The sequence below is a fragment of the Sebastes fasciatus genome, chromosome 3, assembly GCF_043250625.1.
Source record: "Sebastes fasciatus isolate fSebFas1 chromosome 3, fSebFas1.pri, whole genome shotgun sequence".
Taxonomy (NCBI): domain Eukaryota; kingdom Metazoa; phylum Chordata; class Actinopteri; order Perciformes; family Sebastidae; genus Sebastes; species Sebastes fasciatus.
This window is the reverse complement of record NC_133797.1, coordinates 15,934,662-16,058,313: the sequence shown is the minus strand read 5'-3', so window position 1 is coordinate 16,058,313 and position 123,652 is coordinate 15,934,662. Positions and strand designations below refer to the sequence as shown.

Sequence of the window (123,652 nt, the reverse complement as noted above, 5' to 3'; positions counted from 1 at the left end):
ATTTATAGCAGGTGCTAATGGATTTTGATGCCACAAACAATAACAAATGTTACTATAGAAAATGAGATTCAATGATCCCGAGCTAATATGCTACACTGGCTAATTCAAATATACATTGCTAAATGTTTAGCATTATATAACAATGCAAACACAATTAATTCAATGAATTTAGAATGAACAAATTAAATGCATACAAAAAGTTTGTTGACAGCAAACACAAATAAAACAAGTCGTTGGACAGTAGCAGTAGTCTGCATAATGAGACGTTTAGGGAACATCGGTAAATCTACCGATAGTTTACACATAAGGGGCCGTACGCATGCTGCGTCTAAAAAAGTGTAGAAAACGCCAGCCGTGTTGCTTTCATCCTTTTATCCAAGGTGCTTCGGAGGTTGCACTCCTGTCGCGCCTGCTGTTACTAAGCAACCAGAACCGGCGTGCTCCAACGATGATGATGATGAAGTTGCGGTAATTTTGCAGTAAACCTCACTCACCAAACTAAACTCAGTCAAAACAGAGATAAATGGATTTCCAGCACCATAAATCCCTCACAGTAGCTTTACTGATTGATTTCTCTGAGTCAAGTTGGCTGACCTTTCAAACGGATGTTGTGACCTTCTTGGATGGAAAGGGCGAAGCAAGTAAAATAGTCCATGGGACAGATGGTAAAGCTCCAGGTAGACCTGCACTAAAATGATTAACTTCTCTATATTTACTGCAGACTGATATTTAACTATTTTTTATCTCGGAGCGCAACCGTTGAAAAATAAGCATTTGGGAACACTTGCGCTTCGCGACGCCGTTGCTCCCACGTTTGAGCATGCCTGCCGCGCGTCTACATTGACAACAATGGATTTGAGCGCGCAAAAAACGCGGCATGTGAACAGCCCCTTAGTCAGTCCGATGTCTTCCTATAGCCTATATATGTTATATTTTTATTTCATAAGTATGAATAATATTTAACATATATTTTAAAATATTTTCATTAGGTAGACAGTTGATGTTCTTCACCCCTCTGTCTGTGCCCCCTGGTGGCAAGGAGCCCGAGGCATGTGCCTAAAATGTCTGTAGGCACCTCCTGTAGGAACCTCCTGTAGGAACCTCCTGTAGGAACCTCCTGTAGGAACCTCCTGTAGGAACCTCCTGTTCGCATGTTGAAGTGTCCTTGAGGGGGACACTGAACCCCAAGTCGCTCCCGATGCTTTACAGCAGCCCACTGCTCCTACAATGCTTAGGATGGCTTAAATGCAGAGGTCAAATCTCATATATGTATTTGTGACGATTGAAAAAAAGTAAGTTTTCAAAAAATTAAGACTTGTCCACGAGATGTACTACTATGCTAATTCAAACATACACTGAAGATTATTATGTGTGAGGAAATACCTCAATGTTCTGACTAAATTTAGCATTACCTCTGCTTTCCCATCATCCAAAATCAATGTAATTTAAGACAAACTCAAGCGATGCAAAAAAAACAAGCAAACACAAACCCCTTTTTAGATTGAATCACATATACATTAATGCCGTATTATGGTTTTTACAGACATTACTGTACCTGCTGAAAGAATTAACAGGGTTTACAAACTGGAGGATTCAAAGAGTCTGTTAATCTTGTCTGTGAGTTCAGCGTGAGAATTAAACAAAAGAAGTTGGACTGAACAAAACCTGTCGAGGTGTGGCTGGGAAATGAAAAACAAATGAATCATTACAATGTCATGTCAACAGGACAGTTGGTGTTTCCCAACACAAGACAACGAGGGCGTCTTCTTAGTTACGCAAACCTGTTGACTTCTCAAACAGCCCTTTACACTTCTAATGAATTTTAGCTTTTTCCACTACCTGTTTTTTATGTGGTTGATGAAAAATGGAACTGAAACCAAAAACATACTGATGTGTTGTGAAGTCATAACGCATCAACAGCTGTGAACTCTCAATATCCCTTGTTTAACTTCTATGATTTAAGTCAAGCTCATTCTATTTATACTGTATAGCCCAATATCACAAATTTACCTCAAGAAAAAAAATTACTTCTGGCCCAAACTTATTACTTTGCTCATTTAACTGTTACAGTTTTTTTCCCCTTTATATTGTTATATTTTAGTATTTTTCCTTTTTTTCCAACTTGTCTTTATATTGTTTATTTAGGCTTTAGTGGGAGTTCCACTTTACAAACGGGTGACTTTTTGACCTCACTGTTGTTGCACTTGTTTTCAGGCCATTTTGCATTTCCTCAACTAAATCCAACCAGTAGCACACTGTCATCATTCACACTTGCTCACTTTGTCAGTGTCAAATCTGTTGTCTGTTTGTCTGGATGTTTGTTTTACTCAGCATATTCAATTCCTCGGTCCATTTCCACTTCTTTATCTGAATCAGCGGAACAGCCTGTATCTTCCTCATACTTTTTTTTAAACTAACGCTGTCTGGTTTGATGGAGGAAACAAACTTGCGAACAAGACAAAAGAAAATGCTGAAGAAAGAGGAGAAACCATTTTGGTTTTCATCCCAATCAGCAAAATGTAATTTTTTAGCCTACAGCAATGAGCATTGTGTTTTAACTTTGAACTTTTGTCTTCTCCTTGTGTACTCACCACATTTCAACTATCTCTCTTCTTTAAGACATAAAAAAAACACAAAAACTTGGTTCAGAAGTTGCTGATTTTGTAAGATCATGTGAAGCAGAGATGGCCACTCTGTCTTCTGGTAAAACTTTCTTTCTCTTAATAAATCTTATTTCTATCTACATAGAATAACTTGTGAGTAAATCCACTACGATATACACTCACCGGCCACTTTATTAGGCACACCTGTTCAATTGCTTGTTAACACAAATAGCTAATCAGCCAATCACATGGCAGTAACTCAATGCATTACGTCATCTAGATGTGGTGAAGACGACTTGCTGAAGTTCAAACCGAGCATCAGAATGGGGAAGAAAGGGGATTTAAGTGACTTTGAACGTGGCATGGTTGTTGGTGCCAGACGGGCTGGTCTGAATATTTCAAAAACTGCTGATCTACTGGGATTTTCACGCACAACCATCTCTAGGGTTTACAGAGAATGGTCCGAACAAGAGAACATATCCAGTGAGCGGCAGTTGTGTGGACGGAAATGCCTTGTTGATGTCAGAGGTCAGAGGAGAATGGGCAGAGAGGTTCGAGATGATAGAAAGGCAACAGTAACTCAAATAACCACTCGTTACAACCAAGGTATGCAGAATACCATCTCTGAATGCACAACACGCCCAACCTTGAAGCAGATGGGCTACAGCAGCAGAAGACCACCCGGTACTAGCACCGGCCACTTTATTAGGTACACCTTGTACCTAATAAAGTGGCAGAATATTTTTTGGCATCATTGGTCAAAAATTCCATAATAAACTTTCAACTTATTGTAATTCAAGTGTTCTGAGACAAAACTAGACTTCTGCACCTCCTCATGGCTCTGTTTTCAGGCTTTAAAAAATCTAGCCTGTGACGGGAGACTTTTTTCGGACATTTTTCACACTTTTGTTTTACTTTTTTCGGACATTTGTCGGACATTTATATTTTTTTATATATATATATATATAGACATGTAATTGTTGAACTAAGTGATTTCTATTAATATTCAGTGTGCCTGTGTTTCTTTAACATCCAATAAAACTACTGTACTTATTTTTGTATTTTTTGTATAGTTTTCAAAATAAAGTGATTCATGATTAATGGTGAGTAAATGTAAAACCATTCAAAAATGTAATATCTAAGTAAGTTTAGTCTATAAAATGTCAAAAGTAATATCATCTCAGAGCCTCAAAGATCCAATTTGTGAGAGGAGGAAATATATCAACAACTTCACGTAGGAAAACAAAGATCATTTTTGTAACTAAATATTTTACTAAGATTTACTAAGATTTAAATTTCTTTTGATATTTTAGTAGTAGTAGTAGTTACTTTTCAGTTTACAATTTTCATCCCCTTCCTGTCCAGTTAAAACCATGGATCAAATGGATTTTGCATATTAATCAAAATAATCAATTCATATTTCAAGTTCCTGTTTTTTTTCTTTGTCAAATTGTTTGTTTTCTTTGCTTGATGGTTTTTTATATATATATATATATATATATATATATATATATACTGTGTACAATAATACAATAATAATGAATATATTATAATATATTGAATAACATAGTATATACTATATGTATATATACACTCACCGACCACTTTATTAGGTACAAGGTGTACCTAATAAAGTGGCCGGTGCTAGTACCGGGTGGTCTTCTGCTGCTGTAGCCCATCTGCTTCAAGGTTGGACGTGTTGTGAGTTCAGAGATGGTATTCTGCATACCTTGGTTGTAACGAGTGGTTATTTGAGTTACTGTTGCCTTTCTATCATCTCGAACCACTCTGCCCGTTCTCCTCTGACCTCTGACATCAACAAGGCATTTCCGTCCACACAACTGCCGCTCACTGGATATGTTCTCTTGTTCGGACCATTCTCTGTAAACCCTAGAGATGGTTGTGCGTGAAAATCCCAGTAGATCAGCAGTTTTTGAAAAACTCAGACCAGCCCGTCTGGCACCAACAACCATGCCACATTCAAAGTCACTTAAATCCCCTTTCTTCCCCATTCTGATGCTCGGTTTGAACTTCAGCAAGTCGTCTTCACCACATCTAGATGACGTAATGCATTGAGTTACTGCCATGTGATTGGCTGATTAGCTATTTGTGTTAACAAGCAATTGAACAGGTGTGCCTAATAAAGTGGCCGGTGAGTGTATATACACTATGTTATTCAATATTTTCGAATATATTCATTATTATTGTCATTTAGTCTATTAAATGTCAAAATTAAAGTCATCTTTCCACCTCAGAGCCTAAAGTGAAAAAAAATCAACCACAATTCGACAAAGAAAAACCAGCAACTTGAAATATTAATTGATTATTTGAATTATTAAATAAAATCCATTTGATAATTTCTTATGGAAAGTGCAAATGTAGAATCGTAGGAAAACCAAGATGATTTATTCAACTAAATATTTTACTAAGATTTTAAAAAATGTCAGATATTTAAAAAACAAAAATTTTAATTTCTTACGTCAACAAATTTTTCAGATTAAAATCCACCATCCCCTTCCTGTCCAGTGGAAACATGTATCAAATGGATTTTGCTTAATAATCAAAATAATCAATTCATATTTCAATTTGCTGTTTTTTTCTTTGAATTGATTAACATACAACTAAATATAAAAACAATCCCACCCACAGCCTCTGCGGCCTTCAATTAATCCCAGTATATGCTGCTAGATACTATTTATAGTTGCTGAACATCTGTTTGTATATGAATGAATGAATAATTTATTTTCGTGTCTGGTCATTTATATAACTCATCCCTCATGGGATCATTCAGACGCATTAACTATCATCTAACAGGGACAATACACCAACATCATCCGAACATAAACATCATCCAGACACAATTGTGAACATGAACCTCCCACAAATAATGCTCCAGGATATATCCCACAATGGAAATACAACAAATAAACAGTCACATATATACAATCACAGCCCCCTAAGCACAAGACACATACACAAATCCAAACATGACTAAAAAAAGCATGAGTTTGAGGAATTTATCTATTGTATGTTACTTTTCTCCTCCTATCCCATGCTTTAGAAAGATATTCAGAACATACAAAAACATTATCAAAAATATATTCAATGAAGGCTCCAGTCTCCATACCTATCAAATCTAAACCAGGAATATGAACTTTTAAAAAAACTATTTGTCATAAATCATGATATAAAGGACAAAATTTAATTAAATGAATTTTGTTCTCATCTTCATTTGGTTCACAATATTGACACAGTCTTTCATCTTCATTTACACCTCTGTATTTCTGCATAATATAGCTAAATGGGCAACATTGGTTGGGATTAAAAGCATTTAAAGAAATAAGTGCCTCTGATGGCAGTAAGAGAAAACAATCAACAATAAAACAATAAAGAATTAAAATTTCAAAATAGGATTTTATAAATATTCTGGAAACTTTTGGGGGAATTGGTGAATGTCACAAATGACAGTTCCCACACAGTTTCAACTTTCCTTAAAGCAGCAGAAATGGAGCAAATATGATTAAAAAAAGTTATATTTATAAAACAGTCGCTATATCCTGAGAGTAGAGCATGAGACAGGTAATCTGAAAAACATCATGTTCCTCCGGTGCTCCTAATGGCATCTGCAGGATTTCACAGACCGGAGGAAAACAACCAATCAGAGCCGAGCTGGAGTCTGCCGTCCAGCAGAATCCATATTGAATTACAATATGCTGAAAGGTTATTATATTTGTCCCCAATATTGAGACTAATTTCTCTCCATATTAAACATCTGATGTCCAGAGTGAATACAGATTGTGTTCAGACGAGGTGAGTCCTGGAGGTTTGTTCATGACTCAAACAGTTTGAGATCCATGACTTTGAGAAGGGGGGCTCGTGTTCAACAGCAAAGTCCTTTACTTCAGGCCAGTTTAGTGATGGTGATGCTGCCTTTGATCCATAATGTGTCGATGTCGCCAAGTGACGTCAGTCTGTGGTGAAAGTCAAACAGCTTCTGTCCGTCCACTAACACACGAAACCGACTGTGTTCACAAAAAATCTCAATCTGGGAGGAGAGACGAGACACAAGGGGATGTTTGGTCAATTTCATTTGACATGTTGAAATTTAAAGTGAAACTTGACAAAAGAGATTCCAAAATTAACCATCTTTTCAACTGCAGCCCAACAGGCAACAACAGCTGTCAGTGTGTCAGTGTGCTGACTTGACTATGACTTGCCCCAAACTGCATGTGATAATCATAAAGTGGGCATGTCTGTAAAGGGGAGACTCGTGGGTACCCATAGAACCCATTTTCATTTACATATCTTGAGGTCAGAGGTCATGGGGACACTGGTAAAATGGCCATGCCAGTTTGTCCTCACCAAAATTTAGTGTAAGTTTGGAGTGTTATTTAGCCTCCTTCGTGACAAGCTAGTAAGACATGGTTGGTACCAATGGATTCATTAGATTTTCTAGTTTCATATGATACCAGTAACTGAGCCCGCTACAACCTAAATAGTTACGCAAGTTGCGCTAATGCATTAAAGAAATGAATAGCATTACAGCCCTAGTCAGAACAAAATGTGAATGGTTTGTGACCTTCTTTTCTCTCAAAATTGAGTTTGGTGAAGGAACCAATGCTTGTAATTCTTCTGATTTCAGCACTGCAAACTGTCATGCTCATGTGTAGCTTTTAGTATTGGGTGGTTATGAACAAGTCTGTGTGACAGTTTTGAACAATTCTGCTGTAGGCCTACCTGACATTTGGATTTGGACAATTTTCCCGGTACGAACAAGAGCTGGCTGCTGCCACATCTGAAGACTATACTGCACAGATTGAGAGTCTTCTAGTACCTTGAATGGCTGGTCTCTGATGAAGGGGAAGAAAGGCATGGCTCTTTCAACGTCTCCCCAGGATCCAGACTCACAGGCTCTGCGCAGGACTTGTCGGTCCTTGAATCGAACACAGACCTCCAGAGCCACATCAGGCGGAGGCTCCCTGGTTCCACGACCACATGTCAGGGCGAGGTAGAACCTAACGGAGAGACGAATACCAGCCTTGATTGTGACACTGTGGTGGAAGAAATACTCAAATCTTTTAATTAAAAGTAGGATTACCACAGTGTAAAAATACTGTTACAAAACAAACATAAAATTATTCATTATGGCCCATTTCAGGACAATCATATGCTACATAATATCTCAGGATTATAACTAGTGATGCTTTCATGTGTAAGCATCACTAATATGTTGCAGCTGGTAAAGGTGGGGCTAATTTAAAGTGCTTCATATACTGCTGGGTATCTTAATCCATAATAATACATCTGAATTTATTAGTTGATTGTTTTCAGCAAACTCACTGGTCCTCCTGTCATTTAAAGTGGATCTCTGAGTTTTTTCTGCAAGAAAAGCTGCTTGTCCTTCTACTTTATTTCTTTTTTTAAATCAGCTCAGCGTGAAATTTGATTTTTGTGTGAAAATGGAGGAAGATAAAGACAAAAATGTTTTACTAATCTGAAGGATGGAAACATGCATGTAAACACCAGCATATGACCATATTTGGGAACCAATATGATAACAGAAAAAGATAAATCCTTATTAAATGGGGGGCTGTAATGTCATCTACTATAGGTTCTGGTATTTGGTTGTATTTTTTGCAATATGCAGAATTAGCGATTAGCAGCTCCTGTTTGCAGTGTACCCATGAAGATACAGACAACTGTCACTGGATTATTGGATAGTAAAGAAAACTTAAAAATGTGATGATTCTCAGGCAATGATGATTTCAAAGCAGATTTATTGACGTTTATTCTCGATGGACATCAGAGTCAATGATACCCTCAGGAAGTGTAAATGTAAGTGTAATTCATGGACCAAAGTGTTGGTCAAGTGTGAATTTGAGCCTGATGGTGCACTAGAAGAAAGGCCAAGAGGTCATCGAAATCATCACGGTTCATTCTCTGGGGCCCATGAATATTCAGTAAGTAGTTGTTTGTTGATACTGAGGGGAGGAGGATGGATTAAAAAGGAAAGTGGAAGTTACATGAACTTATTTTTCACCTGTCAGGATGGGAGTCCACAATACCCATCACTACAACCTTTTTCCCTGGCCGCATCCCATCTGTGATGTGTCCTCTGAAAGGAACCGCCTGCACACACACAAAGACAAAGAGAAGCGCTCTAAATGTGATTAGTTATTCTGGATCTAATTGGACTGGAACAGAAAAAAAGGCAAAAATGCTTCTGAGTTGAAAACAAGAATAATGAAAACATGCAATTAAAAAAACTGAGTGTAATGAAAGTCATTCATATCATCTACCAAAAAATAAAAAAATACTGAATACACCTTGAGAATAAAGTTGAAATATTTTGAGAAAAATGCTATAATGTTATGAAAATAAAATTGTGATTTTGAGGAATAGAAATACCAGAGTCCTCTCAGCATCTCTGTTAGGAGGACGAACACTCGGTTTATTTTCATCAGTCGCACTTCTCTGTGGAACAGCCCATTTCTGAAAGGGAAAAAAAACATGATTTTGACTTGACTGGATCTGCATTTCCAGAAATCATTAAATTACTTGATCGTTGTTTGTGCAGAAGTGGAATTTTTTTCCTGGTGGTGTTATTTATATATTGTATGTTATTCAATATAATGAAATATATTTATTACTATTGTTTAGTCTATAAAATGTCAAAAGTAAGGTCATCTTTCCACCTCAGAGCCTAAAGTGAAAAAAAATCAACCACAATTCGACAAAGAAAAAAACAGCAACTTGATATATTAATTGATTATTTGAATTATTTTGAAAATCCATTTGATCATTTCTTATGGAAAGTGCAAATGCAGAATTGTAGGAAAGCCAAGATAATTTATGTAACTAAATATTTTACTAAGATTTTAATATTTTTTTCCGATAATTTACTAATATCTTTAGAATATTTTATTTAAACATTTCATATATTTGAAAAACAAAAATTGGAATTTTTTACATCGACATCTTTAATTCCTTTTCAGATTACAATCTTCCATCTTTGGACCTTCCTGTCCAGTGATGTAGAACTATTCATAAGTAATGGATTTTGCTTTATAATCCAAATAATCAATTCGTATTTCAAGTCGCTGTTTTTTCATTGACATTGACATCTTTTTAGGTGCTCAGATGAAAAGACAAGTTTAACTTTCGACATTTAATCGAGAATAATAAAAAAAAAATACATTATATTGAATAACATACTACTTTATTTCACTATTAGGCTACTCTAGAGAAATCTGACTTTTTTGAATGGTTTTACATTTACTCACCATTAATAATTTAATTTTAAAACTATACAAAAAAATACAAAAATAATTGAAGTACTTTTCATTGGATTTTTTTATTATTATTATTTTTCGGATATTTTACTGATATTTTAATAATATTTTATAAATATTTTCGTATATTTTTTGGCTATTTGACTAATATTTTTTGGAATTTTTAGTAATATTTTTCGGATATTTAACTGATATTTCTTCGGATATTTTAATAATATTTTATAGATATTTTCTTATATATTTTTCGGCTATTTTACTAATATTTTTTGGGAAGTTTTAATAATATTTTTCGGATATTTAACTGTTTTTTTCCCAGATATTTTATAAATATTATAAATATTTCTTTATATTTTTAGGCTATTTTACAAATATTATTTGGAAGTTTTAGTAATATTTTTCAGATATTTTACAATTTTTTTCAGATATTTTTATATTAATGTTTTTTGGCATATTTTACAGTTTTTTTGTTTTGTTTTTGCCTCGTGGTGCTACTCTAGGGAGCATCTACTGCTAATGTAACCCTCTCAAATAAAGGGTGAGTTTATTTAGTCTTTTTCCCATCTGCAGTAACTCTTTTATACCAGCAGAAGGCAGAGTAGTGGGAGTGCTACAGAGAGACACACAGCAACAACCCTAAACCTAACATAGCAGGTAACTAACATAGCTAATGTATCAGCTGTTACAGAGAGGGAGAAGTTCTTTTGGTAATGATATGTGTCATTTAGCTGAGTTGTGTGTTTTCTTTATAAGACATTTACTATAAAACAATTGGAGTGTGACTTGAGTAGAACAAACTAAAGCATAATTGGAGGGAATTAATATTGAATAGAATTAATGATTGAATGTATAGTAACGTTAATCTTGAAGGTAATGTAATGTAATGTAATGTAATTTGGATTTTCAAGTGATATAAGTTCCAGATATGGTCATATTTCCATTTAAAAGAGAATAATCAGATGTTTTCCGGCTTATGTAGGTGTTTTTTTTGCACCGGATGATTGCCGATGGATACACAGCAGACTAACAGACGTCACACCAGTCAAGAGGACATTTCTGGATCACCGTTCACCGTTGAACAAAGTTTTCTTCAAGAATTCAAGGTAACACTGGGGTGAGTAATTGATATATACAGTGTGTGGCATTTAGGAAGATCTATAGGCAGAAATGGAATATAATATTAATAAGTATCTTTTCTTTACTGTATAATCACCTGAAACTGGAATTGTTGTGTTTTCGTTAGCTTACAATGGGCCCTATATATCTACATATGGAGCAGGTCCTCTTCACAGAGCCAACATGGCCACCATGTTTCTACAGTAGCCCAGAACGGACAAAACAAACACTGGCTCTAGAGAGGGACATTCACGTTTTCATGTCGGCCACCAGAGTTCTCCTATACACTTGGCACACGGGAGAAGTTTCAGTTGGTTGCAATCTGCAACTTCACCACTAGATGCTGCCAAATCCCACACACTGCACCTTTAAGGGTGAAGTATTCCTTTAAGCGCTTATGCTGATATCACTTAATAGTGTGCTCAGGAAGTGCTTGCACTAATATGAAAATCTGACCTGCAGTTGTGGAGATATCTGGAAAACTTACTCAGATCCTTTACTTAAGTAACAGTAGAAATACCATCGTCTAAAAATACTCCATTGCAAGTATTGTCAGCAAAATGTACCTTATGTAACAAAAGCAAAAGTACTCATTATGCAGAATGGCCTCTTTAGTGTTATATTATTCTAGAGTAATATTATCATGTTTTTATCACTAATACATGTAAAAGAATGTTAATGTTGTAGTTCAATGTGGAGCCAATTTGAGATGCTTATTTGTATACTGCTGAGTAGAGTAGTAGTATAGTACTACACCATATCATATAAGTATATAATGTGTTTTTTATGTAACCAGTAACTAGCAGTGTCAAATATATGTAGTGCAGTAAAAAGTACAATATTTTCCTCTGAGATGTAATAGACTAGAAGTATAAAGTAGCATGAAATGGAAATACTCAAGTAGAGTACAAGTATGTCAAAATTTCACTTAAGTACAGTATTTGAGTAAATGTACCTGTATCTTCAGTTCAGTTTTTTACTTACAGATTACAATTATTTTTGTGAATAAGAAACATCCCGATTAAATGTATTGATCCCTATTCAAATCTTTTCTTTGACTATAAACACATTACAAGTTAAAGTATCTCAAATTTGCAGTACTTAGTATGACATAATGATGATCACATAATAACACAAAGCAAAATAGAATAAATTGTATAAACAATTTGTACTTTACAGAGAGTTTGGGGTAAAACAAGAGAGAGAGAGAGAGAGAGAGAGAGAGAGAGAGAGAGAGAAAAGAAAAAAGTTAAAAAATAAAAGTTCTGCATGTTATTTGCTGACACTGACGTCACACGCCCTGTGACCTGTACGTGCTGCGTCAAGTCTGAGTTAAACAGGAAGCTCAAGTTTTACCTTCAGAATAAAAGCAGCTCATATGAACATGGTGCTTAAAACGTTCACAGATCATGTTAGACTTTGAGGTGAAAAGGACAGATGCTTAGTATGACGAGTTAAGTTGTAAATTGAAGATTAACCACCAAGAATAAACTACATTTTCATTTACTTTTTCTGTATATTATATCTCCCTACATGTGGCTGATCGAAAGCACTGTCCACAATGCCAGGATATATTTCTGCTGAAGAAATACCAAATCCCTATATCTGAATTTATTTTGGGGAGAAAACAATCAAATTTAGCAAAACTGACTTGAATAATTATCAGAATCAGTTTTAAAAAACTCACCATGTACTAATGTGTAATTGTACTTTATAAATTCCTCATCAAGACTACAAAAAAAAAAATTTAAAAAAAATCTCAGAGACAATACAAGGGCTTTCTTCCAGTGGTGGAAGAAGTAATCAGATCTTTTACTTAAGTAAAAGTAGCAATACCACAGTGTAGAAATACTACTAAGTAAAAGTAAATGTTACAAGTAAAAGTCCTGCATTTAAAATTTTACTTAAAAGTATTAGCATCAAAATTGCATTAAAAGTACATAAGTATTGTCAGCAAAATGTACTTAAAGTACCCAAGTAAAGGTACTCAATATGCAGAATGGCCCATTTAAGAATAATATATATTATATTACTGGATTATAATTATTGATGCATTAATGTGTTCAGCACTTTAATATTGCAGCTGGTAAAGGTGGATAGTTTGTGATTTGCACTGAAAACACTAGTCAATTACATTTTGTATTATCAGCTTGTAACTAAAGTTGTCACATAAATGTAGTGGAGTATAAATATAAAGTGGCAGAAAATGGAAATACTCAAAGTACAAGTGCCTCAAAATTGTATTTAAATACAGTACTTGAATAAATGTACTTCCACCACTATTGTCTTCATTGGTAGCTACAGCCCTGGTTTTCCCGGTCACTTGAAGTGTGGAAAACATTACGAGCCGCAAGTTTTTCCTACTGAACCAGCAGTATGTTTATTATAATTTTGTATTATATATAATTTCATAAAGATATTCAAATTGCTGCCACATAGTGAAAATAAAGCTTTTATTTTGTTAATTCTGACTGGAAGTTGCATTGTTTCAGTGTAGACAGCTTGACACCAGTTGACACAACAACAGGTTCTTTCAGAACTAGGCAAACTAGTTTTCAGTCACCTGAAAAGTACAACTAAAACCCCAAAAGTCAATCAGACATATCAGTCAGACTGCTCAGGTTCCTCTCTGCTGTGGTGGTTTATTTAACCTCTCACCTGCTTCCTGTTGCTCAGGTGTGTTTAAACTCACCTTCCTGCCCTGCGCTGTCACTCTGTGTGTTTCAGCCATGTTGATCTGAAGGAAACAAACAGCAGAGAAAATGAGCTACAGGTCCAGTTTGTCTGCCTCCTACGTCTCCTGTCGACTGAGTCAATGCTGACGTCAAAGCTTCAACCTGCCTCATTACAATCCAACACACACACACACACACACACACACACACACACACCCACACCCACACACACAGTTCTGTTAATCAGCTGGCCCTGCATGCCTTTCTTTTTGTCAGGTCAATAACAAGAGAGCTCATTGTGAGTGAGGCTGTGACTGCAGGCAAAACCCCAAATATGAAATCCTCTACAGGTTTTCTTTCAGCAGAGCAAAAGTATTTTAACACCTTTTATTTATTGCTAAAAACAACTAGTTTCTCAGACTCATTATTTATTCTAATAATGTCAAATATTTAGATTATTGTTTGTGTAAAAGCAAACAGCAATTATTAAACGTTTTCTATAAGATATTCAGAGCATTACTATAGCAGTAAGCAACTATTTGCTATGTAAAGTTTTGGGTTGTCAACCAATTCAAATATTTAATCACGATTAACCGCATGATTGTCCATAGTTAATGTGATTAACTGCAAATTAATCACATATTTTTTTATCTGTTCAAAATGTACCTTAAAGGGAGATTTGTCAAGTATTTAATACTCTTATCAACATGGGAGTAAATAATATGCTTGCTTTACGCAAATGTATGTACTGTATATATTTATTATTGGAAATCAATTAACAACACAAAACAATGACAAATATTGTCCAGAAACCCTCACAGGTACTGCATTTAGCATAAAAAATATGCTCAAATCATAACATGGCAAACTGCAGCCCAACAGGCAACAACAGCTGTCAGTGTGTCCGTGTGCTGACTTGACTATGACTTGCCCCAAACTGCATGTGATTATCATAAAGTGGGCAACCCATTTACATTCACATATCTTCAGGTCAGAGGTCAAGGTACCCCTTTGAATTACAATATAGAATATCACCAGACTTGTACTTTAAAGTATGTTTGAAGCCAGGTCTATTGCTAGGTTAGCCTCAGCAGTAATACAACAGTTGTAAGTATATCAGTTTGTGTACATTTAAGAGGTCAAGAATGAAATCATGTAGAGTCCAAATACTCACCTTACAGGTCTGCAGATGAGGTATCAAGCTTCACCTACAACTTCTCCATCTTTGGTTCTGATTTTTTCATTTTCAATGTGATTTACAGAAACTTGTCTGGTCGCAACTTTCCTTTTCATTTTCCGTGACGAGACTAAAAGAATGGGAGGAAGCAGGAGGCCATGGGGTCAAAGGAAAGGGCTGAGCTGGAGGAAGAGGAAACAACAGAGACTCCGCGCTTGAAAAGTAAAAACAAATTTGTTTGTTCATTTCATTTATGAAGCTTGCTGACCGGCTGCTTAATTCAACTTGGTGTCCAATGTTTTCACTCATCTTCCACAAGCCTGTTTAGAAGTAGAGTCAATGCCAGGTCAGTGGAGTACAAACACAGAGCTGACTTGTAAAAAAAGACACAACAGTGGCATTTATGTGGATTTTATTATGAAAGCAAACAGAAAATTACTTTTTGGTTTATAAAAATTGCATTAAAGGCAGCATCATCATGGTTCAAAAAACACATAAATAAGCAAATAGAATAAGTCTACAGTTATAAAAACAGATCAACACGCGCAGCAGTATGAAATAAAATACATTAATATAATAAAGATCCCTCAAGTTAAAAAAACAGTTAAAAAAAACTTTGAAATTCAACATTCTGCACATGTAAAGATACATTACAGAAAAAACAGCAAAATTCAGTGATCAACATGCACTCAGAATTTTTTAAATACGGTAAAAATAAAATGAAATGTAATATTCATCAATGTATGACTTATTTAAACCCGTAAACCTCTCAGTGGTCGACACAGATTTGAAATTGTAGCCAATAGGAGCGCTGTGTCGTTGTGATGTCACCACTGTGTCTTTAAACAAGGCACCAAAGCAGGAAATGTTGATTTTGGCTGCATCAATTCTTTTATAATAAAATATGCAACACAGTAAATCAACAAGATTAAAAGTCTAAATCACGGCTAGCAAAAAAAGATTCTGCAGTGAAGACTAATGAGTAAAAGATATTAATTTGAAAATCCTGTATTGTCGGCAAGGAGAGGAGTTTCGAAAGGGTTGTCTTGTCTTCAGAATAAAAAGAGGAATTTAAAATTTAGAAAAATAGATTTACATGTAATTTAAATTGATCATTAAACTCACTTAATAAAAGTACAAATCAACAATTTGTGTCATGTTTGGCACAATTATGTCAAAATACTTCATCTGACCTCTCCACAGACTTGTGTGCTTTTGTGCATAGCCTCACTCTTACCTTTAATAATCCCAAATTATCTCATAATAATAACTTTCACTTCAATAATCCATGTATATTCAACTAAAACATACTCGTGGATTTCCAAATATATTTGTTTTTAAGCTATGTGACTCTTAGTGGGGCTCTAAATGTAATATCTTCTCACCGGTGGTGGGACTAAAACTGAAAGATATGTTATACTGATATATAAATAAATATCACTATTGTGAATATGCCAACAAAATAAGAGTCCTAATACAAAGTGCTTTTTCTTGGGTTCATTCTTCTTTTCCTTGGCAGGATGAAACTGACATTTCATCACATGTTGGTGCTTCACCTTGTTTGAGTCTCAGGTGGTCTACTCGTCCCAGTCATCTAAACCAGTTTTCCCAGTAGGAAGGAGAAAGACGCTCCTATTGCCAGACCCAGAACGAGGAAGAAGGTCATCAGAGAGCCGGCTGTCACGCAGTCTTTACACCGCACAAACCTAACGGACACAAACACACAGTTACAACATGTCCGCACTCATTAACTGAACATTAACATGAACGCTGGTCGTTCAACCACATTAAAGGGATAGTTTGTATATTTTGAAGTGGGGTTGTATGAAGTACAGATGGCCATGCCGTAGTGAAAATATCCGTGTGTTGGAATGATCAGATGAGATGAAGATGACAGGTGAAAAGAACCTTCTATGTTTGTGTCCTTCTGACTTTACTCGTTTGTTTGCTTTCCTCACTTCCGTTTCTTTTCTCGTGCACTGATTCGTTTAAGCTGAACAGCCAATCAGAGTGATTTCTCTCACTGACGGGCGCCATCGCTGATTCAACATGCTGAAAAAAAAAACTCCGGTACGGGCAGACTAGAGCCGACGGTGCGGGACACACCTCAAAAACTAGACCGACAGACGCTCATTGGCGGCCCCAAACTGTCCGACAGCCGAACGTCGGCTTTGTGTGTCAGGCCCTTAACACAGACAAACTAACCGATCGAGGCAGCGGTAGTCTGGTGGCTTTGAAGAGAGCATAGATGGATATGAAGACTTCAGTTCCCCGTCGGAAAGGGCTGTCTGATGGCAAGGTAAAGCGGTGAAAATATACTAAATATAGCGTGCACTTAAACTGATATTGATTTTTTTAAGTGTCTAAAATACGTTTTGCATCTGCCCCCGTCCACAGCAGTACATTGCTTTGCTCCCGTGCTGGTATTCCTGTCTGTTTCTCCAAACTGAGGGCGTGCCGACCGTCATCTACTGTAGGTAATACACTGACTATGGATAAGTACCTCATACAACCCCACTTCAAAACACCTGACCTATCCCTTTAAGACCTTTATGACCCTTTTTGTACAGTAGATCCTGTTGAAGACTCACTGTGGTGCGTAGGCCATGCAGAGGCTCGCCAGGTACCCGTTGGAGAAGGAGAAGAAGGCCATGATGATGACGAAGGCGCAGTCGTGACTGAAGAAGACGGTGAGTTTGGAGTTCGGGACGTTACACATCATGAGCAGAGGGATGAAGACCAGACGAGACAACACAGCGACGGGAAACAGACGGCTCTCCTTCGAAGGCTGCACAAACATCAACATTTAGGAGTCGTTGATGTGACAACTCAAAACGTGAAATAGCAAAGGAGCAGCAGACTCACCCATTGGACGACTGACGGGGCGCTGCGGCCGACCAAGTCCATGGCGTTGAAAACGATGAAGCAACAAACGCAGGTGAACACTTTGTCTGTAAGAGATGGAGAGCACGTTGGCTGACGTCCATATTTGTTTTAAAGCCCTTCTAAAATAATTGTTAAGCGCCAAGCCAGGTATAATGGTCTCCCAGATGTAACTGAGACTTTGCTGCTATTTAAAATTCGTAAAACTGGTGATTACGATAATAAGACATGAACACAGCAAATGATGGGATGTCTCACCCCAGGCAGGGACGTCCTCGTAGACGGTCTGAACTCGTACTGTGATCACAGGAAACACCGACAGGGTGACGGCAAACACGCACGTCACACACGCAGCCATCAGCCAGATCTGCAGGACACACAAAGATTTATCCATCACATACACTATTTTCAATATGTGATGAACAGTCATGATGCCCAAATCATTAGTATACACATTCTATGTCTTTAACCCCCTGGACAAATATTTTCTAAGAATGATAATAAAAACCCTCCAACAGATGAGAAGTCGTTCACCTTTTTAAAGACGTTCAGGACGGACGAACGCTCCTGATTCTCTTCTGGCTCTCTGACGAACTTCCCGTTGGCCTCCATGTCTTTATCGTTGTTGTTTGAGACTTTCTTGTCTTTAAAAGGAAAGAAATAAAAGTTTATCAGTGACTTAATAATGTGGGCACCCAAACTGACCTTGAGCCAGCTGCACCACCTGTCAGTAAATTCAAACTTTGACTAAATTAAAACAGGTTGCACCTCATGAACTAGTTCTTGCGTAGAGATTATTTACACCCACTAATTGCCGGGTGTAACGGACCTGAAACTTGATGAATGCTGTTTTGATTATCATGTAAATTTCATTTAAATAACATAACAAACCTTAAATTATGAAACGTTATGCAAATAACATTTGACTAAATGAGGAAATAACATCAGTTAGCATAATCAGGTATTTCCCTCTCCTTATAAACTTTTTTTTTAAACTTTATTGAGAAGGTTCAATACAGTTGTTACATAGAGCACATGTTGCATTTTTGCATTGCAGTAAATGTACTTCACAGTTTAAAAATAATATGAAAATAAAAATAAATTATAACAAATAACAAAATGTAGGGAAAGGAAAAGAATATTAATAAAAACAATCGGGTCTGCTCAACAATTGGAGTACATTTGAAATGTCTAAATAATCTAATAGTTTCAGCTAATTTATAATTTTAGATTTTTTTAGTTTTCAATAGTAGTTAAATAAGTTTAAAAATCAGTGTCTTTAAAAGTGTAAAAGGAGGGTAGTCTTTTAAGCCATATCATTTTATGGATATGATATTTTGCATCCTCTCATCATAAACTGTACCAGTACTACTAACTCCATGTATTTCTCCATGTATGCAGACAGAAATAAAACAAAGATTTATCTTTTGTGACTTTCGTGGGATGCAACAGATGTTAAATTTTTATACTTTGCACCTCTTAAATCTTTTAAATCTACTGTATTTTTACAGTTTTTCTTATTCTTTTTTTTATAAATTTTCTTTTATTTTTTCGTATGTTTATGCTTTATGTAAAGCACCTTGAATTGCCTTTGTGTATGAAATGTGCTATATAACTAAACGTACGTTACAGTGACTTCCTGTTTACATAGTTGACTGCTCTTGATTGGACAGAGCTACAGAGGTTTCCTAGCAACCGAATTACACATTACTAAAGTCTTTACTAGCTGAGACATTTCTTAAGTTTTAATAGTTCAGCCCAATTGAATAAATCACTAGTTTTAATCTAGCGGTTTACGTTTAAACAATGAAGAGGCGGTGAAACCCAGTCCTGAGCCTTTGACTTATATCTGCTAGAATATAAGAAGAATATAAATCACTGACGAAGCAGAAGGAGACTTTGTAAGAACCGACCTGTGATGCTGAGGAGATCCTGTTTCGTCTCCACGTTGTCAGACGGACTTCTGTTCATGTAAAAACGAGCAAATTCCTGCAGAGGAGAGTCGACACGTCAGACAGTCGTAATGTGGGGTCTACAGAGGCCCTGAGATCATATTTTACTTATTAAAACTAATTGATAAAAATACATATATCATCTTTCAGGACTTCAGGGACTCTGTAGAGTTTCTGCCATTGACAGAGTTCATACAGATGATGACAACAAAGCCTTTAAATACAATTTTAAATAACTCCCATCAATAGCTGCAGTGACGCTGCTGGTTATTTAGTGTGACATTGAGCCCTTTATTATTCACGTTCACTTCTTTGAACTGAAATCTTGAATTATTCTTTTGGCCTGTGTTTACACAATACAATTTTGTAAGGTAATGAATGTAGTTCATTTAATTATATCAGGCATATATTTATTATTTTCATTTGTAGCATTGGCAGTAGCAGCAGGGACGTGTATTTAAATGAAACACAGTTATATTCAAATTTGACTAAACAATTAAAAAAACAATCCGTAAGACTTTTAATTAACAGATTTAAAAATCGAAATAATTATAAATGACTGAAAACAAGGTGTGCAGCTTGATTTATCTCCTTCTGATAGAGTTCAGGACCAGATGAATGATATTTAACTCCAGTGTGTGAGTGTGTATTGTTTGTGTCCTCACCAGGTGTGGCAGCAGCAGGTAACACAGCAGAGTCCCCAGAGTGGCCACACACGGAGTGATGAAGTATCCCAACGCAGCCGAAGTTCCATCTGCGTTACCTGCAGATTGAAAAAGACACTTCAGCTCCATTTACATCTGCAGACGTCATCTGTGAACCAGACTGTGGTGAGATTTTTAACTATTTTACCCAACTACACATTGTGCAGGGCATTATTGTTGACTGAATCCAGTTTATTATATTGGTATCGGCGTACACATCGGCCAATAAGTGACAAGAAATCAGTTCAGAAATACCAAAGATGTGATTAAGGTCTTTTAGAAACAGTGTTTTCATTACATACCGATATATCATCTCTATTAGATCTAAACTATATTATAAAAGTTTTGGAGCTGAAACAATAAGTCATTTAATCGATTAGTAGATTGACAGCAAATGAATCTGCAAATAATTATTTTTTTAAGAAAAAAATGCCAAACATTCACCGGTTGTTGCTTCTCAAATGTGAATGATTGCTTTATGAAATTGTGGAGGGCATTTATTTTACTATTTTCTGACACTTTATAGAACCCATGAGTAATTGATTAATTGCGAAAAGAGATTAATCAATGATGAAAATAATAATTCGTTGCCCTAAATAGTTTAATTTGCATTTTTTACTGACACATATATACATACACTTATTGTTCCAACCCTCAATTACTTCGCTCAGAGTCAGAAAGTCAAGTCAAAGGAAAAAATATTACCATCTATTTTTAAATAATTAAGTATATTTATAGAGTTGAGTCAGATATCTACTCAAAGTTTGTGTCCCTTGACAGTAGAAGTGTATTTCTGGTGTTCATTTTAAACATTTCAACACTGCTGTTCATCAGTAATGTCGTCCAGTCAGGTCAGTTGTAGGTTGTTTCTTACTTAAGATGGAGAGAAGCATCGCGAGTGCAGCGAAGATCCCGGCCAGACCCTGACCGCTCATGAACAGAGTGCTGTAACGAGGAGGAAACAGGCCAACCAAACCGAACAGACTACCCTGCAGCACTGCACTGAACACTGCAAACACACAAACACATTATATCAAATATTACTGTAAAGTAATAAAAGGAGATGGAAGTAAGAATGATGAAAGTGGTCAAAGGTTATGATATATTTTGGTTTGGTTTGCAAAAGAAGAATTGAAAAAGAGAAAAATATGGTGCAAATTTGTAAATGCAATATCTGTATTTGTAGTGGAATGTATGTAACATTGATAACATTGATGTTACAGATGTGCCCAAATCTATTATATACTGATAATGTGTGTGTGTGTATGTGTAAACCTACTGTTGATGAACCAGATGATTGCCATGGTGACGGAGAAGAAGGTGTCCGGCTGCATGGGGACCTGGACCAGAGCGGCAGTGAGTGAGAAGAAGAAGAGGATGGCGATCAGGCTGAAGGCCACTCGGATACGCTCCCTCACCCTGCAGAGAGACCAGAGAGAGAATGGTCAGTGGTCATGTTGTTGGTGTGTGTGTGTGTGTGTGTGTGTGTGTGTGTGTGTGTGTGTACCTCTGTGGTACATGCAAGTTAACAAAATATATAGTAGAACTTTAGTGTTATTCATTTGTTTAACACTGCGTGGTTATGTGCCAAGTCTGTAAAGATTCAACATGTATTTCACCCTACAGGAGTGGAAGAAGTACTCAGATCTTGTACTTAAATAAAAGTATAAGTGTAGAAATACTACCTGTAAAGGTCCTGCATTTAAATTTTTACCTAAGTAAAAGTACAAAAGTTTTGGCATCAAAATATACTTAAAGTACAAAAGTAAAAGTACTTATTATGTAGAATAATATATATTCTGTTATTGGATTATAATTATTGATTCATTACTGTGTTCATCACTTTAATGTTGCAGCTGGTAAAGGTGGAGCAAATTTGAATTACTTTATATACTGCTGGGTAACTTGTGAATTTCCCTCCAGGGATCAAAAAAGTTTTAACCTGTAATAATAAATCATCATCATCATTTATGGGGTGATTATATTTTATAATATTTATCTGAATCTGCAGAGTAACTAAAGTCATCAGATAAATGTAGTGGAGTAGAAAGTAGTGGAAAATGGAAATACTCAAGTACAAGTACCTCCAAATTTCACTTAAGTACTTTACTTGAGTAAATGTACTTAGTTACTTTCCACCACTACTCGGCTCCATTTATACGCCACAATGAATCTGTTTACATGCAGTTTTATTGAAAGTCACTGTGTTTTATCATCAACCACTCCGAGTTTATTCATGTCAGCGTTTGATCCTCGTGTAAATAAAGCTGCTGCAGCGTCATTAACTCACCACTGATACAGGAAAGAGTTGAGCAGGGTGAACAGCAGCAGGGGCAGCTGGGAAAGCAAGGCCATCCAGCTGTCATAGTTGTAGTCTTTAGTTGTAGCACGTGATGTGCTGTTGGTGTTGGAGGTGATGTTTGGTGTGAGGCGCTGGTTGAAATACTTTAACAAAGAGGAAAAATAGAAGAATTATTCAACGGCTTTATATTAAATAACATAACAAATGTTTGTGGTATCGATCAGTTAGGGGGAAACTTTGTCTACAATCAGATTATGATAATCTATACACACCTGAGAGGCCGTCATGAAGAAGTTCCAGGGCAGCAGAGTTCCCAGACCGAGCACAAAGATGATGACGGCTACAGCCCGACCGCTGCGGAAACAAAACACTTTTAGGACCTGAACTTAGTTAAAATAATATTTATACAAAAATCTTGACTACAAAACATTCAACTCACCTGTCGGCAGGAGGACTCTGTTTCTTTTCGTTCCACATCCTGTTGCTTCTGTCACGTTTCTGCACAGAAGTGAAGTAAATACAAAAGTCAAATTTTTACAGACACCTCATAAGCAGTGTTAGTAAGTATTCAAATTATTTACTGTAAGTAGAAGTAACAATACCACAATGTACAATTATTAATTTTACAAGTACCTGCTTTTAGCCCTTTTTACTTAAAAGTACATAAGTATTAAGCAACATTTTCTTAAAGTACAAAAAAAACTAATAATATATTATTAATAATAATAATGTTCTAGTTTATTATTATTATTATTACTGATGTATAAGTAGTGTTTAAATGAGCTGATTTTAATTATTTATCAAAGATATACAATTAGACGGTTTAATCTGTAACAATGCATCAAATTGTAAAAATTAATCATATGTTTGTATGTAAAATGTTCATGTATTTATTTATTGACATTTTGCTGATAATATAGTACTTTTACCTCTGTGAAAGTCTGAATGCAGATTTTTTTTCCTTCATTTCACTTAATAAGTCCCTCAACAACTTTTAATGACATGTTGCATGAATGAATGGATAAAAGTATTCATTAAGAAATTGGTAATATTAATTGAATCAGAATCAGGGTGTTACAGTAGCTCTTATATAAACATAAAGAAATGTAAGAAATAGAAATAAAGGAGTATGTAACATGTAAATTGTGTACATAATGGTACGATATATAACACAGTATATGTAGAGAAATAAAAGTGTGATCTATTAAGTGTGTTAAATATAATTGCAAGAATGGTTTAAATAAGAACATTTCTAGAAATGGAAAGCACAACTGCAGTATTAATGACTGATGATTGCACAAATTATTGTACAGTTGAGTAAGTAAGTTCCTCTAAAGTAACTTTGTCACTTATCATTTGGTATTATTAAAACTAAATTCCTCCTTTATAAATGTTTATAAAACAAAAGTGTCATTTCATGCGCACACTGTGTTTTTAGTGTCATTATAGTGCAGCAGGTGCAGGATGTTGTGACTCATCTGGATGTAACATCATCATGTTCAGTAACCCACATGGCGCATCAACTGTGTTGCCAGATTGGGCGGGTTTCCGCCTATTTATTTTTTGTATTTATATAATGTGGCGGGTAAAGTGTTTTTGTTGGGTTGTGATCATTTGACGCTACTTTTCGTGCCATTTTGGCACCAACGAAAAGTTTGTCTATAAGCCCATAAATGAATCAATGACTGATAACTGTTGACCATCAAAACCAAATCTAATTTATGTTTATCCCAAAGTTATTATTATTCTGTCATTGCTCTGTGATAAAAGCTTACATCCGTTCATATGAGTGTTCTATCTATCTAATCTAACTATCTAAAATTATTATTAGAATTATCGTTATTATTATTATAAAGTTTTAAATATATGTTATGACTTCTATTATGAATCTGTCTTTATTGTTGTAACCATGGTTTGGATTATTACCTACTGAAAAACAAGACCGGAGGCGACAGGACTGATTAATTTTCTAGACTTACACAAAATATAAACAAAAACAAAAAAAACGTTCCCTAAATGAAAATATAAAAATGGGCTACTTACTTATTGTCGGTCAAATCTGGCAACACCACTACCAGATCATCTACTATATGGTGAACTCAACATACACGAGTTATATAATATATTAGATCCTGTTTGTATAATATTATTGATCATTATTATTATTAATCCTCTGAGCAGAACCAATAATCTCTTTATCTACAAAGTGAAAGCAGCCTAAATGTAGTCGTTTATCTCAACATGTACATGTATTAAATAGGATATTAAATATGAGGTGTTTGATTATAGAAGCCTATAGGTCTATCTAATGTGTATTAAAACTGTAAATAACTTTAAATTGAACCTGATATATAACGCGCCTTCCTCGTTTTATGGCGCCTTCAGTCTCAGTAAAACCAACACGTGGAGTCAGACTCAATGTGACAAAACCATTCAGAAGTCCATCTGGAAAACACCAACTTTAAGTAAACATGATCAACACGAGGCAGACGGAGCTCACCTGAGAGTCGGAGGAGGTTTGTGGCTGGTCAGACAGGTGGACAGTAGACAGGTGGACCGCGTCCTGTTTCTATGAATGAATGAAGCGCGGACTTTTGGAGGAGGGACTCCTTCCGGAACCTTCTGTTTTTTTGGTGAGTGCTGCCACCACGTGCTCTACGCTATACGGTAAATAGTGGGTAAGTACACAGGATGTTCTATGTGGAAAATTAGTAAATTAAAAAATATGTTAGATAATAATCTTAATCATATTAGTATCCCATGTTCATTTTAGGGTCGATTTTTCATTCATTCAAACAGACTTTTAGAAGCAGAAAATGTTGTAGCCTATTTAGATAATTATTTTTAAAAAATATGTATTTTTTAATTTCCAAACTTTTTCTGTAATTTCCAAAGTTAATTACCTAGATTTGTGCCTTCTCATTTGAAAAGAACACATGTTGTGATTTCACAGCCTACACGATATCTGGGAGTAGGATAGTCAATAGGGGAGAGTGGGGTAAGATGAGCCAGTGGGTAAATTGACCCACCCCCTCTATCTTGGCAACTGTGATTATGTTTTGTCATGTGACCATTATTTTAGGAAGTACCCATCATTTCTATCTTGCTGTGATGAAGTGAAGCACATGGGAGAAGTAGTAAGTACTTTTTTACACCAAAAACAGTTTTTTCCCAGTCAAAGTAAATTTTCTGCATGTCAGGAATAATGGATGTTAGATCAAAGCAAATTTATCCAGGTCTAAAAAAATATATTATACACGTTGGTGATTTACTAAGATATAACACCATGTTAATCCCTTCGCTAAAGATTAGCCTGAATTGCTAAACTAGGCCATTTTTTCCAAAATGGTAGCTATGGGGCAAAGTGAGCCAAAGGCTATGGGGTAAGTTGAGCCAATGGCTCACTAATATGCTACTGTTATTCCGAGCCACTGGCTCAATTTACCCCACCATAAATTAACCAAATTAATTCTCTGATGTATAAAATGGTATTACCGTTGAGTGTTACACAACTTGGTTTGATTTTTTATATGTTAACCTTTATAGAAGAGGGAGATAAAGGAAGTTAAAACAGTTGGTTACAGTGGAACAGCAGAGGCAAAGAGGGTCTTCACAGAGGTGGTAGAGAAGGAGCTTGCAGACCATATCAAGAAGCTGGCTGAACAGTTCCACGGCCTTACTCCAAAGAAATGCTGTGAACTGGCATTGGAATTGGCAGAAAGAAACAACATTCCTGTCCCCAACAACTGGAAAGAGAAGTGTGATGTTCCCATCCCATTTGATGACACTTCTGAGCATGAGAGTTCTAATGATGAGAGAAGTGAATCAGACATCACAGATCTGTTAGTTGGTGACTTTGTCATAGTAAACTTTGTATCCAAAGGCAGAAGCTACCATTACATTGGCTTGGTTGAGAGCCTGGAGGGCAACGAAGTGAGTGCAAGATTTCTCAGAAGAATCCGGGGGAACACTTGACGTGAGAAGCCCACCTTTGCATTCAAGGAAAAGGATGAGGCATCTTTTCTGCTGAGTGATGTGCTGAAGAAGCTACCTCAACCTCAAAAGGCTGGAGGAACTGCAAGGAGGGAGCAACAGTTCATATTTCCCTGCAACCTTGACGACTGGAATATAGTCGAATATTGAATGATATTTTGATTGTTCAATGGTCTTGAAACTCACTGGTGGTTTGTTCTCACAAGTTCATAACTGTGAAACTGTTTGTTAACACACTTATGCTGAGGTTTAAACTTCAAAACTCAGATGTTCAGTTTACCCCACGATGGCTCAACTTACCCACTGACTCGGATCAACTTACCCCTTACCTGGGGCAAGTTGAGCCACAGGAGCACTTTTTTTGGGAAGGTAATTTTTTTCAGACAGCTTTGTTATAGATGCATGCTGATCATTTCATTTGATAGGAGAGATCCTGAATTTAAGGTTCATGTTTTCATTTTACTTCTGTCTCATTTTTCCTAACCTCGAGGACAGCATAAGTAAAAATTGGCTCATCTTACCCCACTCTCCCCTACATGTCAAAAATGTGGAAAATTTGTAAATTAAAAAATATTTGTTCAATAATAATCTTAATCATATTAGTACCCTATGTTTATAACCACTGGTTTACTATTATTCTGATGTTTATGTTCCTTATGTGACTGGTTTATACTAGTTTTCTTCAACCTGTACAATGCACAATTATGATTTAAATAAATAAATAGGCCTAATTTAATATAGTCTGATTATCCAAGAAAATATGAAAATAACAAAAAATAATAATAATAATAAAATGCAGTTCATGTGTTCATTTTAGAGTCTATTTTTCAATCATTCAAAGAGACTTTTAGAAACAGAAAAAATGTTGTAGCCTATTTAGATGATATGTTTTAAAAAATGTATTTTTTAATTTCCAAATTTTTTCTGTCATTTCCAAACTTTTTTCATTTTTTTCTTAATTACCTAGATTTGTGCCTTCTCATTTGAAAGAAAACCCACATGTTGTGATTCACAACTTTAACACTAGATGGCCTTATACACTGCCAACTTCACTTCTAACCTAAATACACGATATCTGAGAGTAGAATAGTCAATACATCAACACATGTCAAAAGCATGAGCTGTTATTTCTGAAGGAAAAAGAAGAAGAAGAAAAATAATTAAGCTTGCCTTTCTATTCTTTGAGCTTTAAGTGGAAAGCTAATGAAATGAAAAGGAAACCTTAACTCCACTAAGTACTTTGAATTATCCTTCAAGTAGATTTTAACGGAGATAAATACACTGCTACTAATACCACACTCAGAAAGTCAAACATTACGTGTTAGTATGACGGATGTGACTCATTTTCCAGGAGCTAAGATTAACGTTTAACTGTCTGGTTAGACCTGCTATGCCTGTTTGTAAAATGTAGGCTGTCGGTATGTAGGTAGGTCATGTGTCATGTCTGACTAAAACTAGTGTCTGTATGTTCGTCATGCTTAAATAAGTTAAGTTTATATGAGAAAGCCCATAATTGTGTGGGTTGCACTGGTGAAATAAAACTTAAAGAGAAATTTCCAAACAATCTCAAACAAAATTTACCTGAAAAAGACCTCCAAGATTTTGTAAATAAGGAAGACAAAAAAAACCTTCCAGATGGAGGACATTTTACTAAAGAGTAGCCTCTTTGCCTATAAGGGACAATAAAACATCAACATAGACTGTTACCTAATTACATTTAAAACACATTTGTTCTTGTGAATTAAAGCAGTGGCATTTTTGTTTAACTAATGGCTTTATTAATGCCTAATATATGATTTACTACAAAAAAAAACTGATAAATGTTTGCTCGTGCAGACTTGATGGATTTTTCACAACCTTACAACCCAAAATTTGTTCTCGGCTTATAACTGATCTATAAAGTACATAAAGATTTATGAATCATTATAAACCCATTACCGCTAATAAATATGCCTATATATATATATATATATATATATATATATAGGCATATTGCACAATGTTTTATTCTGGTAATTGTGTGCGTGTATGTGTGTGTGTGTGAGAGAGAGACCAGAGGAAGTTCTGGCTTTGACCTTTCACAATAAAACACCTGTTAATCGTCCAATGTTGGTGCAAGTACACTCCTTGACAGCAAATATTAACAAAACGCAGAGAGGACAGTTCAGTTTGTTTTCATTTCAATAAAAATAATATATAACAGTATACAAGTTGTAGTATATATACTATATAGTTTGAATCCATGTCAGATGTACAAAACCTCTTGGACTTACCGATTCTGTTAAATGAGGCATGAAACAGAAATGTTGACATCTGACAAAGGCCTGAATCATTCCCCCTTTATTCCTTTTATAGTAATCTAACTCCACAGAGTCTGACAGTATCAGTATCAGACAGGCTTAAAACACAAAGGTCAGGGCCGGCTCTAGCCTTTCTGGTGCCCTAGGAGAAATTCTGATTTGGGCTGTTGTGATGCGCCCATCAAACCTCCCAACCCGGGTCCCCAGTGCGCACAGCCACTGTGTGAAATTCAAGTGCGGCCGGGCAGATGAAAAAGTGTGAGAAGGAGAGTTACAGGGGTGAAAAGTGTATTTCTTTCTTTCTTTCTTTCTTTCTTTCTTTCTTTCTTTGCTCATTTGTTCCCTCAATGCAGAAAATGAGGAGGGTCGCCTTCTGGCATTTAAAAATAATAATAATAACAATAATAACATATATATTTTTAGAGGCCGCCACCTTCTTACAGGACCGCCTACATGGCCTATGCCTTAAGCCAGCCCTGACAAAGTTCAAAGGAACACACTAATATCAAGGAACAACAATCTATAGTCAAAGACATACAGTATAGGCAATATACTTTTTTACACACTTTGGCCAGACAGAGGAGCAAATTCAGCAAAAGACTTCTCCTACCTCGGTGTACCACGGAGCGGCACAGAAGGTCCTTCCTACCCACTGACATCAGACTGTACAACTCATCTCTGGACTAACTAAATAACACCCCCTTCTCTCTCTCACACACACACACACACACACACACACACACACACACACTGTCAATCATCCATCCAGCAGTGCAGTCAGACATGCATCACAATTGGACATTAGTACGGGCACTTGCTAACCTGCTTTTAAGAGTATTTATTGCTAATGCTTATTTTCTATCTTATTTATTCTTATTCTATTCGTAATCTTGTTGTGTGCTTGTTCTATCTTTTGCTGCTGTAACTCAGAAATTTCCCCTCTGGGATTAATAAAGTACCTACCTACCTATAAGGTTATAAAATGTTGTAAAAATTAAAATATTGCAACTATATTTACAAAACCTGTGTTACCAACACCTGCTTAATGTTTGTAGCAGTTTAATATTAGTTATTTGTGCCTAAATCACCTAACTCTATACATCAATCACCTTTTGAAATGCATGTGCCGAATTTACTCGTTTTATTTTGAAACTCTTACCGGAAATAGGTAGAGTTTACACTGAAGACTAGTTCCGGTTGCAGCTCATTGATGTCAGAGCAGCAGAGAAGAAGCAGAAGAAGCAGAAGAGCCTCACTGAGTATTTATGTTCAGTTTAACGAGTGGAAACTTGTTAAACCTCCGGTAAACATCCAACTAGATAACGTTTACACCGCCGGTAACCGGAGCGGACACACCGGGAGATGAGAAGGCTTTAGGACGAGCTGTAACTTTGGTAAGTTTGTTGTTTAAAAAGTTGTTCAGCTTCTTTCTTATTAACTTTAAAGTAGCTAACTGTTGAAACTAATAATGTTAACGTTAGATCACCAATACAAATAATAACTATGATGTTTCAATCTAAACAAACATAATTTTAAATACAAATAAACAAATACAAGTTATGAATGAGCAAATAACGTTTGTTTACTGTCTAAAATATCCCATAACGTTAATGTTCATTGTTAATGTTCATTGTTAATGTTCTGGGGTTTAATGCTGGTATTTTAGTATTAATATTTTAGTAATTTTTATTATTGTATTTGGTAATATATTCGTATAGTGATTTATAATTTAATTATAATGCTATAAATTATTATTATTATTTATTATTTATTTATTATTATTTTTTTGTGTCTTTCTAAGTGGCACTACAATAACTAATAATTCTATGCTGTTTCAATCTAAACATCATTTCAAAAACAAATAAACAAATAATAAGTGGCACTACAATAACTAATAATAATATACTCTATAATGTATGTTTCCTTCAAATGTGTGTGGTACTGAATTCAGATTTTATTGTCAACTATTAACTATAGAGTAATTATACATACAGGTTCTTAGTGTATATATGTTTTATATTATCTTAAAATACTCCTACACTCTATAATGTTAATATATTTCCTTGTGTGTGTGGGGCTGAATTCTGAATTTTAAGCTTTTTTTTACAGGGTGATTATATAAATATTACTCCATGTACATACACATACTTTTTTACCATAATGTATATGTAGTATGTTGCCCTAAGCAGTTATTGTGGTTGTCAGGCCGGTCTGTCCGGCTGTGTGTAGCCCAGCTGGCCTCTTTTGTTCCGGCCATACAAACTGATTAGCATGCACCATCCTACCAGAGCATCTGTCCCCACAGACGCTGCTATTGTTCCCACTTTAAAACTTGAAAGTTGGCCCTTTTTTGTCAAACTGTCCGCTCATATTAAAAGCTTATAGACATGTCAACCCCTTCTCCTAACGCAAATGTTGACCTAAAACCTGGAGAAAGTTTAGACTGGGTGGATTAAACCAGAGGGTGAACAGACGTGATGGTCACAGTTTAAGCTGTCAGTCATCTTAGACCTAGAGGTGGGCGATGTAGTTAACATCAGTACCACAATATCAATACTGTTTCCTTCAGTTTTTCATAGCATGGTCTGTGGAAAAACCACCTCAGCTAACTTTTATGAATTATTACATTAAGCCTCTGGGAAAAGGAGCAACATCATTATATAATGTGCCCATTGTTTAGGATGTCATCTACTAAGAAAAAATAATTGGGCTGTCCTCGACCAAATTCTTAGTGGACTAACATGGATTCGTTTTCAACTATTACATTAATCGCCAAATATTTTGATCATTGATAAATCGATTTGAGTAATTTTTTAAGAAAAAAAAGTCTAAATTGTGTGATTCCAGCTTCTGAAATGTGAATATTTTCTGGTTTCTTTACTCTTCTATGACAGTAAAATGAATATCTTTGAGTTGTGGACAAAACAAGACATTTGAGGACGTCATCTTGGGCTTTGGGAAACATTGATCCACATTTTTCACCATTTTCTCACTTGGAAGTCGCTAAGATAATATTGAACTATTGCCCTACTCTATTAAGACCTTTACTAACAAAACTATATATTTTTAAGTTATTTAGGGATGACAATGTCCTTTAGCTTTTTTTTGGCTCTTGTACAACATCATATGATCTAATATTTAAATGTAAACTTTCTAAAACTTAATTATAATGATTTTATTATGATATTGATCTTTGAGTTAATCCTCCAGCGCTGCTTTACGTCTTTTGTGCTTTAATGATTGATGAGTAATCCAGCTTCGTTTAAATGTCCTCATTTTTTAAATAATCTCTTTAAACTGTTTACATGGAGTAGTAATGGGACCAGACTAGTGCCTTAATCTGCTCTTAATTGAATCATTAGTGCACACTGATGGTATTGTCTCTATGACCTCCCCCCAACCAACACACACATCCACCCTCCGCCTGTTATGGAGACACTTTGATGTGTTTGACAGGCTGCTCACTGACACTCTACAGCCACAGCCTTTATCTCTGTCTGTTGTCATGGTGAACTGGGTTAGTTGTGTGTGTGTTGTGTGGACCGTGCGGGTATTTCCTCTTCAGGGCTGGTGTGAAAACACACCCTCTCTCAGTGAGCTGGTCTGAGTTTGGCAGGTTGGAGGAGTCAGTCAGTACTAGAGTTATTTAACGTGTGTGATTTATAAATCAGTCAGTACTTTTGTCGGGATCCTGTAGGAATGATGACTTTTTCCAGTTATCTGATTGATCAGTTGTCGGGCTAGTAGCAGGTTTTCATGTTATCCTCTGAAATGAACCTACTCCGGAGCAAGTAAGCCGAGCAGCATAGGTTACCAACCATGGTGATGTCACAAGTTACCATGGAGATCTACCCCAGTTAACAGTGAGCAAGCTTCTTGATACCGGAGTTAAGTTCAAAGGGAGCTGGCTGAGCCACTTATTTCCCCTCAGGGCCTCAGGTGATGATAGTGAGACCTGTTTACCTGTTTGTTGCTTCTCTGGATAAATAATTCACTGGTTTAAATTCAACTCCACTCTGCATCTGCCAGGTTAGCTGTCACAGAGTACAAAAACACACTTAGACTGCCTCTATTTTGAAATCTGTACTAGGTAGGATATAATTAAATTAGTGTACAGATGGCAGGGTGGTTCAGGGTTAAAGATGTCACATAAGGTCCAGATCAGACTTATTGTTCTTTCACATTCACAGCTGATTTCTGTTATTTTCTCTGTTGCATTGACCATTCTGATTGAATGAGAAAGAAAGCAGTCAGTAGTATGACGACAATAGAAAGAGAATGTAATCTGTTAATAAAATAAAATAATCATGATAATAACAACATAAAACGTTAAAAATATGAACATTTGGGAAAATGAAATATAGGCCAGGCCAAGGCCAAATGCCTTATCTCACAATGTTAACGAAGGTGAAAAATAATTTGTGTATCCACCCCGTCATCCGGATCCGCGCCAAAATTGAATGGGTTCCTCTTTGGCCCGTGCTTTGGAGAAAATAGACCAGACACTGGCTGCAGAGCTCCGTGGCACGGTGTGTCCTATGTGAACGGCGTAGCGATACTTTGGCAAATTAATTGTGAAACCGTTTCAAATATTCAGTATCAATATGTATCCATACTTCGATATTTTTGACAACACTACTACATCACTGAGTCACATGACGTTACGTCCGGAGCTTAAGTTACGTAACAGAAGTATTTATTTTAACCCAAACCATGATCTTTTTTTCTAATCCTAACCAAGTAGTTTTGTTACCTAAACCTAACTGCGACCGTTTCACAACATGAACCACATGTTACAATGTAAACCATGCGCGAACCTTCTGCTTCAAGATGCTATGAGATCACGTTGTATATTTATTGTATATTGTATATTATTTTATGTCTATTTATGTCTTAGATTCTCATTTTTTACTTGTGTGATTTTCTTTTTATGCATATTTAATGAGCCTTGTTGGAGGGAGCCTGAGATCCAAAGTTTTCATTGCCAATGACTGCTTCTCTGTAATAAATAAATAACTTGAACTGGAACTTGAATGATGACAAGATTTAGTCGTTGATTATGTAAAGCGTCTCGACTCCGTGCAGCTTTGTGTTGTTGATTAGAAATCATGAGATCTGAGTCACAAGTGAGGGATAAAATCAACTTTGAGCTGCGGCGTGAACAGAGCGACGTGTGATTCACCTCGATGTCGGACTCGGCGGGGGGGGACGCTACGTCTCAGTCACGAGAGGAAAGAGACGCACAAAAGAGCGGTTGTTGCGGAGGATTGAAGTCACTTTAGAAGTCGTCCTCTTTATCTGGTGTCCAGTTACAGGCAGTGAATGGGTCTCTGTCCTCCTGTAGTTCACTGGCTGTATTCATGGCCACTGAAATAAGCTCTAGTCATGATGGAGGGCTGAGGCTCTCTTTTCATGATACGTGGATCATTAAATGTCTTTCACCCACTGAACCCAACAGATTTCCAACAGGCCTGGAGGGTTTCCCCCCAGGAAATGAGTTAGAGGGGGTGGGAAGCATCAGTCAATATCACTGAACTACAGTTTGATTGATCTCAACCACAGGTTATATTGCAGACAAAAAAATAATATAACTCCAATCAATTATTGATGCACATCCGGCTGATCAACATCTAGTTCTAAACTAACTTTAACTCAATCCTGTGTTGAGTAAGACAGACAGACACTCAGACAGACAGACAGATACAGCACTGTAACGCAAAGATGTGAGGCCCCCCGCAGCTGACCCTGAGGGGGCCCCTCCCCTGCAGCACAGCGCAGGCACATTTTAGTGAGGATACTTAGCATTTCAAACGCACAACGAAAATTAACAGACCACTTTAGGACACTGGACACAGATTATGGAGTTGATTGTATTGAGTCAATTTTAAACTGTTGGAGCTTTTAACCGCCCACCCACTCGTGCCAGTTTTACTTCCTGTTCATTCTCTTCAAACAGAGAATGGGGGTGGGGGTTAAAGTCAGACGTAATTCATTACCATGGCAACCAGATTGCATCGTTTTTCAACCCAGTTTATATTAAACCAGTTTGGATGAGTTCACTGTTTATCAGACCACAAATGAGACAAGAATAGCCACAACACACAGACTCTCTCACACTCGCTCTCTTCTTTACCGTCTCCTCCAGGCGAGGAATGAAATAGTTCTTGTTGTTGACAGGTGCCTCGCCGGGGGGCTGCGTGGGTATACTATATGGGCCAGGACAGACAGTGAGAAAACTTTAGAGACTTTATAACAGCACACGAATAAACCACACAGTACACAAACAAATGTCAAACACAAGTACTAACATAATAGTTAAGAACCCGTTTAAGCATATGTATGCGCACAAGTGTGCAAATTGCAGTATGATGTGTAAATGAATGTAATTATAAAAAAATGAAAATGTATTTGTGAGTCCAGCTGTTATATTCTGACAAATATCAGCCGAGTTTTCCTTACCATTTCCTCACTAAACTGGATCTGATTTAGCTGTTAGCCTCGACAATTCCCAACTTGTTAATCTCGGAAGGTTGCACTGACATCTTCAAATGTCGGTTTAATGTCATATAACATAAAGAAAAGCGAACCTGGTACCAGGTAATGTTGGGGTTTCTGACCTAATTATCAAAATAGTCATACAGTATATAGCTGTTTTTTCTTAAAATATTGGACCATGTATGTATTGTTTTCATCCATGTTTACTTGCTAGCTGTCTTCTTCTCTGCATTTCTTGATGGCGTTACCGCTGCCATAGAACCAGAGTAATAGTGTGAAACCATTGACAGGAATGAGTATGCACACATAAAAAATGCTCCATAGTTCTACTAGTGGTCAAAAACTTCACAGGTTGCCTTTAAATAGATAGCCTTAACTCCAAAAGGGCTTTTTAAGCTTAGAAGGTTTCTCATGCTTCCAGGAAAACCTGGAATTATAATGATGCATGCAGCGTTATTTCCAGGCATGTACAAAGCCTAAGAAATTATAAAATTGACCAAATTTTCTGGAAAACAATGAGTTGTGCTGAACAAACTGTGCAACAGAATTACAGCACATTGAAGCATAACATAGACAACTTTGTTTCTGGGTGAAGTGTGTCTTGAAGGTGCAGATATGATATGTTTAAATCAGGCTGATAGTTGTTGTCACTGTCTGTTAAAGCAGCTCTGAGGCAGCAAGAACCAGCGTTAAGATCTTTAGCAGCTCTATTTCCCAGCACATGGCAAAGCAGAATAATGATTATCATCTTCACCATGTCTTTATCATACCACATCCTAACCGTTGATATTTTTTTACTTTGATATTGGCGACACTTGATGCTGTTTTTGTTTCCTGTCTCTTGATTTTATCTCGTTAAAAGAGGAAACCTGCTGCAAAACAGCTTCATAGTACAGTTGCTTTTTTATTTATTTATTGTCCTTTATTTAATCAGGTTAGTCCCATTGAGATCAAAGATCTCTTTTACAAGGGAGACCTGGCCAAGATAGCAACAAGACAGTTATAGTGAAAGTAACAGACAACACATAAATTAACAACATGAAAACTTCCTCATACAACATACAAACTTGCACACAGACAAACTGGACTGCAGCGATTTCACCAGAGCCTTAAACTCATTCAAGGTAACTAAGCTTTCACACAATGATAACTATATATATATTTTTTAGTTCCTATCTGTTGTAGTTTTTGAGTTGAGTATTCTGAACCTCTTTGGCAAGACCAGAATTTTTGTCTCTGGTGTAATGAGTCTTTTGAACAAACCTTAAAGTCTTTTGGTTTGTGAAATCCAACACATCAGTGCAGAACTCCTCATAACAACCACTTCGGCCTTTTGACATCAGAGTTGTGCTTCTGACTTCGACTTGTTTTTATTTTATGGTACAAAGGATTATAACATCAGTCCCAGTGTGCTGCTGAGTGAGTCACCCCGTCACGGACGCACACCTCACAACCCCACTCAGTGTACTGGAGTGAATTCACACATTGTCTACCCCTGTTGCCCCAAGCTCCCAGTACAGAGACAGTGTGGGTGTATTGTAATAATGAATGGTGTTGTGTTGAAGCCTTTGTGTGTGTTTGTATGAACTTCTGAAGAGGTTTTTTAAAATTCAAATTAAATATCCAAAGTGACGCTTTCTCAAACTTATCTTAAAATGTCTTCTTTTCATCGTGTCTGCAGGTGATGTGTATACCGGCGCTGATGTAGACGCTCTGAGGGTGACAGTGGGAAAGTCCTCACCCTTCTTCCCCCCTCTCCCTGAAAGCTGCACAGATGTTTTCGCTCGGTCAGGAAAACATCCTCACCTCCCCTGCTTCCACCAAAGGACCAGTCAAATATGGAGAGCTCATTGTGCTGGGGTAAGAAGTTCACTAAGGAGCTTTTACAGATGTGGTCAAAACTTCTAAATCATCAGCTTTAAAGGTTTTGCTTGTTTTAGCCATTTAACTACTCGTATACGTGGACTTTACATTACTGCTGACCATTTAATTTTCTTAAGAATAACATCTGTGTTTGGACCGGGTTCCTTCTTTTCAGGCATGCATTGGAAAGAGACCATTTCAGTATGAAAATCTAACTTGCTTTAGGTAGTAATCCACCGCAGTGGTCTGCTTTATTTGTTTATCAGGAAACTTTATAGAGTGCTACAGGAATGAGTCCTAAAACCCGGAAATGAGTTAGCATGTCAGCACTTCCGGTTCCCTCATCTCAAAGTCAATGTTTTTTTTTAATGGGTTTTTAGTTAGATGTCTGAGATAAGGTCTGTGGTTAACACAAGTTGAAGAGATTTTAACGTTTTGTTCTACGACACCTCACTCATCAACTTTGAAGCCTTTATGTGTCTTAAAAAAGGCGGTTGCTAGCACGTGGCCAAATGAGACTACTAAATGTCCTCATGCCGACTCGTCTGCCTTTACAGCCTCATTGTGTATACTCACGCTCATGCGACCGTGGTGTAGTTTGTTTATAGCCTAACGTTAGCTTTTTACTTCTGGCGATTGCGTTCACACTTCAGAAATCATAAAAGTGGTGTTCATTTGTGGAGATTATTTTACGGAACAAAACATGTAAGTATCATAAACGCCACAGAGCTAATTTTCTGTAATAATCCAAAACCCAATGGAAAAATCACCTTGGCTTTTTGTCGAGGGAACCAGGGCGATGCTAACTTCCTGGCTGGCCTACAAAAATACGTCATCCCTGGAGCACTCTATTTCAACATGTGATTTTTCAGTCAGTCTTGAAACTCATCTAGGTGGTGCTTTCAGGGACACTATGACTATTAGCTCAACAAGCTAATTTACAGAGCCAGTCAAGAAAGAGTTGATCAACACATCCAGTCTCTTTTTAGCTACTTGGTGTACCTGTTGTTTGCATTTTTTCAAATCAAACATAGGAGACAACGGTTTGTAAATGTATAAACAATATTAAAACTGTGTTTGGGCCTTTTTATTTTTGCTTTGTGATAATGCTATTTTGCCAGAAGCTGCACAGATTTGGATCACATACTCATAGATTACATCAAAATTCCAGTTTTGTGACATGTCAAGTTCATCCAAAGCAAAAATGGAGAGCTGAAATGAATTGTAGTCTAGGAAATGAAAGAGGAAAAAGGCTTCTTTTGCAATAACATTAGCATTGCTTAAAAAGCAACACTGGCTTCCTCTTTCATGCGTTGTTGCAGCAGGAATGTCTTTACAGAAGGTTCTTGCACAAAAACATGGAGAAGTTCATCAAACAATGGGGTTCTGACTAGTTTTTCCACATGCTTAATGCAGTGCCATCTGGCAAGATAATACAAGTCTAATATAGATGGAGAGATTACTATATTAATCCCTGCAGGAAATTGTACTGTTGCAACAGCTTATAGCAAACAAGACAAATATAATGAGCAATAACTTAAATCAACAACAAGACAGAATGAGTAGGATTATCCTCACTCGTCACTTCTGACTGGCAAGAAGTGTGTGGTGGTGTTTGTATCTAGAGACTCGCAGCCCTCTGCCTAGATTTTTTCTTTTTTCTTTTTTTGAATATGTAACAGATTTTTGCTATCTTGAGAAATATAAAGTACTTTTCTACAAAACACTTTTTTCATCCAACAAAGAATGAAAGCCAAAGCTCTTAAATGTTAAATGTTGTCTTAAAACAAGTAGTCGTACAAGAACTTTGCCTGTATAAAATTGTCTAAAAGTGGCAATTTTTAAAATGTAAATCAAAAAATTATGTGATCAAAGTTTTATGCAAGCTTTACATATACATACATACAGGTTTTGATACTGGGGTACTTTGATACTGGATACCCAGCTCTACTGTGTGTAGTCTTGGCACTTGATAAGCCTTTAAACTAAACTTCTTGGTTTGTATTTTTATATTCTAGCTGTAGCAGAAAGCCTACACTATTCTAGACGTATGCATTGTTTTGCCACAGTGCTTCCTCTAGTCTGAAATATTTAATCCCGATTAATCGCACATTTCTGTTCAAAATGTACCTTTAAAGGGAGAGTTGTCCCAGTGTTTCATACACTTATCAACATGGGAGTGGGCAAATATGCTTGCCTTATGCAAATGTATGTATATACAGTATTTAATATTGGAAATCAATTAACAACACAAAAAATGTCAGATATTGTCCAGAAACCCTCACAGGTACTGCATTTAGCATAACATGGCAAATTCAAGCCCAACAGGCAGCAACAGGTGTCAGTGTATCAGTGTGCTGACTTGATTATGACTTGCCCCAAACTGCATGTGATTATCATAAAGTGGGCGTGTCTGTAAAGGAGAGACTCGTGGGTACCCATAGGACCCATTTTCATTCACATATCTGGAGGTCAGAGGTCAAGGGACCCCTTTGAAAATGGCCATGCCAGTTTTTCCTCACCAAAATTGAGTGCAAGTTTGTTTAGATTACTTAGCCTCCTTCACGACATGCTAGTATAACATGGTTGGTACCAATCGATTCAACAATGCTTTAAAACCATAGTTGCGTTAATGCGTTAAAGAAATTTGTGGCGTTAAAACAAATTTGCATTAAGGCGTTATTATCGCGTTAACTTTGACAGACCTCATGTGTATGTTTGTCCAGAAAAATAAGATTAAAGCAAATCACTTAGTTTGAGCTCAGTGGGCCTTGTAAGATTTTTTGTGCAGTATGACATTGTTCAGGAGCAGCATAACAGTTAAATGTGTAGAAAGACTCCACCACAGTAAAGAATGCAGCTGACTTCCTGACTGAAGGCCATTCACTGTGGACACAAGAGAGCGCCTGTGGTTCAGGGAGGTGGAGACACGTCAGGAGAGTTGTGGCTGCTGCGGTTTCAGACCTTTTGTTTGCTTTTGTATCATAGTGTCCACATGTGGAACTAAACAGTCTGCGAGACCCAGTAACTGGCAATTACACTGGTCATAAGGTTTAATTTTAAAGAGCCAGATAGTTTGTGAAAACAGGGGTTGTGTCATGTGTCATGCATTGGAGCCACAGTGGAGCTGGGGTGGTCTGAGAAAAGAAGGTGGTCTCACTTTATCTGAAACGCAGGAAGTTTGCATTATCCAGTGAAAGAATGGCTCCACTTTTAACTGAACTCAAATGTTTACTTGACCTGCGGCTGGCAGCAGTCTGGCTCTGAAGATAAACTCTAGCCAAACTGACTTTTAATTTAAGGTCCAACAACATGTAGCTTTCATAATTTTATGCTCAGGATGAGAACAATGTTCTGCAAATAAATTATGTTTTGCAAAAAAAATGTTGTTCAGTTTAAGTTGTACTTACATAACAGGCGTCCTGATGGATAAATGGTAAACCACATTACCACAGCATCCTGCTTTTGAATTTTGGACTGAAACAGTTGTTGCTCTTCAGCTTTCTCTCGCCCAAAAAGCTTCCTGTCTCCAGTGAGAGCAGTGAAAAAAATGTTTGGGAAACATGCCTGTTTGACTTCTTACCTGCATTAGGTAGATAAGTCCAGGACATGTTTAGCTTAGCATAGCATAAAGACTTGAAGTAGGGGGAAAATGCAACTTCCAACAGCTTCAAAACTGTCTGATTTACATGTTGTATCTTTATTGAACAGGTGTAGAAATAGACAAGTAAAAATTAGACATTTTGGTTACTTGGACTTGTCGTAGCTTTTTGACTTGGAATGACTAAAAATCCTCCCCAAAGAGATCAAAGTCTTCATTTATGAATCAAGTCCTTATTTTCATGATACACAGTTCTCTGAATCAAATCAACAGCAGCCAATCGCATCGCACAAGCAGCAGAGAGTGGTGTGTTTGTCAGTGCAGACCAGCAGACATACAACAGATGATACTGTAGATTAATACATTCACATTTAAAGATTTAAAGACAGGATTAACACACCAAGACACATAAGCAAAGAAAAGTACAACAAAGCTTGAAAAATAAAGGTAAAGAATAGACATATATATATTATGTACACAAGTATGTGAAAAAGTAGAATAAAAATATATAAAATAATAATAATAAAAATTTGAAAAAAACGGAACAGAACGCCGATGGACCGTACAGTGCCCTAGTACGATTGCTCCCCCTCTCCGCTCAGCTTTCACATTAGTAAAGTTGTTCCGTACACGAGTACGCTTGCGTCATCATCCAGCTGTTCTAGTGGTGGAGCATTGTAAAACACTTCATTCAAACTTGAGAGAAACAAAATAAACCTCACCAGTGCGTACTCGGGTACGATTCGTCGATCCGTGCCCGAGTACGGTAAGGAGCGTTCACACTAATCAAACGAACTGGACTTTGGGGACAAGTGTACTTGGATCCGGGCCTGGGTCCCTGATGTGAAAGCAACCTAAGGGCGTTTTTACATTAGGTACGATGCCGTGACGTGCCCAAATACGATTGCCCCCCCTCTCCCCTCAGCTTTCACATTAGTAAAGTTGTTCCGTACCCGAGTACACTTGCGTCATCATCCACGTGGATTTGTTTATGTTGAAGTCAGCTGTTTTAATCAGCGGAGCATCGTAAAAACACTTCATTCAAACTTGACAGAAACAAAATAAAACTCACCAATACTGACATCGTTAGTCTTTCCAGCAATCACCAACACTGGTTTGGCCGAAATAAACTCTTATTTCACTGAGTTTGATGTGAAAATAGGCAGACTCTACACGTTGTCTACCCCCCACCCACCCCGTCTCTCTCTCTCTGCCCGCTGAGCAACTGAGCGGCTCTCATTCTTCGCAGACAGAACATTAAATTAGCTAAATAAAATAACAAACATCACTCAACCCCATCGCCTATTGTTTATATTTTAATGAACCTCTCGCCTGCCTTCCTGCTTTATCACCCACGGCCGTGCAGCTCAGAGGATGAGATCGGTACATGCTGCATGCATATACAGACATAGATATTAAACAGTTTTATATGTATACAGATTTAGGAGGAGACCGACGGCATTGAAATAAGCCTGCCCTTTCAAAACTATTCACTAACTGCTAACGTCACTTGTGTACCAGAGTACACATGAACCGTACTCCAGACCACCTTTTTAAGTGGACTCGGGCACAGATCGACGAACCGTCCCCGAGTACGGTACGCAGCGTTCACACTAATCAATCGAACTGGACTTTGGGGACAAGTGTACTCGGATCCGGGGCCGGGTCCCTGATGTGAAAGCACCCTAAAAGACTTGCTGGTCTTTACTTGAGGATTTCATAGTCAAGACTTTGTCCCACCTCTGGTAGATAGTGTTTATTGTTCAGGAGCAGCATAACTCTGTCTAAACACAGTTAAATGTATCGAGAAACTCCACCGCAGTAAAGAATGCAATTGACTTCCTGACTGGAGCCCATTCACTGTGGACACAAGAGAGCGCCTGTGGTTCAGAGAGGTTGGCTGCTGTGGTTTCAAATCTTTTGTTTGCTTTTGTATTATTGTATCTAGAACTGAAATAAAGCTGTCAGGGACCCTACTACTGTCCCACTGTTTCATCACTGAAGTATAAACCAGGATTGGACTTCTTTTGGCAGATTTCTCTGATCAAAATATGGGAATTCATTTACCAGTTTGCCTCATTAACAATTAGGGCGTTATATACTGTATATCTTAATCATAATTAATCTCTAAAATCAATGCTGCAGTTTTGTAGATAACCTGTGTTAATCTTCTGTGAATGCTATGAGACATTTCCCATCTTGTGTGTTCAGGTGTAACGGCTCCCTGCCCAACGGTGACAAGGGGAGGAGAAAGAGTCGCTTCGCTCTGTACCGCAGGAACAAGGCCAGCGGTGTGAAACCCAGCACTGTCCACTCATGCAGCACACCTCAGGCTTCCAAGGTGAGAGATTAACACACTGGTAGCAGTGTCCATCAGGCCCTATGACATGCAGCACAGCAGTGAGACCTTTAGCAACACAAAAGAACACAGAAAGTGAACTTGCTCTTGTATATTACTTTTTAAATGGGGTTGTATGAAGTAACTGCAGTGAACTAATGAGGCATGGAAACACCTTATTCCATGCTTTATCAGTTCTGTTTCTGTGCATATTACCAAGATACATACTGTAAGTGGATTTATATTAAGTGGAAATTTGGAGTTTGCCACATATTTATACACAATCATCATTAAAGGGCGGGTTCATCTTTGTTCTTTTTCATTTTTTTCAAATGGAAACACCCACTCAGCAGTAACAAAAAGCAATGATGTAGGTTAGCAAAGTAAGCTAATCAATGACGTTATCAATAATGTGAACACTAGCACTTGCTGAGTCAACGTTAGCCTTGCTAAGTTTGGAAATAGCTGAAAGGGTTAGTATGGATTTTTGAGAATTTTGGTTGTATGTATACTATCGTCTTCTGCAAGGTAACATTACTGTTTTTGTGAATGTAGTCTGGTGGCTTTGAAGAGAGCGATATAATGGCTTCAGTTACTGTTGGAACGAGCTGTCTGACGGCGAGGTAAAGCAGTTGTGGACGGGAGCAGCAGATAAACACATTTTAGCCACATAAAAAAATCAATATCAGTTTAAGTGTACACTATATTTTGAATATTTTCGCCTCTTTACCTCGCCGTCAGACAGCCCTTTCCGACGGGGAACTGAAGCTGTTATATCGCTGTCTTCATAGCAACCAGACTACATTCATAAAAACAGTAATTTCACGGGAGTTGCTGGTCTACCGCTGCATCAGTCGGTTAGACGTTGATACACTGACTATAATGAATTATATATACTGTACATAAAGCACTGTCATCATGCAGAAACCTACGTCAGGTCACGTGGGAAAAGGTTTTAAGAAGGGCTTGGGATAATAGCATTTTGATGCTGAAACATACATACTTTAAACAAAATTTGAATGTTCGGAATTGAAGATATAAGCAACACCACTGGGAAGCTACAGAATGATATAAAAACCTAAAAAACTAAATAATGGGTTAGGACCCGCTCTAATAAAATATGCCATTATTGAACAAAAAGAACAATAACAGTTGTGTTTGTCCTTAAACCTTAAATACATTGTAACAGTGCATCTCTTGTGTGTTTCTAAAGGCTGTAAGCAACAAGGAGCAGCACAGTATTTCATACACTCTGTCCCGGGTACAGACGGTGGTGGTGGAGTACACCCACGACAGCAACACAGACATGTTCCAGGTCTGTAGCATCCTCTAACTCTACCTGATGTCACTTCAGATGTACAGATCAAATTCAACTGTTCATGGTTTATTTTTGTGTGTCTGGATGTTCACACAATGATTAGACAACAACCTGTAAGTCAAACTGACACAGTCTGTATTATTTTCAGTCAGCAGAGTTCTAGCTTTCTTAATATGAGCTTCATTCTCTTTAACTTTGTGCCTTTCCTCACACTTGAAGTAAATCATTTAGTCTTTCATTACTGAAATCTTGTATCTCCAAAAAGTAAATTTCTTCATAGTTAAGAAAAATAGCTTTGCTTTTGTTCTTGTGCTTGTTTGTTTTTGACCTCCATACATTTTGCATATCGCACAATGTGGGTTTGGCGCTCGGTATAATTTCCTCAAACCACAAAAGACTGTGGTTGGTACAGTAAGTCATTTAGAGAAAAACAAAAGAAAAATGAGAAACCACAATTGAGGAATTAGAAACAGAAATGAGAATCAACACAGCTGCAAACAAATTGCTGTGATAAAAATGACAGAAATTATCCAGTTTCTTAAAGTTATTGTGAGGAACTTTGAAGTGGTTATGAAACAGTCTCAATTTAATACTGATGCCTCTATATGACCTACATAAGTAAACAAGACCATCAATGACAGGATTGGCTATTTCTATATAGTTGTTCTTGTCATCGGTGCCACCTGGTCAGATTCTGCGCAGAATCAAACGAAATCATGCAGGTTCACCAGAAACTCCTTCAGCTCAGACGGCAGCGAAACCGGATCTGCGGACAGACCTAGATCCGATTTCGCTGCCGCCTTCGACCTGCAGTCGGAGCTCCAGCACGAGGAGGCTCCTCCTCCGACCTGGAGCAGAGCTTCGCCTCACTGCTCCTTCAGTCCCCTCTGGGAGCCAACACTGACACCATGCTGCTGGAGGCCGAGGCCGTATTGCCGGGCCCTCTGGAGGGAAGGGAGGCATGAGAGAACCAGAACCAGGACAGCGCGGGGCAGACTGTCAGACCCTGCTGCAGTAAAATTAGAGGTTTTCTAAAGGGACTCTGGTGCTCTGAAACACTATCGCTTTTGTCGCCACATACCGCCAAAATCAACACAAAATTAAAGTTCCTCGTAGTAGCTTTAAATGTAAAAGCCTCAGTTTGACTTTTGCCCATTTCCTATTGTAGTTTTCCGGCATTTTCTCATGAGACAGGTGGGACGTACAGGCCACTTAATCAAATCACTGACATAGTGTCCCACTGTACATGACACTTAAGATAAAATCGTCTGCAGGCATCAGCATGTACACACACATACTAGAGTTGGTAACATAAATCTTGTCTGTGTATCATGACAGATTGGTCGTTCGACAGAGACTCCCATTGATTTTGTGGTGACAGACACACTGCCCGATGGTCAGGGCCATGCTGACGGTCAGACGGTTCAGAGCACCATCTCCCGTTTCGCCTGCCGCATCATCTGCCAAAGAGACCCTCCTTACACGGCACGGATCTACGCCGCAGGCTTCGACACTTCCAAGAACATCTTCCTCGGTGTAAGCTGCACTAACTGGTGCTGTTTGAGTGATTCATTATTACATTAATTGTTTTTAAGGCTAAACATTGAGTCTTGAATTCTCCACAGGAGAAAGCAGCGAAGTGGAGGATGCAGGACGGTCAGATGGACGGACTGACCACCAACGGTGTTCTGGTGATGCACCCGCGCCACGGCTTCATCCAGGGCTCTAAACCTGGTCTGTGGAGGGAAATGTCCGTCTGCGGCAACGTCTTCACGCTGCGGGAAACCAGATCATCTCAGCAGAGGGGCAAGATGGTGGGTGACTCTCCCGGCTCTTCATGGGAGATGTAGTTTTTATGCTTCTGCGCAAGCGACAATTTTTGCACAAACGGCCACTTGAACTCAAGAATGAACTGATTAGATTTCGGTGGTCAAACGTCACTGTGACCTCACAAATCACGTTTTTGGCCATATCTGAAGAATTCATATGCTAATTACGACAATTTCACACACGTCTAACAGGATAAAATGATGATAGGGGACACACTTAAGCCCCAGACGAACCAACCCGACATCAAAGAACTAGCGGCGACGAAGGCCACCAGTTGCTTGGCCTCACGTTGCCTTTGTTTTGGCCAAAAAGTTGCACCCGAAACACACTGCAAAGACTACAGCCGACGGACAGTTCATGCATGTATGTTCTGCGCCTGCATATAACTCTCCACATGAGCAGGTCGCTGTAGTCTGTATACATTATTCAAAAAGGGAAACCGGAAGACGGGGGCGGCGGATATAAAAGCCGTTGTTATGATAAGTACAAAGCGGCGTTTACAGACCGTTTTCACCTCACTCTCACTCACTACTTATCTTCATTCCAGATGGCCATGTCGTTGTGAAAATATCCGCGTATTGGAATGATCAGATGAGATGGAGATGAAAATTGAGAAGAGCCTTCTGTGCTTGTGTCCTCTTGACTTTACTTGTCGGCTTGCTTTCCTCACGTCCTTTTCTCTTCTTGCGCACTGAATCGGCTGAACATCCAATCAGAGCGATTTCTCTCACCGACGGGTTCCGCCGCCGATTCAACATGCACCAAACTGTCCGACGGCCGACCGTCAGCTTGGTGTGTCAGAGCCTTTAGGGGACACAACGGGCAATATCATGGACATAATCATCGAACATTTTGAATTAACCATATACACTTACCTGTTCTTTGATTAATTTTGCAGCCATAGTTTGCACTCTTTATATTTCCATTATTTCCTACTTTGTTCTGCAACAATTTGCCTCAGGATAAATAAAGTGCTATCATATCTTCTGTGCATGATACAAATAAAATGGGGAAGCTCTTGCTGCTACTAGTGGTTAAAAACTCCGCAGGGTACCTTCAACTATGTTAAAACCATGAATGGTTCAAATGATGATATCAAGGTGTTTTAGTACATGTTATTTATCTTGGAATATGGATAGTAAACCCAAAGTACATGTTTCATATTTTCAGAAGAGGCTGAAGAAACCCTCAGTTGTGTTGAGTTACAGAATCAAGGAAGCCACATCTTGAATTTAGCTCTCATATAAAAATGATGCAGTCTCAGTCTCTATTTTCTTCTGCTCTTCCCTCCTTCAGGTGGAGCCTGAGTCTAACGAGCTGGTGGACGGGTCTCTCGTTGACCTGTGCGGTGCCACGCTGCTGTGGCGGACAGCAGAGGGCCTGGCGCACACGCCCACCGTCAAACACCTGGACCTGCTGCGGCAGGAGCTGAACGCCGGGCGGCCGCAGTGTCCCGTGGGCTTCAACACGCTGGCCTTCCCCAGCATGCGCCGTAAAGACGTCGTGGACGAGAAGCAGCCCTGGGCCTACCTGCGCTGCGGCCACGTGCACGGCTACCACGGCTGGGGGGGCCGCCGCGACCCCGAGGTGGAGGCGGAGTGTCAGGAGAGAGAGTGCCCCATGTGCCGGACGCGGGGCCCCTACAAGCCGCTGTGGCTGGGCTGCGAGGCGGCCTTCTACGTGGACGCGGAGCCCCCCACCCGCGCCTTCGTCCCCTGCGGTCACGTCTGCTCGGAGAAGACGGCGGCGTACTGGAGTCAGATCCCGCTGCCGCACGGCACGCACACCTTCCACGCCGCCTGCCCGTTCTGCATCCAGCCGCTGAGTGGAGAGTCCGGCTGCATCAGACTCATCTTTCAAAGCCCGCTGGACTAGAAACCTCTCAGACTTCTTATCTCAAGCCTTAACCAACAGAAGGGTGAACAGAACTATATGCTTTGAGGGTTTTTTTCATAACTTAATTTTTTATAACTTAATTTAACTTAATTTTGACCAAAATAAACGCATTTATTGTGTTGATTCCTGCCCTTTTTTGAATATCATATATGTTTCAGGCTGTGTTGTCCTCCTTTATAGTGGTGAAAGTTCTTCCCTAGCTGGACAAAACTGTGATGATGCCTCACACTTTTTTATTTATTCCTGTACCTCTTCAGTAATGTGTTTTGTAAATCAATGCAGAGTTTACCAGCAGTAATGTCTCACCTTGCCTTAAAGAGCCATTAACACTAAGACGTGATCCCCAGTTTGGTTTCAGTCCAGTGTTTTATTGTCTCACTGTGCTCCAGTTCTTGTTTCTAAAGGCGTTTCTGTGGGAAATAAGAGTTTTTAAGCAGGAAAATGTGACACAAACTCAAACTTTTCGTGATCCATAACATATTTCTGTATTTGATCCTTTTCTCTGAAAAAGTGACCTTCCTCTGTAATGCTGTTGCCTCTTTGAACACAGAATAACTGTATTTTATGATCTTAATACCAGCTTTGTATCATAACATAACAAAAATATATTTCTTGGGAAACGTTTTAAGCTGCCGTCTTGTGACTTGAAACACACACATCCAGACCGAATGTAAGTTTTTAAACAAAATCTAAATATACTACAGGCATGAATGACAATAAACCAGCAATTCTAATTAGTCAAATGAGAAATAAACACTTCAACACTTTCCCATTGGATGATGCGTGTTTCGCTCTTAAAGTGCTCTTAAAGGAATACGTCACCCCAAAATGCTCCTGTACACGTACATTTACATAAATATATATCAATACTGAAATACGAATATCTCAACAACTCCTGACCAGATTACCATGAAGTACCTAGAGGAGATTTTCTGATGATATTGGTGACTTTCTGACATTTCCTCTAGCACCACCATGAGGCCAAACATCCCACTTGTGTGTACGAAAAATTTTACATTTATTGTGTAGTTTCCTTCAAGTTTCTCTGATCGCATTCCTGATCCCAAGAGGAGGAATTGTTTTAAATTTAATGACCCAATAACGTGTTGTACCATTCTTAATTTTAGCTCTTTTTCTCGTGAGGTTATTCAGTAGTTACTTGAGGAATAAACACCTCACCCTAAAATGAAAATCCAGTCTCCACTCTTGCACACGTGCCTTTAAATATACGCATGAAAATATCTTGACATATATAATATAAAAAAGAAACTATACAATAATTCAAATACATTGTTCAGCTGACTTTTACACTTCCTGCAGCTTTAAACAGAGTAGTATCTGTTTAGGAGGTTGCCATTAAACTCAAATTAAAATTTTGGGGTGAACTATTCTTCAGTCAAACCAGCACTACTTACTTAGTCCGTGTTGCGCCTGGTGGCACATAGGTCAAGGACTAAGGATCTCCACTCACCTCTGTTGTTTGCTTTCTTCTCAATGCTGTTCCAGCTGTATCCTCTCGTCTTCATTTCTCCTTAGATGGTTCGCCTCCAGGTTGTTTTGGGCCTCCCTCTTTTGCGTTTTCTCTCTGGTGTCCAAGAACCCTGTCGTTTTGTGTAGTTCATGGTTTGTAATCTTCCTAGGCCAGAATATCCTCATGATCTTCCTGAGGCGGGTATTGTGAAAGCTGTAAAGCTTGCCTATGTCTCTTTCAGTCATTCTCCAGCACTCAGCACCATATAGAAGGACAGATAGTACACAGCTGTTGTATAACTTTAACTTGGTGTTTTCTAGTTGTATGTGTTGATTTCCAGATGTTTCCAAGTCTTAGAAATGCTGTCCTTGCTTTTCCTAATCTGGACATAATGTATTAGTCAGCTCCACCATCTGATGTTACCTGGCTTCCGAGGTATGTGAAAGATGACGTACATGTCAGTTGTTGTCCATTTAGCTCTATGACAGGTGGTTCTTTCATGCTGAGGGGCATGACTTCTGTTTTCTTGATGTTAATCTTAAGTCCCACAATGCTTGCATTCTTCTGTAGTCTAGATGTTTTGTCTTGCATGTGACTTGGTAGATGTGATAGGAGAGCGAGGTGAGAGAGAGGGAGACCAGTAAAACCTATGAAAAATTGTAGAAAATAACTAAAGCTGAGATGCAGTGGAGTAGACGTATAAAGTTGCATAAAATGGAAGTATTCAAGTAAAGTACAAGTACCTCAAACTTGTACTTATATACAGTACTTGTAAATGTTCTTAGCTACATCCGTCCACATACTTTTAATGTGTATGTTTTTACCATAATGGTTTTACAGGTGACAGATGGTCAGCAGGTGACAAGAAAAAGGTCGTAGTATTATGAGAATAAAGTCATAATATTATAAAGTAGTAATTTTACGTGCTATTTTCTTTTTTTCTCATAAAGTTATGACTTTATTCTCGTGATATTACGCTTTTTTTTCTCGTAAAGTTATGACTTTATTCTGGAAATCTCAGATTTTTTTCCCTTCAATTTGCAATTTGGCCCTCACTGCATTAGACTTATATACTATATACTTAGACTATAAGCTGTGTTACCTTTATCACAAAGCTCAAATGTTTTGCGGCTCCATACAGATTTTTTGTTTTTGTTTTTGCCTAAAATGGCTCTTTTGATAGTAAAGGTTGCTGACCCCTGGTTTAGGAGGTTGCCATTAAACTCAAATTAAAATTTTGGGGTGAACTATTCTTCAGTCAAACCAGTAAAACCTATGAACAATTGTAGAAAGTAACTAAAGCTGAGATGTAGAGGAGTAGACGTATAAAGTTGCATAAAATGGAACTACTCAAGGAAAGTACAAGTACCTCAAACGTGTACTTAAATACAGTACTTGTGTAAATGTTCTAGTTACATCCGTCCACATATTAAATTCAAACTTTATTGCAGACTTAAGGTCTAGATAAGAAAAAAGAAAACAACAACAACAGTACATTAAATATAATACAGGAAGCACTATAAAAAGTAATGATTAAAAGATATTAAAAATATAAATATTAAAAATATATATAAATAAGATAAGATGAACCTTTATTAATCCCCGGAGGGAAATTCAGGTGTCAAAGCAGCAACATCAGCAAACAGAGTGAAACACAGGAGAGGTAAAGGTATACAAAAATTATAAAAACAATAATAGAGATATAAAAGATACAGAGTGAATGGGTGAACATAGTGTATGCAGTCCGTCAATAAATAAATGTAATATGTGCATATGTGCAGTCTATAAAGTGGTATATAGGATGTATAGTGTAAAGTATATATATAGTGTAAAGTAAGTGTAAAAATACATCAATGTCTTTCATATAAAGAACTTTACCATCGCCTCCACAGCTGTGATTGGTACATACTCTTAGTGTGTATGTTTTTACCATGATGGTTTTACAGGTGACAGCTGGTCAGCAGGTGGCAGCAGCCAACTTTACAAGAAGAGAAGAAGAACCGGCTTTTGTCGCTCCTCCTCCGCGCGGTGCATGATGGTCTCTGTAGTGCTGTTGGTATCTGCTGCTGCTGCTGTGTGTGCTGTTGTTGTCCTCCCGGTTCCTCCCGGTTCCTCCGGTGTTCCTGTGATGTTGACGAGGACTAACACCGGCTGCTGTGCTTCATACGACAGGTACGTAAAGCGACTGAAGCCTCGCAGTGACTGAACTTTGTGTGTTGTGTCATTTCTCCTGTTGAGAGTGTCAGTTAGCAGTTAGCTGTCTAACGGCTAACCTGCTAGCATCAGCCAGTCTACGTGTAACCTCGGTTACAACACTAGCCTTAGCATTAGCTTTTAACACAGGCCAAACAGGATATTCAGAGCCTTATCAGCCCTGTCATCGAAAGTGAAATGTGGTTTAGTGTGTCTTGTGTCAGCGTTTAGTGTTGACTTCACTGTCAGCTCAGTGGATTTAACACTAGCTGCTACAGCAATGAATGTACTGGAGCTAAGCTGAAGCTAGCTGGCTAGCTGCTGTCACAGCTGCCTGAGCTGCTGTTGGGAGCATCATGTGGACTCAGCAGATACATTTACACAAGCACTGTCATATTTTGCAGTTTTTATGCACCATATATCTGGAACAAGCTCCCAGAAACCTGCAGGACCAACTCCAACTCTGAGTTATTTTAAATCAAAGCTTAAAACGTTCCTGTTTGCTGCTGCTGCCTTTTATTACACCAGATAATGATCTTACACTGCACTAGAGCTTTTACTCTTGTGTGTTATACTCTATTTTAGCTTCTATCCTAGCTTTTATTTTTAGCTTGTTTTTATTTTCTAATCTTTAATGTTTTTATAACTGTTTCAATTATGTCTTAATTTTATTTTAAATCAAAGCTTAAAACGTTCCTGTTTGCTGCCTACTTTTATTAAACCAGATAATAATCTTATATACTACACTAGAGCTTTTACTCTTGTGTGTTATACTCTATTTTAGCTTCTATCCTATAGCTTTTATTTTTAGCTTGTTTTTATTTTCTAATATTTAATTTTTTTTTATGTTTTATGACTGTTTTAATTATGTGTTAATGTTCTTTTGTTTCAAATATTTTTATTAGGAAGCATGTGCATGTCAGTGATACAGACTTCTGTGGGGTGTTTATCATGCCTCATTTTTTAAATATATCAACAAAAACAGACAATACTAGGAACTAAGGGCAAACAAAAATGGAGACAAAGAATATAAGTAGTTAAAGGATAAAAAACAAACAAACAAAAAACATACTTTATTTACTTTTCATCCTCCTACTTCATAAGCTAAATAAACTATTAAAAAAAAACCTTTGAAATTGCGTCGTCACAAAGCTGTAAACAGGGCTGTTTTTCTGACACCATGAAAAGTTGACTTTTTAGAGATACGTGGTTCTCACAGGACAGCGATGCTACAAACGTATGATGATCTTATAGACTACGATGCATTGCTGTAGATTAAAATAGCCAACTGTATATAGCAGTTAAGTTTTTCAGCAGGCTTATCTCTGTCGTGTTTTTTGTCATCCACCCGTAATTTGCTGATTTATTTTTTTTCCATTATGTTAAAAGCATTCATTCATTAACTTTATTTCAGACCCATAGGTCATATCAGTATACATAAAATAAAATACAATACAATACAATACAAGGACAACAACACAGAGATATAATCATTGCAGTTCACAGTGATTAAAACATATATAGGCATTTGTTCCAATGTTTCCAAAAACCAGAGGAGTACCTTGTGTCACTTTGTGTGGGCTCAGTTAAGGCCATTATGATTAAATTTTTTTAATCATTTAATCGACACATAAAATCCCTCAACACAGCATGGAAGGTAGGAACGTCACTAGTCACAAATATATGACTTGCACTTGTCTATCTTGGGAGCTTGAGCAAGATTCTGGATGCATCATTAAATGCCACAATAAGCTTTTTCATTTCTGCTTTGCTGTAACTGCACCACAAGTGTGCTGTATAGAGTGGAGTACAGTAGGCTCTGAAAAGGGCTGCTTTAACATCATCTGTACACATGTGAAATTTATGTGCCAGCATATTGGCTTGTGCGTACAGTTTGCAACACTGGCGCTGCACATCATTGTCATCACATCGATCATTCCCGACGATGTGACCCAAATATCTTACTTTGTTCACCACATTTAGCGCTTGGTCTGCCAGAAAGAATGAAGGGAAATCTGGCTTCTGATCCTCCTTGGTTTTAGTAATCATGACAACACTCTTTTTAGAGTTAAATTTAATGTCATACTGCACACCTTAACTTGAGCAGACTCTGAGCAGTCGCTGTAAGCCAGCACTATTAGGAGACAGGACGACAAAGTCACCAGCGTACAATAGATGATTAACAAGACTATCCCCAACCATACATCCAGTCTTACACTCTTTCAGCTTTTTTGAAAGATCATCCATATACAGGTTGAAGAGAACCGGTGACAGTATTCCACCTTGTCGGACCCCATTAGACACTAGGAAGGGTGCGGATATGATACCCCATATGGTTGGATGCTAATACCAAAAGTGTAAGATCCTTATCGAATATGGGGGGACCCCTCGTTGTTGTAGTTTAATAAACAATTTACCATGATTAATTCGGTCAAAAGCCTTCGACGCATCCATAAAACACAAATATTGTAGTGTTACGTCTTCTGGGCAAACAAAATGATCCAGAGGATGAATTACTTGGCTGCTTGTTAATTCTTGAACTTCTCTGCTCAACAATATGCAGGGATTATCTTATTCCAAAACAGTGTATATGTAAACGTTTTTTAGAAAAGCATCTTTTTCTACAAACAATGGCCAAATGTTGATGGAAACACAGTAAACGACCACTAAATACTCGTTTTTTCTCTGCCTTCCTATTGGATAGAACACAGATCTGAATTGTATTTCTATTTTTACGACAGCAAATATTGCTGAATTTAATCTGTGAGGGTCCATACTCTTATTTTAATGTGCAAACCTAACCCTCTAAACCAGCATGTCTCTCCAAAAAATAAATCAGCCAATTATTTCTATTTTTACCTCACTGACGTCTCAATAGGAAACGAGCAGCCAGGCCGGCTGTGAGAGTTTGAAGTTTTACACTTTGAAACGTTCATTCTTTCATTGAAGATGTGACAATGAGACAGTTTTTCATGTGCAGACAGAAGGAGCTAAAAACAGTGGTGGTGGTAACGGTGAGGCTGCAGACCTTTCCTCTAATCTTCTCATCAGTGTGATGGGATTTACAGCAGAGGGTTTTACACCTCAACAGTCTGTCTGAGCAGTCAGATTAAAGCTGAAACATCACTTCTCTGCTTCACACCCTGTACTGCTCAGTCAGGCACTATCACTCTCATTTAACAATTATTTTTCAGTGTCATCAATGTTTTTTGGAGAGGATAGATGAGATGAATCAATGTAGCACTGCACAGTTGAGCGTGGACGGTCACAAATAGTGCTGTGTGTTGTACCTGACTTTTAGGGCTGCGAATCTGACTATTATTTTATCGATTAATTGCCGTCTGTAAGATCTCAGGAAATACTAAACAAAAAAATCTACATCTAAATCTCTAAAAGAAGTACCGGGAGCAAAGCAATGTACTGCTGTGAACGAGGGCAGCAGCAAAACTTATTTTAGACACCTAAAAAATCAATATCAGTTTAAGTGTAGTGTACGCTATATTTAGAATATTTTTACAGCTTTCAGTGCTTTCTGACGGCAAGGCAAAGTGGTGAAAATATTCTAAATATAACGTGCACTTGAACTGAAATCTGTTTTGCTGCTGCCCCGTACCTACTACCACAGTAGTACATTGCTTTGCTCCTGTGCTGATACTCCTGTCTGTTTTTCCAAACTGGGGGCGTGCCGACCGCCATCTATAGTAGGCAATACACTAACTATGGATTACACAGAAATTAGAGTTCCCCCCTTTTAATTTCTATCTTTCAGCTCATAGTTTTGGTTTTCACTGCATATTTACTGTTTGGTTCTCAGCGCTCTCATCAGCAGTTTCCAGCAGCAGCAGGCAGCTGTTTTCCAATAAACCCTCTGTACACTACCTGCTCAGCAGCAAAAAGCAGACAGACACAGTTATAGACTGAACATAGTGGAGCATTTAGAGCTAAAGAAACAGATATTTCCCTCAGGACAGGAGTTGGTGTGGACCAAAACTGAGCTGAAAGAGAGTGAGTATTGGACACAAACACGAATCCCAACTGGATGATGATAATATTCCTTCAGTTTCTGAGGTTCAATATAGGGCTATAAACAATGATAATATTATATTATCTCAATTAATCTGGAAAATGTCAAAAGTGGAAAATGCATGTCATAATTTTGCACAGCGAAAGGTGATGTCTTCAGTAGAGCTGCAACGGTTTGAGTCATTTTTTAAGAAAAGAAAAGTCAAAATTCTCTGATTTCAGCTTCTTCAATGTGAATATTTTCTGTTTTCTTTACTCCTCTATGACAGTAAACTGAATATCTTTGAGTTGTGGACAAAACAAGACATTAAAGGACGTCATCTTGGGCCTTGGGTAACCACTGATCGACATTTTCACCATTTTACTGACAATTTCTGACATTTTATAGACCTAACAACTAATCAATTAATCAAGAAAATAATTGACAGGTTAATAAAATTATCAGTAGTTGCAGCCCTAGTCTTCAGTCCGAAACAGTCCTTTTACAAACTGCAGTGTGAATTAGGGCTGCATCTAATGGTCATTTTCATTTAGTGTGCAATATTTTCAAAAATAAGTGAAGTTCTCACATTGCCTATTTTGTTTGACTAATAGTAAAAACAGCTCAATCATTTTCATAACTGTTTACTTGATAAAGTGAGCCGTATAGGTGGTGCAGATGTGAGGTTGAACTTTGAATCAGTATGTTTCACAGCCCTGAACTGACAACACAGAACGAGCAAAAACTTTCAGTTCTGGTTTGAACTTCTGCAGCTGCCTGAAGATTGTCAACAGGTGTGACTTCCTGTACTTAAGACAACTTTCTATCACTGACGGAACACTTTGAGAGAGGTTGAACAAACAGTGAATCAGTCTGTGTGGATGAGATGTTTTACTGTGTTGAAGATTGTTATTCAGGCAAAAATTAGTGGATTTAAAAAGGTGGATTTAAAAAGATGTATCAGGCTGACATTATTCTACATGTTTACATATTGTCATCAAAATTCATGAAAAGGTCAAAACCAACAACATGTTAGTCCGTCTCTCAATGCTTCCTGACTTCCTGTCTGTGGCTCTCAGCTCCAAACTCATTGGTTCCTTCTGAAGAAGTAAATCTTTAAAAACACAAATATATAGTTTCATTTTTTTTAAAGAAAAGGCTCAGTAATTTCCTAAATCAGCCGGTCGCTGTAGTTTTTAATCAAACAAACAGGAGGAAAAAGTGAATTTGTTGGGGACTATTTTCAGCGGTGGATTAATCCTCATTTGGTGCTATGGTGAGTATTTGTGGCAGCAGGACGGTGAATGTGTGATCGAGTCAAAATAAAATACAGTGTGTGTGTTCATGGTAATCAAGGAACATGTCACCCAGTGCAACAGTGTGGCTCACTGATTCGTTTTTAATAGATTTTGGACAGCAATGGAGCTCTATGGCACAGAGGAAGAAGATATATCAGGCTCTGGTACACACGCAATACTAACTCTGAATTGGTTTCGGTCTTTTCATGGGATTTGTTGAGAACAAGAGAAATATATCAAGATCCTTATCCTTTAATTTAGTTTTTCCTGTATCTAACTCCAGTCCTTCTTGTGTCTGTCTGTCTCCAGCTAGCCTCCTGGGAGGCGAGTCCCGATGCCATGGCCTCCAGCCACGGCTCCTCCCCAGTGCCTCGTGGAGGTCGAGGTGGGATCTATCACAAGGAGCGGGAGACGCCGCCCCCGCGCTGCCGGTCCATCCGCTCCCTGCCCGATGTCTGCCCCAAGGAACCCACTGGTGGGAACAGCTGCACTCTTTAATGTCCTAGCATTGGTAGACATCATTTTAGGGCTTTAACTAACTGTTTATCCATCAATTCGCTTATTAGCTTATAGAATGTCAGAAAGTAGTGAAACATGTTTCCCAGAGCCCGAGGTTATGTATGAAATGTTTTTGTTTTGTCCCACAAACAGTCTTAAACCCCAGATATTCAGTTTGCAATTATATGAAACAAAGATAATTGGCAAATGTTTAAAGCTGGAACCAGGACGTGTTTTTGCTTGTTATAGCGACATAATTGATAAAAATTGTTGGAGGTTAATTTTCTGTCAATGGGCTGATCATTTAAGGTCTTTCATTTATGCTAGAGTGGTACAGGCATTACAATTTGTTAATACATTTTGATAAATTCATGTAATCCCTCACTTTTCCTGCAGGTGTGGGGCGGGGCCTGTGTGACAGCCCATCTGTGGTGGCGGAGCACGACAGGTGGACGGTGTACAGCTCGAAGGTCAACCTCCCTGCCGCGCTGAACGACCCGCGGCTCGCCAAGCGGGAGTCCGACTTTTTCACCAAAACATGGGGACTGGACTTTGCAGAGACAGAAGTGATGCCCTCCTTCTACCTCCCCAACATCACCAGGGAACACTTCGGACCTTACCTGCAGGAGATGGCTCAGGTAACACACACCCACACTGAATTATTCAGAGCATTTCTGATAGACAGAGGACAGATTCATTCAGCATCACTGCAGCTCAGACCTCAGCAGACTCACTGATTGATTGAGCCTTACCTTGTGGGTGTGTCAGGAATCCTGTTGAAGCAGTTTCAGCTCCTACCGTTCTTTTTTTATAAGCTCAATACAGCAACCTTTTGAGATTTGAGATTTTTGGCTTCGTTTTGATCTTCAAATTCAAAATACACATAAAACAGGTGGATGGAAACATGCTTACCAGTTTCCAGCTTCCCTTTTTTTTTTTGCAGAAATGAAAAGGTTTTTGGCTTATCTTTGTGGTTGAGAGGTTTAAAACCAGATGCAAACCATGTCTGTGGTGTTCCTAGTTCCTGAGTGCAAACCGTTTTATAGCATGTCCCTCTCCTCTACAAGTTATTTATTTATTATTACACAGCTTTGTTGAATACTCGATTTTGATTGGTCAATTACGACTTTCTACGGTCTGTTATTTCTTTATAACAGACCGTTACTATGGACGCAATTCTGATATCAGACTCTGGCGGGACCGTTTTTGTGTCAAATTATTTTTTCTTAAGTAAGTAGCTGTGTAATAAGCGGGATAATGTACAGCTAGCTATTGTTGTGAAATAAACCCTGGTAATTGTTGTTGTGCATATGACAAGTAAGGGATAATGTACAGCGAGACGATCATTGTTGTGAAATAAACCTTGATCAGGCTACGTCGTGTTTGGGTGATCCTGACCATTAGAAGCAGTCGTTGGCCATGAAAATGTTAGTTCTTACAATGCTCATTAAATATGTATACAATAGAAAATCACGAAAGTAAACCATGAGAATCTAAGACCTAAAATCGTGCAGACGTTAAAGTATACAGGGCTCGTACAGAGTCTTGAAAGTTTGGAAAAAGCTTAATTTGAACTGTTATGTTTTCAAGGTTCAGAATTTGAATATTCTCCTTGAAAATGTCTTCATTTTCAACATAATCTGGTGTTTCATCTACACAATCACTCATGTAAAAAAAGTTATTTTCTTGTGTCCTCGTCATTCATAGCTAGATACAGTAAGTCCTCTGTTGATCGTTTACTCTGGAAATTAGCAAGCATTAAATAATCATGATCAAAACTTACAATCAAAGTTATTCTGAACAGCTGGATAGCTGGTATAAACAAAGTGTCAATATACATTGATTGCTGTGGGTATAAATTAATTTTGTAAACTTATTCGCAATTGCATTCATAGTAACAATTTAGATGTGATGATAAAGGCTTCAAGAGTCTGGACATTTTTGGTTTAGGTACCTTGAAAGTGCTTGAAATGTGCCTGAATTTTACTCTTAAAAAGGTGTACGAACCATGAATATAAGGCTACAATATAACATATAAATAAATAATAAAATAAAATAGTACATGCTGTAATTGTTTTAGACAGGTGTACAGTATTGTAAAATGTATAAACTAATGTAAACAGTATTTCCTGTTTCTCTAGTCTGTCATACTATCAAATAAGGGCAAAAAAAGGTTGTTACAAAAACTAGAAAGCATGCATTAAAGGAGATGGAAACCTTTAGGAGAGCCAGACCCGTGCGAGACTAAACAGTTGTAATGTGAGCTACAGATGTGATTTCTATCTGGGCTGTTGACTGATGTGTAGAGAGATCTGATGTGATATGTTGCGATCAGCCTGTGGGATTTGTCCTCATAGCTCTCCTTAAAGGAAAGGTTAACATGTTGTCTTCTTAATACAACACTAACATCCCCATGTGTTCATTGAAAGAGTTACTGGTTGATGTAATTGTTCCTGTAATGTTTCCAGTTGAGTAGATAGACTGGGGACAAAATCCACAGTCCTCATTGTGTGTAGAATTGCATTGAAATGAAGTTGAGAGTTATGCTACTCGGCTAATAATAAAAACATGTTTTTCTTAAAACAAAGTTGATATCATACAGACTTGTAGCTTCTACAGGAACATATACCAGCGTTTCACAATCTTGTAGCTTGTGTTAAGTCTAGCTTGGATGGTTACGACATTATGGCTTATAATCAAACCCGTAATTCAGAATATGAATGGCATTTTTACTTCTGAAACCTGTTGAGCTCTATAATGTTGCCACTGTTTTCTGATGTGGGATGATGACTATGTTTGTGTGGGACAATGTGGAACATATTACCAATGCTCAGAGGTAGTCTAAAATGTTGATGTAATGTCTATCTAACTTAAAAAATACACATTTCTATTCTGCACCATAGCTCAAACTATGTTGCTTCACATCATATTCCCCCCCCCCCCCCCCCCCCGTCCGTGATATTGAAAAATAACCCATTATTACCCCGTTATTAGTAGTTTCCCAGTCTTTGTTGTAGTTGCAGCTCTGTATTTCTTTACATTTGGCAAATTAGCTGCATTAAAAGTATGCCGAATTAGTTATTATCACTTCCTTTTTGCAGTTAACCCATGAATGTACAAACAACTATCACTGGATCACTTTGATACTGAAGAAAACTTAAAAACATGATGATTCTCAGGCAAGTTCTGGAGTTATGAGTGTCTGTTTTCAGTGATTTCTAAACAGATTTATGGTCATTTGTACACAGATTTGATATCCACTGAAAGTTTAAGTCTCACTGAATCTAAATAGATGTGTATCATGTTTGTGTGTTCAGATTTGACTGCGATAGCATTCTGAGAAGACGATGTACAATTTAACACAGTCCAGGGAAGCACAAAGACGGACTAAAAACACTATAACTTTTGAAGAGATCCACTTGATTTGTCTAACTCAGACTACTGAAGCCTCATATTTCAATGTTACATATGAACAAACAAAAAATATAAAGGTATTCTTTAACTAAAATTGTCAGGTTAATGGTGGTATTATAATACCAGATGAAAAATGTTTCCCGCCTTTCTGTCTGATCAAACTGCTCTCTTCTAAAATCTGTCACGGCAGTGTTGTTTTTCTACTCGTGTACTTTATTATTTATTATTCTGCTGTGGTTGTAAAACTGTAGTGGTGCACCACAGATGGAGGTATTTATGGGACACACTTCACAGTGAAACATAAAAGAGGAGCCACAAACATTGAGACATCTTTGTTTCCTTCGGCTCTACTGAATGTGTTGACTGTTTCCTATTGTATTACTTGATAAAATCATTTGAAATGTCAAACTCTAGAGCCTCAGTGTTGTAGTCAGGAATCTGTTTTTTGTTAGTCTGTATTTCAGCAACACAACAGCAGCTATCATACTATTTTACACTGATCTCCCCCCTGCTGACGTTTTCAGACCTTTCAAAGTATTTAAATATCTTGAGGTTAGTTATTTTTCCCCCTGTAATGTCGGGTTTCTCCACTCGAGAGACATCCAGATAAGGATCATCACCAAGTGCGTCAGCAGTGGTTGTTTTCTGGTTTACTTCTTCTCATTCTTCCTGTTTATGAAGTTTCATCAACATGGTTAATCAGAAATGTGGTCATACAGCAGCTTTTTATTCCTTATTTAGTTTTGTTTTGTATTTCTTGGCATTATATTAACTTCCTTCTAGCTGTAAAAGGAAATACAAGTTTTGTAATTGGTTACAAAACTCCTCAGATAAGCCTAGTGTGGTTTAATTTCCAGGCTGGAACATTTCTTATTTTTTAGACTTTGTTACCTGAACTGACTTCTTTCTATTCCTGTAAGAGCTGCCAATTTTTTAGAAATGTCACTGACGTCACCATCTACTTGTCGTTGTAGCACTGTGTTCATTTCCTCATTCCTCTTCAGGTTTCAGAATGATGTCTTACAGACAATAAAACAACAACAATAACAAGACAGAAGTACAACTGTCAAACATTCCTCTGATGCTTCCTTATTCCTGTAATGTGCTTCTGTGTTGTTCTCATTTTATAACCGGAACTGTGGAAGCTTTCATGTTTTTGTCATTTAGCGCCACCCTCAGACCAAACTACTAAACTTCAAACTAGATGTTGAGTTTCATCCAAAACTTCTGAATCTTTTTTTTGTCTTTCTGTGTTTTTATTTTTAGAGGGAAAGAATCCACGAACGCTGCAAGACGATCTGTCCCAACAAAGACGATGTGGAGGCTGTCTCCAGTATCACCAGCAACCACGGTATGAATTATTAACCTGCTGCTGCTGCTGCAGGACTCTCCTTGACGGCCTCCTCTCCAGTCCATAAAATGACACCGACAGGAAATATAGCTTGTAATGAACATCTAGAGCTGCAACGATTAATCGATTAGTTGTCAACTATAAAATTAATAAGCAACTATTTTGATAATCAATTAATCGGTTTGAGTATTTTTTTAGGAAAAAGTCAAAATTCTCTGATTTCAGCTTCTTACATGTGAACATTTTCTGGTTTCTTTACTCCTCTATGACAGTAAACTGAATATCTTTGAGTTGTGGACAAAACAAGACATTTGAGGAGGTCATCTTGGGCTTTAGGAAACACTGATGACCATTTTTCACCATTTTCTGACATTTTATAGACCAAACAACTAATCAATTAATCAAGAATATAATCGACAGACTAATCAACAATGAAAATAATCGTTAGTTGCAGCCCTATGAACATTAGATGTATTTTTGTTTCTAGATTTTGAAATGAGTAATGTGTGACAGCAGATTGGTTCTGACTCATGGCACTTTTCACAGACTAATGCAGTTTCATTATCTTCCTTTAAATACTTTTTTTGAACTCATTTTTATTGATTAACCTATCAATAATTATTATAAATCTTTTATGCATAGTGTTTTATACGCTGCACATTTTAAAATGTTATTACTGGTTTATTTCTTGTCCATTTTATTCTTTTATCTTTTGTTTTTATTGTTTGTTTTGTGTTAAGCACGTTGTAACACTGGTTTTGAGAAGTGCTATACAAGTAAACTATTATTAAGTATTAATATTATTACAGTATTTTTGTACATTTGTATTGATTGATCTATGTTAATTGTAAGAAACATACTTTATAATAGCGGTGTAACAAGTATAGAAATGTAAAACAAGTGACTGATCTGGAGCTTTCCTTGTTTGTAGAGAAATCCAGAGCTGAACTGGAACAAGTCCCGAAGGTAACACATCTACTTTACTTTATTCTGTTTGTATTGGATCAGAGTCGTAGAAACTGAAGCTGCTATTCAGAAACTTTCTTCTTATTAACTTCTTTAACTTTTGATTTCCCCTTAAATTTCCATTTTGTACTTGCATTAGTTTGATTCCCCTCTGCTTGTCTTCATCGTTACATAGAGGTTCTCCGTTCAACTGACAGACTGACTGACTGACTGTCAGGATAGTCTCATGCAAAAGCCAAAAATATGATAAAATGTGAAACTCTGATTCCACCTGGAGTTTTTCACATCAGCCTGACGGATTAATCAGCATGATGAAATTATTGGCAGATTTTAGCTTTTCGCAGATACATTGGTGTCGGCTTAAATGTGAGTCTGTAGTTAAAGAAAGTGTGTAGGATTTGGCAGCATCTAGTGGTGTGGTTGTAGATTACACTCAGCTGGGTACCCCTCCGCTCACTCCTCCCTTTCCAAGACTGAGGTGACGTGAGCCGCCGAGTGCAAAATTATGGTAATGCCGTTCGCCTCGCTCAGAGGCCATTCTTACTATAATAACACTTTAGAAGCAACCAAAGTTAGACGGCGGCTGTTGCAACCACGGTTTTACACTCTGCGGCGGTTACCACAGTTTCACAAGCAGGTCGGAGAACTAGAACCCGTCTTCAGGCCTCTCTCCAAAGCCAGTGTTTGGTTTGTCCGTTCTGGGCTACTATAGAAACATGGCGGACTCCGTGAAGAGGACCTGCTCCCTATGTACATATGAAGGACTCATTCTAAGCTAACAAAAACACAACGATTCTGAGTTTCAGGTGGTTATACACTAATGAAAACACTTATGAATATTATATTTCACTTCTAATAGACCCCGAAATGCTACATACTCTTCCTTTAATAAGAAATGTCAGTACAGAAATACCAACGATATGTCTAAAATGTCTCGCTGTCCTTCATATCTCGGTCACAAAAAAAAAATATTGGCTAATATATCTTCCGCTTATTAAACTCAAATATCGATGTTGGTATTGGCCTCAAAAATCCAATATCTGTTGGGCTCTGCTGTGAATTGACTCTTTGCAGGTGAAGTTAAGTTTCCTGATGTCAGAGTGCAGTGTTTTCCATCTGGGTTTTCATGACACTGAAAGATCTGACTTTGTCCCTTTTCCTAGATTCTCTGAGATGAAAAACAACATTAACAATTTAAGAAGGCTGACCAGAAGCTTGTATATTAAAAACATATTTAGCATTAGAATGTCTAATATATTAAAGAGGACCTATTATGCTTATTTTCAGGTGCATACTTGTATTTTGGGTTTCTACCAGAACATGTGTACAGGCTTTAATGATCAAAAAACATTTTAAATTTCTCATACCGGCTGTGCTGCAGCACCTCTTCTCACCCGCTGTCTGAAACGCTCTGTTTGAGCTCCTGCCTGGACTTTGGGCTTAGTGACTTTGCAGACCTTTTCATGCACAAAAAACTATATAACGCACTAAAGGAAATGGAAAAAAGCACAAAAGCATAATAGGTCCCCTTTATCTTAGTCATGTGAATGAACATTGCATTATTCCCAGGGTCACAACACTTCTTTCTCAGTTTTATATTTGGGCTGTTTCCAATGTTATTTAGGGTTCCCGGGTGTCTAACAATGTCCGGTTTGTCTGCGTTTTGAATTTGCAGATCTTCATGAAGCCTGAATTTGGTCTGGAGGACCCCGGCACCTTCAACACCGTGCTGCCCTGGTCGCACTTCAACAGTGCTGGAGGGAAGAGCAGCAGAGACGTGGCATCCTCCAAACTGCTGCAGGAGAAGGTAAACTCTCTCGTCCACTCTGCAAAACAAACACAGATCACAAAAGACACATCACAGGCGTTTCTCACAAATGAACTCTGTGTCTCTGCCTCCCTCCAGCTGAGTCACTACCTTGATGTGGTGGAGGTGAGCATCGCCCGGCAGATCTCGCTGCGCTCCGAGGCGTTTTTCCACGCCATGTCCTCGCAGCACGAGCTGCAGGACCGGCTTCAGGAGACGCAGCACGCCGTGGCCGTCCTGCGGGGCCGCACCGCCACCATCGACCGGGTCATGTGCGAGGGGCCTCTACGGGCCCTCCGCACCGCCCTGACCCGCAACAACTGCGTGAAGCTGCACAACAAGCTGAAGCTGATGGCAGCTGTGCATCAGACTCAGCCAACCGTGCAGCTGCTGCTCTCCACCTCCGAGTTTGTCGGAGCACTGGAGCTCATCTCCACCACTAAGGAAGTGCTGCAGCAGGAGCTGCAGGGAATCCATAGCTTCAGGTGAGGAAGTGGGGATGGGGGGGGGTTGTCTGGGGATGAAATCCGAATTTGACTGCTGGAGTGTTTGGGCAGTCTGGGCAGTACTCTTTACAAACAGCTAAATGTGGATGTCACTCAGTTTTATGAGAAAATGAAGCAAAAATGAAAACATTTGGAGGAAAATAAAAAAACAACTGGAGCTCCTGATTTGTCTGAATCTGACCTTCCTTAGCCTTTATTATATAGATTTATCTTCTTGTGTTTTTAGTCACTTTTAGCTGACAGAAGGTCCGGTTATTATTCTTTTTAGGCCAACACTAACATTTTAGTCTATATTTAGTTGAGGAAAAGTGAGCATAGATGAGAACAACATAAGGCTGTATCTTCACAGCAGAAGATGACGAGCTTTAATTTGAAAGGAGAGCAGTGACGAGTCAAGTTTTCAGTTTTTTCAAGTCATAGTTTTTTAACAACAATATCTACACTTTGTTTTTATTTCGTTTTTTTATGAACAATTTAATGAAGAGATTTAGTCCCAGAGTCCCATTAAATCATTTCATGTGACCTTTAAAGCCTCAGTACAGGACGTGGTGATGCTGTCAGTAAGTCAGAAACCACACAAACTGCAGCTGTGGTGCTACTGACTATCTATCTGTCTGCCCCTCCAGGCATCTGGGCTCCCAGCTGTGCGAGCTGGAGAAGCTGATCGATAAGATGATGGTGGAGGATTTCAGCATGTACGCCCGCAGCGACCTGAACCGCAGCCTGAAGGACGAGCCGCTGGTCCTCGAGAAGGTCTGAATAAACTCCTCCATCACCTCCAAACCATTTATACATTCCTGTGTTTGTCACCATTTTATATGTAAAAACCTTTTCACACAGATAGGAATTATACATCTGGAGCTTGTCCTAAATGTAATAATAGTCAAGTAAATTTTATTTGTGTAGCCCAAAATCACAAATCACAAATTTGCCTCGGGGCTTTACAAATCTGTACAGGATACGAAACCCTCTGTCCTTTACAGTGCGACCCTCACATCGGATAAGGAATACATTTAAAGGTAAAATGGGTTAATAAATCAAGTGAGGGGAGTTATTTGTAAAACATTCAATAATATACAGTATATAGTGGGATTTTGGGTCCTGCTTACATCCAAAAACTGCACACTTTACCATGTTTGCTCTCAAAACTTTCACTCTGCTAATGAAAACTCTTGCTCTCTGTACTGAAAAGTCCGCTCTACGCTGGAGGTTTCAGGTTTCTTTGCCGACATCGTGTGCGTATTAGACAGCAATTGGTTTTAGAATTTGTGACGTACCAAATCTAGTTTGCGCAGGCTACGTTTGAATCTCAGATTTTAAGGAAATGCACAGACACAGTTACACATGAGCACATTGTGTTTTGCGATACTGTATCGAATCTCCAGAACAATGTATTTATTTTTAATTAACCTCTTAAAAATCCAACGGCCTACCTGTGGACCCGGCCGCTATTCTGTATTTCGGAGGTTGTAGCGTGCTCAGTTTTAAAGCTAGAATGAAGGTACTGGCATCATATGAAACTAGAAAACCTAATTAATTCATTGGTTCCAACTGGCATGGCCATTTTCAAAGGGGTCCCTTGACCTTTGACCTCTGACAGATTTTTTTCCGACAGTCACATTTGCACTGATGTGAATTGTTGTGTTATTAACGGATGCTGTGCCCATCACAGGTCCACATACCTAACGCTGCCTCACAGAAGGTGGGACACACACACACACACACATGTTCATTCAAATCAAATCAAATCAAATCACGCCTGCTGCTGAAATCCGGCTCAGTTGTCGCAACATGGATCAGTGATCGATCAAATCTTGTCTGGAAGTAATCTTTTGAGTGTTTGTTTTAATGTGCTTGGAGTGCCATGTGGGTGGAGTTAACTGCTCTAGGATGATTCAGATGGTGTTAAGGAGGTTATCAAGCTTTTAGAGGTTTCTGTTGGTGTTTTCAACATCAGTAAAACAATTGTACCTGTGTGGTGAATCCATCTGGTCTCCAGGCAGGTTGAACAAACACTGTGAATACAATTTAAATGTGTTTTGCTTTAATTCATTATGAACAATAATCTTTGAGTTTGGGCTGGGCGGTATATATTTTTTAAATTTTGTTTTCATTTTAAAAAAGACACTGGAATAAAACAATTAAAAGAACAATAAGGTAACACAAGAAAGTCACAGGACTTGTTTACATTGTGGTCCTTGTAGTTTATTTAATATATATTGATATGTATTCTCAGTCGAATCATTTAGTGATAAAGTAAGGATTTTGATATTGTAGTCCAAAAAGAATGATTAAAGCAGATACTGTTTAAAAATCTTGTAGTTATTTTAATAATAATCACTATCACGTCTGTAATGAATTACACCAGATTGGGTGTTTGTCTCTTTTTCTATTTAAATATTAGTTATCCTGTTGTTTTTTTAAGTACAGTCAGTGTAAACCTGAATATGATTAAAATCAATTCAAGATTTTTTGTCAAATGGATAAAAAGTTACTTTAAATAATCATGGTGTCAACATTAAAGGTACAATTTGTAACATTTCGGAGGATCTATTTGCAGAAATGGAATATAGTATTCATAACTATGTTTTCATTAGTTTATAATCACCTGAAACTAAGAATCGTTGCGTTTTCGTTAGCTTAGAATGAGCCCTTCATATCTACATAGGGAGCGGATCCTCTTCACGGAGACCACCATGTTGCTCCGCCATGTTTCTACAGTAGCCCAGAACGGACAAACCAAACACTGGAAACTGCGATAACGTGTGTCCTATGGTGCAAAACCATGGTACCACAAGCCGCCGTCTGACTTCCGTTGCTCCTATAGTAGTGTTATTATGGTAAGGAAGGCGGCGTTACCACGGTTTTGCACTCTGCCGCTCACGTTACCACAGTCTTGGAAATGTAGGAGTGAGCGGAGGGGTACTCAGTTGGTTGCAGTCTTCAACCACACCACTACATTTCGCCAAACCTACACACTGTACCTTTTAAAAAAAAAAAAAAAAAAATAATCGTGATATCCATTTTTTCCTTTCCATTCCATTTTATTGTCAACATGTGATTTTTAGACAAAATGGCTCGGCCCGAACTAAATATTCAATAATTATGTATTTGTTGCTTGTGTTGATGTATTTGTTTGATCTCAGCTTGTGGAAAAAATCTTAATTTATGTATAATTTAATCACAGTTCTTGTCGAATGAAACGCTGCCGCTTGTCGAGTTTGACGTACATACATTTAAAATCTGCACTTTAATTGTTGAGGACTCAGTTTTTCTTTATTAATTTTTTTGTGTGTGTGTGTGTGTTTTAGGAGCGTCTGGAGTCTCTGGTGTTTGGCCTGCTGCGTCAGAGGAAGTTGGACTTTCTGGATATTTACAGCGATGAGATGATCATGGCTGCTAAGGCCATCGTCTCTCAGGTACAACCTCCTGACTGTGAAGCATATTATAAACTACAGATAAAACATTTCATTATTACGTGGTTGAAAAACTCACTTAATCTGACACGTTTGTGTTTTTTCAGTGTGTGGCAGAAAATGTTTTTCACATAGAAGATATTGACACTGAAGTCGTCACTAAGTAAGTAGAAATATGGATGTAATTTAAGATGATTAGGAGGACAATGTTGTGGTTCATACTGGTTGCATTACCTCATTGTGGGCTTTGTTACAAATTTATGAGCAGAATGGTTTCATGGCAACATCAGTGGGACCTGAATTTATCAGGTATTAGACATTAGAGACATTATAGTCTGGTTATTTTATCCATACTAAAAAGCTACATAAAGTACATTTATTCATTTATTAGTGCTGTCTTCGACCAAAGAAATTCCTAGTTGAATAACATTCACACGATTTTATTGACTTATCGATTAGTTGATTAATTGACAGATCTGTTTGTCCAAAAAGAATAAAAAACGACTAATCGACTAAAGAAATTTTAGTCGACTAAGACCAAAACAACCGAGGGGACAGCCCAAACCTTTATTCAAGTTCTGCACTGTGCTTAAGTACAATTTTGAGGTACTTATACTTTCCTTTCCCATTTTATGCTACTTTATACTCTATAGGCAAATATTGTACTTTTTACTGCACTGCATTTGTCCGACAGCTTTAGTTACATTATAGATTCAGATTATTATTACGAAATATACGTCAACTAATAAATTATGATGTATTATTATTATTATTAGGGCTGTCGATTAAAATATTTAATCGCGATTAATCGTAAATTAATCACACATTTTTTTATCTGTTCAAAATGTACCTTAAAGGGAGATTTGTCAAGTATTTAATACTCTTATAGACATGTGAGTGGGCAAATACGCTTTCTTTATGCAAATATATGTATATATTTATTATTGGAAATCAATTAACAACACAAAACAATGATAAGTATTGTCCAGAAACCCTCACAGGTGCATTTAGCATTACAAAAATGCTCAAATCATAACATGGCAAGCTCAAGCCCAACAGGCAACAACAGCTGTCAGTGTGTCAGTGTGCTGACTTGACTATGACTTGCCCCAAACTTCATGTGATTATCATAAGGTGGGCATGTCTGTAAAGGGGAGACTCTTGGGTACCCGTAGAACCCATTTTCGTTCACATATCTTGAGGTCAGAGGTCAAGGGACCCCTTTGAAAATGGCCTTAACAGTTTTTCCTCGCCAACATTTTACGTAAGTTTGGAGCGTTGTTTAACTTCTTTATGACAACCTAGTATGACATATTTGGTAACAATGGATTCTTTAGGTTTTCTAGTTTAATATGATGCCAGTATCTTCACTCTAGCTTTAAAACTGAGCCCGTTACAACCTAAAAATCACGAGTTGCGTTAAAACGTTAAAGAAATTAATGGCGTTAAAACAAATTTGGGACCCTTTGAAAATGGCCATGCCTGTTTTTCCTCGCCAACATTTTACATAAGTTTGGAGCGTTATTTAGCCTGCTTCACAACAAGCTAGTTTTCAAGTGTGATGATGTGGCGGCAATTTCTGTTTAATAAGGACTCAAAAACAAGAGAGCGTCTTTCAGAGTTTTAATGCACACAACCATCAACATAGAAAGTTCAGGGCTGAGAGCACCGAGTCTCTCGGTTTAGCGACATTTATAACCTTGCATGAATGCTCGCAGTCGTATATCTCACATTGTCTTCTCTGTCTGACACTTCTGTCCTTTTAAGCTACCTGTCCTCAAATAGGCACTACATGTTTGTTGACTAAGTATGCAACACAGAAACTGAAATAGACTTCCAGGGCAATGAGTGTCAACTGTCAAGTCCTTAGGAATGTGCTGCATGTTTGTATTTTTCCAGCACAGATGACTCAATTATTTGCAAACAAAATGTTATCAAAAATCCTGAAAGATTAAATGATTTTATATGGGGAAAAACAGTTCTGCTATGTTTTTGGGTCGGGGGACTTTCTCTGAAGAATGCAATGAATCCATATAAACAACAACAACATTGTGATATAAGAATATAATGACTCTTGTTTAACAGGATGTTTTTAACCTTGTGTAAATTGTGTGTGTCTGAAGGCTAGCTGACCAGATGCGTCTGATGACTTTCCCTCAGTGGTTTGAGCTGCTGAAAAACATCTTTGAGACTTTCCTTCTCTTCCTGCAGAGGATCAAGGTGGGTCGAAACTGTCAGAAAATAATCACCTGATTGACTCACCTCATTCAGTTAGTGTTTTGAAGATGGTTCAGTTATCATTGTGAAGAGGGACACGATTGGTCGGCTGAGTGTTGGAGTTTCCTCAGCTGGCTCAGGTGTCATCAGGTGCTCATGCTGATAAAGAGACTATAAAACATGACTGAATGCGTCTTTTATTTCCCTGCTGTCCGTCAGGCCACTCTGACTGTGATCAAAAACGTGGTTCTGGAGGTTCTGGCCTCAAACCAGAAGATCCGGCTCCAGGAGGATGCCAGTTCAGGGGCTTCAGTTCAGGAGGCTCCCCACGGCCCGTCGCTGCTGCAGGGGGAAGCCGAGCTGGCCTACCTCACCCACGAGGGTCTGTTCATCAGCGACGCTCTGAACGAGGCCCAGCAGCAGCAGGCGGCGGTCCAGGATCAGAGCTCTGCCGTGGGCTACAGGATCCAGCAGAGCCGGACGGAGGCAGCCGGCAGCAATTCTGCTTCTGGGACCACAGAGACCTCCGTCAGCAGGGAGCAGAGCTTCATGTATGTCCCTGGAGATTTCTCTCTTTGTTTTTTACTCTTCTTCTTTTTAAGAATACTTTGTACCCAAGCGACAACGTTTATAAAAAGTGAAGCCAATGCTGAAGTGCCTTACACTTGCATTATTTCTAATAGCCAGCAGGGGGCGAAATCTGATTGTATAGAAGTATAGAGTCAAATAGACCATAAAGCAGGGTATGCTTTAGAGCGTGGCTACCTTGTGATTGACAGGTCGCTACCACGGCGCTGACCGGTCTGAGAGTTGTCCCTGTTTTCTTCTTAGAGCTTTAACCCTTTCACAGTATGTTTTCAGAAAAAGCCACAAACTAATTACAAATAACAAAAAAAGGAAGTTTCAATTTTGTCCATATTTTACACACAACCACTTTCAATCACATGAACTTTGTATCAGCATTTAGATATTTGTGTCTATGTCTGTTATATATACAGTATGTACTGTATTTATTTTGCATAATGAAAACTTGATTCACTGTATAACTAAGGCAAAGCAGCTTTCTTTATACAGCATATTAAAAAATTGATTTACATAAGCAAAAAAAAACAAGTAAGGGATAATGTACAGCAAGCCGGTCATTGTTGTGAAATAAACCCCGACAGTATGCGAAGCGGTGGGGTGGACTGAAGAGGTTTATTTCACAACAATGATCGCTAAACTTAAGAAATCAACAATTTGACACAAAAACGGTCCTCCAGAGTCAGACATCAAAACTGCGCCCATAGCAACATTCTGTTATATAAAGCAGCGGTCTATTATAAAGAAATAACAGACCGTAGAACACCGTGATTGACCAATCAGAATCGAGTATTCAACAAAGCCGTGTAATAATAAAAAACTGAATAAAATCACTTAGGATAGAATAAAATCTTATAAAATATAAATAGTATAGACCAGAAATACAGTTAGAGTGCAGTAATAATTTGTAAGTATGTGATTCTTTACATAAAATGGTGTCAGCAAGATGCTGTACAGCTGTGAAGCATGTTAATTGTTAATTGTTGTGAAGTTTCCAGGTGTCTGTAAATGAGACAGTGAGTGTATTTGTCTTCAGGTCCAGTGAGAACATGATGCCCACTGATCTGGAGCTGAACCGTGTGATCAACAACATCCAGGAACTGCTACACGCCGCCTCCGACGTCAGCCACGACCGCTGCGTCAAAGTCCTCACAGCCAGAGCCAAGGTACGATATACAGTATACACCACCTCTCAGCTCTCAGCTCACATCAGACATTAACAATTACATTATTAGCAAAATGAAACTGGTAGAGCTTGTAAATCTATTTCATAGAACATTTACCACACATCCTTCAGGTATAAGTAACATTTTATATATTTAATTTAAGGACTAACATGTTTTAAAATGTCTGAAATCTTTGTAAAAGCAGAAATAAATTAGATTTTGTTAAATTTTAAATTAATGTTTTATATCTCTGAAATCAGGCGAATTCCTGTTTTATTTCCACTGATAGTTCAACTAATCCCGTTTCATTATTTATAGCATGTAGGTAATGTATCCAAAAAATGCTGGCTTTGTAAAACAAACTGCGATTTATAGTTGCTTTATTTTCATTTGGGATGTTTTACAAAGTTTACACTTGTGCTCCAGAGAGAGAGTGCAGACACCCTATGGAAACTTTAAAAACTTAAAAACAACTATACCTATGTTATGTATTTTGTTGAGCGTGTACTTACATTATCCCAAATGTTTCCAACAATTTTTCAAATCAGAGAAATCTGTAATTTTAATCAAGGTAACGGTGTGTTTCATTAGGTCGCCTATCATATCCCCTTTGTGCATGCGTCAGTGTTGTGGTTGTCTGCCAGAAGGAGAGATGTAAATTCGAGTTTTATCTAGTTTAAAGTCACATTTTTACGAGACACTTTTTAGTTCTTGGTCTTTTTTTAAACTAGATATTTTAACTGGGTGAAGGATTTTAGTCAACAAGCTGAGCAAACGTTAGCGGCAGCTCGGCCCACAGCCCCTCCGGGACTCCCTGTGTCCACTGAACAGCGTCGGAGAAACACTGATTTTTACCGCGAAACAGCTTTATTCAGTGTTTTTACCGGTTTCAGTCAGCGGGCCCGTTTGTTTTGGAGAGGAGGAAACATCTGCCGTAAAAACCTCCTGAACGATGAACATTAAAGGAATGCAAACCTTAAGAAGCTGACTGCAATGACATTCATTATTTATGCATTTAAATGGATTTCAGACATACAGTTAGTAAAAATAAATACGTATTATTCGATTATTTATATATCATATTGACTTTCATTCCAGGGCTGAATGAGCATGAACGACGTCGGCCTTTCTAATTATTTCATAGGTCTAAGCCAGCACTATAAGCGTATTGATATTAAATTATATTTAACTACAGAAAATGCATTATTAATTCACATTAATTACAAATAGATGCATTCAAACTTACTGCAAATCAAGTGCAGTTAAACCACAGCAACCTAAACTTTTTATAGTATTTTCATGTCTCATGATGCTTCAGTTTGTTTTACGTGTTAATCTTTGCAGAGGTTTGACTTTTCTCAAGTCGACATTCTCATTTGTGTGTGTTGTGATGAAAAGGAAAAGATTGCTGAATTGAACAAAACTCATTAAAACACAGAAATGTTTTTAAAAATGAGTAAATATGTGAAGATTTGGTACGACCTCTTGGATTGTCTCTGTCTCCAACAGGACGGCTCTCTGGAGCGTCTGAACTCGGCGGAGTTTGTGTGCCTCTCACAGGCCGTGGAGGGTTTTGTCAGGGACACCGAGGAGCTGTGCGGCAGGCGCAGCGTCTCCTTAAGGGGGGCGCTGCAGAGCCAGGCCAACCGCTTCGTCCACCGCTTCCACGAAGAACGCAAGACCAAACTCAGGTTACCTGCAGCTCAAATTATGTCATCTACTAATGTCACACAGGAAAGAAGATGCGCTACTAACCTGTTTTAATCGCCATCTTTTGATAATCGGTTTGAGTCATTTTTTAAGAAAAAAAAGTGAGGTTGTCAAGATTAACGGAATAATAACGTGTTAACGCAAATTTGTTTTAACGCCATTAATTTCTTTAACGTATTAACGCAACTTGCGTTTTTTTAGGTTTGTAACAGGCTCAGTTTTAAAACTAGAGTGAAGATACTGGTATCATATTAAACTAGAAAACCCAAGGAATCCATTGGTACTAACCATGTCATACTAACTTGTCTGAAGGAGACTAAATAACGCTCCAAACTTGAGTAAATGACTTTGTAAACTTTTCCAGTGGTTTGCTTTGAAATGCTCCATGAATGCACTAATGGTGTCGGGTGTGTTTGTGTGTCCTCATGTTTGTTGTTTGTTGTTGTTTTGCAGCCTCCTCCTGGATAATGAGCGCTGGAAGCAGGCGGAGGTTCCTACTGAGTTTCAGGATCTGGTGAACTCCATCGCTGATGGAAGAATAACACTACCAGAGCGCAAAATTCCAGGTACCAGAAACCTTCTACAGATATCAGCTCCACCAACCCCTCTGCTTCGGCTTTATGAGGTTTCCAACTGTCTGTTTTGGGTTCAAAATGTGAATATTTGAAGACTTGACACGTTGAGTTTCTGTGCGCAGGTCCAGGGGACAAGAAGCCCTCCGAGTTTCTGCTCGTCAACGGGCAGAAATATGCCGTCGTCGGGTATGTGACCTCCTCCAGTGAAGGATTAAACATTTTTGATATAACACAACGGTTAAAACGAATCACACAGTCACTATTAATTAGTAAGACGATTTATTAAAGATTATTATTTTGAGCACCAACTGATGTCGTCTCATGAAATCAACTGAAATTAAAGTCAGAAAAATAAACATAATATACAATATGTGAAATGTTGTGACAGTCGTCTTTCTGTTTCTTCAGGACGGTTCTGCTGCTGATCCGGATCTTTCTGGAATACTGTCAGTGTGTCAATGACATCCCATCCATCGCCACCGACATGCTGACGCGTCTGTCGGACCTCCTCAAGGTCAGAACCACCTCAAACACTCAGACCACATGCATGTCAGAACCATATCAGTCCCTGCAGAACGCCGGCGTCCTGCTCACGCCAGATGTGCAGACAAACCGATTGGTCTACCTCGCTGTCAATCAACACATCAATAGCCCCGGTCCTTATGAGCAAAATGATCTATCGTACTTGCCTTTAACTCCTCATCGTGAGTTATTATGGCGATCCAATCAAAAGTTTGTCCCGTTCTACTAGATGGTGTTAGAGGCTGTAAAGAGCTCACCAAATAGTTCCCTGTTATTTATTAGTTATGATTCTTTTTTAAATAATTCACATTCTAGCAGTTGACCGTAGACCTAGTAGATTATCGCGATCAGCCATCACAATTTGGCCCTTGTCAAAATCACTCACATCTTTACGCTTGCCCATTTTTTCTACTTCCAACACAAAGTTCAAAGTTCAAAATGTTCACTTGCTGTCTAATATATCCCACCCACTGCCAGGTGCCATTGTAACGAGATAATTAATGTTATTCAGCATGAAAAAAGCATAAAAACGTCTAATTGACTAAAGAAATCTTGGTCAACTAAGACCAAAATGACTGATTAGTTGAGTAATTGACTAAGAGGAGGCGGCCCTAATATCTACACTTTGGTATTACTGCATTTACTCAAGAAGTACTTCCTCCATCTCTGTTGATGTAACCTACTTTAGATTTCATCAAAATAGCAGCTGTGATTTTAAAGTTTAACATTTTCATTTCCATGCTGCTGAAACACAGATTATAGCGCCCCCATCGGGTCATTTTGGTGTCATTTTGTAAAGTAAATGTAACATATTATTGAATAACGTGTCAACATAGGCCTGAAGCCCTGCAGATGCACACCGTTACCTTAGCGTTTGTGTTTTAAAAGCAGTTCTTCTTCTTCTTCTTCTTGTGTTTCTGCAGCACTTCAACTCTCGGAGCTGCCAGCTGGTTCTGGGAGCCGGAGCTCTGCAGGTAGTCGGCCTGAAGACCATCACCACCAAAAACCTCGGTAGGACCAGTTGCACACACCAGTCCATGCTTCAGTTCATCTGAAAATGAAGATGCTAATTCTGTTACTCAGCCATAAACACACGTGTTGTCTCTCTCTGTGTGTTTGTGTAGCGTTAGCCTCCCGCTGCCTGCAGCTGGTGGTTCACTACATTCCCATCATCAGAGCTCATTTTGAGACCAAACTGCAGCCCAAACAGTTCAGCGTCCTCAGACACTTTGACCACATCACCAAGGTAACGCACATAAACAGATGTACACGTTTACACACACATATACATAATGACTTTAAGGTTTCCTCACATTTCTTCATTCAACAATAAAAACACTAAATGCAGTTCTATCAGTGGTGGAAGAAGTATTCAGGTCCTTTATTTCAATAAAAGTACTAATTCCACACTGTAAAAATACTCCACTACAGGTAAAAGTCCTACATTAATAACATTACTTAAGTAAAAGTATGTATCAGTAAAATGTACTTAAAGTAAAATATTCACTGTGCAGTAAAATGTTCCCTGTCAGTGTTTTACTATTATATCTGATGTTTCTGGATTAATATTACTGCTGCATTAATGTGTATTTTGCATTTTACTGCTGTAGATGTTTTTAACTCCTTTATATCCTGTTGGGTAGTTTAACCTACAGCAATGCATAAGATCATCATATGTTTGTAGCGTCGCTGTCCTGTGAGAACCACGTATCTCTAAAAAGTCAACTTCTCATGGTGTCAGAAAAACAGCCCTGTTTTCAGCTTTGTGACGATGCATTTTCCAGCTGATCCAAGAGGCTTTTTAAAGAGTTTATTTAGCTTAAGAAGTAGGAGGATTTTCTCAACACATAAAAGAACACGTCATCCTTCAGTTTATCAAAAACATTCAACATCAAAACATCTGGAGGTACGGGGTTTTCACTGGACAGGAAGGGGATGAAAAACTGTAATCTGAAAAGTAACTAAAGCTGTCAGTTAAATGTAGAGGAGTAAAAAGTACAATATTTACATCTGAGATGTAGTGGATTAGAAGTAGCAGAACATGGGAATACTCAAGTAAAGGTAAGTACAGTACTTGAGTTAATATACTTAGTTACATTCCACCACTGAGCTTTATTCAGACTCCAAGAATTAAAACATGAATTTCCCAAAGATTTCCTTTTTCTACTTTGAAGTCTTTTTGGTAACATGTCGTCATTAGTGTCGCTGACTCTGTTTGTGGCTTTGCAGGACTACAACGATCACATAGCAGAGATATCTGCTAAGCTGGTGGCCATCATGGACAGTCTGTTTGAGAAGGTTTTATCAAAGGTCAGATCACCTATTAAATGTTGAAACTCCGCTGTGTTTAGGAGACATTTATGTGTAGTCAGTGTAGTGCATCATGTCTTTTAGTGTCATAACGTGTATCCTACACACTGTTACTGTAGCTACGCTGCTGCACACTGGCTTTCAGTTTGATCACTGAACAAATGTTTGCAACTTAACATCCAACGGGAAAACTTGTTTCACTCAGGCTTGAAAGATTCGAAGGAAAATACTGTATAATTGTAATTTTTGTAAAAACAAGTACTGCAAAAGTCAAGAATCATAAATAGAAACATTTATAATAAAATATGAAAATATATATTTTATATTTATCATCGCTCTCTGCTAATACCTGGTCGAACCTTCAGTCTTTGTGATGTATTTGATTCCCTAGTGTCACAGAATCTGAAATACCAGCCATCTTTGTGACCCTGTCGAAGTAAAGCATGTGATAGAATATGATAAAAACATCTGGCAGTGACCATAAGTTAAAACACATTTCACACAAGTCATTTTCAGTGTATTCGCCCCAGAAGCAAGGGATGGTTTTCAATTTATCTGAACAGCAGTGTTTCCCCTACCATTATATTTGCTGGACCGACAAGGAATTATTGATTTAATTTATTCGTTTTTTTATAATAATAATAAATAAATATGTAAACATTAAGAAATAAATGGGAAATTCAAAGTTGAAATATGATATAATCTAGTAAAATAATACCTTAATGGTGGGTGGTGCTATTTCTGTGTAAAAATGGAAAAAAAGGGATTAGATTGTTTATCTTTTCATCTTTGTTTATCTTTAAAGCTCGTGCATCATTCGCTTCAATTGTAACATGACAAGTTGCAGCAAAACGCACTTCCAAGAACCGAACAACATCTGAGAATAAACCAAAGCCGTCATAAATATTTAAGTTCTTTGAAAGAGACAAACACCATCAAACTGGCGGCCGAGGTGATGCAGAAACATCAGACACTGTCTCTGGACCACCAGAGAAGAACAGATTCATTATTGTTATTACTTTTCTTAATGTTTATCTCATAAAAATATGTACCATATACACCGTCCATCCGTGAGCCGGTCCTCTCCACCCCTCCAAGACAGTCTATGTAGGGGGAAATGCTGAACCGGTGTACTTTGGGTTGTTTGATTTCCCAGCTGTGTTGCAGATGTGTTTAGTCATGTGGTCTCGGCTGCTTAATGATTTGTTGTTGTTGTGTCCTCAGTATGAAGTGAAGGCTCCGATGCCCTCGGTCTGCTTCAGAACCGCCTGTAAACAGATGATGAAGATGCACGAAGCCATTTCTGAACTCTTACCTGAAGAACAGATGCAGGTGAGACTCAACACAACTCACTCTTCTGTCGTTAATATAATAAGATGTGGTTCGTTGAGTGCGAGGTTAAAGTTCAGGTCTGCAGTGTGAACAGAAACATGCTGCGCTTTCAGACAGATGTGTGTTTTCATCCACAGATGTTGTTTCTGAGGATCAATGCCAGTTTTAAGATGCACCTGAAGAGGCAGCTGGCTCGACTCGGGGTCGTTAATGACGGAGGACCACAGAACGGGTACACATACACGCACACACTCCCGCACACAGACTCGACAAACAGACAATTCGTCACAGTCAAGGAGTCAGCATTTTATTTTATTTTTAACATTACCTTAAAAGGAGGCAACAAACTGCAGCGAACTTTGATGGATTATCTATTTGCATCAAGTCTGTAAGATTCAAGAGCGTTCTGGAAGGAAATCCATCTAAACACCATTCTTTGTAAAATGCTCCAAATTTATGTCTCCAAATGTTTTGTTTTGTCCGACCAAGGCTGCTTTCACACCAAATCAGGCTTTGCGGCGATTAGTGCAGGGTTGTGCGGCAGTGTGGGAGCCTCTCCTACAGTATTAATGGCTCATTTAACGCCAAGCGACTGCACGTCTATTAACGTTTTTGTTCCCTCATGGAGGGGTTTTACAGCTCTGGATCGCCGGCCGCTGCAGCGTGATGTCAGGTTGCGTTTCTCGAGTTGATTCTGTTTCAACTTTTCACCGTAGGCCGCTTTGTTCGTTTGCAGCTTAAACGCACCACACACATTCAAATGAATGGGAGAACTGTCATTTTCAAAAGCGACGCATAACTTGGTGTGAATGCAGCTCAACCGTCCAAAACTCAGAGAAAAGCTGTAAATCCTCACAGTTGGGAAGCTGGAAACAGGAAGTGTTTGAGCATTTTTGCGTTTAAAGACAACAAAATAGATGTCAATTATTTATCTATCAATCACATAATCAATGAATATTTCCAGTTTAACGGTTTCAGTGGCTGTGGTTGTTTGCAGGCTGGTGTCGGTGGACGTTGCATTCTACACGGAGAACGTCCAGGCACTGAAGAGCCTTGACTGTCTCGACTTGAACATGGCCGAGATCTGGGAGCAGAAGAGGTGATGGAGGACGGCGACAGGACGTCCAGGACCGACCTACTGACCCGGCGACGGGGCGCCGACCTCAGGGGCCGACGGCGGCCGGCCGAGGGTGGAGGAGGCCCGGAGGGACCAAAAATACTAAACCTGGGAGAAGAAGAGCAGCGACACGCTGGCGGCTTCCTGAACAGCTCCACCTTCAAAGACTTTATCAAGTAACACACACAGCCTCCTTAAAAACTGCTGCCACCTCATCTCACTGTGTGCAATTCAACAGAAATAGTAAATTATTAGAGGCAGTTTTAGTGGGAGCAAAGGGTGTAGATAATGTTTAAGAAATGACGGGGTAATTTATTTTTCTGTTGTCTTGAAAACATTCTATACTGTGGCGGACTTTTTCTCCAGATGTTGGATGCTGAAGGAATTTTTATCATCAACGCACACTGAGACCGAATTTTTCTGTCGCTGGTTTCGCAGACTTTTTGCTTAAACTTCCCAGCCGAGGATTCAGGGTTCAGATAACGGGATTCGCTCCGGAAAGAATATTTTTCTCCTTCCTGCTCTGAAAGCATCAACAGGGTTCCTTCACCGTGTTTCCAAACTTTTTCCAAACCTCATTCATCAGCTGGTTTTGCTTTTATTCGCTGTGGTGGTAAAATTGATTCTTAAACTTTACTCAAAACAAGAATATTTTCATACAGTTTGAGATCTGGAGGAACTCAGAAATGTGTAACTGAAGAGTTAATTTCCTGAAAACTTTAAATAAACAACATCCAGACTGTGGAAGCATCACAACTCTCAGCTACAGCCTGTCGTTACCAAAGTAAAACACTTTCTGATTTGGGAAATAAACTCTTCAATTACACTTTTGTTTCCTTCAAACTGTCCAATTATGCATTAAGTTTTCATCAGCCGAGTGATATTCAGTCGTGATGATCCAGAGACGAAGGTCATTTTTATACGTGTAGTTAATTGATGCGTTTGACTGCATAACATGAAGCATGAAAATCAGCTGTCGACTCAAACTACTGTTCTCCCTACTAATGTAGTTTTATTTAATCTGCATGAACAGAATGTGAGCTTTTTGTTTCCTCTGAAGCTGAAACGACTCAAAGCGGAACAGAAAATCTGATTTATTTTTCAACAGCAGATTCGTCGTGTTTAGCCAAAATAAATTCACGTCTCCATGAACAGGAAAACTTCTTCAGACACAAATCTGCTCTCCTGAATGAAAAGTAAGCGTCGAGAGGAAAGCCGAAGTCGCTCCTAATGTCTGAAAATAATCATGTGACCGAGTCATGTTTCCCAGGTCACATCACAACACGTGGACCAATCAAATGCAACAGTGGGCCGCGTCCTGAAAATGTACCTGAAACCAATGCTAGAAGTCACTTCCTCATGGTGCTTTCAGGTGCTGTCACATTCTGCCTCGTCTCACCTCCGTTCCACATTCCAAAATCTGTCCTAATTCCTTCAAAATAAAACAGTTTGAAACATGAGCACTAAAAATTTAAGTAGTTGAGCTAATTTAAACACAAGCAGAACATTTTAAAAAAAAATAATCTAACAAATTTGCGACATTTTTAAGTGAAAAATGTACAAGAAAAAAACTGATATTCTGTGGCATATTTCTGAGAAACATTTTTTTTTTTTTACCTACAATGGCCCTAATACACTGTTGTATTGTAAAATGGACTTGTGTTCTTGCAAGTTCTGTACTTGAACTAAAATTTCTAACTTTAACAAATTGACGAGGAACCGTTTCGCACAGTCCTTGAATCTCCTGCACCGCTGTGGTTCACCCACACACAGGTGTTGTCAGGTGTTCTGCCTGGCTGTGCTCCGTTTGGCATTACCGTTTTCCAGTGCAGTTTTCTGCAAACGTCAGATTTTCTGTTCCTGAGTGAAGTTCAGTCGTTCTGAGCTCCGACCAAACAAACACACCTGTCCAGCTGCGGTCACATCACCTTCAGTCTCTGAAACCTACACCAACACTACAGGCAGCGTTTCGCTCCCAAAAGATACAAGATGAAAAGAGAACAGATGCTGGAGCTCATCTCTTGTGGTTTTTGTGTCACTGCATTAATCAGCTAAAGTACTTTAATACAACAAGTTTATTACAGAGAAAATATTTATTTTTTTCCAAGATAATATCTGGATATCATGAGACAACTACTTTGTTATCCTGTGATAATGTGACACTACAACCACAGCTGTTCTTGACTGTCCCAGTTCAGGAACAAATCTACGTAAATCGTCTTTATATGTGAGGGCAGACGACAGTTTAAAGTCAAAGTGAATCAGAGTGTGTGATGTGACCGCAGCTGTCAGTTTAGTGAGAACAAAAAGCATCAACTATCATCACTGTCTGCTTCAGAAGTGCCTACTTTTGATCAATACTGTCAGAGACGACACATCTGAGCTCTCCACTACAGTGTGCCTACCATACCACTGTGTGTGTGTGTGCGTGTGAGTGTGAATGCGTGAGTGTGTGTGTGTGAATGCGTCAGGCTGCATGTCTGAGAATCCAAAATGTCTTGAATCCTTCAAACCTGATGTGAATAAAACAGGATGACGGAGCGACTTATTGTTCTTCAGTCTGTTTATCTGCTGCACATTTTTTTGTTTGTTTTAAGGCTTGTGTGATATCGCGCTGATACGGATAACATAATTACCCTACTTTGAGGAAAAGCAAAAACAAGAATAGTGACATCCTGTTAGATCCTATATGTAGGCCACTTGTAGTTTGTAGACCACGTTGGGATTTATTTATATTTGTTTGCAAATATGTGTAAATGTGCGTGTATCTGGTATTGGATTCTATCTTTTATTATTTTTATGTCCGCCTTGTAAAGCACATGGTAATGTGCACTCATTTTGATAAGTGCTATATAAATAACCTTCATTATTATAATTATTATCAACCACAAAAGATGTTTAACAGATGAAACCTTCATTGTACAACTAATAGCCTACAATCTCTAGCGTTAAATATCACAATTACACAGAAATTTCTGACTTTCTACAAGACGTGGTGCACCTTTAAATGTGATAATTTGCTGCTGTTTCTCGTCTTAAATGACAGTAAACTGAATCATTTTGAGGTTGAAATTGTTAATTTTAATTTATAATAAATCATTAGTTGCAGTCCGAGTTTCGGGAGACTCTCATTTTGAAACTGAACATTTTAAAAAATCGAGAATGAGAAATAAAACTGAGCTCAATTAAAAAACATTTAAAACTAATTAACTCTGAACGACTATACTGTCTAAACATCACACAACACTCAGCTGACCCATATTGCACTTCTTTATTTGACAGCAGAAACGGACGACAACAGCGGGCTCTTAGACTTTCGATTGTTTGCAGTAACAGCAGTAAGTTTCTTCATGTCTGCAGAGTGCATCAAGAAGAACGAGGAGGAGGTTGACCTTTTGACCCTTACAGGTTGGCTTTGCATTGACAACAAACAAAAACAAACTGATAGTTCATCAGTGAAGAGAAGGAAAATAATCCCAGTTTGAGTCTCTTAAAGGTGCATATGGCTTGTTTGTTTGTGTGTTGTTTGTTTTCCCAGAAGGCCTCAGTGGTCGAGGATACGCAGGTTTCCTGAAACGATCTTGTTCTCCAGCATCGCTCCGGCGGGAATATCGATCCGGTCACCGTGATTGGCTATGATGATGACGGTTCCCTGGTGAAGGTACAAACGTTTTATTATTAAACACAGTGAAGTCATTTTAATGGTTTATTGTCTGCAGTGGTGGAGGAAGTATTCAGATGCTTCATTGAAGTAAAAGTACTAAAACAATACTCTGTTACAAGTAAAATTCCTGCATCGAAAATGTTACTTCAGTAAAAGTATCATCAGGAGAATGTACTTTAAGTAGAAAATTGTCACCTGTGACTGTTATCTAATGATATAATATATAATACTGTTTCTGTTAAGTCCAACCTACAGTCCAAACCTCAACATTATTACTAATACATTAATATTATTAACATTATTCAAAGGAAAAGCAGCAAATCTTCACATTTGTGAAGCTGGAATTATGAAATATTGCTCAAAAAAACTGACAAACTTTTGATCAGCAAAACAGTTGTGGATTATTTTTTCGCGATTCATCATTTTAAAAGTTCTTCATATGTTTTGTATGTAAAATCTTAATTTTAAAGGAACTAGTAACTTTAGCTGTCAGGGATATGTAAGTATTTAATTATTTATTATTTTTTAGATATACTATAAAATGACTGTTTTTATTTTTTCGACATATTACACTATGACTTTTAAATTTTTTTCCGACATTCTAAAGTATAGCTTTTAAATTTTTTTTGACATACTATACTATGACTTTTTAAAAAAAAAGCTTATTCAGCTGGTTTGGTTGGAGCTGAGCAATGTGAATAAATGTTAATAATAATATAAAATATGAGTAAATCTCGGCCAGTTTCATTTAGTCAAAATAGCACTCAGAGGAAAAAAGGTTGGAGACCCCTGATATACAATGTTTTTTTTCGCCATACGTTACTATGACTTCTAAATTTTTTCGACATATATACTCTGACTTTTTTTTTTTTTTTCGACATTCTATATAGTATGACGAATTTTTATTCGACATAAACTCGAAAAAAAAAGTTTGGAAATTTGTGTTTGGTGGATTATTTCTCTGTTGTTACAATGCTAATTGGCATTGTATTTTACATTGTTGGAAAGCCTGTTTATTTACCTTCACAATGATGTCCAACTTGTAAGGATCATGCATTTGTGGGATGAGCAGCACAGCTGATTATCTGGGTAGCGCCCAAATGAAATTTGTCAAAATGCTCTTTCAATGGTAAACAGTGTATTCTCCTGTTGGTACTGAGTCTTGTTTTGAGTTGTTTGGTGGATTGGATGATTGAACTCTATCAGTAACAAGGAACAAACAAGACATATTGGCAATTTTACACTTTATTCATTTAATACACCGTCAGGAGCCTCAGTAGCGGTGGAAGATCCATACGCAGCCACAACAGCCTGGCACCTCCTCCTCATGCTGGTCACCAACCTGGTCACATGTTGCTGTGGGATGGTGTTCCATTCCTCAACCAGGATGCAACTTGGTTTTGCGGAACACCAGCTTCATCTTGCCTTATCATGTGGGCCTTATCCAGATTAGACCAACGTGGCATGCTGATGCTTGCATTGGCAAAATTCTCTGCGAATGCTAAACAGTGTATTCTCCTGTTGGTATGACTCTAGTTTTGAGCTCCAGGTGCTGCCAATCAGGTCTGGCCTGTTGGGTGCTGCGCCCTACTAGTGATCATTTGGTGTCTGCTACAAGCATCGGCATGCCACGTTGATCTAATCTGGATAAGGCCCGTGTGATAAGGCAAGTTGAATCCTGGTTGAGGAATGGAATGCCATCCCACAGCAACGTGTTTTTTTTCACCATACTATACTATGGAATTTATAAATTCTTTCGACATACTATACTATGACTTTTTAATTTTTTTCGGTATACTATACAATGTTTTTTTTCACCATACTATACTATTCAATTCAATTTATTTTTATATAGCCGTAGTCTTAGACCGTACTCTATAGTTTAGAGACCCAACAAGAGGTCCCACCAAGAGCATTGCACCGGAGCGCGCTGTGGCCAGGAAAAACTCCCCGTTTAGCGGGTAGAAACCTGGAGCAGAACCGGGCTCTGAGTGGACGGCCATCTGCTGCGACCGCGACTATGACAATTAAAAATTGTCGACATACTATTCTATGACTTTTACATTTTTTTCTATATACTATACTATGACTTTAGTTTTTCGAACATGCTATACTATGACTTTTTATAATAAAATTTCACAAAATGCTAAACAATTACTTTTTTCAAAAAGATTTTTGACATACTATATGACTTTTTATGAAATTTTTCAACATTCTATATCGTGTCTTTTTTTGTTGAAATTTTTCGACATACTTTACTATGACTTTTCTTCATTAAAATTTTCGACATACTATGCTATAACTTTATTTCATGAAATGTTTCAACATACTATATGACTTTTTTTTCATGAAAATTTTCAACATACTATACTATGATTTTCTTTTCATTAAATTTTTCGACAGATTGTACTATGTCTTTTTTTGGTGAAATTTTTCTACATGTATTGTATGTAAACTATACTAGGAGTTTTTTCATAATTTTTTTTTTTTACATACTTTACTATGACTTTTCTTCATTACATTTTTCGACATACTATGCTATAACTTTATTTCATGAAATGTTTTAACATACTATACTATGACTTTTTTTCGACATATTATAGTATGACTTTTTATTTTTTGACATACTTTACCATGACTTTTTAAATTGAATGAATTTTGTTTGACATACTATTAATTTTATTACTTTTTCAACATAGTATGGTATGACTTTTTTTTTCTTCGACATTATACACCATGACTTTTTTTTTTTTTTTTTCGACATACTATACTATGACTTTTATTACTTTTTCAACATAGTATAGTATGACTTCTTATTTTTTTGACATATACCATGACTTTTGAATTTTTTTTTCTCGACATACCCTATGACTTTTTTTAGTTTGTCAACATACTATACTATTTCTTTTTTCAACATACTACTGTATACTATGACTTTTTTATTTTTTTAGACATACTATACTATAACTTATTTTTTCAACATTCAATACTATGACTTTTTCATGTCATACAATGCTATGATTTTTTATGACTTACTATACTATTACTTTGTGTGCCGCAGTAGAATTATATTTTTTATACCAAAAATCATCAGCGCAGCATTAATGACTGGAAATGTTGTTTACCTTCAGAGAGACGTTCTTTCCGAAGGTGACGTCTCCCGATACAGTGAGGTGGTCGAGCTCCAACATGTCCGGGATGCTTTCAAACCTGGACAAATACTCCTGAACCTGCACAACAAACAACATCAAACTCAATATCAATCGTCCAATTCCTGGAAATAGTTGCACTTTTAAAGATATCTGATATAAGACAAAAAGTTTTGTTTTTATCAACGAGAAAACAAATAAGATAATTATCTCAAGAAACTTTTTTTTTTTTTTCTTCAAGATAACCAGACAAATCACAAAATAATACTTTTTTTATCTTGAGATAAAGTGATGGACTCCTGATCTTATGATAATAAGATGGCTGTTCCACATAAAAGAAACAGATAAAGAAGTAAAACTGACAACCGCAGCAGTATTTAAATGTTTCCCTGCTCGTGTTTTCCAGTCGCTGCTGACCTTGGTGAAGGAGCTGCCCAGCTTGACGTGCGGCGTGGTGGGAAACTCTCTCTTCTTGCTCATGGTGAGCGAGCCGGCGTCTAGGCTGTACAGGTTCGACATCACCAGCAGCAGGTCGGACGATGTCTTCACCGGCAAGAAGCGGCTTCGGGGGACGTTCACACCCATGGCGTTATTGAAGCTCTTGATGGCGGCGCCCACAGCTGTCTCCAGCTGGATGACGTTCAAACCGCCGTCCAGCGTCTGAAGAGACATTCAAGGGTTTGGGTTAGCATCGAGTGATTCTTTCAACAGAAAAAGTTGTTGGTTCATGTCGGGATTCAATAGCTGCTTTTTCAAATCTCAAACTTTTTAGATTTGCTAGACATGCCAGCGTACGACCTGTTACATTAAATAAGACTGAATTTAAGAATACATCACTCATCACTATACATCAGAGAATCAGATTCAGATTTATGGGCTGCAAACATTAAATTTCAGGAGCAACTTTAACCCCCTGATACCGGCCCGCGATCATGACCGACTTTACTGTCTTTCAGAGGCTGTAGCAGTTCAGTTTTACAGCTAGAGTAAAGGTACAGATATCATATGAAACTAGAAACCCTAATGAATTGAATAGAATTGATACCAACCTTGTAGAAGAATTTGATTCCAAATCACAGCATAGCTTTTTCTATGGTGTCTTGGTATCTTAATGTGGTATTTTGGAGGGATTATTGATCATTTTTGTCAATTCTTGATCGGTAAAAAATTGTTAAATTTAGCACCAATCTGTGTTACAAATGGTATGAACCCAAAAATTGCTGCAACAACTTATGAGACACAAGTGAGGATGGGAATGGCCATCATATACTTCTATCATAATGTTCTAAACATTTATAACACTTTCACAATTTATTCTAATTAATTAATTAATGTTTATTTCTGATTTATGACTAGAACAACTTGACACTTGACACACAAATTAATCTCCAGGTTTTCCAGCTTTCAGATGTTGAACACCACTTATATGTGGCATCTACTGTTGACCTGCTATATCCCCCTAAAGACCCCTGTACTCCCCTAAAAAGACAAATATGGGTAGTGAGAACAGTCATGTGTAAACAGCCTAAAGACCTTGTTGCTGTAAAAATATGAATTATTTGTGTCCGTCACCTTTGGGTTGACGATGATCTCCAGGTCCATGGCGTTCTTCTCCTGCAGCCTCTTGATGGCGGGCAGAGAGATCCACAGGTTGTTGGTGTTGAAGATCTTGAACTTGGTGACGGACTTGAACTCGTCCACGTGGGCCTTCGGCACCTGCGCGATCTCCAGCAGCCTCAGGCGATCCTCGTACTGGATCAGCGTACCACCCTGCAGAGAGGAGGAAACGGGAAGAACCGAGAGGCTGAGCAAAAGCTCCCCACACCTCGCCAAGATCATCACATGAATAAAAACCTGCACTAACCTTGATGTCAGCTCTGGTCTTATCGGTGACCTCCATGATGAACTCGCAGCGCCTGTCGGCCGGCTGGCTCATCAGGTGGTGGAGGATGAAGAGGTCGACGGTGGCGCCCAAGTTGTCTATGTTGGACACGAAGATGTACTCCTTCCCCTCGGCGATTAGTTTGTCCAGCAGCCCGCAGTTGGAGAAGCTAGCGTAGATGTCTCCGTGACCCGGCGGGTACCAGGCCTCCCCGTTCTCACCGCTCATCCCCATGTTTTTGGCGATCGGCAGCAGAGACTCCTTGTTGATCCTCGGATACCTGCGAGGAGAACAATTGATCACTGACGTCACAGGAGACAAATTCAACACTTTAAGGAATGTTTCTCTTATGCTGCATCAAAGTGTAAGATTATGCATTAGTGTCATTGCAAAAGGAACTTTTGTAGTAATTTACCATTTTAATAACTATTTAATGACACTAAAAAGTTGTCACAGCTGACGGCCTTGAGCCCAGATTCCCGTCAAATTTACAATCTAAATAAACTGTCTATGGGGACCTGGTGGTCACTAACAGAGCTGGGTATCAAATCTCAAAACCTTTCGGGTACCAACCAATTGAAAGTATTAAAACTAGGGCTGTCAAAGGCGCAAACGCAAATTCGTTTTAACGTCACTAATTTCTTTAACACATTAATGCAGCTTGCTATTTTTAATTAACCTCTGAAAAATCCAACAGAGGTTTCGGAAATTGTAGTGGTTTTAAAGCTAGAGTGATGATACTGGCATCATATGAAACTAGAAAACCTAAGGAATCCATTGGTACCAACCATGTCATTCTGGCTTGTCGCAGGCTAAATAACGCTCCAATATTACGCTCAATTTTGGAGAGGAAAAACTGGCATGGCCAGTTTCAAAGGGTTCCTTGAACTCTGACCTCAAGATATTTGAATGAGCATATATTTTTATGCTAAATGCAGTACCTGTGAGGGTTTCTGGACAATATGTCATTTTCTGTGTTATTAATGATTTCAAATCATATATATATACATACATTTGCATAAAGCAAGCATATTGGCCCACTCCCATGTTGATAAGAGTATTAAATACTTGACAAATCTCCATTTAAGGTGCATTTTGAACAGATACAAATTGTGCGATTCATTTGCAATTAATTACGAGTAACTATTTTAATTTATTGACAGCCCTAATCAGAATAAATATTTAAAGTAGTCCTCCCAACCCTGAATAGGATTGAGTGTAAAAAAAATGACTTGCCCGCTCTTCATGCAAACACAGTAAACAAGAACCAACATGTCTAAAAGCTGCATGGCAGAAACTGTGTCATGTGTGGACTGGAAAAACCTACCACACATTAAAATAACATTTTCAAATGTGTCCTCATTGGTTGGTTGGTTGGTTGGTGTGTGTGTGTGCGTGTGCGTGTGCGTGTGCGTGTGCGTGTGCGTGCGTGCGTGCTGTACCTGCTCTGGTTGAAGGTGTGGATGTTGACGCGGTGGTGTTTGTATTTCTGCAGGATCTTCTTTGTGTCTTCGTCAGTGTTGAAGGAGTTCATGAGAACAAGCGGCACGTCGGCGTTAAATGTTTTGTTCAGATGCTGAAAACGACAACAACAGAGAAACAGAGAGTTCAGTTCAACCTCAGCGGTTCAGAGATTCGGAGATGCTTGTTGTGGTGTTTTGTGTGTCTCTACTTCAATCTGCTGGACGGTCAGGTCCAGGAAGGTGTTCTCGTTGCGGACGCTGATCAGACTCTTGGGGCCCTTACAACCCATACTGGTTCCCAGTCCGCCATTCAGTTTGACCACAGCGAGCTTGTTGAGGCTGGCGGTGATGTTGTCAGGAAGACCCTTCGTCTTGATCTTCTCGTAGGGCTGGATCTGAGCAGACACAACGGAGACAGACATATTAAATTAAAATGGACAATCCACCACTGTACTGTATAATTTGATAATTAAGATTTGTTTTTGCCTTTTCTTTCTCTTTTGTACGAACTTACTACCTAAAATGTTTGTGCATTAATGAATGTATGCATACAGAGACACAGTGTTCTCATCCACACACCTGCAGAAAGCAGATTTAGACAGCAGGGGGAACCTACAGTATAAGCTGGACTTTATTCAGTAAAGCCATGATGATATAAGCACTTTTTATGAATTGAATGATTTCAGGATACTCTGATGAACTGTTTTCTGTCTCTGATTGCTGAATTTCCTGCAAAACAAGTTTACACTAATAGAGAAAAGTTGACCAAAGAATTGACAATATACTGTATACAGTATGTTTAACTCTGACCTCAGTTGGTGACTGACAGTATGAACTGAACCACTGTGAATCTGCAGGTAAACAGGAACAGACTGAGGTCAAGGTCAAAGTCGGACTGAGAGCAAACAGTTTGTTCATACACAGTGCTGAGCTGCATCTGAAATTAATCTTCAGGTTCCCAGCTTTCAGATGATGTACACCACTTCTATGTGACATCTACTGTTGATTTATTTTCTACCCATGAACATCCCCTATCCCTCTAAAAAAAAGAGTTTGGATTGGCAAGGGGTTAAGGATGCAAGTTTTTTGTTAGATAAGAACATAATGATACTTGATACAACACCCAGTCCTACTAACTACTACTACTACTGCTCTTCTCTTGTGACATGAACCAGCCTTGTGCGAACGTTACTTGCATAAGTACACTCAGGATATAGTGTTTCACGTTCTGTGATTAGACTTCATGATGTTAACGATGTCCTGTGGGATCATGTCATTATTAACAGCAGTTGGGACTGGGTAGGTCACAGTGGAGGGGTGCGGGTGTGAGGAGGGGGATTGAGAGGTTGATATGAATACAAGTGGGTGCCCAGCAGCGTTCAGAGTCTCACAGGAGACAAATGTCACCGTCTGTCTGAACTCACCGCTCTAAAACCAGACTTTCAAATGCTGCAGCGGTCAACACTATTCTTAGTCCTAACCTTCACTCTGCTCTGGTATTTCTGGAACAGTGTGTGTGTGTGTGCGTGTGTGCGTGTGTGCGTGTGTGCGTGTGTGCGAGAGAGAGAGAAATGTCACGCTGATAAATAGTTGGCTTTAGCCTGAATGTTCTCTGTGCTCAGATCTGGTTTCGTTAGCTTGTTTCTGAAGGAACAGTCCCACATCATGTATGCTGCCCGTCAGATGATCTGATTGATCATTTTCATCTCCAGGACATGATTAGTCTATATTATCACTACAGTTGGATTTATACTTGATGCAGGACGTTAACGGCTGTCTGGATCTCTACGGTGTACATTTCACTCATTGATGGCATCACCACAACTCTAGATGAGCTGCTTTAATTATATTCCTCACAACAGCTGTTTACTTTTTTTCCTTCTTTCCCTTTGTGTTACGAGCGCTGGTGGGAACAGATACACCTCAATTTTAAAATCAATACAGCTGTCTAAACAGGCTTCACAAGTTACCCAGCAGATAAACTTTATATAAATTAATTAAAATAAGCTGCAACATTAAAGTGATGAACACATTAATGCACCAATAATATAATATATATATTATTCTTAAGCAGGCCATTCTGCATAATGAGTACTTTTACATTTGGTACTTTAAGTATATTTTGACGCCAGGACTTTTACTTGTAACAAAATATTTCTACACTGTAATATTACCACATTTACGGAGTACTCCTTCCGCCACTGATTATACAGAAATCATTACAGTTAATGATTTCATATCTCAAAAATTTGAGGGATCAACTTTGTAAAAGTATCGTTATGTACTTATCAACCAGCAACTTCCATCCTTAATAAACTATGAAGGTTTTTTTAAGGATTAGTTCACCCGAATCATACAAAAACACATTTTCCCTTTTACCACAGTGATGTGTAGCGGTGCAGATGGAATTTGAATTTATTGACTTTGAGTCCTCAGCAAGTAAAAAATTTGAACACAGGACTTGTAACAGAGTATTTCTACACTGTGGTATTGCTACTTTTACTTCTGTACAAGATCTTCTATACACACATAAACCACGGAGTATTTTTACACTTCAAGTCTATTTTCTTTCCCTTTGAGGTGTGAAACTACAGCGGCTGTGTATCGGGCTCTGAGCGCTGCCACACAGGCGACCTACAGTAAACTTAATACCGTGCCTGAACACAGAATGCTCTGCCGACATGCTGCTCACGCTTCTCCTCCTCCTCCTCCTCCTGTCGTATTTACAGTCTTTCATTCAGTGTGGTGGAGAGCAAAGGTTGCAACGAGCAGAAGGCCTGCAGTTGAGATGTTTCTGTTAGATGTGTCCAATCCCAGTCTCCACATGGTGTCTATCGACACAGCCACAGTAACCCTGACATGGGAGTTACATTTTTGTGGAGGTGCACATCAGCTATCAAGGTTACACCATAGGCGGCAGTGGCTCTATGTGAAAGAGCCATAGCTACACCATCAAGCTGGATTTATACTTCCGCAGTGAGGGATTAAACTGTACCTATGTATACTCCAAGGTAACGGTGTAGCTGTAGTACCCTTCCTAAAATGAAACTACTCGTCGAGGCTACGGTGGCGACGGAGGAACCATGTGGGGACCGCAAGAGCTGTGATTGGTCAGCATTGGCTGCTTGCGTTTTCAAATGCCAGAGCAACTTTTTGAGAGTGAAGACAACGCTGAGGAAGTTAAAGAAAGACTCAATAATCTTCTCATCAGTAACACATCTAGCAAATCACACTGCAGACCTTCTACTCAACACAATCTCTCTATGGATGAGACGAGGTGAAATAACATTATAAGTTACCTGGGCTATGTAAGGGATAAAAGTTACTAAGCAACCACCAGCTGGTACTGGCAAAATAAATCCAGACCGAAACTCTCAAAACCAAACTGCCAAAACACTCATTGGCAGTTGTTAAGTCATTATCAGTAGTTTAATTTGAAAAGATATATATATACTTTATGACTGGCCTATTTTTATGTTTGTAGATGAGATCTCCATGGTGCATATGCACGACTCACACGCTGCTGTCATGCCTAGTGTAGCAACTTTCACTGATTATAGTGAAAGTGATGAGATGAGTGTTGAAGCAGCCGCTCTGTGTACGAAAAATATTATAAATCTACATGCCTGATGATGTTTATATAGCCTGCCTATAAATTGTTTTTAAACTCAATAAAACAGATAATATTTGACTGTAATTTCTCCCACTTCTTCCAGGACACGTGGAGAAACGGGAATCCCGATTGGCCCATAAAAACAAACAAAACAAAACTCTTTCTCCGTCTCTTATTGTCTCTAAATGTTGCTCTTGCAGCAGGTCAGCATATCTAATGAAGCTGATGTACTTGCATAATTCTTGCAATTGAACCCACATGGCTGAGTGCACTTATAAGCCACTTTGGATAAAATAAATGTAAAGTCTAGCTTTTAGGGGTAAAATCCAACTATAAATAAAAAAATACGCTGTAAATATCTGTTTAGTCGTTAACCCCTCGTGCTGACTATAAATCCAGCTTTACCCCTTAAAGCACAACAGCTAAACACTGGAAGCAGGGGAAAAATGTTTGTCTAGCTCCATCAAATAAGAAAAAATACACCTTCCAGCAACTCCAAAGCTGCTGTCACCACTCCATTCTGTATTCAGCTGGGTTAAACTGAGAGTAGAGTTAGGACAACCTGGCAACCCCACTGTGAGCACAAGACTTCTGAGTCGACTCTTGAATATGCAGCGACATGTTCTGGTGTTTTTGTCCCGAGTTAGATTTATGACAAAGTAGCCTGATGTTCTGTAAAGTCAGTTAACACTTTGTCGTTCTGGCGTCTGAACTGGGCCGCAGTATGAACACTGACCTTGGATTACAGCACAGAGGATTGCAACATGAGACCCTGGCTTCTGGTAAACAGTGTGACCGCTGGTATCTGGTGCTTACCGAGTCCTCCGGCGGCCGGTTGATCTTGGCCCATTCGACTGAAGGACCTTTGACCTGCAGGAATCTGTGGAAGATCTTCTTGAAGCCATCGAAATCTTTTTTGGAGATCTGAAGCAGAACAAAGCAAACATCAGAAAAAAAACTAGATTACTTTCTCGATTAATCAATGAGTTGTTTGGTCTATAAAATGTCAGAAAATGTCGATCAGTGTTTCCCAAAGCCCAAGATGATGTCCTCAAATGTATTGTTTTGTCCACAACATAAAGGTATTCAGTTAAGTGTCAAAGAGGAGTAAAGAAAACAGAAAATATTCACATTTAAGAAGCTGGAAGCAGAATATTTTGACTTTTTTTTCTTAAAAAAAAAACTCAAAATAGTTGGTGATTAATTTAATAGTCGATAACTAATCAATCAATCACTGCAGCTAAACTCTATTCAACATTTTTGTTCTTGTTGTTTTGTCTAAAGCAGGTAAAACTCTGCCACATTTAGAGTAGTGTTTATTAATGTACACTAACTAATTAAATTACTTATTACGTTTAATTACGTGTAATTTCCTAAAACAGCTGCTCATTGTAGTTTTTATTAGACAAACACGAGGAAATAGTGCATTTGTTGGGGACTATTTTCAGCGGCAGATTAATCCACATTTGGTGCTCTAGTGAGTGTTTGTGGCAGCAGGACGGTGTATGTGGGATTGAGTAAAAATAAACTACGGTGTGTGTTCATGGTAATGAAGGAACATATAACGCAGTGCAACAATAGCCGTGTTTCCAATCAACTGTCAAGCAAATTATAAGCGAACTTTTGAAATGACGAAAAAAAAGAAATTAGTCGGGTTTATGACGTAGTTTGGTCATAAATTGGCGCTGTACGCTACACATGGCAGTAATCCACCAGTAAACAGATTTTGGAATAAGTAGACAAACCAAGTGGCCTTGGCCATCTAACCCATTTAAAAAAGAAAAATGGAGAAAGATGTTCATGATAAATTTAGCAAATTGTAATTGTTCTTTCGTGTCGGCTAATATTTTCCCTGTTTCATGATGTCTGGAGACGAAAACAAGCATTCACATGTTATGGGAATATCCGAGAAGATGCTGGTAGCAGAAACAGCTGGTTAAATGTTCGCTACGTCAGAATTTATTTATTCAAAGATGTTTCCATAATCCAATATTGCATCAACTCTTTTTTGACAAAAAGGCAAAAACCACCTCAAGCGAGCGCAATAACCTTTTTTTGCAAATGAGGACGTTTAATCGAATTTTGCCGTTTCCATACAGCTTTTCTAATGAGATACTTCAAAATGCTCATACAAATATGTGAATGTAAACAGGATTATTGGCTCATTGATGTGTTTTAATAGTTTTTGAACAAGAATGGAGCTCTATGGCACAGAGGAAGAAGAGATATCAGGCTTTGATACACACACAATACTTGTTAGTAGATACATTCACTGTCGGTTCTGGTCTTTTAATGGGATTTATTGATAGTAATAAAAACATTGAATATCACCAGATTTACTGTTGTATGAGGATAGTATAGGAGTTATTGCTGTTCCCATTTTCAGGTCTGTTGAAAAGTATTTTTCCAGCTTTACTTTGATCAACCTCTGCAGCTCAACAGTGTATAAAGTCTCTAGTTTGTCATCAATATATTCCTATTCACTGCAGCAGTACATGAATGTGTGTGTGTTTGTGTGATCTCAGGGTTGTTCACCTCATGTTCCACCAGCAGACCAAAACTCTCCCAACAGAGTCTGTGTGTTATCTGTGTGATAAGATGACCCAGTGGACTCTCTGTTTGCAATACTTTACAAATATTTGTAATAGATCCATTAGTCCATGAAAACTTGTGTGCCACCACAAATACAATCTGTGGTTCACAAATCCACTTTTAAAAATGTTAATGCTGCCTCAAACTAAATTTGTTCCTGTTTAACATGAATAGCAACAAAAAACAAAGCAGGAAAAGGCAGATGGTTTCTGAGAGGTGGGTCTTGGATGATACACCCGTCTCCCGATTCAATACGATCACAATACTTGGGTGCTGATTGAATATGTATTGCGATTCTACAAGTATTGCGATTTTATATCATGATTTATTGCAATTTTTGTTCACTTTTTTAACACTAGACAATGGGAAAAAGTTAAGTCATACACTTCTAGGGACTTTTACTGAAGATGCAGATTCCTGCAATGTGTGAAACCCAAAGTGTTTCCATACTTTACTGTATGTGTAGTGTTTACCACCGCCGTATCCCGCGGACCCTCTGCTGTTTTCTACTTTCTAGTTTCGGCTCGCTGCAGCCGGCTGTGGTTTGTTTTGGTGGCGAATACGGAACGGATATGACGTCACGTTACTCAGCCTACAACAATGAAAGCAGTAACTTCCTTCTACCTCCGCATAGACTCAAATGAAGCAAATATATCGATTCTGGCATTAAGAAAATTGATTTCAAAATCGTAAAAAAAATTGCGATTGGTTAATCGATATTTTTCCCCCCACCTCTTTTGAGAGGATATAGATGGAAACTGTGATGTAAAGATGGTTGTATCGGCCTCTAAACCCACATCAGTCAGTCCCTACACACTGCCTTACAGTGACATTTTGATGATGTTTGGCATAAATTTTCAAAGAAACTCAAGAGAAGTTGAAATCTTCGACAGAAACATGTAGAGTTGTTGAGGGCTCAAGCTTAGTCTGCCAAATACTGTTAAAACATTACGGCTGGGATTAATTGTGGATGTGAGGTGTTTCATATATAAACTTGGGGACGTTTGGAGATTCACAGTTTGTCTCACCTCAGCCTCGGCCTTGTTGGCGGTAGTGAGCAGCGTCTCCAGCTCGCGGTGCATCGACTCCTCGTGCTGCTGACGGAGCTTCTCCTGGAACTCCGTCATCGCTCCTCTGGTCAGATCTGCAAACACACAGATCTTCAATTTAATATCACTCTTCATTAGAGACCAAACCCTGAGAACAATTTGTTCATCTGCATGTTTGAGGTCACAGACTGCTGCAAAAACAGCTCAGAGACGAACATGTGTCCACTTGAACTCAGACAGTATTTATAGACAGACAGCTCTTTACAATGATGACTTTGTTGGCTTTAGATGAAGAAATCAACTCACATGAAACAGTACAGGATAGTTTAACATCTATCAATGTACACAATGTAAAAACAAGCTAAGGTTTCAGGTTTTCTGTGATTTGGATATCTGCTATGTTTCTAAAGCCACTTTCAATCCTTAAAACACCAAATTCAACAGATATTTGTCCTTGTCTGACATGAAAATGGTCAAATTTTAATAGAATAAATATCTCTGAAGATGCAGTCTGAAAATATCTGAGTTGACCTTGAACAACCTCAAATATAGGGCTGCAACTAACGATTATTTTCTTTATCGATTAATCTGTTGATTATATTCTCGATTCATTGATTAGTTGTTTGGTCTATAAAATGTCAGAAAATGGTGAAACATGTTGATCAGTGTTTCCCAAAGCTCAAGATGACGTCCTCAAATGTCTTGTTTTGTCCACAACTCAAAGATATTCAGTTAACTGTCATAGAGGAGTAAAGAAACCAGAAAATATTCACATTTAAGAAGCTGGAATCAGAGATTTTTGACTTATCTTAAAAAATTACTCAAACCGATAAATTCCATCCATCCGCAACCGCTTATCCCGTTAGGGGTCGCGGGGGGGCTGGAGCCGATCCCAGCCGACATTGGGCGAAGGCAGGGTACACCCTGGACAGGTCGCCAGTCCATCGCAGGGCTGACACATAGAGACAGACAACCAACCATTCACGCTCACATTCAGCCTACGGGCAATTTTAGAGTCCACAATTAACCTAACCTGCATGTCTTTGGACTGTGGGAGGAAACCGGAGTACCCGGAGAAAACCCACGCTCACACGGGGAGAACATGCAAACTCCACACAGAAGGGTCCCAAGCCGGATTCGAACCTGCAACCCTCTAGCTGTGAGGCACCAGTGCTAACCACTGCACCACCGTGCAGCCCAAACCGATAAATTGATTATCAAAATAGTTGGTGATTAGTGTCGACAACTAAACGAGTAATCAATGCAGCTCTACTCAAATCAGTTGAAGCAAATAGTTCAGGTTTTGAAATTGTATAACTACAGTACATATCCGAAGTGAAATCTTTGTATCTCTAAAATCTCAATCAATAGGCTGCCATCATTTTTCTGTTTTTAATAAATGGTCATCGTGCAATTTTTAATTTGAAACTGAAATTTATTTGTCTACACATTTTCAGTTACTCACTACAACTGTTCCATTAATTCACCGCTTTTACTAAAATATTGCATTTATTATTATTATGTTATATACATTAATAATAATATAATATTTAAAAACAGTAACAGCTGCTGTCTAAAATCAACTGATGAAAAGTGAAACTTATTGTGTTTCAGTTTCTGGAGTTAAATGACGACAACGTTCATTAGTTTGTGAGGATGAACTTGTTTTCATATATTTTATGATACATTTAACAAGACAAACTTTTCTAAAAACCAAAAGCATTTTGTACTTTAACCTCTTAAATATTGTTTACGTAAAATGCTGAGACAGATTGGCTGTGAGAAAACCAGAAGATTACTCATTAACATCTGGGACGATGGTACAAATGTCTAATCACACACACAAAAAAAAGTCCTAAAATCTGGTTAAACAACCTGGATACAAACTTACCATCTACAGTTAGAGACATTTTACCAACGTCTGCTTAAAAACAAGAGACAACAATGACAAGATCTGTGGAAAGGAAGCAGCGGGCAAGTTTTTGGTGGCAGATGTGTTGTCTCACAGTGACTCCATGAGTGCATTAAAAATGGTCCCAAAGAAAAAACACCAAAGTCAGCAGCTGTCAGAGAACAACAGACGTCCTCCTCATCCTCAGCTCAGAGGAAGCTCACAGATCTGCAGCTCCGACCCTGAGCTCAGCACAAGGCCTGCCCACAGACACACACACACCAATCACACACAGCCAGAGTGTGTGTGTGTGTATGTGTGTGTAGTGAGTGTGTTCTGCCCACTCCATGTCACACACTCCTGAGTGCTATAACTATGAGTTATTTTGGGTTCGACACACAATTAAGAAAACAATTAGTGCTGAAACAATAAGTTGGCTAATCAATTAGTCAACGGACAGACAATTAATTGCAATTTTAATGATTGATTTTTTATAAATGTATTTATCAAGCTTCATCAATGTGATAATCAGTGGTGGAATGTAACCAAGTACATTTACCTTAAAGGAACAGTGTGTAACATTTCAGGGGATCTATAAGCAAAAATGTAATATAATATACATAACTGTGTTTTCATTGGTGTATAATCACCTGAAACTAAGAATTGTGTTTTCATTAGCTTAGAATGAGCCCTTCATATCTACATAGGGAGCGGGTCCTCTTCACGGAGTCCACCATGTTACTCCGCCATATTTCTACAGTAGCCCAGAACGGACAAACCAAACACTGGCTCTAGTGAGAGCCTTACACGTTTTTATGTTACCTAAATGCCACCGTAGTTCTCCAACATGCTTGTGAAACTGCGTTAACGTGATCCGCAGAGTACAAAACCGTGGTACTGCCAGCCGCCCTCTGACCTCCGTTGCTCCTAAGTGTTATTATTGTAAGGATGGCCTCTGAGCGAGGCGAACGGCGTTACCGCAGTGTTGCACTTGGTGGCTCACGTTCCTGCAGTCTTACAAAGGGAGGGGTGAGCGGAGGGGTACTCAGTTGGTTGCAATCTGCAACCACACCACTAGATGTCACCAAATCCTACACACTGTCCCTTTAAGTACAATTTCTATTATTATTCTGAAATGGTCCCTTCTGCATAATGAGTACTTTTACTTTTGGTACTTTAAGTATATTTTGATGATAATACTTGTGTACTTTTACTTAAGTAAAATTTTCAAAGCAGGGCTTTTACTTTTACAGTATTGTGACATTACTACCTGTACCTAAAGGTGTGAAATTCAAAATTCAGAGCATTAATATAGCAGTGTATGTAAAGATAATGTTAGTGCATGCCAGTCCCAGCTCTGCACTGTGCTCATACGGGCCTTAGAGCTGACAACGCCATCCCGATCCCACGGCGTCATCGTGGAAGCGTTAGCGGTCCCCAGGTTAACACTGTTAGCTTTGTCAGCACTGTTGCTGTTGTTTGCACTGTTCGTGCTGTTAGCACCGTTAGCGGCTAGCCGCCAGCTCAGCTGTCACCATGTTGAGAGCCGTGTGGAGGCAATCCCTCAACCGGAGAAAGGCTCTGAATTTGGAATTTAGCTCCTTTAAGTAAAAGATCTGAATACTTCTTTGCGTGTGACGATACTGGCATCATATGAAACTAGAAAACCAGGAAGAAGGCGAAATAATTAATATTTTATATGATTACATTATATTTATATTACATCCCTATATTTTAACCTAGATTCTAATTTTTACTTGTTTTTGTTTTATTTATTTCCATATATACATATTTGTTTGAGCATTGTTAACGATTGCTTTTCTGTAATTGTTGTGAAAATGACAATATATATAAATTAAATAACCCTAAAGCAACTAATATCTTCTTGGCTTGTTTCCTAGGAATACTTACTACTTACTTTTTCTTTTTCTTTTACTAGTTTTGTTACTATTTCTTCTCTTATTTCACCTATTTTTTTTTTATATCTTCTTTTATATTTAACCCCTTTAAAATCACATTTATGTTGCTTTATATCGCCTTGGGTTACGCTTATATCTGTTTTACATAAAGCACTATAAAATGCCTTGTTGCTTTACATTGTGCTTTGTTTTCCTTGTGGTTTTAGCTGTTTACTTAGTCTTGTTTCTAATCTTGTTTAGAGAGGAAGTTACCCGTTGTGGAATGTAACGAAGTACTCAAGTACTGTAGTTGAATACAAATTCAAGGTACTTGTTGTACTTATTTCTATTCCGTATTTTCCAATAGAAAAAACACATTTTACTGCACAATGAGTAATGTTATTTTCCATACTTTCAGTATATTTTGATGATGAATGCAGGACTTTGTAGTAGTTTGTACTGTAGTAGAATATTTTGACATTGTGGTACTTAACTTTTACATAAAGAAAGCATCTGAATACATCTTCCACCACTGGAAATAAAATTATACTGTATAAAGTATTATCATGCTGTGTATATGTTACAATGTAAAACACATTTTATTTGAGTATATTTTGTGGGAATCACACACACACACGCACACGCACACACACACACACACACACACACCCTCTCTCTCTCTCTCACTCACACACACACACACACCCTCTCTCACACACACACACACACAAACTCTCTCACACACACACCCTCTCTCTCACACACACACCCTCTCTCACACACACACGCACACACACACACACACACACACACACACACACACACACACACCCACACACAGGGCAGAAGCATGTTCATGCCTGCAGCTCATACATGTTTTAGTGCTTTGAATTGACATTTAAATTCCCCCACAGTGCAGACTAACATTTGTTTTTGACAGACTTTTCGTGCACAAACAGCCAGAGACAGGTGTGTCTGAAGAAGCTACTACCCACCTGAACACACTGTCAAATCACTGGGAGGGCCTCAGAAACACAGCCGAGGACAACCTGGACAACCTCAGACCGGGACAGACTACCGTTCAGACCAGGAGGACTCCGTTTTAGAAGCAAGAAGTCGAGTTGCACGGTTAAAAGTCTCTGCTTCCTCCTCCTGCTGCTGCTGCTGCTGTTAGCTTCATGTAGCTGCTGCAGCTGACAGCCAGCCTAGGACGCTGCAGAACGCCAGTGACGTAGCGCTTGAGTATTAAACAAGACCGGTGATTGGTGGAAGAGACCCGTCAATCAGCGGGAGTTGACAACATGTCCCGCCCACCTAGGATGGTCTATTTTTACTACAAATAGGCTATTTCAATTATGTATTGAAATAAAGTTTTTATTTAAATTTAATCATGTATATATTTTGCTTTTAATACATTTGACTCATATTTCGTTACATTTAAAGTCAGTTTAATTTCCATATCATTTATTTTTGTTTTAATTTAATACAATTTTTACTCAGTCCCTGTTTATTCTATTGCAAATTAACTGATCTAACTTCTAGTTTTACAACTTAATTTTATTTTCACCTGTACACTTCAGCTTCATACTTCTCAGGGGAGTTACACACTTGTACTGCATAAAAAAACTCACTATCAAATAGTAGTGATTTCATTATCAGTCTTAAGCCCATCAGTTTATACTGATTTTATAGAGGATATAGTAGCCCCTTATTATAATTTTTCCACATAAGGAGAAGCCACTGAGGATCACAAACAAGCCTTCTCAGGTATCCATTTACAGTATGTTCAGCATGGATCAATGCTGCTCCCATGTGGTTAAAATGATCCACTGCAAAACACTGGCAGACATGATAGAAATCATTTAAAGGTAGATTATAACAGGGCCTGAAAGGAATCACTCTGATCAGTTTCCCAATTGTATTCAATGTTTTCATTAATTCAAATTAAATTGGATTAAAAAGAAAAAAACTCAAAATAAAATTCTTATTCTTACTGGTAAGTTTTCAGGCTGAAATGATGGTAGAAAGCAGCAATACTGTGCAGCGTCTGCCTCATCAGGATATGCACATACAGCGGATAAAATAAGTATTGAACACGTCACCATTTTTCTCAGTAAATATATTTCTAAAGGTGCTATTGACATGAAATTTTCACCAGATGTTGGTAACAACCCGAGTAATCTATACATACAAAGAAACCAAAACAAATAAGTTCAGAAATAAAGTTATGCGTAATAATGTGAAATGACACAGGGAAAAAGTATTGAACACGCTTACTGATATTTATTTAATACTTTGTACAAAAGCCTTTGTTGGTAAAGACAGCTTCAAGACGCCTCCTGTATGGAGAAACTAGTCATATGCATTGCTCAGGTGTGATTTTGGCCAATTCTTCCACACAGTCTTCAAATCTTGAAGGTTCCGTGGGCCTCTTCTATGAACTCTGATCTTCAGTTCTTTCCAGAGATTTTCAATTGGATTCAAGTCAGGTGATTGGCTGGGCCATTCTAGCAGCTTTATTTTCTTTCTCTGAAACCAATTGAGAGTTTCCTTTGCTGTGTGTTTGGGATCATTGTCTTGCTGCAATGTCCAACCTCGTTTCATCTTCTTTACCCTGTTAGATGGCATCAGATTTTTATCAAGAATGTCTCGGTAAATTTTTCCATTCATCCTGCCTTCAATTATGTGAAGTTTGCCAGTACCGTATGCTGAAAAGCAGCCCCACACCATGATGTTCCCACCTCCAAACTTCACTGTTGGTATGGTGTTTTTAGGGTGATGTGCAGTGCCATTTGTCCTCCAAACATGGTGTGTATTATGGCATCCACAGAGTTCAATTTTGCTCTCATCTGACCAGACTATATTCTCCCTGTATTTCACAGGCTTGTCCAAATGTTGTGCAGCAAACTTTAAACGAGCTTCAACATGCTTTTTCTTCAGCAATGGAGTCTTGCGTGGTGAGCGTGCATACAGGCCATGGCGGTTGAGTGCATTACTTATTGATTTCTTTGAAACAATTGTACCTGCTAATTCCAGGTCTTTCTGAAGCTCTCCACAAGTGGTCCTTGGCTCATGGACAACTCTTCTGATAATTCTTTTCACTCCTCTGTCAGAAATCTTGCAAGGAGCACCTGGTCGTGGCCAGTTTATGGTGAAATGATGTTCTTTCCACTTCCGGATTATGGCCCCAACAGTGCTCACTGGAACATTCAGAAGTTTAGAAATGCGTCTGTAACCAATGTCATCAGTATGTTTTGCAACAATAAGGTTGCGAAGGTCTTGAGAGCGCTCTTTGCTTTTACCCATCATGAGATGTTTCTTGTGTGACACCTTGGTAATAAGTCACCTTTTTATAGGCCATCAGTTGGCCCTGAACCAGCTGATATTAATTTGCACTGACAAGGGGCCGGATTGCTTTCTAATTACTGATAGATTTCAGCTGTTGTCTTGGCTTTCCATGCCTTTTTGCACCTCCCTTTCTTCATGTGTTCAATACTTTTTCCCTGTGTCATTTCACATTATTACACATAACTTAATTTCTGAACTTATTTGTTTTGGTTTCTTTGTATGTATAGATTACTTGGGTTGTTACCAACATCTGGTGAACATTTCATGTTAATAGCACCGTTGGAAATATATTTACTGAGAAAAATGGTGACGTGTTCAATACTTATTTTACCCGCTGTATATGCACTTTAATAGTTCAACCTCATGTCGAGTCCATGTCTACTTCTTTTAAGCCCAAAACAAAACATGGTAAAGGAGCTTCCAGTTTCTACGTACAAAACTCCCAGAAAACTGTTCCAACTGTCTCCATTTTAATTTGAGGCTTAAAACATGTTTGCCTTTTATTAAGTTAAATTAGGAGCTATTTATTCATATTTTGAATTGCACTGTAAGTTCTGTTTCTTTTTTATATATACAATTTTCGCATATTTTAATCTTCTTTTTTATATTTAAAAAAAATACTTTCCCTACATTATAAGATGTTGAAAAGGTTGAATGAGCCTCTGATGAACAATTTGGAGCTCAATGTAAAACTGAGAATCTGATAATCTCTTTTATACTGTATATGGGTGAACAACTCTTACACATTTACTCACATAATGGTACATTTTTCTTAATGTTTGGGATTAGAGTTCCTGGGTGAGATGGTGCCAAAATGTGTCAATAAACCAACATACTGTAGTCTTTATATTGTATGCTAAATCTGCATAAGAATATGTATTTCAGACTGTATTTAGGCAATGGTTTGGGTGGTGTTACAGAAGGGTATGATGGTGAAGGGCAACTGCTCCACTATTTGAGGAAAATCCTGCATGTTGTAAACACTTTTATATAAAATGTTATTGTATATATATTAACATTTTACTTATTTATTTTATTTGTTAATGTATTCTTATTTAGTTTTTTTCTTTGTTTTGTTTATGTTTGTATGCTGATATAGTTATGTACTGTTTGTTTCTTGAAAATCTAAAAATCGAATAAAGAGTTTAAAAAAAAAAAAACTAAAAAAAACCTGCATGTTTTAAAGCCCTCTGTAGAATTCAAAATAAAAATATAATTTTCATTGTGACGTCCAATACAAGAACACCTGTGATAAGTGCCTGTAATGTACTATAATGAGACTTTTGAACATCAAAGAAGAATAAACAAGAACTGTTTTTTTAGTTGGTCAGTTTCTTTGTTGTTTTATTGGAGATAACTTGTTCCGTTACAATTTCTGGGCAGCTAGTGTGTGTCATCATCTACCAACAGAGACATTCTCTCGGTGTCTTGCAGACGGAGGAGGCCAGGTTGTGGTCGTTAAACAGGTTTTCTGAAAACCTGAGAAAGTGGCCTAGTGACACGCACACACACACTGACACACACACACACACACACACAGAGAGAGAGAGAGGTGACACACGGGCGCCAGCTGGGACGGTTAATAAGAGTGGAAGGTTTCTTCTTCTTCTTCAGAGCCGCGAGCAGCGAGCCTTCAGGGGACCTAAGTGCTGTTGCTGCTGTTGGCCAGCAGGGGTCGACAGTCACTGGGACAGGAAGTCCAGGGCGGTGTCTCGCTCTTCCACCAGCTCGGCGGCTGTGGCGTCCATCTTGGCGCGAGAGAAGTCGTTGATGGGGAGTCCATCGACCATTTTCCAGGTCTTGTTCTGTGGGGGACGACAGAAGGAAAGGTCAGAGGTTGAGCTTTTTCATTTTGTGGTATTTTGTCCAATTGCTGTATGGGCTTTTGTTTTTTTAAGTACAGCACCGTCAAACATGATGTCATTGTGACATCGGCGCCTATGATGTGGCGGCTGATAGGAAGGACTCACCTTGAGCTGGATGGGGAAGGAGTAGATGAGGTCCTCTGGGATGCCGTAGGAGTTTCCGGCAGCGTACACGCCCATGGAGATGAATTCACCCTGTCGGCAGGAAACACAACAACTTCAGTCAGTCTGAATTTTGTACTTAATTCCTTTGAGGTTTATTGGGGGAAAGTTTGCTGATTTCTTTTGCAACTTTGATCAGGCTGAAGTCATCTGGTTTCTTTAAAAAAAAAGCCTGGTTTCAGCATCTTGTCTTAATGTCCCATCATGCTCCAAATCCAGTTTCATACGTTTCCACCCAGAAATGTCATTGTTTGGCATTGAAATAGAAGATCTGAACGAAACAGGCATCTTCAACACAAAATATTGATATCTCGACAAAGTTACCCCAAACAAAGTTACAAAAAGATTGCCTGCAGAAATGTAAAGTAACTTCTAGTAAAGACCAAAAGAAAACGAAAAATCTGTCAGTCTGAATAAAAGGAAAAATGTGGTCACAGTGCTGCAAAAACACCTGCTGCAGCAATAAAAAATACCATCTCTGACATGGATATTGTTTTTTCTAATAAAGCTTCAGTAAAAAGTGAGAACAGACGGATAAAGACTATATACTTTATCCTCTTCATTATCATCTTGCCTCTCGGTTCACACTGACCTCCTTGGTGCCAAACCAGATGTCCCTCATGTGGTCACAGATGGCCTTAGCAGCAGACATGGCGCTGGACAGCTTCCTGGCTTTGATGACGGCTGCGCCGCGCAGCTGCACTGTCTGCAGGAGGAAGATGAAGGTTTGAGAAGAGGACAGAAACTATCAAACCGGAAGGAAAACAAGCTGGAAGATCGAGACATGGAAAAAACAAAACAATATGCGGTCTCAAAGTAAAAATGACCCTAAAAATTAAAGAATTGCAGCTCTTCCTCTGTTTCACTTCAGATTCAAGTCAAAGGAGAAACAGCGAGCACTCACAGAGATGAAGTCTCCTCTGAGCCATGTTTCGTCCTTGACGGCATCGTAGGCGTCCATCTCTTTGCCTTGGACGTTGACCTTGGCGTGGGTGACGTCGGGGTACTGGGTGGAGGAGTGGTTGCCCCAGATAATGACGTTCTTCACTTTGTCAGCGGACACGCCGCAACGCATCGCCACCTGCAGGCGAGGGACAGACACAGCAGTAGCGTCACTCAATAATTCTGTTCAATTGAAATAAAGAAAATGTCATGCAACTATATGACCTCAGAGGAAAACAATTATTAATGTAAATAAATATTAATCGAGTCAATATCTTGCACATTCCATTGTCTTTGTTTTAAACACTGTACAGCTCTTTTCACTTCAAAACATGTTTTTTTTTATTGTAAAATTATTTTTTTATATTCATGACTCTTGACTTTATTTTTATTTTCCCTTACTATATTCATTGTGACCATTATTATTATTATTATTATTATTATGCACGACAATACCAAGGCAAATTCCTTCTATGTAAAAAGTTACTTGGCAATAAACCAGTTTCTGACATTTTCAGGAAAACCTTTTACTTTAAGTGAGGGTTTCCTCATATATTGAATTTGTTAATCATATTTTTTCTTTATTTGAGAAAGGACAGTGCAAATGAATAAATAAACATGGTATAAAAAATGCCAGAATAAGCCAAAAAGCTATTTTATCGGATCACAAGTGGACAGCTTTAAGTACATGTGTGAACGCACTCAAGAAGCGTTGAGATCGGATCTTTCAGACCACATTCAGAGGTGGTCTGGGCCACATATGGCCACATTCTTTTAGCAGTGTGCACGCAAATGTTTCCTGGGCCACATTAAGGACCACCTTCACGGCCGACAACCCGCTGGGATCTGCGGGATCACTGCGCTCCTCACATGAAAAGACAGGCAGATGTGAGTGCTTGTCTGCCTCGCAGCATGGAAACGGGCTCTGTGCTCTACTGCATCCTGTCGGTACAACTGTATTTTATTAAAATATATCTTATCTATAGGCTACATATCTACAGACTATCAGACTAGGCACACAAATTGCATTATTATAATACTGTCGGAGATGTGTCGGTGAGCTGACACCAACGCACCCGCCTGCTCGCTTTCTCTCATCGCCGGCTCTCTGAAGCTCTGTACTCCGCTGTTGTCTGGCGAAGGCAGCGGTGCTGGCCGGTACAATAACCTTATATTTTGTTGTTAATAAAATGTGCCCGAATTCATGAATATGTTGGATATTACTACTGACATTCATGACTTCACAACGTCTGCTGTATTGAGTTCCAAAAATGGGGAAAATCAAACAGTTTTTTCTGTTTTTCTCAAAAATGTTACGTGTTGCTTTTTGGTTTGGGATTTTAGCCTTGAAAAAAATCCGTATTGCTGACAGAAGCTAGAACTGATATCAACTCTTGTACACGTGAGGACCAGTTTGAGTTTAAGACCTTGAGACTGAGGACATTTTGTCTGGTTGTCACTTTTTCAAAGGGCTGCTGGAGGTACAGTACATGTTATTTGTACGTTTGTGTGTGTGTGTGTGTGTGTGTGTTTGTGTGTACCTGGGAACTGGCTCTGTTGTGGTCCAGTCGGGTCAGGCAGGAGAAGTTCTCTTTGGGGATGGATGGAGCAGACTTGGAGGCGATCAGACAGTTTGTGTTTGCTGGGTTTCCAACTACCAAAACCTGAAAAACATTCAAATCACAACACCTCCATCAGACTGACGGTGTCACACAGGTGGGCAAAATATGGAATCAAGACAGTGAAATAAAAGAATATGAAACATCATCTCCACAAATTCTGAGGGGTTTCGTGTTACACACAGGCAACTGAACAAATGAAAAACAGAACCATAGCGTTAAGTGTAATTTTGATGCATCCTAAATCTGATCATCAACATCTGAGATATTATGCAGATATAAACAATCACTTCAGCCACCTCTGAGGCCAACTAGATAAATAGAGTTGGGTTGAGGGTTGTAACTACTGTTAGTTGTGGATGTGAGGTTGAATATGAATTCAGCTTTACTTCAGACACATAGGTCCATATTAAATGAAAATAATAAATACAATACAATACAATAAGAGGACAACAACAACAACAACAACAACAACACAGAGACATAATCATTGCAGTTCACAAGTCCACAGAGATCCAATGTTTCCAAAAACAAGAGGAATACCTTGTGGCACTTTGTGTTGGCTAAGTTAAGGCCATCAATCATTAATTTTTTTTAATCAATCAACACATAAATTTGTAAAACATATGACTTGCACTTGTCCATCCTCGGAGCTTGAGCAAGATTGTGAATGCATCATTAAATGCAACTTCAAGCTTTTTTGTTTTTGCTTTACTGAAACTGCACCTCAAGTGTGCTGTATGGAGTGGAGCACAGTATAGGCTCTAAAGAGGTTTGTTTTAACATCATCTCTACACAAATTAAATTTACGTGACAGCATATTGGCTTGTGCGTACAGTTTGCAACACTGGCGCTGCACAACGTCATCATCACGTCACATTCCTGATGATGTGACTCAAATATCTTACTTTGTTCACCACCGCGCTTGGTCTAAAATAAGAAATGAAAAGAAAATCTTGATACTGATCCTCTTTGGTTTTAGGAATCATCATAACACTCTTTTTATAGTGAATTTAATCTCAGAAAAAGAGTGACTAAATTATATTGACTAGTTGCTCTTTTGTACATATGATCTGTTATAATTGAGAGAATCTGAATATATATATATAAAAGGATTTGTGAGTTCCTTGTTCAAATGCAAATAAACCACAAGAAAACCTGGAGGTTGACCAACTAAAAATGTTCTCATTGAAAAGCAATACAAAATGTAATCAGATATACTAAAAATGCATGTTATGAATCTGAAGAAAAAACTGTTAAACTTTCGTAAAATTTTCACCCAACAACACTGATGCAATTTATACCAATTAACATTTTCCTTTTTTGAAACCCATCTCTGATTATCACGGTGTTGAGTAATGAAAGCTAGAAACTAGTGAACCAGACCTACAACTGTAGGAAGTAAAGTCGGGAGAGTTTTTACAGCCCACTGAGATCTGTTTTATTAGTTCCTGTTTTATTATCTCCAGACAAAACATCCTTGGTACAGCTGCTTTTCTTTCACATGGTGTAAAATCAATTGAAAGTCCTCACAGGGTTCAAACATCAGGCTGTTTTCTTTTCTCCACAGTTTCCCTGCATGTGGAGGTTTGAACTTTGACATCAGTAGAGACTCAACCTCTTTCGTCACACTGACGCTGGGCCTCATAGTGGACTTTGGGTCATTATGGGCCTGCTGTTCTTTTTCCAGATTAGAGCTTTGCAGAAACACAAACCTGCTGTAAGAGTTAACGTGACAGCTTTGTTAAAGGAAAGATTTTTCTCTGTGGACAAGAGATGCTGGATAGGCACTTTCATTTCCTTGTGTGTTTCAACAGTACAACTAAAACTCTCAGAAAGCCCTGAGGCAAAGTGCAATACCCCTCCAGCACAACTGACAGATCCACGCTGAGTGGAGCATGAGCCTGTGGGCCAACTTCATCAATCAAAAGACCATTTTACAGTTTGCAAACAATGATGACATACGCAAGTGTGCGCACGCAGTTTGGCAATAGTGCAATAGCTTGCAAGCTATGCAAGACCATTAACCACCAAAGATTGCGAATGCACCCTAAACAAACTGACTTTCCAGATCCGTGTGCCATTACTGAGTGGGTAGAAGACGTTAGCAAGTGGCCCAATATTCAGTGGCCAGATATATAACACGTATTTGGTGGAGAAACCTAGTTTGTAACATTACACCAGCAACAAATTACGAGAATACAAGTCACTAGATGCTGATCTGTGGTCATGTACAGAACGTCAAATTCCATGACAGACTCGGAATTTTTAGTTTATTGAGTTTTTAAATGGGCGCTACAAACATAAGCAGTTTTGATTGTGTCCTGTCTCTCTTGCAGCCATAGACGCTGCCGGTGTTTTGATTTAACCAGTGACTGTGTTAACTGAGGACTCTTAGCAGAATGCAACGTGGTTGCTCATAGTGATGGCAGCTGAACATGTAGGTGTCCCAATAAAAACCTTCAATCAATTTTAAATACATACTCATCTCTGTGTAAGTTACTACGAGCAACCATGGACGCATTCAGCTGAAAGTCACCGGTTAACACGGTCACTTGTTGAACTGAAACACCTGTTGCTCTCAAACGGTTTTGATCCTGTCGGAATTCTGTAGAACTCGAGTCCGCTGTTGCAATATCAATTCTCACAACCAAACACGCAACAATAGGACATTTTGATGCTAGTAACAGTTTTGATTCAATGTTTAAAACTTGCCAACTCGTCTGGATGGCTGGGGCAAAACGCCACTTCCATTGCCAACATGCTCGCTCATATTTTTGACGATGTCGGCGGCTGTAAAAGGGTCTACAAAATGACATTAAATATAATAAAATCGAGGATTGAAATGTCACCTTGACAGTCTTCTTGGCGAACTTGTCGAGGGCGGCGCCCTGAGTCTTGAAGATGGCCACGTTGGCCTTCAGCAGGTCCTTCCTCTCCATCCCCTCCTTCCTGGGCATGGAGCCCACCAAGATGGCGGCGTCGAGGTCCTTGAAGCCAACCTCCACCTTGTCAGTGGGGATCACCTCTGTGGGGGGAGAAGAGGGACGTGTTCAGCATGGAGTCACAGTCTCAATGCACATTAGTATTAATACCTCCGCCAAGGCGGAAGGCCTAGGAAGGAGGTTATGTTTTCACCGGTGTTGGTTTGTTGGTTTGTTGTTTTGTTGTTTTGTTGTTTTGTTGTTTGTCTGTTAGAAGGATTACTCCAAAAGTCCGGGCTGGATTTGAATGAATTATTTTGGAGCGGTGGGGTGTGGCAAAATGAACAATCCATTACATTCTGCGTTTTTTTTTTTTTACATTAAACTCTGTGAAATTAGAGTTGAGTTGGACCAAAGCACACTTGGTGATTGTTGGAAAGAGTAACGACGACAGTTTAGTTGAGTTTTATTTTGTTTCTGTCCAGTTTGAATGAAGTGTTTTACGATGCTCCGGTACGTACAGCTGTTCTTAACATAAACAAACATACACGTGGATGATGGCGCAAGCTGAACGGAGAGGGGGGGCAATCCTACTCTGGCACCTTGGCGGAGGTCTGCGCTCTCCGAGTGCTATTCTAGTTAGTATTATTATTAGTGTAAATGTGCAAAAAATCTGTGCAGGTCTGCAGCAAATTGTTTTTAACTTTGAACAACAAATAGACAAACAAACAAAAAAAAAGACAAAATATTTCAGTACAAAACAAAAAAGCCCGGTATTGAACGTAAATACTTTTTAGAATCAGAATCAGAATTGTGTTTATTGCCAGGTGTAAGAGATTTACACTAGAAATTTGCTTTGGTTATGTTGGTGCAAGTCAAACAGTATAATAACAAAAGAATAGATAAAAACGTTAGAATAAAAGAAAATTTGAAATTCTACCAATATACAAAATAAGCTCTAAACAAAAATAAACATGATATAAACAGATAGTGCAAATATTGCCGGAGTGCAAACAATCAGGTATCAGAGGGAGAGAGAGGGATACAGTAGGGGGTGGTATTTAGAGTGTATGAAAGAGGGGGAGAGCCAGTGTCGGCGGGGCAGTGTGTGTGTGTGTAGTTGGAACTGAAATGTGTATTTAGCACCAAGTATCGCAAATTTCTTCACTTTTCTTTAATGAAAGTTGGCATTGAGCGTCTGGTCAGATCCAGAATCTTTGAACAGATATTTACCGATTTCAATCAAAATTGTGCCAGTTTAGACTTATCTTAGACAGATCTTATTTAGGCAAAGTTCTTGTATGGCTGCTGTAACATTTGAGAACATTTCTCAAAGTTGTGTATTGAAAAAAGTATTAAAAGTACTGAAACTCAGGAACTGTATCAGCACTAGTATGGCAACAACATATGGTTCTGGGATGGAACAAATAAAAGTAATACTTTTATATTATATTATATATTTTTTATATTTTGTATTAGTGGTAATATTTTATATGTAAATTAAACATGAAAATTAGGAGTCCTGACAAAGGCAACTATTAGTGAGGACTGACTGGGTTTCAGCTGTAAATGTATCTTTATGTTCATTAATAGCTACATTTCACAGATAACTAACATCATAGTAAAGCAGCTCGCTGATAAAGCCGTGCTGTATCTTCATCATCAGCTCTAAAAATAGTTGATTGATGCAGAATTATGATTTTTATTTTCCTTTAAGCTATTGCTGAATTTCAGATTTTGGAATTTCATTCTTCAACTGAAAGAATATTCAAACTTTAAAGGAGAATTTCTTATTCACAGACTTAAATCATTTTACTCTGATACTTATTATTGATTGACATTCATTAACAACCTGCTGAACTATTGTACCTGTTCTGTAGAGATAACAGGAGGTTATAGGAGCATATTGATAACGATAAGGTAAATGTATTGATTTTTTCGACAACATCTGCGTACGTCAACCTTCTCTGTACGTATTCTTCTACTGTGACGTTTATTGTTTATGGCCTGTATCCCAATGTTTTTACACATTTCTCACTTACTCTGCCTCGACTTTATGCACAACTTTCATTAATTTGTTCTCTGTCTAAGTTCACTTTCCCGCTGTTATTTAACAACCTCAGACCATCACACACTTTATTTAATCTCAGTTTATTTTAGATAAATTCCTGCCACTTCGTCTGATACTGATGATAAGATGCGTTTGGTGTCTCGTTATTAGAAGTAAAACTGCTGTTATCAGACTGGACTTCAGTCAGGGTTCGTTGTTGTCCCACCACTGATCTGATTTGCTACTGCACTGTCTTAACCACCAGCCAACCACAGGCCTTATTCTAGACACTCCTTACTCCTCCTCCTCCTCCCCACTGCAGCAGCACAGAGGGGAGGTCATGAAGGACAAATAACACACATTGTGCACTCCAGATGGAACAAGAGCAGCACAATGAGCTGCTGTAGGTTTGACTGATACAGGCTCCTTGAGGCTGATAATGTTAGTGTAACAGCTGTACCCATCGGTACCTCAACTCTAGGTACCATTTTACTAGTTTTTAAAAATATATTAATATTAATATCAGCACATCCTACTTACTGTACCTTCACTACTCAAGGCCTTTACACACCGGGGGCATGACGAATAAAAGGACACGAAAATGCAAAATACTCAACTTTGAATATTATATGTCTAGGCCTTTTATTTTGAAAGGTAAGAACAGAAGGGGTGGATCTGGTATGCTCTGCCTTTGTCAAGGTTGAACGGAGTAAGAAAAGTTGCTGTCTTGGTTCGGACTACGGAGCCTTCATGTTGGTGTTTTTACAATCCTTATTCGCGGTGAGAACTCTCAGAAAAATCAACCTTGTTCCGAATAAAAAAGTATGCTGCTTTTTTGCCGCGTACTATTCCCGTTCCGTGTGAAAGTGCTCATGACAAAAACAGTTAGAAAAATATATTGACGATCTGCAAATGAATCCAATTCAGTTTGTGTTGTGCTTTAGTGTCTCATGATGATAACACATATTTGCCCGCCATGATAAGAAGAAAAGTGTGGAGAAAAGACCAAATATTTGTCTTTCCTTCAGTGGGACTTCAGAAAAACAGGTAAAACCTTCGACATTAAAAGGTTTAGAAAACCTTTTTATTAAAAAGGCTAGATTAGTGTTTTGGTTCAAATGCACTGTAACACACACTGTTGGCTCACCTCTCAGCAGTGGGAGGGCGCAGTCCTGCAGCTCCATGACGACTCCGTCCAGCACTGGCAGCATGGGGGGGATGTCCAGCAGGACCAAGATGATTGGCTGAGAAACAAGAGGGACAACATAAAGATATTACCTGAAAATCCACAAAACAATACATGAAATGTTTAAGTAAGCATAGAGGAAAAGCACACATAACTGTCAGCACACGGAAACAAGTAGCAGATCATTTCTGACCGTGTCTCATTAGGAAAACCTCAATTCTAACATTTTCTAAAAAGGTTTTTCCCAACTTCCAAAATGGTGACCGAGCACTTCCAGCAGACATTACAGATCCTATGGAAGTTTTCCCACATTTTTCTTATAAAAGTTCTACAACTTTTTTATTACTTCCATATCAATTTTTCATGAATGTATTTCAATGGTGTAATTTAAAGACAACTTTTATTAATGAAATGAGAATTTTGACCCCTCCGACGACTCATAAGCCTCCTGATTTTTATTATAATCTTTCAATCTAAGAATATAGTAGTATTTGTATTGTAATTTTAATAACTTTACCACATATTGAATGGAATGATACAATTCGGAAAACCGGTGTATAAATTCCACAACATTTCCAGAATTTTCATCAATGGTAAAAACATTGCTCAGAAGATAATAAGAGGATCTATCACCAAACCCCATTGAAGAAATCTTGAAAGGTAGATTGACCCTGCATTTTGGCAATAGTGGACACTACATTAAGTTAAATTTAAGAGTTTTTCTGAAGTACATGATGACACTCTTTAATTCGGCATGCATTACATCCATAAGGGAACATTTCAGGATTTCCAAGGATGGTGCAAAAGCTACTAGAAATAAAAAATGCTCAATGGCTGCTGATAAATATTGGTACAAAGTTTCACATCACTAGCTGAGTCTGATCCTTATCATGATACTTCCTATGGGCCAAAAGCAGAAGTAGAACATAACGTGCTGACCTAAAATGCAAAACATTTCCGAAGATATTATGGTATTCTCCCTTCTGCTTGAGGTTATCTGACTTGGACTATTTCCCTGATCCGGACTCCAACAAGCTGATGGCATAGCCCACATTCAAACATGTATTATTCATGATGAGTCCATTATGTAACGGTCGTGCTGCACACAGTGCATCGCCCAGCTGTCTGGGCAGTGATCAGCTTCAGGGGCTATGGGGCTCTGCTGCTGCGGGTTATGTAATCAAGAGGTCAGGCTCTGTCTTACCTGGTCCTTCCCGAACACATCTCCCTTGGCGATGCTGTACAGCAGGGAGTAGGCAATCTGGCCAGCAGCGCCAGTCACCACAACACGGATTGGTTCAGGCTGTGGAGACATAAACAGGTTTGGTTCATATGTGTCATTGACCTAGATAAACAGCAGGGGGAGGAAACGAAGCAGCAGTAACATGCATTGTTGGTCAGATGTCAAAAAAATCTATATTTAACCGATGGAATCCTCACAATGAGGCTGCTGGTTCACAAGGCCTTTATCAGTGACTCCTCCTCCTTCTCCTCCTCCTCCTCCTGTGGAACTCTGCCCTTTGTATGAGGAGAGGACTTAAAACCAAACTCCATTCACAAAATGGTGCATTAAAGAATAACCTTGCATACTAACAAGGTTGGATACGAAATTCAGTTTAATTTTGGACTTTATCTTTAGCATTTTTTGTCACTCTTTAATTCGGCATGCACAAATTAAGCAGCAGATGCAGTTTTAAGATTGATTCACACAACTTTCTAACGCTCTCCACTACCAGAATTAATGAATGAAATATGGAAAAACCAGTAGAATTTAAGTACTGTAAATGATGCAGAGTGATTTATATACAAGCCGAAATGAAGGTTGTTTCCAGTACAGTCAGTACATCATATTTTAACATGGCTGCAACTTATCTAACAAGCAAAGGAATCGTTTAAATTGCGATATTTGTGATGCAAACTCCCTGCAGCTCCAGCCAATCAGGATATGTAACCCACTGGACTGAATAAAAGAACAGGCCGATGATGTAACCTGACGCTGACACCACGCTGCAGCCTGCTCATTAAAATGGAGGCAGATGCATGAATGTACAGCAGATAGACAGTATTAAAACAGAGGAAACAAGCCTGCACTCTGGCCTGCAAGATGCTAACCTCTCATCTTTGATATTTTCATTCAATCATCTTTGATCTGCGTGTTGCAACAAACTGCGTATGAGACAAATGTGCACTTTAATTCTTTAAATCATTAAATCTGCACATACAAAACCTCCATTTAAGAAACATGTTAGCATAAAGTAAGGTTAAATGAAGCTGCCGCCCTCTTCTCAATGTCAACTACTAATACATCATCTAGCACACCGTTATTACTGCATGCTTTCATAGAGGACTCCTATTATATCATTAAACAATCAGACAATAAGCAGCTAATGGTCGGTCTTACCATGTTAGAGAGAGATGGAGATGTGTTAGATGTTTGTTCTCCTGCTCAGAGTCGGACTAGACGGAAGGGTCACCTCTATCCGTGTATTGTGAAGTATCAGGCGGTGAAACGTCTCGTCTCACACTCACTTACGGGACTTGTAGTCGTTTTATGACGCTACCGCAGGTTCTACAAGCGAGCCGAGTGGACAAAACGAACACATTCTCCCATGATGCACCGCACGGTGTCACCGCGCCCACCCACTCCATATAAGGCAGAGGGTTTTATGAAAAGGGACCTTTTTTTTTTAACTGAGACTCAGGAGGCCGTTTGGCGACCCCTCGTGGCCGGCAGAGGGATTGCACCACTTGTCCTACAGAATGAGACACTGCTTTGTCTTTTTTTCTCCTCCGTTACTGCTTTTATTCAATTTCTCCTTAACTGTAAAGTACAACGGAGTATTAGGGCCACATTGAGGGAAAAAAAAAATCTGACATTTTATTACAAGAATAAGGTCATAACTTTACGAGAAAAAAAGTCGTAATATTACGAGAATAAAGTCGTCACTTTACGAGAAAAAAGTCGTAATATTACGAGAATAAAGTCATAAATTTAGGAGAAAAAAGTCGTAATATTACGAGAATAAAGTCATAGATTTAGGGGGAAAAAGTCGTAATATTACGAGAATAAAGTCATAAATTTAGGAGAAAAAAAGTCGTTATATTACGAGAATAAAGTCGTAACTTTACGAGAATAGAGTCAGAACTTTACGAGAAAAAAAGTTGTAATATTACGAGAATAAAGTCATAAATTTAGGGGAAAAAAGTTGTAATATTACGAGAATAAAGTCGTAACTTTACGAGAAAAAAAGTTATAATATTATGAGAATAAAGTCGTAACTTGAAGAGAAAAAAATACGTAATATTACGAGAATAAAGTCATAAATTTAGGAGAAAAAAAGTCGTTATATTACGAGAATAAAGTCGTAACTTGAAGAGAAAAAAATACGTAATATTACGAGAATAAAGTCATAAATTTAGGAGAAAAAAATACGTAATATTACGAGAATAAAGTCATAAATTTAGGAGAAAAAAAGTCGTTATATTACGAGAATAAAGTCGTAACTTTACGAGAATAGAGTCATAACTTTACGAGAAAAAAAGTTGTAATATTCCGAGAATAAAGTCATAAATTTAGGGGAAAAAAGTTGTAATATTACGAGAATAAAGTCGTAACTTTACGAGAAAAAAAGTTATAATATTATGAGAATAAAGTCGTAACTTGAAGAGAAAAAAATACGTAATATTACGAGAATAAAGTCATAAATTTAGGAGAAAAAAATACGTAATATTACGAGAATAAAGTCATAAATTTAGGAGAAAAAAAGTCGTTATATTACGAGAATAAAGTCGTAACTTTACGAGAATAGAGTCATAACTTTACGAGAAAAAAAGTTGTAATATTCCGAGAATAAAGTCATAAATTTAGGGGAAAAAAGTTGTAATATTACGAGAATAAAGTCGTAACTTTACGAGAAAAAAAGTTATAATATTATGAGAATAAAGTCGTAACTTGAAGAAAAAAAAATACGTAATATTACGAGAATAAAGTCATAAATTTAGGGGAAAAAAGTTGTAATATTATGAGAATAAAGTCTCATAAAGTAACTTTATGAGAAAAAAATTAATTAATTAATTAATTTATTTAAGGTTTCTATCTTACTACCATGAATTATATTACTGTGGTACGTATTACTTTTAATTCTAACTAACTAATTAAATTACTTTAAAAATTATTTTATTTTATTTTTTCTGTAACTTTACCTCTAGGGGTGGGAAGAAGGCTGGACCTCTGTGTGGGAGTGGGAAGCGATGTGTGTATATATGTATGTACATATTAAATGTTAAATGTAAGATATCATTTTTTTTTGTATTATGGCACTGGTATTATGTTTTGTTATGTTTGTTATGCTATGTTTGGAAAAAAGGAATACAAATATTTTTACAAAACACCCGGACTATCCATTTACTGACCAGCGAACCCCCCCAAGAACCACTTAAAAAATCTCAGGGCCCTTTGAACCCCATCAAGAACTTCTAGATCCCTATCAAGAGCTCCTGGAACCTATGGAATAAGTGCATTTACTCAAGTACTGTACTTTACTTTACTTGAGTATTTTCATTTTATGCTACTTTACACTTCCAATCCACTACATCTCAGAGGTAAATATTGTACTTTTTACTCCATTACATTCATCTGACAGCTTTAATACTGGTTAGTTTTCAGATAACAATTTTATACTTTAAAGAAGCGTGTGAATTGAGTCACCAGGTTTTAAGAACCATTAGAGGCACAACCCTGACATATTTATCCAGGGAAAGGATGACCACCGTGTACCAGCAACATTCCTCTGCTGCCTGCAGGGAGCTAAGCAGCTTCACATAATGATCCTTTAAGTGACTTAAAGGTCCCATAAAATGGAATGGGCTTTTTCCATACATGAATTTCTAAGTGCTGTTATATGCATTTTGTATATGCATGTATGACTTTTCCCACTTAACTTGGCCTCATGTATAACAATTCCTTGCAACAAAATGTGACTATATATTTTAGCTAACATTGACGACACCAAGGTCAAGTCATTGTTGTTATTCTTTCTGGGAATAGAGCAGGAGTTTACCTTTCAATGTGACACACAACATTTTTTGAAGGCTGATTTGGATACTTCTTAGACAAAATATCTTTACATTTTTATCTTTCTTCCGCAACAATACTAAATCAAATCATGATAAAGGGATTTGGTATTCCTGCAGCGGGATTATAAATGAATATATGAAAATATATGAATAGATATTGTAAATATGTTTAAATAATCAACCAATTTCACAGACATTTTTTTGCTGGCTTGTCGAAAGTTTCCTATCGGGGCTGGATTTGCTGAATTTGGACTCAAAACTGGAGTATTTCTAAAAAAATCTAATTTCAACTGTCCATCTGAATTATCATTAAGTATATTTAGCCATGCAAATTGTTATGGTATTATTATATCCTCAAAACAATGGAGGCAAATGGAATTTCATGTGGATGGAAAACTTTTTGTTGTCACAGTTCCTCTGGATAATCCACAGAGCTCACAGTCCACAGTGAGGTCTGTGGATTATTCTGGGTGACTGGGGTCAAAGGTGAAAGGTCACTTGAGGTCAAGTTCACCCCCCAGACTACAAGAAGTCACTGGGTTCAGTTGCCAGCTCGTTAAGTTGTTGTTCAGCCTGTTATCTGCGGCCTCATGGGAGGTAAATCTGAGCCGAGCTGTCTGATCTGCTGATATTTATAGAGCAGAACAGCAGAAAGTTCTGACATCATCACCAGTGGTGGAAGAAGTACTCTGATGGGATCCTTAAGTAAACATACACAAACAACAATATAAAAATAGTCCCCTTCAAGCAAAAGTCCTGCATTGAAAATATTAATTAAAGGGCGGGTCCATCTGTGTTCTTTAATTGGAAACGCCCACTCAGCCGTTGCGAAAAGCAGTGACATAGGTTACCAAAGTAAGCTCATCAATGAGGTTATGAATAATGTGAACGCTAGTACCAGCTGAGTCAAAGTTAGCTGTGCTAAATTTGGAAATAACTGAAAGGGTTAGAATTTTTCAATTGGGGTTGTATGTATTTCCCGCCTTCTGCAAGGTAAAATTTGTGTTTTTGTGACAATTTTGTAATAATTTTGGCTTCAGTTCCCCGTCAGAAAGGGCTGTCTGATGGCGAGGTAATGCGGCTGTGGACGGAAGCAGCAGAGAAACGTAATTTAGCCACCTAAAAAAATCAATATCAGTTTAAGTGTACTCTATATTTAGAATATTTATCGCTTTAACTCGCTGTCAGACAGCCCTTTCCGATGGAGAACTGAAGCTGTTATATTGCGATCTTCAAAGCCACCAGACTACATTCACAAAAACAGTAATTTTACCTTGCAGAACACAGTAGTTGTTGGTCTGCCGCTATATCGATCAGTTAGTTTGTTTGTGTAAGTGTGTGAATTTCAGATCCGAACTAACGTGGTGTCCACAGCAGTACATTGCTTAGCTTCTTGCTGGTACTCGTGTCTGCTTCTCCAAACTGGGAGCGTGCTGACCGTCATCTAAGCTACTGTATGTATATATACTGTATATGTATGTAGCACTGTCATCATGCAGAAACCTACGTCAGGTCAAGTGGGAAAAAGGTTTTTGGAAGGGCTTGGGATAATAGTATTTTGACGATAAAACATACATACTTCAACCAAAATTTTAATGTTCAGATTTTAATACAAAATGAACACCACTAGGAAGCTACAGAATGATATAAATACCTGAAAAAAAACAAAAGTAATGCACCCTCCCTTTAAGTTAAAGTACATAAATAAGAATCCGACATTATAAGATTATTAATACTGATGATGAAGCATCAATGTTAAAACAACATGTTATTGGTGTAGCTGCTCCAGGTGTAGCTGGTTTTAACTACTGTATATACAGTTAACTAATTTAGTTCACTGGTTCCCAACCTAGGGGTCGGGTCCCTCCAAAGGGTCACCAGATAAATCTGAGGGGTCGTGAGATGAGAGGAAAGAAGGAACTTTTTGACTGTCTTTTTGTGAAATATTGGATAATTTTACGCCTCAAAAAGGTCACAAACCACCAGTTTGATTTTAATTTTTTTTTTAATTTCTAAGCCTATCACATGATATAAAATCATCTGAAAACTAGCAACTCCAGCAAGGGCCGCAACTAATGATGATTTTCATTGTTGATTAGTTTCTTGATTAATCAATTAGTTGTTTGGTCTATAAAATGTCGGAAAATGGTGAAAAATGTCGATCAGTGTTTCCCAAAGCCCAAGATGACATCCTCAAATGTCTTGTTTTGTCCACAACTCAAAGATATTCTCAACTCAAGAAAATATTCATATTTAAGAAGCTAGAATCAGAGAATTTCCCCATTTTTTCTTAAAACATAACTCAAATGAATCGATCGATAGATAAATAATGTAAAAAATAGTTGCCGTGAATTTCGTAGTTGGCATTAATTGAGTAATTGATTAATTGTTGCAGCTCTATCTCCAGCTGTCATACTGTATATATGTAGTTAAAACTACAATATTTGTCTCTGAGATGTAGTGGAGTAGAAGTATAAAGTTGCAGTACCT

At 38.2% G+C, this 123,652-nt stretch overlaps 6 protein-coding genes and 1 long non-coding RNA gene across 11 annotated transcripts in view; 3 read left to right on the top strand and 4 right to left on the bottom strand.

Moving 5' to 3' along the window:
• Positions 1-5,011: 5,011 nt before the first annotated feature.
• On the bottom strand, positions 5,012-14,992 carry LOC141764222 (galectin-related protein-like). 2 transcript variants are annotated; one of them, XM_074629251.1, is made up of 6 exons: positions 14,858-14,992; positions 13,701-13,745; positions 9,012-9,095; positions 8,644-8,732; positions 7,438-7,618; positions 5,012-6,648 (listed from the first exon to the last, which is right to left on the bottom strand). In XM_074629251.1, exons 2-6 carry the CDS (start codon positions 13,737-13,739, stop codon positions 6,505-6,507), a joined length of 537 nt encoding a protein of 178 aa, XP_074485352.1. In that variant the 5' UTR covers positions 13,740-13,745; positions 14,858-14,992; the 3' UTR covers positions 5,012-6,504. The 2 variants fall into 2 exon arrangements, with proteins under 2 accessions (XP_074485352.1, XP_074485353.1); XM_074629252.1 differs by having other exon boundaries at positions 5,013-6,648; positions 13,701-13,845; positions 14,858-14,977.
• Positions 14,993-15,255: 263 nt separating this feature from the next.
• On the bottom strand, positions 15,256-25,287 carry LOC141764221 (equilibrative nucleoside transporter 2-like). Its single transcript, XM_074629250.1, has 13 exons — positions 25,202-25,287; positions 23,141-23,199; positions 22,974-23,055; positions 22,690-22,844; positions 21,679-21,818; positions 21,274-21,408; positions 20,361-20,458; positions 19,657-19,732; positions 18,278-18,387; positions 18,002-18,110; positions 17,726-17,811; positions 17,452-17,648; positions 15,256-16,566 (listed from the first exon to the last, which is right to left on the bottom strand). Exons 2-13 carry the CDS (start codon positions 23,176-23,178, stop codon positions 16,455-16,457), a joined length of 1,338 nt encoding a protein of 445 aa, XP_074485351.1. The 5' UTR covers positions 23,179-23,199; positions 25,202-25,287; the 3' UTR covers positions 15,256-16,454.
• LOC141764223 (uncharacterized) lies at positions 17,082-17,565 on the top strand. The gene is made up of 3 exons (XR_012593230.1): positions 17,082-17,159; positions 17,258-17,337; positions 17,431-17,565. It is a non-coding gene; the product is annotated as an uncharacterized LOC141764223 (long non-coding RNA).
• A 4,910-nt stretch (positions 25,288-30,197) lies between the features above and the next one.
• On the top strand, positions 30,198-48,956 carry LOC141764220 (E3 ubiquitin-protein ligase pellino homolog 1-like). Its single transcript, XM_074629249.1, has 7 exons — positions 30,198-30,388; positions 37,171-37,349; positions 43,165-43,294; positions 44,505-44,606; positions 45,948-46,145; positions 46,235-46,423; positions 47,736-48,956. Exons 2-7 carry the CDS (start codon positions 37,264-37,266, stop codon positions 48,312-48,314), a joined length of 1,284 nt encoding a protein of 427 aa, XP_074485350.1. The 5' UTR covers positions 30,198-30,388; positions 37,171-37,263; the 3' UTR covers positions 48,315-48,956.
• A 2,874-nt stretch (positions 48,957-51,830) lies between these two features.
• Positions 51,831-82,088, top strand: vps54 (VPS54 subunit of GARP complex). Of its 2 annotated transcripts, XM_074629244.1 has the most exons (24): positions 51,831-51,978; positions 57,610-57,775; positions 58,195-58,436; positions 62,479-62,563; positions 63,495-63,529; positions 65,205-65,336; positions 65,436-65,821; positions 66,469-66,595; positions 67,515-67,544; positions 69,154-69,261; positions 69,366-69,421; positions 71,382-71,478; positions 71,695-72,026; positions 73,094-73,223; positions 74,733-74,914; positions 75,387-75,499; positions 75,631-75,694; positions 75,917-76,022; positions 76,954-77,041; positions 77,155-77,276; positions 78,260-78,340; positions 79,565-79,672; positions 79,810-79,904; positions 80,670-82,088. In XM_074629244.1, the coding sequence occupies exons 2-24, from the start codon at positions 57,640-57,642 to the stop codon at positions 80,773-80,775; spliced, it is 2,961 nt and encodes a 986-aa protein (XP_074485345.1). In that variant the 5' UTR covers positions 51,831-51,978; positions 57,610-57,639; the 3' UTR covers positions 80,776-82,088. The 2 variants fall into 2 exon arrangements, with proteins under 2 accessions (XP_074485345.1, XP_074485346.1); XM_074629245.1 differs by lacking the exon at positions 67,515-67,544.
• A 1,953-nt stretch (positions 82,089-84,041) lies between these two features.
• LOC141764219 (UTP--glucose-1-phosphate uridylyltransferase-like) lies at positions 84,042-103,182 on the bottom strand. 2 transcript variants are annotated; one of them, XM_074629248.1, is made up of 10 exons: positions 102,986-103,182; positions 98,181-98,296; positions 95,377-95,484; positions 91,157-91,342; positions 90,927-91,060; positions 89,467-89,764; positions 89,175-89,372; positions 88,020-88,262; positions 87,579-87,683; positions 84,042-84,441 (listed from the first exon to the last, which is right to left on the bottom strand). In XM_074629248.1, exons 2-10 carry the CDS (start codon positions 98,277-98,279, stop codon positions 84,334-84,336), a joined length of 1,479 nt encoding a protein of 492 aa, XP_074485349.1. In that variant the 5' UTR covers positions 98,280-98,296; positions 102,986-103,182; the 3' UTR covers positions 84,042-84,333. The 2 variants fall into 2 exon arrangements, with proteins under 2 accessions (XP_074485349.1, XP_074485348.1); XM_074629247.1 differs by lacking the exon at positions 102,986-103,182 and adding an exon at positions 100,093-100,308.
• A 3,470-nt stretch (positions 103,183-106,652) lies between these two features.
• Positions 106,653-123,652, bottom strand: part of LOC141764217 (malate dehydrogenase, cytoplasmic-like) — a 22,042-nt gene continuing 5,042 nt past the window's right edge. Inside the window, exons 1-9 of one of the 2 annotated variants that reach the window (XM_074629243.1) lie at positions 118,488-118,633; positions 117,291-117,389; positions 116,048-116,144; positions 112,779-112,954; positions 109,849-109,971; positions 108,270-108,446; positions 107,958-108,071; positions 107,309-107,398; positions 106,653-107,143 (exon numbers count right to left, since the gene is read on the bottom strand). In XM_074629243.1, the coding sequence (XP_074485344.1) occupies positions 107,021-107,143; positions 107,309-107,398; positions 107,958-108,071; positions 108,270-108,446; positions 109,849-109,971; positions 112,779-112,954; positions 116,048-116,144; positions 117,291-117,389; positions 118,488-118,490 (1,002 nt within the window). In that variant the 5' untranslated portion in view covers positions 118,491-118,633 and the 3' untranslated portion in view covers positions 106,653-107,020. Of the gene's footprint in view, positions 107,144-107,308; positions 107,399-107,957; positions 108,072-108,269; positions 108,447-109,848; positions 109,972-112,778; positions 112,955-116,047; positions 116,145-117,290; positions 117,390-118,487; positions 118,634-123,652 lie in introns of those variants that run through there. The other variant, XM_074629242.1, reaches the window with a different exon arrangement.

Bases quoted from the DNA above. Each gene is read 5' to 3' on its own strand.
- LOC141764222 (XM_074629251.1), bottom strand. From the start codon at position 13,739: ATGGCTGAAACACACAGAGTGACAGCGCAGGGCAGGAAG. The intron at 8,733-9,011 runs GTATTTCTATTC...GTGTGTGTGCAG, and splicing joins GAGATGCTGAGAGGACTCTG to GCGGTTCCTTTCAGAGGACA. The intron at 7,619-8,643 runs GTGAAAAATAAG...TCTCTCCGTTAG, and splicing joins GTGGACTCCCATCCTGACAG to GTTCTACCTCGCCCTGACAT.
- LOC141764221 (XM_074629250.1), bottom strand. From the start codon at position 23,178: ATGTGGAACGAAAAGAAACAGAGTCCTCCTGCCGACAG. The intron at 21,819-22,689 runs GTGAGTTAATGA...GTCTCTCTGCAG, and splicing joins AACTCTTTCCTGTATCAGTG to GGTGAGGGAGCGTATCCGAG. The intron at 17,812-18,001 runs GTGAGACATCCC...CATCTCTTACAG, and splicing joins CGAGGACGTCCCTGCCTGGG to ACAAAGTGTTCACCTGCGTT.
- LOC141764220 (XM_074629249.1), top strand. From the start codon at position 37,264: ATGTTTTCGCTCGGTCAGGAAAACATCCTCACCTCCCCTGCTTCCACC. The intron at 37,350-43,164 runs GTAAGAAGTTCA...TTGTGTGTTCAG, and splicing joins GGAGAGCTCATTGTGCTGGG to GTGTAACGGCTCCCTGCCCA. The intron at 44,607-45,947 runs GTCTGTAGCATC...GTATCATGACAG, and splicing joins GCAACACAGACATGTTCCAG to ATTGGTCGTTCGACAGAGAC.
- vps54 (XM_074629244.1), top strand. From the start codon at position 57,640: ATGGCCTCCAGCCACGGCTCCTCCCCAGTGCCTCGTGGAGGTCGAGGT. The intron at 57,776-58,194 runs GTGGGAACAGCT...CTTTTCCTGCAG, and splicing joins CTGCCCCAAGGAACCCACTG to GTGTGGGGCGGGGCCTGTGT. The intron at 69,262-69,365 runs GTACAACCTCCT...GTGTTTTTTCAG, and splicing joins CTAAGGCCATCGTCTCTCAG to TGTGTGGCAGAAAATGTTTT.
- LOC141764219 (XM_074629247.1), bottom strand. The intron at 95,485-98,180 runs GTGAGACAAACT...GTTCTGCTTCAG, and splicing joins CCAACAAGGCCGAGGCTGAG to ATCTCCAAAAAAGATTTCGA. The intron at 89,373-89,466 runs GTTAGTGCAGGT...TCCTCTCTGCAG, and splicing joins AGACCAGAGCTGACATCAAG to GGTGGTACGCTGATCCAGTA.